Source organism: Arachis ipaensis, chromosome B1, assembly GCF_059453495.1.
Source record: "Arachis ipaensis isolate K30076 ecotype BB chromosome B1, ASM5945349v1, whole genome shotgun sequence".
Taxonomy (NCBI): domain Eukaryota; kingdom Viridiplantae; phylum Streptophyta; class Magnoliopsida; order Fabales; family Fabaceae; genus Arachis; species Arachis ipaensis.
In genome coordinates, this window is record NC_142436.1 from 152396134 (window position 1) to 152525000 (window position 128867).

Here is a 128867-nt window from a genome sequence, read left to right on the forward strand (position 1 = left end):
TTTTTACTATATGTCCTTGTATATTGTAATTTCATTTTTATAATTTTCAATCTTGTTTTAGTTTATAATATTCTTTTTTGCATGGATTATTGTATATAAAATCTTTTATCTGTTTGTCTTTTTCTTTAATATAATTTCTTAAATCCTCAAAAACTTCTTTTATTTCTACACTTTCTGTTGTTTCTAAATACCTTCTTAATTTTTCAACTTCATTTTCTATTTTTTCTTTCAACAGCTTTAATTCTTTTAAGTCATAATATGGTTTTCCAGGCATTTATAAATTTTTTAAGTTTAATTCCAACTTGTTTATATTTATTCTTATTTCTATCCTTTTTATTATAAGGTCATCAATTTCGATCTGAAGGTTATTTAATTCCCTTTTATACTCTTTTATTTTACTTTTTAACTTTTCTGCCCTTTTTCTTTTTATTTTATTTTCTGGTTTTTCAATCTTTTTATGCTTCATTATTTATTTTAAAATTTCTGCAAACTCTATCATTGATTCATCACTATTTTCTAGAGATTCTATTAATTTTTCTAGCTCTTCAACTTCTCTTTTTAACTTGTCATAGATTATTTTTAGAGTTTCAAATGCTCTTTGATTTATTTCAGAAAACTGTAGATAATTCAAACGATTTTCTCTTTCAAAGAGCTCTTGTTTCTTGTCTTGATAAGTTACATATATTTCTTCTTTATTTATTGTCATAATTTAATGTTTAGGGTTTCATTTAATTTTTCGACCTTTTTTGTTAATTCTTTTATTTCAGAATTTTCTTCTTTAATCTTCAACTTAGATAGACTTAAAGGGCTATTAATTTTAGATTCTCTTATTTGAAAATTCGATGAAACTAATTTTTCTGACGGTTCTTTTAATAATAGAACTGGATTTTCAATAGCTTTATATTTTGGTATTTCTGTTTTTACAATTTTCTGAAATAATTTATCGACATAAATTCTTTCTCTGTTTTTAAATATTATACTATGATGGCTATTTGTTAAAGCATAATTTATTGCATATGTAATTGAAAATGGTTCATCATCTTGTTCCATTAGATTCTTTCTGTGAAATTTATAAGCCAGACTTATAGATCTTCCAAGATTTTCAGTTGATAAAGGTATAGCATATCCCAGATGGGCATTAAATTTAACATTTACGTTTGCCAAGTTTCCATGAACAATTCTAATTATTTGATCTATTGGGTCATCAGTAATTCTTTTGTCACAGATTGCTAAGCTTATTGGTGAATTAATTCCTTTCATATATGTAGATTTGATTAAGACTTGTATGGTACTAATATGAATCCATCCAATTTTAGATCTTTTTTGTTGATCCTTAATTTTCTCAATCTGTTTACTTAATTCTTCATCATTTATCAAAGCTATTTCAAGTTCTCCATTGGCGGATTTTATCTTTATAGGGGCTTCAAGTTGAATTTTTCCATAGTATATTATATTTTTTCTATTAAAAACTTCTTTTAAAAGGTTTTGTTTATTAAAATTTTCGTTTGATTTGAGATTTAATTCTGTTTTTAAAACAGCCTGTTTTTCATTATCTAATAAAGCAGTTAATCTATAATAATCAGATTCTTCCGTTAATTCTAAACTTTCTAAATAATTCATAATTGAAAGACTAGAATGAATATGTACCTTTTCTGGAGAAAAACTTCCTTTATTTAATATATTTTACATAAGGTGTTTTTATCTCCAGAGGGGAGATTGTAAATACTAACTCCAGAGGGGAGTTTAGAACTATTTTTCCCTAATGGGAATTCTTCTTCAGACCATAGAATCGCCTCGGCAGCTTCCTCCTTGCTCTCCTAGCATTTGAGTACTCTTTGCCTCCTGCTTTCTATTTTCTGATCCTTCTACAATTGCCTAAGCAACCTATTTATAATGGTTGGGTCTGATGGACAATTCCCATCCTTACCCTTCTTATGACGTCATTGCTTACGTCATTGTTTATTATCTTGCACCAGCTACATTGTTGGTGCTCTATGACCTAAGCGCTTACGTCACTATGCAATAATGTTGAGAGATGCTTCAGATGTGCTGTCTTCCTCTTTCATTATGTGACCTTCAGATGCGTTGTCTTCTTCCTTTATCATGTGGGTTGATTCCGTTTTATTATTGCTTTCTTCAGATAACTCTGAGACGCATAGCTGGCACTTGTGGTCTTCTCTGTCTTTTATCAGATAGCAGAGATTCCTCTTTATCCCTTCAGGGAGCTTTTCTAAGAGTCCAGATAAGTTGTAGAATGCTGATTCAAATTCTACTAAAAGTCTCATCTCTCTTTCTTCAATTTCATTCCTTTTACTAGACACAAGCAAAGTATTTCTGTTTTTATAATTAATTCTTGTGTGAGATTCCCTTGTTATCTTTTGAGTTCTTTCGAAGACCCTTGCTAGTGTGCTGGCTAGCCTTCCTTCATGACTGTAGATTGTTAAATCTTGAACTTGATCAATTGGTTGAAAATTTTCTGGGAAGACGGACATGAATATTACTTGGTGTGTTGGAACCAAGCATTCTTCTTCTTCATTAAAAATAGGTTGACTGTTCGTAAATTTTAGGGATATATCCCTTGGATTTACGTTGTCAATCATATTTTTAAATCTCTTCACTGCATCAACGAATCCTGCAGGAAACTCACTAATAATTTTTAAATCATTAAAAATTAAAATTGTATCAATTAATCCATACTGGAAAAACTGATAGGTGTCCAATGGGGATGCATCTAGAAATATAACCAGCTTTGTTAGCTGTTCTTTGGCAATAGGATAATATCCCAAAATTGCTCTTTTTTCTTCAGTCCAGTTCAGGACTATATTAAGGGTTTCTCTGAGATTTGATCTACAGACCCTTTTCTTTTCTTTGATTTCAGCCCTTGTAGGAATGTTTCTTATTATCCCTGTTCTCTGGGTTTGAATTGGAGCTTTATCTGCTCTTTTTAGGGTTTGCTCTGGATGAAGAGCTTCATATTCCCTGAAAGATTCCTTTGCTTCTTCCAGTGTTAAAAACCCTCCTTTATGAATTATCCTTGATTGATGTGTAAATGGTGCTGCTTTTTCCCAGGCATCATATACTCCTTTCATGGGGCCATTATAAATTACATAATATTTTTTATCTTGGGTAGATTTTTTGATAATTTCAGCAATTGTTTTATTTTCTGGAATTTTTTCTTCACCTGATTTGTCCACCACGCTTAGCTGGCTGAGCTCTGATGGTTTTGGTTGTTGTGTGGATTTCATTGCTTCGATGGCCTTCTTGAGGGATTGGATCTGTGTCCTTATTTGCTGACAATGCTTGCATTTTTCGAGTTCTTGTTCGTATTTCTGAATTTCTTGATCTAATGCGTTGTAGACGAACTCCATTCTCTTGTTAATGTATCTGCAATAACATTTTTGTCACCCTTAATATATTCAATTTTTATTGGATATTGTAACAAAAATAATTGCCATCTTACCAATCGTCCATGATTATAATCAACTTTTAAATTATATCGTATGAAACCTGTTAGGTAGCTTGAATCTGTCCTTAATGTAAATTCTTTGGGTAGTAAATCAATTTTCCATTTCTTAAGAGATTTAATTGCTGCTAGAGTTTCCTTTTCATGAGTGGTATATCTCTGTTCTGTTGGAGTAAATGTCCCTGAAATATACCTGCAAAGTAATTCCTTTGGGGAATTTTTAGAATCTAGTGATTCTTTTCCTTGCTCCAAACTTTTTATAGCTTTCTTAGCTTTTAGACATCCTGACCAGGTTATGTCTGAAGCATCTGTTTCTACTATTAAGTAGTCATTTTCTTCCGGAATATAAAGTTCTGGAAGTTTTTCACATAATTCTTTAATCTTTTGAATTTGCATACTATCTTTTTCATCCCATTTCCATTCTTTTTTAGTACTTATTTTTGGAAATAAGCTTTTAGTATATTCTGTTATATTCTTTAAGAATCCTTGATCAGAAATATAATTTATACACCCTAAAAATCTTTGTAATTGTTTTCTATCTTCTATTCTATTAGGAAATAAATTTACCTTTTCTAGGACATTTGGCTGAAGTTTTAGCTTTCCTTGAGTGGATAGAATTAATCCAAGAAACTCTATTTCTTGTTTTGCTAATCTTGCTTTCTTTTTGCTAAGAACTAATCCTTTTTCTTTACATCTTTCTAAAACTATTAATAATTTTTGAAGATGATCTTCTCTATCCTGTTTTGTAAAAATTAGTATATCATCAATGTACACTAAAACAAATTCATTTAACTCTTTTAGATTTTCTTCCATAAATCTTTGATAAATACCTGGAGCTTGTTTTAATCCGAATGGCAATACATTCCATTCATAGAGCAACACACTTGTTGATTCTTTTGTTGGACAAGTAAAAGCAGTTAATTTCTTTGTTTCTTCGTCTAAACGAAGTTGCCAATATCCTGATTTTGCATCAAGAGATGAAAACCAAGTTGCTCCTTTGATTTTTTCTAAAATAGAATCTTTTCTTGGAAGTTTATGAGCATCACCAATAGTTGCTTCATTCATCTTCTTATAGTTAATAACCATTCTTCGTTTTCCCCTTTTAATTTCATTATTGTTTTCGACATAAAAGGCTGGAGCCGCATGAGGACTTTTACTTAATCTTATAATTCCTTTTTCCAAAAGATCTCTACATTCTAATGAAAACTCTTCTCTATCTCTTGCGGAATAAGGGATTTTATTTGGAACATTTATCTCTTTTGTCGGATCTTTTAATTTAATGCTTACTAATTCGTTATTTGTATTTTTAATATCTAAAGGATTTTCAGCACAAATTTCATCCAAAAGTTCTTCTATCTTTATTTCAAGATTATTTTTTGGGATATTTATTTGAAAGTATAAATTTAAATAACATGTCTCTAATATAGAAAATATTTTAAATTTTAAGATCTTATCTATAGTAGTAGTCGGTATTTTTATACGTTTTGATTTTTGATTTATTGAAGAATCGTGTGGAGCTTTTAAAACTATATATGTTAGTTCTTGAATGAATGGATGATATAGCTTTAAAAAGTTATTTCCTATGATAAAATCCATTCCAGAATCTAACATGTATATAGATGGAACAATGAACCTATAATTTTGAATAAAAATTTCAACCATCTCTGCTTTTTGGTTAATTTTATGTATTGATTTGTCAGCTATTCTAACTCTTAATGGTTTCTTTAATTTTTTCCAATCAAGTTTTATATTTGAACTAGCAAAGCATTGTGTTGCTCCAGAATCTATGAAAGCATTTATATATTTTTCTGTTATTTTTATAGTAATAAATGTAGCATTATTACTCAGTCTCTGAGTCTGTTTCCGAGACATATTCAAAAATATAGTCTAAGTTATCATCAGATTCTTCTAAAGGTTCCATAAAACAAGACTTAGCAATTTCTATTTGTTTAGTAAGATCCTTTTTATCCTTCTTTTTCGGACATTCATTTGCATAGTGTCCTTCTTCTTGGCAATACCAACACTTACAATTTTCTTTTTTATTTGGGCAATAATCACTTTTTTGTCTCTTATTTTTATTGTTATTTCTTTTTCTAAAATACCTCTTTTTTCTCCAGTTTGGATAGTATTTTCTTTTTCTAAACTGATATTTTCTTTTTCTTTGAAAATTTTTATTAAGACCATATTTTTGAGATATCTCTTCATTATCTTGACAGCAAATTCTAATTATATTTGCAAATCTTTTTTGAGTTGCTTCTTGCATACAACGTTCTTTTATTTCCTCTCTTATTGCAGAGGTTGCTCCACCAAAATTATTTTCAATTGTTCCTCTATTTATTTCTCTTATAAATCTTCCCATAATAAATTCGTTAGCAGGATATGGAAGTTTTGTTATATACATACTAAGATAATGATTTTTATCTTCTTCTTTTAATTTGTAATAATGTATTCTATATTCACATATATAAGACTCCACATTACATAGATCATATATGTGAATGTTAGCTAAATGGTTTTTTGCTTCTTGATATTCTTTATTATAGACTTCTTGTTTATGATCTATAATATTTTTTCCAAAAAATTCTTTATATAGAATCATCATTATATATAATATCTTATCATAAGCTGTTATTTTTGTTGCTAATTCTTCTATTATTTGGTTTTCTATTGATGTCATATAATCTCTTATAGCTCCTTTAGTATGAAACCCTATGTAATTTCAAATGTCTCTTCCAGATAATTCATTAAGTTTTGGATTAGTAAAGGCTTCTAATAAGAAGGAATTCAACCAGTTTTCGAAAATTTCTTTTTCATTCGTTTTACAGTCTAAATCGAGCATTCTTTCTCCTTCCATTTCCTGGATTTTAGGAACGTATTTTGATGGTATTTTTGTATATTTTGAATCTTTATTTATAAACCCTTTTTTAAAAGCATAATTATCAAAACCTGTTTCCCATTTAAATTGAGATTGATTATCCTTAGATGTTCCAGCTTCATTTTTTACTTGTATTGGAATTGCTGGTTCTTCGTCACTTGAATAATCTAGGATGTGTTCTTCATTTTCTATATTTTCAGAATTTACTATTTCTTCTTCTATCTGAAATCCCTATTCCATAATATTATTTTCTTGAGTCATTTTTAATTGTTTAAAAAGCATTGTAACTTCTTCTAATTTTTCTTCAATATTCATAATTTTAGTGGTGGTTTTACTTTTAAATCTGTTATGTTGATTATATTTTGAAATTTTTCTTCTTTTGGATTTTCTTTTTCCTTATTTCTTTGAAATTTTATGGATACTAATATTTCTTCAAGCATATCTACTATAGAATTTAATTGTGGGTTAAAAGTATGATAAAGATGTGGGGAATCATTTCCATGATAACATTTCTTAGAAATTCCGTGTGAAAAATAAGTTTTTTCAGGTTTTTGAAGTCCTTCAATAAAGCTTATAGTAAAATAAAGATTTTGAGAAAAATCATTTTGTATTGATTTTAAGAATTCGGTGTCATTACAGTTAACATTAGTTAAAATCATTAATTTTTGATCTATTAGTTTTGATAACTTAATTATTTCTTCTCTTAAATCTTCTAATTTACTTTTTTCCATTAGGTGACGCTTTTCTTTGTGAAGAGCTACGGTTTTAAGTGAAAAGTGTGGCTTTAGAAAGTGTGGTTTAAGTAAGCAAATCTTTAAATCTGTACAGATTTAGATCTGTACCATATAATTTTCTTTCACAAAAAGGTAACTTGGATCAAAGGGAACCAACCCAGTGTATACTTCATATTTTTTCTCTTTTTGTATTATAACTTTTATATTTATCAGGTATATAATTTTTGAAACGTCTATAAATATAAAACATTTTTTATTTATTGAGCTATTTTTTAGAATTAACTTAAATTCATTAATCTCAATTATAATATGATATAACAATTCAATAGAGTGTGAACTGTGAACATCTTATTATATAACTTTTGAAGTCTAATGTCATGCACAACACTACAAGGATTTAGCAGCAATAAATACTGTCAGTTTATAAAATGATGATTTTTCCAATAAAATGTTTAAGTTTATGTAACTTTTAATTCAGTGAATCGTTGACTATCTTTTTCTATTAATACGACAATAGAGTAAAAATTCACACTGTTGTAAGTATTCCTTTTTCTATTTTCGAGTAATATCTCAAATTTGTCTTTAATAATTTTTATTTTGAATAAATTAATAATAATAAATTTGATAACTTGGTATTTAATATTTTAGAAAATCAAATAAGATAGTATTCATATCTAATACTTATTAAATAATTTTATTTTCCTAAAAAATAATATAGCAAAAAGATTACTTTGTTTTAGAATTTTAAGAAATAAAAGCTAAATTATATTCTTATTTAATTAAGAAATAAATTATTTAATATTCAAAAAAATCAAACATACATTCACTAATTTTTATTGTTAAAAAAATAATTTTGTTACAAAATCATTAATTACTGAGTTTTTTGCTTGGTATCGGTTGTTAGTTGACTATTTTAATGATAATATCTTCATGTAAGAATATTACGAATCGTTAATTACATGCGTGTTTTACTAACGCAAACATATCAAATTTTTTTTTTTGCATTTTTTCTTCTTTTTTTTGCATTCCTTTTTTTTTTTCATCATGTTCCTTCTTTTTTTTTGTTTTCTCTCCATCGCTACTCTTTTATTATTGTGTTTTTTTTTTTTTCCTCCTTTTCTTCTTAGTAATTTTATAACATTTATTTTTTTTATTTTATTTTATTTTATTCCTCTTCAAATAGTAAAACAAGAAGAATTATGAAAAAATGAAATAAGAAGAAGAAGATGAAGAGTAAAAAGCAGTAGCAGAAGATGAGGATAGAAAAAGAGGAAGAGTTTTGAATTATACAGAACTTATCAGAATAAAAATACACCGAAATTTATTAATAATAATACATAAATTTCTTAGTATTTACACTGAAATTTTGCTACAAAAGCACAAAAATATCTTCTTTTAATGCTGTATTTCTTCTTCTTCTTCTTCTTCTTCTTGTAATTTCTTTCTTTCTTTTAGTTGAATGAATTTAGATTCATCCTCTTTCTAGTAATTTCATATCATTATGAGTTTTTTCTTTTTCTTTATTTGATTTTTTTTTGTTTTTATCATTGTTAAGAGAGCAAAACAAGAAAAAAAAGATGATGATGATAAAAAGGAAGAAGAAAAAGCACTAGAAGATGAGGAGGAAAAAGAGAAAGAATTTTAAATTATACAGAACTTATCAGAATAAAAATACACCGAAATTTCTTAACAATAATACATAAATTTCTTAATTTTTTTACTGAAATTACTTAATGATGACGATACACAAATTCAGTTCGAAAACGTGTACATACAAGATTGAATCATGAACAAAAGTATATCCAAATCTATTAAGTGATTTTGCAGCATTATGTGTTTCTTTTTCTTTGTTTGATTTTTTTTTATTCTTGTTAAGAGAGTAAAATAAGAAGAATTATAAGTAGGTAAAATAGGAAAGAAAAGATGAACAAGAAAAGAAGAACAATTTTTATTCTTGTTTTTTCTTCTTTTTTTTTTTATTTTTTTTCTTTTTCATGGTTTTATTCTTCTTACGAGAGTGAAACAAGAAGAATTATAGGAAAATGAAATAAGAAGAAGATGAAAAGAAATAGATGAAGAGAAAGAGTTTTGAATTGTACAGAATTTATCAGAAAAATAACACCGAAATACACCTCAATTAACTCATAAATATACCGAAATTACTTAAATAACGATTGCGACACACAAATTCACTTCGAAAATAAGCACACAAACAATATTGGATCATGAACAAAAATACATCCAAATCAATTTTGGATCAGACAATATCATCGATATGACTTAAATGACATCAAAATCACTACAATTACCTTCGATGACCTAATTACATCAAATCCAAGTGAACGAGGACAAATGCACCTCAATTAATTCAGAAATACACCGAAATTTCGAATTATCAACAAAAATTGATTTGGATGTGATTTTGTTGATAATTCAATTATTCAACAAAATCACATCCAAATCAATTTTGGATAAGGCAACATCATCAATATTGTAAAAATTTGACGATAATGATAACAATAACGACGATAACGAGAACGAGGATACGTATAAGAAGAAGACAACGATAACTATAATGATGATGATCATGATGATGAAAATAATGGAGGAGAAGGAGGAAAAGGAAGGAGGAGAGAAAATTCCAATGAGAAAAGAAAAAAGAAGAGAGGGATGACGATGAGGAAGTCGTGTTGATGATTATGATAACAAAAGAGAAAAATAACAAAAAAAGAAGGAGAACAAGAAAGATGTAGCATAGGAGCACAAAGAAAGATGTGCGCATGTTATAAATAACTTGGTTGGATTCAGTTGGTTAAATGACTTAGATATAGAGTTTTAATTTATTGATTATTTTTACATGAAAATGTAATCAATACTAAACATGTAGGTTTTGTATGGTTCAAGAGAAATGGAGGAGAAATAGAAAGGAAAGAAGAGAAGTGCCAAAACATGCTCATAAATTACACACTAAAATTTGCAACTTGTCTTCTCTCTTCTCTATTTTCCCTCCACTTCTTTCAAACCAAACAAAGCCATAGTCTGTTCAACTAATAAATGCTTCACCACTCGCTTAAACAATTAACAAAACTAGAAATAGACAACATCTACATTCTGTATTTATCAAAAACAGAAGAGAAAAGAAAGAAAAAAGCTGAATACCAAGCTCAAGAGGCTTGAGAATCACGACGGACAGCATCCAGAACGAAATTCAAAGGTCGCAGCCACTCCACGTACTTCACACTATCCTCACTACCCTCTGCTCCTTTCTCGGCCAGCAGATGAGCAACATTGTTAGCTTCCCTCAACACTAGATTAAACTCTACCTTCCAACTTCTACTCTGCATTTCCTGAATATTCATCAACAAGTCATCATAGTCTCTTTGCACCGTCTCCGGGTGCTGCTGCACTGCCATGAAGGCCTCCCGCGAATCAGTCTCACAAACAACATCCCTCACACCACAATCCCAAGCAAGACGAAGACCTGTCCACATGGCAAAGATCTCACGGTGACAGACCGACCACTCAGGAGGAAGATTTCCAGCACAACCTTTAAACCAAGCTCCTTTGTCATCTCTCAAAACGGCCCCAAAACCAGCTGTGTTCCTCGCCTCGAGTTTCCCCGTCTCCTTGGATTCCACCATCGCCAGGGATAGACTTGTATTACAATTCAGCTTCACCTTACCAATAGGAGGCTTCACCCAACGAGTCACACTAATCTGCGCAAATACAAAGGGGGAGACGTCAGAGATTGAAGATCATTTTCGGATACTCGAATGAATGTGAGATTTTCTACCATGTCATCTATATCTGGAGTTACAGTGACACGCTTGCTGATCTCCCCAATTGCGCAACAATGTTTTTCAGCAGTATTCATAACAGCAACATCTTGAGCAAATGTACAATTTGAACCGGGGGAAACCTGCAACCATTTTGGAATCAATTCAGTAACATTGTGTCACTGAGCATCTATATCACATGACTTTGGAATTCGACCATGCTTAGTTTTTTCAACGCCTTATCAAAGTACATTCAATACTTGAAAATTAAGGAAAAGAATTGAAAAACTAACACCAAGATTATATCGTGCAATTTATATAGGGAATGCAATACTTACATCATAAAGTGTATCGCCAAGCTTCAGCTTGATAGCACCACTCTTGTATACAAGCATTTTGCCCATGAGGCCAGGTGGTAGTTCATTCAACTTACAGGGCTTCACTTTTTTCATGGATCCTTGAGGTTTACAAGAGCTCTCACTGCCATCTTGGCCTCCAGAAGAAGCTGATCCTTTAATCGCTGGCAAAGCTGCTGGTAACTGGATCAAGAACACACTTGTCTCCGGGTTTTCCTCCTACCATCAAATTGCTCTTCAGAAAACTACTATAATCATTAATAAATTCAATTTCATAAGTTTCAGTTCACTTACCAAAAGGCCAAGCTCCTTTGCTGGATTTGTTGAATTTTCATCGAAGGTTCTGGATTCTGCAGCCTCCCCAAATTCCTCTTCATCAAGGAGTTCTATCAAAACAATATGCATAGGTAAAGCCTCTTGATATGCAGCGTGATAGCGAAATAAATTCGTGTCACTAGTGGAAGCGAAAAATATATTTCAATGAATAGTTGATTCATAATACTATTGATATATGAATGTAGGCATGTAACTTAAGTAAAACCTCGGGATTCTTAGAAATTGTTTTACTAAACGGACTAGTCGTTGATATAAAAAAATTCCAATCATACATAAGATTCCATCAATTGTAATTTACTAAATTTCTTTTCTTTCTCCAAAGATAGTTTTTGGAATGTACCTGGGTTTCCTGAATAAGGCCTCCTCAATGGGAGTGTAACAGGATAATTACTGTAATAGTCCTGTAATTCAACAAGCACGCACAATTACACCACCAAATACATCAGATACATTCACAGAGGAAAGAAAGAAAAAAGTACATAAGTCTGCAACTTTATGCACTCAGTGCACGTACCCATGGTTCTTTGTATTCTTTCTCTCTCACACCTGTGGTTAAAGCATCAACAAAGTATGATTAATGTAAGGAAGGTTCTTGCAGCAAAGTGCAAAACAAAAACTTGTAAGCAAACTACTAAATTGAAATGCATTGGTGGTAGCATACCACTGAATGCAGAATTGTCACTGCCACTGCTGGGATTGCGATATGGCTTGAAGGATGTTGCTTCGCCTCCATAACCAAAGGCAATCTGTGAAGCTGACACTGCAAATCACAAATATAAACAATACAGTTTTAGAAAACAAAAAAGAATAATGCTACCCCTGCTTTAGGGAAAATGAAATTATATCAGCCATCGTTATATCAAATATGTGATCTCCACTCTCAACATAGACAAACTAGATGCTTCATAGTAAATATTCAAATTGACCAAGTTCAATTTTAATTTTAATTATTGTAGTGCTAGGAACTTATATAGGAATTACAGAATCATTTGTGAGAGTAAAGCTAAATCTCAGCAGATAAAACTTGTTTTGAGTTCAAATGAAAAGTAGAAAATTTTCCCCTAAGAAGGAATTATTTTAATTTTTAGTAGTAGCTTTTCATATGTCTTGCAAATATATTCTATAATTGCTAGTCCCTATCGAATAAACACATAATCCCATACAAAGATAATGAAGTACAGGAGTAGCAAAATTGACTCTTCTACACGAATAAATGTCTCTCTATAACTTCTGGTACAGATTACAATGTTAGTCTCCACGTTTATTTTATAAGTAAATCCAGCATTATTAATTTAAATGATTGAAACAATTGCGTGGACTGTCAGTTTCTTAACAAATTCATAGAAAATCAGAACCGGTTTTCATGATGAGCACAAAACAATCAAACACAGCTTTAACATGATGGAAGCAGGAAATCAATGCTTAAAATACAAAAAGTTGAAGAAACTGGGATCAAAGAACTTCAAAATCAAGAGGAGTAACATATTAAACCTTTTTTCTCAACCTTGTGCCTGCCATTCATGGCACTTTCCTGAAACAAAGATCACGAGAATATCAACAAGAGAATTTCAAGTCAGAGAAAATCGAGTAATCCAATGTCAATCATATAACACACATTGAAGCGCCGAAGCAAATCCTTGGCCTGTTCCGCATCATGATCCTCGGCCAGTTCACTACAGAAACAAAAAAAAATCAAAGTGACATCAGATTAAACCGAATAACAAAAATTATTCTCCAAACAAACAATACATACGCTTTAACTTCTTTCTTTGGCGCTCGGCGAGGTGGCGCTTTTGGTGCGAATTTAACCTACAAGCATGAAGAAGCATATTTCGCAATAAAACTTCCTTCCTGGAGCATTGGATATATATTGATTGAAGAGTATGAAAGGAACAAACCTTCCTTCCTGGGGCATTATTTGAACGGTTTGAATCCATTAGATCGCAAAGTAGAGAAATGATTTGAGGCAGAGCCGCCACTGCGAGTAAGAGACTATTTGAATTTAAAAACACGAGACCTGACGGCAAAGAATGCGGCCTCTCAGTATCAGTCAGTTACCAAGTTTTATAGGCCCAAAATTGGCGGGTTCGCTGCTCGGCCGCAAACAACTTCAAATCTATTTTTTGTTTAAACAAAACTACTAATCTAAATCATTTCAGAGTCCAAGACGGCAAGACCCAAAACGAGGGAAGAAAAAAAAAGATGTCACGATTGTAATTTTATTTTATTTTTATTTTTAGTTATGGAATAACTACTTTTATTTTTTTAGTTAAAGTTAAAAAGTAATTTTATATTTGAGTCATTTTTTTGTTTTTTTCTAAAGTTAAGGGTGAGACTCGAAAGTATGGGAGAGATTATACTTTTTGAACTATAACTCGTTCGTAGAGTTATTGAATAAATGAATTGATATAAGAATACCGGTTGTAAATAGAGCGGTTGTAAATAGAGCTGTGAGGAAATGTGCATGACCTTTTCAAGTATATTTTCTCTTAATATACTTATTGGTTATTGCTAGTTTGGTTCGTAGTCGAGATTTTGCCAAGCCAGTTTTTTCTTCTCTCTTCCGTTCAATCAAGATTCAAGACTGATATATAACTAATAACAACACTACGTGAACAATAGGTATAAGATATTAAGATAAGGATCAATAGCTGTAATACTTTGGCAGACAAAAAGTGAGAACAAAAATGACTCGTACAGTTACAATATTTTCATTTTGTTTTGAGTTCGCTAAAGAAGTGGAACATGTGTTCCCTTTAACGAGTGCAAAGCAATATGAGCATCACCACAGTCTCCTTCGTTGAGTGGAATCCAATCACGCCGCCACTGGGTGTCGGAGTTCAGCCAGCTAAATACAATCAAGGTTAGAACAATTTGCTGTTCCTCAAGGGAAAGATGAAGACTTTCAACTTTCAACTAACATATGAGGACAGATACCTAGGAATCCTCCTAGCCCCTTAACTGTGCTGATGCAATTAGTTGGGCTAACGCAGCAGCATACTGGATAGCTGTATGTTGTGAGGTATAATTGTCGGGAAGCTTATACTCTGCAAAATGTGGTTCTGCTTGCGAGAAATGCCCTGGTAATGATTTTTTAGACATGACTTCTCGCCACAGCTCAAGAAATTCTTCCATAATTGGCTTGGCTTTTTCGATTGATGAGATAGGGAGATACTCAATCTGCAGAAAGCATAGGCCAAATTTGACTTAATTAAATGTCTACACAAGTATGTTTTCGGGTTCCCTCAAACTTAACAATAAAAGTTAGGGAGATAATCATATTGATAAAATCCAAGTAGCACAACATGTATCTTCACTATCAGGTCAACTAGCTTATAAACTAAAATTCTGCAATCAAAATTGAGAAGTGGTTACCTCAATCAAAATTCCTCTGAGACTTTCACCTTGATTGGGAACAACTTTGACCACCTTCATCTGAAAGTCACCCATTTTATACTGCACTCCCTGCACCATCATTATATTAAGCAACAAACCACAGAGACAGTTATAACAACAACCATAAATGAGTAAATTCACCTCGAAATTAAGAGCAACTTTGGATTTATAAGACTGCAATTTCTCCATTATAGTCAAGATAGTAGAATCAGCCTCGAGGATTATTTTGTTACCGCGAATTATGAAGTAGTATTTGTTGGGCTGCTCCAAAAGCGAAATCCCCAGAAAATCACGCGGGAATTCGCTGGGAATCGTTGGGTCTGTTACAAGTTACGGCGCCAATCAGAATCGTAACGTTAGGGTTCCAGAGAACAAGAGAGCGAAAGGGGGTTAAATAAAAATTAAAAAAACCTCGCAAATTGGGTCTGTAGAAAGTGAGGGTAGCCTTCCACCTTCCGTCTTTGACGGCATTGAAGCTCTCGACGCACTGCGAAATCTCGTTCAGGATTTGGCTATTGACGACGGATCCTTGGGTTGGAGTCCAGTGAAGAATCCTATCGATTAAAAAAAAAAAGAAATTAATATTTTATGAGAGAAAAAAATTTCAAACGCAGATGGAAGAGAAGGCGATGGTACCATTTGACTGTCATCTTCAGTTGTCACTTCGAAGCTATATCTGCTATTCCGTTCGCAACAAATTCAAAAGATTCAAAGCAAAACTCAACTCACAGAAGCAGGGTATCAGGGTAGTAAGCTCGTAGCTTGTTTTTACCAAGGTTCTGACAACTGAACCAATCATTAAACCGCTCTAGTTATTGGTTCATTGATTTATTGGTTCAACCGATTTAACTGTAGTTCAATCGAAAAAACCGTTTTATAATAAACACCGGATTCTATAAAAATTTAGTGAATAGAGCAACTAGGTCTGAACACTCTTCTACTGCATTTTTTTACTTCAAAAGAGTATCATAAACAACTAGTTCTATGAATAAACAAACTACAATGATATACAATGCCAAAAATAGGTCAATGATGAAATAATAGAGGGTTTCTCTCTTCAATTCTATGTTCAAGCTTGTAGCAGACCAGAATCAACAGGGTAATACCATTGAAATAGTCTTCCTTCTTAATTCTTATATACCTCAGAATTTTCTACAAAATGAAAATTGAACACAACATACAGCCTTAAAACAAAAACAAAACAACACTCAGAAATCATCACCTCTTCCAAACACAGCCTTAAAACAAAATAGAATAACATTCAGAGTTTGAGCATTGATCACAAGAAATTAATTTCTGAAACAAAACAAAAACAGCAAAACAACATTCAGAGTTTGAGCATTGATCACAAGAAATTGATTTCTGAAACAAAATAAACAATCAACAAAACAATGAAAACAGAATTTTTTTCCTTGAGAAGAAGAAAACAATGGAACCATGAAGCATATAATAAATCAATGATCACCAATATCCAGCAATAATCTCAAAGACAACAATAAATACACAACAACAATTTACCAAATAAACAAGAACAAGACCTAAATAGAAAATCCAACAAATTAAACCCCAGCAACCTAGCAATTTAGCAAATTAAAACAAAAGCAGCCCAACAATTTAGCAAATTATCAACTTAACAAGTTCAAGAACAGCACAACAAAAAAAAAAATTAAAAGAAACAGAAGAATAACAGAACAACGACACAAGAACAATTAGCAAACAAGTTCACAATAACAGTTAAAATTTACCAGAAGAACACTAATGCAAGTGGAATCATCATGCTAATATATTTTCTGCAAAGATGCTATTTGTGCAGCTAAAATTTCCTAATTACTAAGATCCAATTATAAAACCAACCAGAAATATGGTTAAAGCATTTCATCAAACATGTTGAGTGCGGTAAAATTAAAACGAAATAAGAGAATTCAAAGCTTGATATAATGTGATAGAGAAGAGAACATAACTATTGTAACTTTAATTCAGTCTATGAAAAAATTCAAACCACTAACAAATCAAATAGTTACTTATTGTAATAGAAATCAGAAATTGCAGAGTTTGAAGCAGAGTATTGGTGTTGTGAGTGTAATATTACAAAAAAACAAAATTCATACCTAGGGTTAGAAGCTGGAAGTCTGGAAAAATGCAGAGCTGGCGGGGATAGGGACAGTGGCTGGCAAGAGGTGGCTGAAGGGGTGGCAGGGTTGAACAGAGCTGGCGCCGGCAGTCCCTAACTGCGCGACGAAAAGTGGCGCTGGCGGTGGCTGCGATTTTCGAGGGCTGACATGGCGATGGAGCGTGGCTGCGCGAACAGTGGTGGTGGCTGGACGGAAGTTGCGCCGGAAGCTCGAGGTGGAGACCGGAGACGTGAGAACTGAGAGCGAGAGGTGAGAGTGGACTGTGGAGGCTCGAGAGGAGAGGGGTGAGTGGGTCTGTGGGTGAGACTAGGGTTCGTACCCCTTTGGCCCTTTCTTCAGCATGCAAAAAACGCAGTGTTTTGCCAGCTAATTTAAAAAACCGCCCAGGTTGCGGTTCGGTTCGACCTACCGGTTTTCGGCCGGTTTGGCGATTTAATTTTGGTTTTTAAATTTGTCGGTTTTGTCATCTGTGCAAACCGTATTTATTAACTGTTTACGGTTCGACCGGACAATTTGAACCGGTTTTCAGAAATCCGCATATCTGCGATGTTTATTCGAATTCGATCTGAAAATTGTGGATATGGATCCGATCCGCAAGATTTTCGGATCGGATCGGATTGGATCCGTACACTAATCGGATCGAATTGCGGATTTTGTGTTGGTATCCGCAAAAATAAAGAAATAAATAAGTAAATATTCTTTTTATATTTTATTTCAACTAATAATTATCATATATGTTGTATTATTTTAATTTATTATTTAAAAAAATTATGTTTAATATTATTTTAAGAGTAAACATATTTAAAAAAATAGAAAAATAAATTTTATTGATATTTTTTAATAAAAATAAACTTTTAAAAATATTTTTGTGTTTTGCGGATATATCCGATATCCAATCCGCAAATGTGCGGATCGAATCGGATCGGATCCAACCTTAAAAACTGCGGATATTGGATCCGATCCGATGATTTTAGTGTAGATCGGATCGAAATTTTAGCCATATCCGATCCGATTCGATCCACGTGGACCCCTAATTGGTTTTGACTGTTTGGTGTTTTTTTTTTTTTGGTTTTTACTGGTTAGTACTTTAGTGTTTACGTCAACTCACAAGGAAGATAAGAAAAATAAATCCCAAAAGAATTACGTGGGCTTTTAAGAAAATATGTTCTGTTGCGGTTGGGCCTTGGTAAAATGATGGTTTGTATTTTTCTGAAGATGAGTATTTTTTTTGGTGTCGCATGAACTTGTTTAATTGCCTTGCGAAAGATCGGAAATTATGGATTATTTTTAAGAAATTATTATTCTTTAAAAAAAAAAGGAGTTGTAGGTGGATTGTGATTTTATACATGTTTATAAGATGGACAATGGATGGGTCAGGGAAAAAAATGTATAGAGAAAAATTCAATCCAATGGAAAGAATACCTATCAAGGTACAATTTGGACAAGTTCGGTCAAAAAAAAGTTTGGGATATTTTATTTAAGAATAAAGTATTGTTTTTGTCCTTAATGTTTGAGATAAATCTATCGTTCTATTTGTATATCTAACGTTTGTAAAAATGATTCAATATTATCCTGCCTTCAATTACACATCATAAATCTTTAGTTGGAATTCTAAAAATTTCTTCTTGAAGTTAGAATACAAATGTCTGGATAGAATCGATGATCTATTTTAGATAATAGCTCATCAAAAGTTGAAATTAATTCCTATAATATTTACATAATTTACTTTTTTAGAGATATAATTGAACCTGAACACAAATAGTAGATACAATATTGAAATCAAACGCATCCAAGTGAGATCGAATTGAGAATAAATACATCAAAATATGAATAATTGAAAAATATAATCTGATCTATTAGTATGATTGACAATAAAATAACATTGAATCATTTTTATAAACGTTAAAAATACAAATAAGACGATTTAAACGTTAGGAACACAAATAGAACTTATACCAACTTTCCAAATAAAAATGGTATTTTACTCTTTATTTAATAATTAAAATGTATTGGAATTGGAATAAATGATGGGAGGGCATGAGTTCAAGCCAACAACAATAGCAACATGATATACAACTCAGTGGTACTAATCGTCTAATCCTGAATTATACATAGAATAAGAAAAGACATATTGTAATGTTAATGAATTAAGTAGTGTTGATATTATCTGAAATTTAAATTTGATTAGAAAGGAAAAAAAAGGGAGAAAGAGAATGGTTTGAAGGAGTTGGAGTCAGAAGTCAGAAGAGGTGGTTGAATGGTGGAAGAGAAAGAGGATAAGAATAGTTATGTGTCCTTAGAGTCAGTGGTTGTAGGCCTGAAGTCCCCATAGGTCTTAGCCAAGGGCACTAGTTACTCTTTTTGAGGACCCAATGCAACAACAGTCCCACTCACCTCACCTTCACCCACCCCACCTTCTTCTCAAATCAGAATCATGCAACCTTTTTTGCCTTCTTTTCTCTTTTAGCTAAAGCTGATTTCCACAATCCAAAGATGTGGCACTTCCTTTCCCTTTTCATTTTAATTTCCAGGAATCACACTCGTGCATGCTTTAATCCTAATCAATATTATGTCACTCACTTAATGGGATAGTAACTAAAAAAATTACTTAAAGCCTTTAACACACAAAAAGAGAAAGCACTCAAAGCAGGAATAGAAGGAATGGGGGAAATTCTAAAATATTGTATGTAATGTAAATTTGAGAACTGAAATGATAACATTACACATGCTTCCAATTAAATTACACATCCTAATTATAAAGCTTTTTCCCCAACAAGATATGCAACATTTTATCACTCATGTATACAGTTTTTCACTCTTAACCAATCAAACTTCTATTTATTTTTTTTTTTAAATTAAAAATGAGATTCGAATGCTCGAAAAAATATGTTCCTGTATATTGATAAATTCTTGACATCTCTTCTGGTATATAGATATAGACAAGGGATGACGTGTTTATATATGGTTTTATTTTCCGTTTTTTTAAATAAAACTGACAAATACTGCACGTTACGCGCACCGATCCAAATAACTGAACGTCGTATTTCAGTATTTTGGTGTCACTCTACTATAAAATTTAAGGGTTTTATTTTTTTCAGTAAGGAAAATTACGATCATCTCTATGTAAAATTACTTGTGAAAATCTCATAACATAAAAGATTTTCACTTTTTTATTTTTAATATTGAATTAACAATGTTTTTTTAAATTGTGATCTATTGTAGTATTTTTCTAAAATATGGGATGATTTAATGTATAGAGTACAAATTGGACTGTCCGATTTCTGTACTCAGACTCTCCGATTTGTGTTAAAAAAATTAAAAAAATTTGAAGTGTACCTCCCATAATTTTAAAAAATACCAAAAATTATCACGTTAAGGTATAACACTCATTCTACTTCCATATTCAAATATTTTAGCCTAAGATTTTAGTAGAGTTATACAAACTAGAAAGTAAAGGATAAAAACAAAAAACGAACTGTATAATAATCATTTGTGCTGCTATATTATTATTTCTATGCTCAGAGTCAGAGGCATATGAATGAATAATTATAAAATAGTCACTTTGTCCAAAACTTATTCCTTAATCAACAGTATAATAATATTTCATATGTAATATGTTTGGGTGTTACTTTGCTTTTTGGTTTCTTAACTTTTGAGGGAGCATGAAGAACACAAAGAAAAGTGTAATTACCATAAACATGAGAAAATATGTTTGGTAGAAAGAAAGGAAGAGACACTAATAATAATAATAGCATAGAATTAGAAAAACACATAAGAAATAAGAAAGCAGTAAAGACATTAAGACATTGGATCCCTGTCATGGAGACACAAATCCACTTGAACTTCATTTACAAAACACAGGTGGAAAAACGGGGGAGCACTTGAAATTGGAATAGGAATAGATACTCTTTTCACAACCATGTCCATGTCCATGTGCAAACCCCACTCATCCTTTGCCAAAGTACATTGTTGTCCCTTTGATTCAGTCTTACTCTCACCCACATGCCAAGGGGTAGGTCCCACTTTTGAAAGCTAAGCTTAACCATCTGCATAAAATAAAAAATTCCAAGCTTTTCAGCAATCAATCCCCAGCCACAATAATAAAAGATTCAATTCAACATCATAATACCCAACACACTACATATTTAATTTTATCATTGTCTCTAATAATATCAAATATTTAGGTAGCGTTTGGCAGAGAGACAGAGACGGAAAGACTGAGACAAGAGACAGAGACTAAGAAACTAAGATACAGAGATTGAAATAAATCTCAGTATTCTGTTTGATGCAAAGTGTAAAACAGAAATTGAAACAAAAATAAAATTTTAATTTAATTTGTACAAAGAGTAAAATTGGAATTAATTAATTGAAATAAGGATATTTTAAGTATAAAATGTTATTAAAATTTCAGTTTCCATCTCTAAAAAATTTAGTCCATGTGTCCTTTTTTTATGAAATTTTAGGAACAGAAACATAAATTTTAATACCAATATCTGAACTAACAAATATGATACTGAGTCAGTCTCTCCATCTCTGTCTTAATGCCTCAAAACAAACACTAGCTTAAGCAAAGAAAAAATGGATTAAAAGAGTGAATTTGATTGCATTTAACTAACTTACCTCTAGTGTTCCTTGAAGTGAAGGTTGTGAAGTCATGAGAGGATGTGGGGATGGAAATGGAAAGCTGAGTAGTGGAAGATTTATCATCCAAATCAAGCCAGGATGAGCCTCCTCTACTCTTGTGAGGCCATTCATCGAAGAAACGATGAACGGTGGTCTTCTGATGATGTGGCTCTTCTTCTTTCCCAAGAGCCATGTAGCAACCATGATCTTGTTCTGCTTCTCTTTGCTTTGAGTTGTTGTTGTTGTTATGGTGGTGAAGCTGCAAGTAAGAGTACTCGTTGTTGTTTTCATTGGACAAGCCAGAGCAGCTCCTCTGCTTCGAAGAAGTTGAGGAGCTTATGGTGAGTGGTGTCAGCTGCCATGAATCATCCATGGACGAAGCAGAGAAGCTTCTCATTGTTCCCGAAGGTTCAGTGAAGAAAGCATGCTCATCCACCTCCTCTTTCAGCCCATAAATATACCTCTCTCTATACCAAATTAAAAAGAGAAATCACTCACCAAAACACAGAAATAGAGCATGAAAAGTGAAGTATTAGCAAGCAGTACCTGCAGTCGGTGTTGGTCTGGGTGTCAAGAAACAAAGGAGCAGCGTTGTTGTTGTCCTGAAAAGAGAAGCCAATGGAGTTGGAGGACCTTGAAGAGGGTTGGTGGTGGTAGAGGAAGGAGTGTTGGTGTTGGTGTTGATGATAAAGGTCATGATGAGAGGACAGTGATGCAGATGAGAGAGGAGAGAGAGAGTTATTGTTGTTGTTGGTGATTGATAAGATTGTTGTTGTGGTTGAAGAAGATGGAGCATGATGAGAAGAAGCAGCAGCATCATCCGTGTTGGTTGGTGCTGCTGCTGGTGATTGTTTCAAAGGTTGTTGTTGTTCCACAGGCTTTCTTGAACGGTTCTTGCCTCTGTGCATGTGCCTCTCACAGTACTTTGAATCTGGATATGCTTCCTTTGAGCATCTCCATTTTTTTCCATCGGTTCTTCTGCATCTTCCTGGTTCAGGGTCTATCTTTCTTCCCAGACCCATCTGCAGATAGTTCCATCCAACTGCATGCATAGCATACATACATGTATGTCATGACTTGAACAAGTTCATATACATATACATAGATAAGGAAGGAAAATAACAAGTACTCACGGTGTTGTGGAGGGTGGTGGTGAGGGAAGAGCCTAGAGTGGTCAAGGTGGTAGCCTCTTTTGATGGAGAAGAGGAGATCAGGGGGGATGGAGATGCCAGAAGCCATGTATTTGTAGATGAGTGCTTGGTGTTCAAGCTCTTGCCACTGTGATGGTGTGAATGGGAACCTGCTGCTCCTGCTGCTTCCACCATTCATCATCAGATCAGTTTTTTTTTTTGCTGTAAGAAGAAGAAGAAGAAGAGATGATGATTTTGATAGTAGAAAACAAATGAAGAATGAAACAGAAAAGGCTCCTGAGGCCTCACTCACTCTGCAGTAAGTAGTGGAACACAGATTCAAATAGCAGCAGAGATAGATAGATAGATAGATACTTTAATATCAGAGTTATAATAGTGTGTGTGAGGGGTTATTGCCTTATTCTATTGCTCTCTCATTACTTATTATATTTATTATTATTAGGAACCTTGGGAGGGAAGGAGGGAGAGAGAGTAGGTATATTTATTTCAGGGACCATTGGGTTACAGAATCTTCTGTACATACATAAAACTAATGGTTCTCTTTACTGACCTAGCCACCTGCATGCCTTCACAATCCTCTCTTTTTTCTTTAACACAAAATGTCTTATTTCTTAAAACACATATTATATATCAAATAAACAATTAAGTGAATCAGAGTTTGAGGGTAACATGTTGACATATATTATAATGAAGTGAATTTGATTCAATCTTAATATTTATAATGTAATATGTAGTACAAAGCAAAATTGAAGTTGTTAGAAAGAAAGAGTTATGTTTTTGTTTTCTCTCTCTTACTATGTGCTTGCTGCTCCTATTATGACTGCACCTCTCTGATGCTGGTGCTGGTGCTGCTGCAGCTACTGGTGCTTCTGCAACTAAGCTGGCTCTCTGGCAGCTCTTGTCTCTGACATCTTTACGGAAATCCATAAACTAGAAGAGAGAGAAAGAAAAAGAGGGTCTAAAGACAAAAGAGGAAATAGTTATTATTAGTATTAGTATTATTGTATTAATACATTAAAGAGTGTTGGTGTCTGAAACCAATCCCTGGTCTGAGAAGGTTGTACGGTTTTATATGAGCTTTTACTGCTACTAACTCTCATTTACTTTTTCTGTTCCTTTACCTCAGACCCCTGACCAGAACCAGAAACCAGAACCAGAACAGAACCCCCCACCCCTCCCCACTTACAATTTGACCCTTTTTCATTTGGAAAATAAATGTACCAACATCACTCACTCAGTGGTGCAGCCCAGGGGCTTCTTTGGCTCTATCATAATTCACAAAACCTCAGTCATTTTTTCTTTTTCTTTCTTTCTCTTTAACTTGTTACTGCACTAACTGGTGTATGCATATGCTGCTAACAGTTAGCTTCATTTGGTCCACTTCTGTTCATATATTTTTGTTTGATGGTAAAAATATTAATTGGATTTATCTCATCTTAGATAGTAAAACTGGTTTATTTATATTACCATTTTGTGTTGTCCTTTTGCTAGCTCTATTGGAAGAAAACAAGTTTGGTGTTCTGTTAAAAGTAAGGCTAGTTAGGTAATACTAGTACTAATGCAAATCTTGTACTTACTTACACTCTTACAGTGATTAGTGTTCAGACATTTATAACCCTTTTTTCAGTGACTTCACTGACTTAGTGTTATAACTTTGATCCTTCCGTTTACCCTGGGGGTTTCAACATCATTCTTATAGAAACACCAACACATGCTCCTAAATACACAGTAATATACTCTTTTTTTTCTTCTATGCATTATGGCAGAAAAAGGAGGACAATTTATCTGCATTACTTCACAACCAATGTGATGTAAATTATCCTTTCAATAGGATCAATTTTGGAAACAACTTGTCAACTATTTGCATAATCTAGTCTAACAAACTTGATGGATACTACTTAGCAATTGGAGAAAAACTACAATCTGAATATATATTGCAAGCAAAAACATGTTCCAAGTAAGAGTAAGAATGTCTGCTTAGGCCTTTAAGATACAAAAAAGCTAGTCAACCAAATGGGGGACATAAAAGTAAATACAATTGAATGGATTGTATTAAAATCTTGAGATCTTTAAAGGTATTGCTGTATTTTAAGTGTATGGCAGGTGAGTATAGTACAAGTTGCATTCTTCATCAATGTTTTGTATCCCCACCACTAGACCTAGCTGAACAAACACACCCTTTCTACCTTTGTACAACACCTTGCTTCATCAAACAACCAAAGAAAACAAAATTGTATGTCTTATATATCTTACTTAGGCTTCTATTACTGCTCAATAATTATATACCTTATCTTACAGGTTTTATTTAAATTTATCTTATTACTCTTTTTAAATTGTATTTAGTTTAGTTCAATTTAGAGAGATTATATAATGCATATTTTCCCTTTTTTTTTAAGGATATAAACAAATCAGTTCATTTTTGCACCTATGTTTCAGAAAAATGCTTTTTTTTATATGACAAACCTCATTGGAATGTTTTTGAGCAGTAAGGGTGAATCTAAAAAAGAGATCAAGTCTATCTTAATGGGTTGGAAGATTAATTACACTAATAAATTTCAGGATGATAAATTTAAAAAATATCTGAACATTTTTTTTTTAATTTTTATTAACTTGATGTGATGACCTCATCACTACTAACATTCTCTGCTGAAAGGCAAGTCCCAACCGAATCTGCTATGGCAATAGTACACAAGAGCATTCATTGTTCACCAAAGTTGTAGTACTGATTAATATTGAAATTTGAATTTGATGATAAAAACAAGAAATTTGATTCATAATAGCATTTATTAGATATATAGTATATAAGCTGCTCTTCAACTATTCAGCAACAGAAGCTGAAAATTGATTAGTTTGTTGAATGTTTGACTCTATCTAATACTAAATGGTTAAGAATATTTTAGCTAACTTTTAAAGAAGATAATATACATGAAAATGTTAATTAAGAATAATCAATCCTAAGAGTGAAGTTGATCAACTAAAACCAACACAACTTATGAACATGCATGTTGAGTTCACTTAGGATAGAACACAATTTTTCCCCCTTGGTGTTTAACCAAACAACACCCCATGTTTTATGATTTTATTTACTTCATATGTTTTAATTTTAAGACTGTTAGAATATCATTAGGATCAATTAGTATTATTTAGTATATCTGAATATTTATTATAGGAGATTACGTCTTTATTATTACGATTTTCTTAGTACCTATAAATATCATTTCATATTGTATCATTCCAGACAACTTGAATAGACAACTTGATTACATTCAATAATATACAAATTCTTACTCCAGTTTAGTCTCTTGTTTCTAGCAAAGACAATTATATCATTACTTTTTAAGCAAATATGGGTAATAAAGATAAGCTAGGTGAGTTTTGAATTTTTCCGTTTTAATGTTGTGTTCAAACCTCATATAAAAAGGGTGAAAAAATAAAGTGCATGGTACATGTGTGCCCCCTAGCATTACCATTATTTGTTCCACTTTATGAAAACACAGAAGCTGTGGCCTCTAATATAAGCATTGTATGCACCTTTATATTTGGCACTCTATCATAGTCAATAAAAATTCAAAGTACAAATTAATCAAAGCTACAGAAAACTACCAAGAAACAGGGACACATTTAAGAAGTTAAATAAATAAAGGAAATGGACACACCAAATGTTTTCCATTAATGTAGTAGCCAGGAGGCCAAATCCCGCTATCTTTGCTTTATCATTCTGATTTTTAATCAGCCTGAGAACTGCTATTTCCTTCAAGTTGGACCACACTTTTCAATATTATCTCAAGTGAATAGTTCTATATACTTATGACATTGTGTTTATACATTCACATTTCTCTAAGTCATTTTCAAAATAAATAAATATATAAAAATAAGAATCCCTTGAACACGGGGGCATATGCTTGTATTTAAGTGCTGCCACAGTGCTATACGTTCCAAATAAATGCTGCCCAAAAACAAAAGCCAAAAATAGTTGACATTTGGCATAATACTTGTATTATGTTATGCCACTTCAAGCAAGTTTTTTCTAGTAAAAATTTCTGAGAATATTTTCCTCTGTATCCAATCTTCACGTGATGTGCATAAAACGCCTTCCTTAACCATCAATACTATTTTCCTTAATCAGCATCTTTTCAGATAGTAAAATATTATTAGAGAAAAGGACAAATAAGTCCCTAACCTTTTGTCCCGCGGACATTTTCGTCCCTGATCATTGAAAAATACTTTTAAGTCCCTGACTTTCACAAAACTTGGACGGATCAGTCCCTCCGTCCAAATGCCTCCGTCATGGATTGATCCGTCCAAATGTCTCCGTCAATGACTAATCCGTCCAAATTTTGTAAAGGTCAAAGACTTAAAAGTATTTTTCAATGGTCAAAGACGAAAATGTCCATGAGACAAAAGGTCAGGGACCTATTTATCCTTTTCTCATATTATTAATCCAAAATAAACCCATTTCTTTTCAAAGGAATAGGGTCAAAGTTTAGATGTAATTTTTCAACAATAGAACATGATAACAGTTGGTAACTTCATCATACAAGCATAATAACAGTAAACAAAGATTGAGATATTTACATTTGAAATAAGATTCGAATCATATCTTCGATCCTACTGTAGGAAAATAACATTCATATGGAATAAAAACCTATAGAACTTTTAAGCTTGAACATATTATTTAACTGTTCATTTACATGTGCCGCATAAAGCCTTGTGAGTAAGGAATCTGAATTATATTTTAACTCAATGTAGGAAAATTGTACAACACTGAACTTGCGTTCAAGCTAGAATAAACACAATTATTCCCATGAAGCTTTGCCATTGCGTCCCTATTCTTTTTGGAAGAAAGAGAGTATAAGATCTGTATGTACGGAAAATAGCTGCGTATCCACGAAAAGCTGTAAACAACCGAAGCAACAAATGGGGGGAAATGATCAGCATTAATAATCTGAAAACAATACAATATAATGTTTGTGTGTACAAGATTAAGATGAGTTATGCATTTTAAAACAACATAATCAAGAATAGATATGCAATTTGGTAACATGGCATAAGGCATGAAGTAAGATAAAAAAGTAAACCTTCATAAAAGGCCGATCGCGGTACGGGAAAGACTCGATGAAACTCTCCTTCAAAAGCAAGGATACCTGAAGGTACAAACCACCATCTCAGATCTTCATAATATTTTACCGAAATATGATGTTTGCACAGAAGGCCAACAATTATAAAGGATGGAATACTTCAATGCATGTCTTTTCAGTAAGAACTTTGAAAAATAATATGTAATTCAATTATTGTTTCCATTTTTTGCTTCCAGAATACGTCTTTTCACTTATTAAAGGATGAATTCACAGAATTACAGACCTTATCATCATTGGATTGTACATTGGTAATTGTGTGAGAACGGATGTTATCGCAAAGTGAATCCAAGTAAGATCTTAACACAGAAAGGAACTCCTTTGCAGCTTCCACCTGTAAGGAAAACAAGTGAGAATAACAGAACATATGGAGCAACTGTTGTTAACAGTTTTACATGGAAAAAGTGGTGATAAACCAGAAATACTAAATTTTCTGACTGCACAGTATAACGAACTATTAGGAAACTAAAGAAATGTTTCTTGCAAAATGGCTCTTAAACCACTTGGTATATGCATGACTGACATCGTAGCAATAATAAAGATATTAAACCGAAAAATGGAGAATGGGAAACATTGACATCATTAAGAAAGGCACACCTGAACTTCTGTGCATTCATACACTGGCCTTCTCCTACCCGTGTAACTTTCTCCTACAAGCGTTGCATGAGAAGGACGTAAAGATGAGATTAGCTCTTTCTGTCTAGGCAGTTGTGGGATTGTTGGTGACTTCACCTGTTGCAACATAATAGTAGTTTGGTCCGTCTATCATCAAATGACTAAATGAAAAGAGAAATAATCCTAGGAGCTAAGCCACATTCGGCAATTCCTTCGATAAAGCCTTATTTTTAAGTTATAAAACACAGAAAAGGAAATTCATCCTATGCTTGATCGAGTTATTTTTTTATTAGCAGCAAGAGAGCTGCAAAAGAATGACATACCTGATTTCTATTGGCATCAACAAGAATCACATTGGTTAACTTTGACTGAATTTCACTGGTCTTGTTCTTGATACCAACCTTGAAAAATCATTTTGTAGATAGTCAGAAATCAGACAGGGTATTATAAGAAGGGTTAAGATATAAAAAAAAAAAAAAAAAAAAAAAAAAACGTTTAACATGAAACCAAATCCAAAACTACAAACTGTGGTTGCAAGTCCAACTTTATCTTTCAATATATGAAAAATTTACCAGATATAAAGAGATATATATTCATCGTCAATATATAATGCAGCAAAGTACTAAGGTTGCAATCGAACAAACAAAAAGGCAAAAGTAACCTCACTGCCTGACTTCAATTAGATATTATTCCTTAAGAAATAAAGCAGTAGGAAACATTACTCACCACGTAAGGGACAGGTGCATCCAAAAACTCGAGCATGTCATTTGGTAAAACCTAGAAAGTCATGTTCTTAGTCAATCACATATGGTGAAAAAAGAAAAAAGAATAAATAAAAATTCATAAAACTAATTCGATTTAGTGTTACAAGTAAAGGAATCAAACCGGCATTAGTAGGCTTTGCCATTGATAAGGCCGGATTAGCGGAATAACTGACAATACTGAAGCAGATAGAACTCCCTGGCATGAAAGACATGGTAAATTCATATAGAAACAAATCAAGGCAGCAAAGTTATTTCTAATATAGACTGGGATAAAATATCAGCAATTTTTGCAGTAAACTTCACTAAACCATCTCCCCGAACATAACACTGGGTGAGAAAACTAGTTGTCCATTTCATTAAACAAAGATTATAACCATTACTTTGCTAGATATGCAAAAAAATAAACCAATCTTTCATCTAAAATAAGCAGCAAAATTACTGACTCACGTCACGTGCATAATTACTAGAAATATTATTACTGTTCCCGATATATCAAGGAGCTATCAGCAAGTGAACAGTTGTGTTTCCAAAGGACAAAACAAACCAGTGGCCCAAATAACTCATTAACTCACTCCTAACTTGTAAAAGACATACCAAATTAGAACAGACAACAACTATCTGCTTCTCTAGCAGAACTCCAGCAAAGAACGTTAAAACCTGCAGAATAAGGAATGGACAGAGTCAATTAAACATTCTATCAGTTATAAAACTCTTGTACAACCAAAAATCTGGTACACCTGGATGGCAGAATTTCAACATAGTGAGAAAAGTTCCATGCTAAACTAATGCATAAAATGCAGAATTTTCCCCTCAATTTTGATTAAAGTAAAAGCCACCAAACTAATGATTAATTTCAGACCTTCACCGTAAATGTGGAAAATCTTTCAATAAAGCAATATCTCAACAAACAATAATTCGCATATAAACAAGATGTATCCAAGTCAAACATTTCAACTTTTAAAATGCATAAAGTATGTACTTGAGCTGCAACTGAAGCATAAGTCCACTCCTACCATCGAAAATAAATGGTAAGACCATAACAAATCCACCCAAAATAGTTTAACCAAACCTTCTATAGAGGGGTAAACAAGAGTCCATGTACTTGGGAGATCAAGCATGAAATTAACAACACATGGTGAGAACACTTTTAAGTCCATAAAAGCAGACCAAAGGATTAAACATACATGTTCAAGTCTCAAGGTTCCACATATGCATGCTACAGCCCATAGGGATAATGCAGTTGCCTCTTCTGCCAAAAGAGCATTATGTGCCTGTGAGGAACAAACAACCATGAAGCTGTCTTTACCATGAGCAAAGGATTACCAGACAGAATTCCGCCCAGAAGAGTCAAATCTAAATCTTAAATCAAAAGTTGAAAGGAAAAAAGTTCATTCAACCAAGTCTTACAACAACGTACATCAACTAATTTCAGATCAGGACTGCATGATTTTAGACCATCAGTTGGACCAACAAGACATAGAGCTTCCTCAGCTAGTCTATGATATTCCAAGGGATGCAGGTGTTCCAAAGGATGAAATCTAACTGCCAAGCCCCTTGCAGGGCAAGGTAATCGATAATACTCGCTTATAATCTGTAGTGGTCCATGATTATTTTCCTGGTAATTGGAAAAATATCATCAGGTATAAACTATTACCACAACAGATCAGATAACAGTACCAGTACCAGATGCATAGAAAAACTACAAACCTTGGCCCATTCAAGAATATCATTTAAGTCACTTGAATCCTCTTGGCCAGAGGATGACGCTTCCTCTGTCTCGTTATCATCAGCATCACTCCTGAAATTTCTATCTTCACAAGGTGAGCCCTGAAAACTGCAAAGGGGAGATTATACATTTGAGATGCATTACTTTGAAGAAAGTAATAACAATTTGATTGAGGACACTACAAAGCCCTCACAAGTCTAAAGATAGCCAAACTACATGCAAATATTATCAGTTTTGGGGGGGATAAATCAAGAAAACTAGAAGAAAGAAATAAGGAATGCAAAAGATATATATATATATATATATATATATATATATATAAGCAAGAAGAAACAAGCTATTCAATGTAGACAAAGCAATCCAATTGATAGGAAAATAAAATGAAAAATAACATACAAAGCGAGGATTGCACTCATTCTGCATGTCAATGAAGGAGATTCCCAGAAACAACAGTAATAAGGTTCAGGGCCATGTACCTGCAGGAAGATTCTGAGCTTTCATACTGGCAATAGCGCAGAAGTGGCAATAGAGCATTGGGTAAATGCTTATCTTCTGAGTGTTTGTTGGTTGCAAAAGCATCTGTATACTGATCACCGTCTTCTGAATATGTAGGGCCCGATTCTTCTTTGGCCATTGCCCTTCCAGTTTCAGGATCAGTTGGTTCAACAATCTCATAACTGATTCTCTCGTAAATCTGCAGTTCCCCGTTAACCATTTGATGCTCTGGATGAGCATCACCCACAATATTTTCAGGCGAAGACCTTCTTAAGCTTGACTCAGAAATCATTGGACTTCCATCAAGTTTGCCTTCCATTGGCCCATCACTCACTAACATGTGCTCAAAATTACCATCTGAGTTTTCATCCTCAGAGTTACCATCAAAAGATTCAAAACTTAAATCTCCAATACTTTTCGTCAACCGATCCAGCCTCTCTTGTGTGAAGATGCTTCAGAGATATTAATAGAACAAAGTGAGCAAAAATGGTAAAATCATATGTAGAATGCTTACCGATAGACCCATTAAATAAACCTACCTTTGTAAAACACCAAAGTGCAATTCAAAAAATGGGAGCCTTGAAAGAATGCAGTAACATCTCTGTGTGGTTAATATATGACGTCTCGAAGAAGAAAAAGGTGGTTGTTTATCAGAAATCAGAGAAAGCAATCCAGAGGGCTTATGAACTAGTTCTTCAACTAAGACACAACACCCATAAAGCGTTGAATGGTCTGCACCCTACAAAGTTGAAGGAAGGAAAAAGAAGAATTTCAAACATCATGAACATGGCAACAAGTACAATGCAGAAATAAATAAATAAGGAAAGGCATTCTTTTCCCCATCTTAACTATATGTAGAATAAATTCCTACATATAATTTAGCACATGGTTTGAAAAGGCTGCCTTTGTTAAAATAGGATAGCTTCACACACCTGTAACCTGAACACAAATGACAGATCCCTTTGTTTGATATGTTCCTGCAATATACAAGCAGAATACTTGTTATCAATGTGAACATCCAACTGAAACTAAAAATGATGCTAAAACTAATATTAATGTCAGTATTGCATAGCACAAATACCTGCCCAAAAAGAATTTCATTCAACTCACTCATGGATGGGGTTCTCTCAATAGCACGGACCTATAACCGAAACCAAAAACATTGAAACATAACTAAATGATCATATGAACATTAAGAAAGTGTAGGTCGAACAAGTAGAAGACTTTATTACTATTCACTGTACAAATACATGTATAAACAACTATTGTTGCCGAGAGTTTAAATACAAGTAAGAATATCATTAGTTGTTGATATAAAGATAAAAGTTCATTAAGCATACACCTAACCTCCAATCCTCCAGGGAAGCAGAAAGAGAGAAGATCCTTGCTTTTAAGAGGCAGCTTTTTTTCAGGAGGATATACAAATAAAACCTGGAAAAACTTGAATATGAGTGCTAAAGGTACTGAGATGGTTAAAAAATACAATCATCAATAAAAATTCTGGTGATCATAAAAGTAAAAACTGAAATGATAATACATGAACACTAGAACAAGTAGCACTGGCAATGAGAATTAAAAAAGTACAATAATTCAATCTCTGCTACAAAAATCCACAACCTGAGGTTCAATATTGGGCTCTATATTGGGTTCTATACGGGATTGATTCTGATAACCAAGTGCACTTCTCAATTTTCCCGGGCTTTCAATTTTTCTATCAACATATTGCCTTCGCAGTGCCTGAACATCACAATTTGGATGAAGTCCCACAACCACCATGCTTTCAAACAGCTGTGAAGGCTCCTTCCAAGATCTGTGGTCCTGCGAGCTCAAAAGAGGCAAGATTTAATGGCACAGCAAAGAGTTGTGAGCAAAGATGCAACGGTTTAAAGTGAAACAAACGGAAACAAGCATTCAAACCAAGTTCCAGAGATAATACGATAATAAGAAGCATGAGCTTTGTTTAATTGTTATACTCAAAAGCCTAGAAGGAAAATGTAATTCTGGTATACTGAAGTCAAAACCCAATTCTGTAACATACAGTGTGTTGCAATTGAAAGTTTGCAGCCCATTGACGCTTCAAACTAGTCAGGATTTCTGGATTGTAATACGCATTTTTAGAATCAGGAGAGCGTGAAAATCCCTTTATCATCTTTGTAACTTGATTATGTAGCCTCTGAAATTGGCTGCCACCAGTATCATCTTTCAAAGTTGGAGAACTAACAGCAGCAGCAACAGCCCTAGCCACTTCACCCCAACTAGGACTAGCTGACTCTTCCTCCTTTGCTATGCCAGTCATTGTTCTTTCCTAATCATGATAAGCAATGACAGAAAATCAGATAAACAATTTGTCAGAAGTCAGAGTATTCATTATGAAACAATGTTATGCTTGAACTTCACATTTATCTGGTAGTCACATGAACATTAGAAAACTTTACTTGAACTGACTAAACTTGCCATTAGCAAGATGTTTTGCTCATTAGTATTAGCAGCAATTGCACCAACTGAATTAAAAAAAAAAAAAATTTCCATACATAATTAAAAAATAATAATCAAAATTAAAAAACCCTGGACTTTGCATATACTTAGGCCACATCCAATGATTCAATTTCCCTTTTTCCCCCATGTCGCTCATTAAAAGATGTTAGGTAAACCTAAAAAACTTCCCCCCACAATAAAGAATCCTAATTATTTAAAAGATTTGTTTTCAGCCCAAAGAGCATATAGTATCCGATCACAGTCATAGTAAAAAATCGGATTTTTCACGTTCTGCTCTGAAAAACACAGATTAAGTATACGCGATGCGCATCGAATTAAACCAAAACACAGAGAAAAATAAAGTTCGATAGAAGCTTCTTCTTCTTATTATTATTATATATATAAGGTACAGTAACCCAGAAAAAAGCACACAAAAAATCTAATTGAGCATATATGCAGCTGAAACTGGAAACAGTAAAAGTTAGATAGATGAAATAAATGAATTATTAACGAAAGAAGAAGAAGAAGAGTAAGCTGACCTGGAAGCTGGAAAATTAAAAGGAAGAGGAAGAAGGAAAATTATAGAGAGATGTTGAGGCGGCCTTTAGCGAAGATGTTGAGGTCTTGGCTTTAACGGAGGAACAAAAGTAAGATTAAAGCTTAATTAATTATTAATCAGCTTCTTCAAGTAGTGTGAAATAATAAATAATTAAATAAATAAATAGTGGTATTAGATTTAGGAATAACCGAGGGAGCAGAACCTAAAAAAAAAAAAAAGGGAAATAATAATATTAATTTGAGTGTGAGCAGCGGCAGCGGAGAAGCCTTGTGGTTGTCGAAATAATAATAAAACGACAAAGTGGGAGGAAGAGAAGAGAAGAGATGAGATGCAGCAGAAAGAAAGAAAGAGAAGGAGGCTATGTTTTGTTTTGTTTTGTTTTGGGAGGTAGCGTTACATACAGTTTCTGGTTCTGCTCGCAGTCGCAGCTGACTAGTGAGTAGTGACTAGGGACTACTACTTGGTTCCCCTTCCTTTCTCTCTCTACTCACATTCTTCTTTCTTTCTTTCTTTTCCTCTACTACTCTCTAATTTGGGATTTTTTTCAGAAATAAATTAAAAAAATATTATTTTTAAAAACAAATTATTTTAATTTTAATTTTTAAAATATTTTTTTTTTTTGGTTTAGTATGAATTTGGGAGTGACCAACTTTTATAATTTTATAGAGTCTCTTGTTATATTAAACTAGGTGTACTACTAGGTGTATTGTTCTTTTTTTTTAGGACCAACTAGAAAAGACAAAGACTAATTTCTTATGAATTTGAATTTTATTTAAAAATTTATTATATTACGTATATAAAATAAAATTTAAATCTTTAATATTTATTTAAGTAGACGAATAAGATGATATCAATAGTAATTTGTTTCTCGTATTATTTTTGGGTAAAGCATTAAATTGGTCCTCTACGTTAGCATAATTTTGTTTTGGTCTTTTAAGTTTAAAGTGTTCTATTTGAATTTAAAAAAGTTTTATTTAGCTTCAATTTAGTCCCACCGTGAGGTCAAAGATAAATAATTAACGGAATGTCCCACATGACAGTAATACAAGAATAAGATCGATAATTTGGAGAACAAATACAAGTTCTTGAGGCACAAAATAAACCGTGGATGTATCAATATATTTATTTATCGTTTTTCTTACAATTTAAATGAAATATTTTTTATAGAACTAAAGAGAAAGATAAATAAATGTATTGATGCATCTAAGGTTGATTTTGTGTCTTTAGAACTTGTACTTGTTCTCCAGATTATCGACCTTATTCTTGTACTACTGTTATGCAGGACATTTTATTAATTATTTAGCTTTGACCTTATGTGAGACTAAATTGAAGATAAATGAAACTTTTTTTTGATAAATATGACACTTTAAATCTTAAGGATCAGAATAAGATTATGTTCGAATATAAACGACCAATTTAATACTTTATCCTATTATTTTTCTTTCTTTTTTAATTTTCAATTTCGCTTCTCTTTTCAACTTTTAAAACCAAAAATCTAACAAAATAAGGATTCATCATGAATAATTATAACAATAGATTTATATATCTATTTTGATTTTTTCACAACTTGTTTCATATTAATTTTAGACTCCATAAATTCATCACAAAGTTTTTGAAAAACTACCTATTCTATTACTCTAATTTATCTTTACAAAATAAGATTTAAAAATATATATATATTATAATTATTTTGGTTAAAGAAAATCTAAAATTTAATATAATTATGCAAGATTATAAATTACACTGAAATTGAACTCCTAAAAGCATATAATAATATTGTTAATTATTATAGTTAAATACGATGACCATTTAATTATAATTAAATAATTAGAAACAAAAAAAAAAGATTACTTTTTTACACTTAATAATAAATTGATTAATGGACGGTGGCGAGTGACAGAAGGGTGGCTCAGGATGACGCTTTGCGTATAAATACATGCAACTTAAAGTCTTAGACATACGGTAGGGGATGAAGATAGTCTCCAACTTTTCTTATAGATGATGATAACGATAATATTATTTTGGTCAAATCGGAGAAGCCTAATCCTCCCTATTAATTTAATTAATTAAAATATGCCGTTCCACTTAAAATAAAATTAAATCATAAAAGAAGAGAGACGGAGACCTAACCTAACAAGGTTGGTGTATGTAGTAGTATATTAATTTTAAGAGTAAAGTATTCTTTTTGTGATTTTGTTCCAATGTTTGGAGTGAATTCTATTTGTATTTTTAACGTTTAAATTATTCTATTTGTATTTCTAATATTTATAAAAGTGATTCAATGTTATCCTGCCGTCAATTACACATCATGAACGCCTTTAGTTTGAGTTTTAAAAATCTCTTTCTTGAAGTTAGAACACAAATGTCTGGGATAGAATCGATGATTTACTCCAAAAAATAGCTCATCAAATGTTGAAACTAATTCTTACAATATTTACATAATTCACTTTTCTAGGGACATAATTGAATCTAAACACAAATAATGGGTATAATATTAAAATCGAACACATCCAAATGACACCTAATTCAGAATGAATACATCCAAGTGAGAATAATTGAAAAATATAATCTGATTTATTAGTATAATTAATAGTAGAATAATATTGAATCACTTTTATAAACATTAAAAATACAAATAAAACAATTTAAACGTTAAGAACATAAATAGAACTACAAAAATGGTAATTTACTCTAATTTTAATTTTACAGACTTTTTGCTCAATGGGTAATCTTAATGATTACGTGTGGGAAGTTACCTTTATTTGTTATTCGGGTCAAACGTTGAGAATTCAAAAGAATATGAGTCGTGTGATAATCTAGATCAATGTCTAAATACTGAGTCAAATTCTCTAGATAAAATGATTTTATATATATAGGAATTTACTAAATACTAAAATTCATTTGAATATAGGATTTTACTACGATAGTAACAGTCAAATAATAATAATAATAATTGATTAAGAACGTACAAATCGAATTATTTTTGTCCTTTTAATTTATGATGTGGTATAATTAAGCTTACATGGTACCTACTACCCCATATAAGGTTGAAAAGAAAAGTCCAACTTAGTTTAGATAGGATTAGAGGATAAAAAGGGGAAAGTGGCATGAATATCATGAGGGTGACCGAACTATGTAGGACTTTAATAATTTTCTTTAATTTGTAGTCGTGATTATTCAAGGGACCTACTTACTCGGATTATGATTATCTTGTCTGATATAATTGCATGAAACTACAAGTGTTAGCCAAACCTTCGTTTTCCCTGGTACGGTTACCGTGTCTCTTGAACTGATGATATTTTTATATGGTACTTTAACTCCCGCAGTAAAACCGAAGCAGATATAGTAGTCAATAATAGTCCTTTTAATTAACAGCAATAAGCTGAGTTTTGAATTACCAATTACTCTTAATTTGGGCTAGATTTAATTTCATTGTTCAGGGTTTAAAAAGGAAGGTAAGATTCATTTCATCATTTGTGTAATGATGCAAAATGTAATTTAATATAAATTTGTTAAGTATTTATTAAAAAGAAATAAATTTTTTTTACTAATAATAACTAAATTCAATCATAAAATAAAAGTTACAAAATTAAGTACTTATTTCGACGCTATTAAATTAATAAAAAAAATTTTTTTTAGTGAAAGAAGCATTTTTTTTAGAATAAAAAAATATTTTTATCTTATTTTATCCAAACATAATTGATAAATAAAAATAGTCACAAAAAAAAAATTGATAAGTAAAAAAAATTTTTTTCATAAGATATCTAATATAAAATTACTTTTATTTTTATAAAAAATAGTTAAAGAAAATACTGTTAGGGAGCTAATGGTCTAAATTTTTGGTCCAATATGAATAAAACCAATGATCGAACTCTTGACTTTTTTGGATCTAGAATTCTTATACCACGTCATGAAACCACTCATCCCAAAAACTTAACCTGACAGAAAAAGGTAACACTAATAGTTATATTTCTAAATTCTAATACTAAATAAACTTCCATTGTACACATTGTACAAAATTTCTATTGGCTTCCTATACTTTCTCTTTTAAAAAATCTTTTTAAAAAATGACGCCTAAACAATCTCTAAAACGCTTACCAAATCAAGGAGAACTCAACTAACTGTAGTGTGGATGAAGAAGAATGTGTCTGAGATGAGAGTGGCCGCAGAAATATCCACAAGTGGGAAGCAGTTCCACAAAGTCTACTTTTATGTTCTCTAGACTTTACAAAGTTTGACTTTGACCTTAGTTAACCTGAAAACTACAGATTTCAGCATATTTTAATGGGTTCCTTATTCCCATTCCTGATTCCCATTTTCCAAAAAAAAAAAAAAACTTACGCACGGTTCTTCTGTTGATTTCATTGTAATGTTTTAAATGCATACATATAACAAAGAGCAGTCATATTCATTATTGTTAGATAACTTGGTGTGCTTAAGATGGAACATTTTTTTGCGTATTTATTTAGAAAATAAGAGAGGAAAAAGGTTAAATCACTTAAATGCATTAATTTTTTTTAAAATATAATTTAGCACATTCTCTAAATTAAACACCTACTTGACACTTGAGTTGATAATACATGCGCACATATGATATATCTGTTTCCTGACCCGAAAATAGCCATTAATTATTTTTAAAAACAAAATGCTAATGAATGACAAAAAAGTAAAAGGAAAGAAAGGTTATATTTCATGTTGCTTTGCTACTTTGAGGGATATTTTTAGGGTGATGCCACTTTAAGTGTTTAAGAAGTAACCGTGACCAATTTAAAAACAACATTGAGTATAATTGGAAGTTGGCAATAATATACTAATATGAGTAAACCATATGAGTTTCATGTTTTTGGTAAATTGCTTCTAAGTTCTAACATTAGTTTCAGTACTAATTTTTGGGTTGGAATATCAGTCATTCAGGTAGGGTGTTCGGGAAAATATAAAAGAAATGGGCTTCGAGAACTTTTTGTATCAATTTAATGGGCCGAGAGGCAAGCCCATGTATACCAAAAATAATTTTTTTTTAAAAGAAATTTCCGGGAAAGAAAAGAAGATAAAGCACGTGATCATCATGTCTCGTGAGCAAGGTGACCGTCCAAAAAATCGTTGGAGAAGTGCAGAACATGGTAGCGCATTATTTATTTGGTTTCCCACACAAGGAGTTGACTGGACCCACCACTTTCACGGTTCCGCCTTTAATAATACAAGAGCAAGAGGAAGACTTGCTTCTACCAACAAGATCCGGTTAAGAATGGCAGACAACGAGTCCAGCAGCCTGTTTTCTGCTTACAAGATGGCAAAATTCAGTCTCTCGCACAGGGTGGTGTTGGCGCCCATGACCAGGTGCAGAGCCTTGAACGGCATCCCACGTGCCGCTCACGCGGAGTATTACGCTCAGAGATCCACACCCGGTGGATTCCTCATCACCGAAGGGACTTTGATCTCTCCCACTGCTCCTGGCTTCCCTCATGTACCTGGAATATACTCTGAGGAGCAAGTTGAGGCATGGAGAAACGTCGTGGATGCCGTGCATGCCAAAGGCAGCTTCATCTTCTGTCAACTCTGGCATGTTGGCCGTGCATCTCATCCCGGTAACCGATTACTCATATATAATACTATTGTCAGAATATAATTAAGATTAATTAGGATCAATTAGTATTATTTAATATAAGTGAATATTTATTATAGAAGATTACGTCTTTATTATTACGATTCTATTAGTACTTTGATTACACTCAATAGTACACAAATTTTTTCTCCAGTTTAATCTCTTGTTTCTAACAATTATAATATTATATATCAAATTCAAATATCTGATTTGCTGATTTGAACAGTGTATCAGCCTGGGGCGGCGCCGCCCATTTCCTCCACAAACAAGGCTATTTCCTCCAGATGGAGAATTCTCTTGCCGGATCAGTCCTACGGCGTGTATCCAGAGCCCCGACCACTTGACTCTTCTGAGATACCACAAATAGTGGACCACTATCGCCAGTCAGCGGTCAACGCTATCCGAGCAGGTTTCGATGGAATTGAGATTCACGGTGCACACGGCTATCTGATTGATCAATTCTTGAAGGACGGGATCAATGAGCGAAGAGATGAGTATGGTGGATCCATTTCAAATAGGTGCAGGTTCTTAATGCAGGTAGTTAAAGCAGTTGTTTCTGCAATTGGAGCAGAAAGAGTAGGTGTTAGAATCTCACCGGCAATCGACCACCTGGATGCCATGGACTCCGACCCGCTTGGCCTGGGGCTAGCAGTGGTGGAGAGGCTCAACAACCTCCAGCAAGAGCTGGGCAGAAAACTGACCTATCTCCATGTCACTCAACCCCGCTACACAGCTTACGGGCAGACCGAGTCGGGCAGACCCGGCAGCGAAGAAGAGGAAGCTCGGCTGATGCGGACGCTGCGCAATGCTTATGAGGGTACATTCATGGCAAGTGGTGGATTCACAAGGGAGTTGGGAATCGAAGCTGTGGCTCAAGGGGATGCGGACTTGGTATCCTACGGTCGCCTTTTCATCTCCAACCCGGACCTGGTTCAGAGGTTGAAGCTCAATGCACCTCTAACCAAGTATAACAGAAAGACATTTTACACTCAGGATCCTGTTATTGGCTACACTGATTACCCTTTCCTAAGTGGGACTACTGACTCACTCTCACGCCTTTAATTCTTATCTTACTTCAATTATTGCATGTAATAAGGGAATGTTTTTACTTTTTATCATGTATCTCAAGTATGAAAGTTTGAAAAATAGTTTGCAAATTTCAAAGGAAGTAGATTTTAGTAAAGTTGGTAAGGAGTTGTATGCTGATGGTGTGTAGAATCAAACCACTGAGATTGTTTATAATGAAAATGGGCAAATGATAATATCACGTTACCCTCTTTAACATTAGAGTATACAAATCCATTCTTTTTTTCCTTTCTTTCTTTTCTCTCTTATGATGCAATTATAAATACAACTTATTCAGTACAAGTGTAGAATAAAATACAATCTAGAGTTTTCATTCAAAACTATGGTTAGGGATGAGGTTTCTTTCACAAGGTATACTGTTTAGTTTCTATTGAGTGTATTGAGAGTGCTATACTTAGGGCTGCCAGTGCCTGATCCTTAATTTATAAGTACATTCGCGTAGTTCAGGTTCAAAACCCACCTTGGTCCCTTGTATAAATCTTATCTCCAATAGGGTAGGGGCAATTTATAGCACCTTAACAGAAAATCCGGCTTTCCAACAGTCATATTCCAATCTCCTCAAGACTAAGAAATATATAGCACAGCACAGCCACAATGTCTTCTGTTTGCTGCTGTACTGATGTCATCATAAGAAGCACAACCACCAGTACGGAGTCTTGAATACTACCTTGATTTTTCACATATACATCCTGGCAGAGGATTTGCATAAAAACTTTCCTCCAGCTTCGGAAATTCTCCGGCCTGCCTTTCGTACGGACCGCCGATTCGGTCTGCATGAAGCTTTTTTACCTTGGAGCTGAACTTCTTCCAAGAAATTTTTCCTTCATCTAATTGGTCAACAAGTTTAACAAAATCAATCCTGCATTAACCATTGAAATTCTGGCTTATAAGAATAAGAAGGAAATAGTTTCACACGGGGTAAAATGCAGATCATTGAACCATCAAGTGGAAAGTAATACACGAGAAAGTACGTTAAGAATATCTTACTTGTCTGGATTGATGGTCTTCTTAAAGTTTTCAAAGCGCCTATGACCTTGTACAGCCTTTGCCATATTTCCATCGTAGGTGTAAAGAAACACATCGCTCTGAAGGGCAACGACATAGTCTATACCAGCCAACATGTTCTGGTGATTCTTGAAAGGACTCAGCTCTTCTTCAGAGGACAAAGAGGAATGAGAGAAGATGTTGGGGAAATCATCCTCAAGATATTTCATACTTCCTCTTCCGTATGCTTCTCCGGCAACAAGATAAATCCTTGTGTGTGATGGAAAACCAAGTGCTCTAAGTAACAGGGAAGTTTCCCTAGGAGTTAATGGGCAGCCTCCAAGCAATCTCCTCTCGGTCCCATTAATCTCTTTCTCCTTCCAGTGACTGACTTCATACCGCATTTGTCTTAGTTGCTCATCTTCTTCTACAGTCAAATTGTGACTGCAGCCAGTAAATGCAAGCATGTCCTTCTCATACCTACAACAAAACCAACAAAGAGCAAAGGTTATTAGAAGCAATGATAAATGAAATTGAGCTCTTTCTTTTTCAGCTTAGGCTTAGACATACCCACATATATGCAAAACATGTAGAGAAAAAGAAAACATAGGCAGAGAGAGAAGATTCAGGTTAATATTTGCAATACTAGTATTGTAAATTACCTCAGATGAAGGGCCAGATAAGGATTTCCATTCTGTCGCATTCTAGATACCAATGTGTTACCAAATTCTTCAATTGGAGCGGAGTATTTTAATGCTCTGTAATTTACACGGCATCTTAGCTTTTGTATGGAACTTGAAATGTTGTTGTTAGCTAGCCGGGAATCAGTATGAGTGAAATACATCACTTTGTGTTGTTTTAGGAGGGGAAGAACTTCAGTTTTGTAATAGTTGACCTGTAAGTTAACATGTATATTCTCACTTGAGTGCTTTTAAAAACAATAGCGAAAAAGAAATGCGATGCTATGATCCTCATAAAATTCAATAATCAATGACAAAGAACAACCAAAGGTGAATGACGACAACACATATAACAGCATCATTGCATAGTGATACTCTCATTTTGTTAACAACCTCAACTTGCTACCTAAAAGATCAGATGAATGGACGACTAAGTTCAACATGAATGGGATGAATAAAATTAGTAAAACATATATTCTAGATATGCAAAGGGAGGAGCTGGAGTAAACAAGTTATGCTGACCTTAGACCAAGATATTGGAGTTTTTGAGAAAGGCTCAATTCCGGCGTACACATCTGGTAATCTCTCGACTATGTGGATATCATCCTTCAGTGTATTAATAAAATGCCTCCAGTCAAACAAATCCTTGAAATCACTGCAAGTATATTGACAGGAATTAAGTTTTCGATGGCAGAAAGTATTAAATCCATTAGCCCAACAATATTTATTGAGGTGCAATGCCTTGATTTGAACAAGTCTGATGGTAATACCCTATGAATCTTGTATCTAAACATAAATATCATCTACATTGACTGAAATTTCAAAACCGAATGAAGTTTTTGAGATCCAATTTTCTACCCCATATTATAAGGTGGCAAAATAAACCAACCTCTCGTCAGCCCAGTAAGAGGTGTGATCAAGAGAAGGAAGAACAAGTGTCGCCTTCATAATCTTGGCAACAGCAACCATATCACATATCTGCAATTACAACACAATGATAAGTTAGATTATGCTTGCTACCTAACTTTTCATAATATACCATCGGAAATCAATGCTGCCAGACCCCAAATCTCATCTGGTTCAAGCCACCATTAGCGTTTATGAGGATATAGCCGTTGGTCTTTGCATCTAGCCCTGATGAAAAAGAAAGAAAAAGGAAGAGTGAGAAGAGAGAAATCACAGAATAACCCACTGCATAATACGAGATAGGAGGGTACTTGAGTCATACTCTTATGATTTCTTGGCAGTTCTATGCATTGAGTGAAATTGTCACTGTTGGGTTTAGACCAGATGCCTGACTCCTGAATGAAAATGCAAACTTTATAAATGAAAAAGAATAGACATCTCTAAACACAACATATATTACAGACGGGATTTAAGACTTACTTCGGCCATGGCAATCTCCCTACCAATTACTCCTGTGTCTACCATCTTTAGAGTTCGTTCAGCATCACCTTCTCCATCCCTATAACCATAATCAATGGAGCTTCGGTCCATTATTAATCTAGAAACGGAGCCAGATAGTTCCTGATAAAAGGGTAAAAAAATACTTTGCTTAGTAATATAACTTATCCAAACACCACACCATCCTCAGATGGATAAAAATTAAAGTGATTTAAGGATACTCAAATCAGATCATGAACTATCAACTATATAGTTCTTAATCCACCCTAGTGTGAGTTCTGCAACTCACTTATTAATGTTGGCAAACTAGTATGGTAGACACTGTATACAAAATTGATGATAAAATAATCTGCAACAATTTAGAAAGTGAAGCATTTCTAACAAAGTAGCTACTGTCCAAAACCAAAAGTACCCAGTTTCTCTAACAGAAAGGATAATTCCACAAACAACCAAACAAATTACAAACACTGCAAAAATGAATCAAATAGAACATGTTCACAAAACATAGCGTCTTCGCTCGCAAACAAAAAAGCTGATTAAACAACTTTGCAACGTAATATCCAAAATTTGACCTTCCACTCATTAAGAAATTATATATACTCTGCATCTTAAAACTTAAGATTCCTACGGAAAACCGAATCCCCCCAAAAAATAATATTAATAAAGAGATCACAATACGAACAATGCCACGAATAAAGTTCTAACTTTTGTGAAAAAACTGACACAAACTAAAATTAACCCCTGCCAAAATTATAATTTTTTAACACATGTATCTTCCTGAAACTTGATTCGAACCTTGTTAGCGTCCGATTCAGCTCTTTCAATGGCAGATCCAAGCCAGCCAGTGGCACACATCTTGAGAACACCGAGGAACAAGCACACACCACAGAACATCAAGAACATCCAGTGCCCAAGCTTCTTCTTCTCCCTCAGACCCAACTCCACAACAATGGACTCAATGGGCTTCTTCAGCAGACCCTTCACGCCGCCGCCGCCGCCACCCCTGTGCGTCACGTGATGGAGGTGGTGGTGGTGCACGTGCTTCCTCTCCGGCACGGTTTCCAACAACCCTTCCGATGAGAGCAAGCCAGTAGTCCCCATCTCCGATCTCGGAGAATTGATTTGCAGCTCAAGTTCATTGAGCGAGCCAAGAGAACCTCCGCCGCCACCGATGGAGCCACCGCCGGAGTTGGCGCCGGTGGAGGTGGCGTTGTTGTTCCGCTTGAAGGAGTGGGCCCGGCGGGTCATTGGGCCCGAAAAACGCGGGCTGTTGACCCGCTGGGATACCCCGTCAGCACCCATCGTGTAAGGCTCTGTTTGGATTCTACGCTTTTTTTTTTCTTTTTTTTTTTTTAGTGATGATTTTGCAATGAAGAAGAAGCAGCAGCAGCAGCTTCTTGTGATAGTCTTCTCTCTCTCTCTCACTCTAATTTGCGCGTTCGGATTTCGGAATCCGAGAAATAATGCTTCGAAGATTGTTCGCTGCTTTTTCTTCCTGTTTTCTTCTTTTTTTTTTTTTTTTGTTCTTTGGGAAAGAATTAAATTTGGTTTTGGAATTAGTGATGATAATGATTGATTATTGCTGATAATTATTGAACATGGATAATTGTAATGTAGCAAGTAGCAACCAGCAACTTACAAAAACAGACAACGATCGTTCTACACTTTTTTTTTGTTCCCTTCTTGTGAAAACAAAAATACATTCCTCTTTGTTTTTGTCACAAATAAATATCCAATACTAATTATGCAAAATAATTAAATGGTAGAAATTAATTTTAAGTGATTAGTTGAGAATAATCAAATAATAATTTAGTTAAATATATCGAATTATTTAATAACTGCATATGAATTTTTATTAAATTAAAAATATTAACTCCTAACATTATCTACTATTTATATATTTTTTCACTCAAAATGTGCACTATAGTAAGATCAAGTTTTGTAAAGTTTGTATGAAAAATGTCTTTATCATGTGGGAGGGCTATCAACTTATCAAGCCTCTTGCTTCAACTGTCCAAAGTAGGCCCCCTTTTTGTTTTCTTATCTCCAAAAAAAATGTCTAAGTAACAAAAATGCAAAAGAGATTATCTTTTATAATATGTTAATATCGACTAATAGTAATAACTCTACCAACAAAGAAAATGATAATATAGACTAACAATGGAAAGTTTATTAAGAGGTACTAAGTAATAATTAAGATTAGAAAATTTGTGTAAACTAGCAACTTTAGCTTGAAATGAAATTATGCATGGGTGACAACCGTTAACAGGTTGTTATGCATCATGCGAAATTCTTCATGCTAGAAGTATGCGGCACGCTTCTTCGGGTTTTCTATTTTTCGGTTCATGTAATCTCATATGCCTTGTACAACTTTATTAGCTGGATAATGCATTAACGCGTAAAAGGGTGTAAGTTACCGAATCGAACCAAAAATTACCGTAAAATCGAACCGAAAATTATAATAACTAATTTAAAAATCGAAATTTTTTTTTTTTTTTTGCTGACAAAATTGATCAGTTCGGTTCGATTTTTGATTGGTTTAATAAAAATCAAACCGAACCGAATATATGTATACATTTCAATATTTTAACCATTTTAACCTTTAACCTAACAATAAAAATCTTCAACCCCTAATCATTTCAATGTTTTACTCTTATTATTTCAATTTATTGACTATTTTAAACCTCTAATTATTGTGATTTATATTCTTCTCATTAGGAATTAAAAACCGAAAAAATCGACCGAATCATATTGCTATAAATTCGATTCGGTTCGATTCGATTGTTGTAAAAATAACAAACCGAACAATTGTGTCTATAGAAACCAAACATATCGATTCGGTTGGTTTTTAATCTAAAACTGAACCAAACCGAACCGATAACACCCCTAACGCTTATATATTCAATTTACATTGAACAAATTTATAATCTTCACCTCTTAATCATCGAGTACCTCACTAGAAAATGAATGTTATTTACACGAAGTAATTTGGCTTATTTCCAATTCTTTTTAGTTTTCCAAGGGATATATGATAAGAATGAATAATAATGTTTCACCAATAAAACAAAAAGTGGAAACCACGTGAAAACAATGGATCTGTGTTTTGAGTTTTGACCACATATATTCATATTCACATGTGAGAACGGGACACGCACCTTTCAAAGATTAGTGAAGGTAACAATGGGATAATAACTAATAAGTAAATGTACCATTCTGTTTAGTGAAAATATATGATTATTTTATTTATTTGTCATCCAAGTTTTTAAAATAATTACTAATATTGTGATCACATGGAGCAAAGCCTCTACCTAAATTCTTTTCCGCTTCAGCACATGGTTTGCTTAATGTTAGGTCGTTATCAATAACCATTTTTGGTCCTGAATGATTTGTAACCACTAATATTTATCTTTGTTTGACACTTTTAAGTTTTAATCAATTGTTATTAATCTTAGATGATAATAAGATGTCCAATAATATAAAAAAAATTAAACTATTGTTAAATAAAATTAACAATGAAACCTACTATTTTCGGCATTCCTTCTTTTTTTTTTTGGTGTCATATCAAATTCCAAAACCCCATTGAACCACTCTATCCCAAGTTCATCACTTGTCATAGCAAATTATTTTTTATTAGATTTATTTACGAATAATTGATGATTAAAAATGGTTATTTACTCTACGAACAATCTCTATATAGCAATTGGTATCATAAACACTTTAGCATTCCATAATCAGATCATATTATTATAGTGCATTGCTATACATGTATGATATTGATGGAATTTTATTTAATACCTACAGAAAGCGAAATATAAATTGTCTAAAATAAATTATTCTTTTTAATATAAACGTAATTTAATGAGGTTGCTAAAATAGCTACGGCCAAAACCTTGCCTCTCTTCTCAGTTATCTATATATTTTTTCCTTGTAGTATAAGCTTATTTTGCTAGCTCTTCCCTGTATAAGTATTTATTTTCTGAAAGTGACAAATATTTTGGGATAGGAATTTTTTTTTTTTTGAAAACCTTAAGAAATATACAACCTTAAAAACGGATAAATTACTAAAATTATCTCCGATATTTTATAACACTGACAAAAAAAAACTCTACTCCTATTAACAAAAAAATATTTTTCAAAATATATTAAAATATGATACAAATATTTAACATTAAATATGTATTTTAAAAAATACTTTAAAAAGGAGACACTTTAAATATGATTAAAAAAGAGACACTTTAATCTTTAAAATTTTATAATTTTACGTTAACTATAATTTTTTGCGATTTTCTTTTCGTTAATGGTCAAAAATACTTTAAAAATTATAGAGACATATTTTTTATCTGAATTTTTGTATGTATTTTGTAAATAATTATCCAAATATTCTTATAAATATTTGGATCAAATATATAAGAGATTTGCCAAATATAAAACTACTTTTATTACACTAACACAACTTCTTTGTTTTTGTTTTTGTCTTTGTCTTCTTTCCTTCTCCTTTTTCTTCTCCCATTTTTCCTTCTCCTCCTTCTTTTTTTTTAATTCGGTCATGTATGTTCTTCTTCTCTTCTTCTTCTCTTTTGTTATCGTCATCACCAACAACACTAATATTTTGCTAACATCTTTATTGTTTATGATTTCATTTACTGCCATCATTAAATAATTTCAGTTCATTTTTTAGTTTATTTCGGTTTATTTGTGTGTTAATTGAGGTTCATTTGATGCTGCTCATAGGTATTGACCAAATTTTTTAACAAAGAAGAATGAAATTATTCATTATCACTTTATTCAATTGCATTAGATTCCACCCTATTCTATTCAATTAGTTTAAATTTAAACAAATAATAAAAAAAACTCAATCATCAACAAAAACATATGGAATTCATTTATAGATCTAAATGAATCTCAATTAAACTAAGAAATGAACCAAAATTACATAAAGAATAAAAAATTTAGTCAATACTCATCAGCAACATCAAGTAAACCTCAATTAACATACAAATGAATCGAAATTAGTTTATATTTGAATAAACAGTAAAAAAGACTTAATCATTAAAAAAATAAATTGAATTCATTTATGGATCCAAATAAATCTCAATTAAACTAAAAAATAAACCAAAATTACTTAAGGAATAAAAAATTTGGTAAATACTTATCAATAAAATCAAGTGAACATTAATTAACACACAAATAAATAGAAATAAATTAAGAAATGAACCGAAATTATTTAATGATAATAACAAAAAAACCAGAACTAATAAAAATGTTTACAAAAAATTGGTATTATTGATGATGACGATAACGAAAAAGAAAAACAAAAAAGAAGAAAATGGAAAAAGAAAAGGAGAGAGAGGCTCATGACTTAAAAAATTGTTACAATAACTTAGTTAGACTTGGTTAAGTATTTTGTTTCGATATAGAGCTTTATTGATACAAAAGTTATTTAATACTTATAAAAAGAATTTTTTTTTACTATTTTTGTAACATTTAAAAAATCTTTTTTATTGTTATAAAAAAAAATTATCAGCATATTTAAAAATTACGAACAATCTTAGTAGTTTACTCCTTAAAAGCATTTATCGACAATATCCATAAATTAAATGGTACTGTATTCTCCATGCATGCAAATTAATCAGTCAATATGCAATTAATTAGTCAAGTTCACATTGCAAAGAGTGGGAAGTAAATAAATCACAGTGTTTTGTTATTTTAAAGGGTAAACACAAAATAATATTGAATTATTAACTTGTGGATAAACAATTATATTTTAAAATTAATTATTTGTATTAAATATATATTAAATATAAAATATATCTAAAAATAAATTAAATATTATATATCTATACACAAAAATATAATAACTAAATTTTAATATATGTATAATATTTTTTAATTAATAATAATATTTTTAAATTTATTAACAACAAAAATATTTAAGACATGAAAAAATAATAAAAAGTACTTTTTTTTATAAAATGCCAAACAAATTTTATATTAACAAATTACTTATATATTTGATCTAAAATTTTATGATAATATTTAAATAATTATGTAAAAAGTACATGCAACAATTCTAGACCAAAAAGAACTCTAGATTTTTAAATTTTATTTTACTAATAAAATTTTTAAAAAAATATATTTTTTACTAGTATTGATGACCATTTAAGAGGGAGGAAGGTGTAGTGAGGAAGTTTCGATTCTCCACAGTACGCATAAATTCTCTTTCTTTCGTTTCTTTCTTCCAATTCCGTTGGGATTGCTTCCAACCACACGCCTTTCTTCTTCTTCTTCTTCTTCTTCTTCTTCACTGACGAGTGTGACTCTCTCTCCTCCAAATCCCATTCCAACTCCCCCATTACCATTCATTTGCATTTCATCATCATCTTCAACTTCAACATCAACATCAACGTCAACATCAACAACAAACCGATGATCCCCAATAACAACCATAGTACCCCTAAACCCATTCCTCATCCTTCTTCTTCCTCTAATTCTTCATCAACACCTCAATTTCAGCTTCCATGGTTTTCCCAACCCATGGCTGGGGTTACTCCTATCCCTAACCCCAACCCCAACCCCAACCCCAACCCCAACCCCAACCATTATCCCCAACAACCACCTCAGCCTCAACCAATTCTCAATCCAATACCCGATTTCCCCCAATTCTCAAACCCCGAAGAACCTAGGGATTTCGGGGTTCCTTACGCCACCACTTCCGTTCAAACCCATCCCTGGGTTGACCAAGAAACCAACTTTCAGCCATTTTCAACTGATTTTGGGGTTTCCGATCAAGACATTGACATTGGCTCAATTATTGACAATTTCCTCAACCCCGCTAACTCCGACTTATTTGGTGGTCCCGATCACGGGGCATCATGCAATGGCGTTGCTGATGAAACAGAAAGAGGCTTTCTCAAGAGAGGAACAGTTGATTATATGGGGGTTACCGTTCCCATGGACGTCGATAATGCCACTCCCAAGCGCACTAAGACAATGGGAGAAGTATGGAACGAGAACCCTGATTTTCAGTTTGATTTTTCTCAAGGTTTCTTTTCGCCGGTGGTGGAGGTGGAGGAAGTGCAAGGTGATCCGAGAGGGAAGAGGATATTGGATGGTCATGCTGCTGATACCAGTGGTGCTGCTGAAAGGTTGGTTCTTGGTGGTGACAACGGTGGTGGTGGTGGTAATTCCGGTGGTCTCAGGAGGTTAAGCAGGGAAGAGAAAATGAAAGGGCCGGTGGTGATGGAAATTGATTTCTTGGCAAATGCTTTTCATGACGAGGCATTCCGCGCACCTAGACCTGAAAATTCGAACCCTGGCGTTCCGATCGAAATTTCAGATGATGATAACGATGATGATGATGGCGGTGTTATAATCCTCCAGCCACCACAGGACAATCTTAGCTCCATGAGAAGGGAACGTTTCAGGGACATAGCCAAAGAAAATGCATCTCGGTTTGCCCGGTTCGTGCCGGATGCTAAGGATGCATCATCTAACCCTGAGCCTCCAGTGGAACCTCCAATTGATGAGGGGCCAACACCTTTCTCGACAGCTTTGAAATTTATCAGAGAGAAAGGGATGAAAAATGTGCAAAATAAATCATGGGTTCCTAAATCGAATCATACAAGACCTAGGAAGGTGCCATCATTGAAAGAAATATGCCTAAAAGTTCTTGCCAGCTATGCTGATGCAATTGTGTCACTTGATGGTGTCCCAGAAGACCTGAGGCACAGACTTAGCCAGCTGACATGTGACTCTCATCGGATGGACTCTCACTTTTTTGAACTTGTTGTTAAAGGGTCTCCCACTGAAATTCGCCTGAGAGATTGCTCATGGATGTCTGAGGATCAATTGACAGAATCTCTCAAAGTGTGTGACACTTCCAAATTGGAGGTATGCTTCTTGAATTCTTTGATAGTTGTCATTTCTTCTCAAATGCTAAAGTTGAACATGTTCCCTTTGTTGAATGTTGAATTTCATTTAGCTTCTGAGATTACTACCTATATTTGACACATCTGAATTCTGGTTATGTATTTACATGTGAATAGGTGCTACAACTTGACCAATGTGGACGTTGCATACCTGATTATATTGTGACAAAGTCACCGAGGTGGTTACACTTACCTAGATTAATCAGTCTGTCCATCACTGGTGCTTGCCGTCTATCAGATAAGGGGTTGCGAGCGCTGGTTTCTTCTGCCCCGGCTCTTAGATCGGTGAACCTAAGCCAGTGCTCCCTTCTCACATCTGCCAGTGTTAATATTTTGGCTGATTCACTAGGACCACTTCTGAAAGAGTTGTATCTTGATCATTGCCAAAACATCGATACTGCATTAATTGTGCCAGCACTGAAGCAACTTGAAAATTTAGAAGTGCTGTCATTGGCAGGCGTGGGAACTGTTTGTGATAAATTTATCAAGGATTACATCATTGCCAATGGTCAAAACATGAAGGAGCTTATTTTAAAGGATTGTGTGTAAGTACTGTTTGAGCTGCCTGATTCATGAAATTTAAAGAAGGTTACACTATAATTGAAGCGTTTATTGAGAGAATTCCTATTTTGGAATTATCATAGGGAAATGAAATAATCAAAATTTATATTCAATTGGTCTATGAGCATGGGTTAACTATTATTTCTATCTTTCAATTATAGTTTCTTTCTGAATCAGAATTATATTGCCAGGGTATACTAAAAGAAAAAAAAGAATTATATTGCTAGGATTTCCAAGTTGTACTTTCCCTATTTCGTTCATTGCTAAATTTTATCTCTTTCCCTTGCTATTTTTGTTTCTAACTATGCAGAAAGTTGACTGATGTGTCGATTAAAGTCATTGCTGAACACTGTCCTCTGTTGTGTGTTCTTGATCTCGAGAACTTGCCTAATTTGACAGATTTATCTATAGGATATCTTGCCAATAATTGTCGAGCACTTAACACATTGAAGCTCCCCTGTACACCATTCAGGTACTTCTTCTTCTTCTTCCTCTTCCCTTTTTTGAGTTACTAGAGATGACTCATTTATAGAACTTTCTAGCACAGCTTTTTATTAGGATGAAAACCTTCAATTCTGTGATATACCTGGGTCAAAATTTATAGAACTATGCGCAGCTTTTTATTAGGATGGAAACCTTCAATTCTGTGATATACCTGGGTCAAAAGCTTAGCACCATCTTACAGTACCATATGTGGATTGAATTCCTTCTCCATAGTTGGAGTTTATGATTAATTTTCAATCCTCCTTGAGCACTTGTCTGATTGCTTCTGGGACTCATATTAGAAATTATATTAGATTTCCATTATCCAATCCTCCTTTCAGTGCATCAGATTCTGTATTAGGGTTAGGGAATCAAATTCCATGATAACTTGTTCATAGAGTATTGGCACTGCTGTATTGGACCAGTATTGACTTTTTAGCATTTGGAATGTCAGGAGTGTTTCTTCATTATTCGATGTGTATGTAATTATGCTATGCTTATGCTTCTTTGGATGGTACACAGTGCTTATTGCATAGCATATTTCTTTCATTCAAATTCCTAATGATGGGTTAATTTACGAAAATTTCTCTTTACTACAGCGATGAAGCAATAGCTGCCTTCATAGAGATCATTGGAGAGTCCTTGAAAGAACTTTCACTCAATAAAATCAAGAAGGTATGTTGGTTACACTGCCTCACTGAATGTCACTCAATAACAAACTGGAATGCAGGTGTTTGTATGTGCAATCCTACACATAAATCATACTCTAAGCACATGCTCATAAAAAGATGTGTTTGGGTGGGTATACCTTGTAGAAGGATTGAAATAGATATATTTTCACCCTTGCCAGCATTGGATCATGTGTTTTATTGGAAGAGTCAGCAGACACTTCACTTTCTGCTACTTATTTTCATCATTGTTTTCAAAAGTCAAATTCATAGCTGCAGTGATGAGAATTGTAAATAATACAATGTAAAATAAGCTAGTTGATTGAAATTATTCTAAAGGTGTGTCATGATCCTGGTATTTGTCTGGTTCTTTTATTTAGTGACATGAAACAAAGCCCTATCTCCCTGTTGAAGGAAGAAAACTTCTGTCAATTGTTTTTCCATCTGGCTGTGATAGCTGTTTAGTTCCAGCAGCATGCCAAGTATCGTTTTCTGAGTGCTTGTCTCATTTTGCTTAATCCAGGTTGGTCAGCATACAGCCGTGTCACTTGCAAGCCATGCGAAAAATCTGCAAGTTCTAGATCTATCTTTTTGCCGAAATTTGACAGACACCGACTTGGGTTTGATTGTAGATAGCTGCTTCTCGCTAAAGTTTCTTATACTTTTTGGATGTACACAGGTATTTATCTATCAGCAAACCCACCTCAGGCATTTCTATGATGAATTTCTTGTCTTCCTGCAAACAGAAGAATAAAATATAATATTTGTATGACTTGTTCAAATGTTATATATTCTTTCAGGTTACAGATGTTTTTCTGAAAGGATATTCAAACCCAGAGACCCAGATCATTGGATTGCAGATGTCTCCTTTATTGCAACATGTCAAAGTGCCTGATTATCATCAAGGTGCTTTGCGTTATTCACCGGTACCTGTAAATTCGCCATAAATTAAAGTTAAAACAAAATTAGATATATAGAAGATTATAGACAGTGACATTTTGCGCAAAAGCAGAGTTAACTTTCTGCTAACATGGTGCTAACTAAAGAGGGAAGGAAATGACAAAGTCCCCTCCCCACCCCCCCCCCCCCCCCTTCTCCCTTTTTTTTTGCCTTTTGTTTGGGCGAGGACGTCAGAGAAGATTTCTTTCGTACACCCTTGTTGTAATTGGAGAAGGGTAACATTCTTTTTCCTTCTCAAACATACAGCTTAACCATACATATTCTAGCAGAGAGTATATTCCTATTCCTTTTGTACAGAGGATGTCAATTGTACACAATAGTCTAAATTTGAATGGAGGCAAAAAATAAGTTCTCTTTCTCATTTAAGATAGAATATTTTAATTCGGTTATGTTGAGTTGTTGATTCCAAATTCCAAGGCTAGTGCCATATACTGATGATTTTCATTAGTGCTCGAGTTATTTGATTATTTCCCAACTCCTTTTAACATTCTTAGCTTCTGAATACTTTCGTAAATTTTAATCTAATATCTCAGTGGTTATTATGAAATAGGAAACTAATAGATTTAATTGGACCTTTTGTAGAATTTTTTCTTCAACTTACCAAACCATACAATCTATACATTAAACTAGTTGATTTTCTATTTATTGGTTGTGCACCAAAAATCACATAGTTTCTCTAATTTGCTATTTTCGTGGCCACGTGAGTTTTGTATTTCACTAGATAATATGATTGTGAATTGCTTGTGCTATGAAAAAGGGACCGTATCGTCGTTTCCTTCCTCTTATTTTTTTCAGACATGAAACTCTTTTTCTCCATCGTTTTGCTCTCATAATGTTGTTTCACATAATAGGTCACTTACTCACTTTATTTCACACTGTCCTAAAATATGCAAACAATAGAGTAAAATTTCCATTTCATGTTCATTCCATTTGACTGAGCATTAGATGTTCGAACATAGTCGACTCTTGGAAGTGCTTCAAAATGTACCAAGACTAATCAAAGATCTGACTACTTGATAGATGATTCAGAGAAGAGGTAGAAAATAAACCGACTTTTGTAATCCAAGTACAAAATATAACTACAACAACTCACTTCACTCTATGATATAGGAACAGAATCACTTTTTTCCCAAAAAAAAGAAAGAAAAAAGAAACCCGTCAATTCGGTATAGCATGGACTTTTACATGCATTTACATGAACTTAGCGTATTTGGATTTTGGAATTCACAGTTGTTGATGTTGGCTAATCAAAAGCATAGCGGCATCAACCATCAACCTTGTGTGCTTTACGTCTGTAAACGGAGCAAGTATGTTTGCTCATCTAACAACAGTGCGTTTGCCATTTCAACGATCTGAGGGGGAACAAAAAGGGGAAGACATGAAAATCGTTGACTAGTGGAATTATTCAGGAAGAGAAATTCATTATAGAATTGGAGAAATAAACATATGAAATAACAGCTGTATTACCTCAAAGCCCATGTTCTTGTACAATGATTGTGCAGCTCCATTATTTCTATCCACATGTGCAAATATACGTGCTACACCTGCTAAATCAACATCCAAATACATTCGTAAATCTTTGGATTTCAGGCTTATTTCATGTGCTAACATGAATTGTAGAAGCTACTTTCACTTCAATGCTCCAGACTTTACCTATGGATTTTGCAGATTCAACAGCAAAATGGAGCATGTTGCTTGCAATCCCCTGGCGTCGTGCTGATTTGGCAACACACAAGTTTGAAATGTAGCCATATCTGCTTGATGGTGTTTTGTTGATGCCGCAGAATGGAGGAGCCTTCGCTCGTTCCTGCAGAAATGGTTAATTTGGCATCAGGCTAGACTAGCAACAAGCCATAAGTTTGCATCTCAGTGAGAAAGAATGTGACATACCCCAGGAAAAGTCTCTCCTTGCAGCATGTACCGGATATTCAAATCAAGGGTCCCAACAACACTTTTAATTATTGAGCGTTTTACATTCTTTTGCTCTTTCCTCACCTGATAAACTTGACTCCAACACACCATAAGAGAAAACATACACAAACAATGACAAATTAACTGTCAAAAGTGTATAAATATGGATTTAAGATGAGATTGTTTTACCGTGATAATGCAAGTGCAACTCTCCCCATTTGGCACAATTTGCACCCTACACCGCCGTTTTATTGCATGAAATTCCTAAGCAATAAGAATTCCAGTTAAGATTATGATTTTCACAAAATACACTCAATTGTATTTAGCATACACAGTGAGAAAAGTAATGTGTATCAACTCCTACCTGATCTGCAAATTTCCTTTTATAATGATCAGTATATCTGGAGAAAACATAAGGATAATTAGTGGCATAAAACTCTTCATCCAAATCAACTCAATACACTTGTGTTTGGATAAGATCTCCTTGTATTAAAAAATATATAATTAAAGTATGCTTGAGCAGATTTTTTAGAGGTTAATTGTTTGCTTCAATTTTGAAAATAAAATTAAAAAAAAAATTAGCAAAATCTGTTGATTCAATCACAACATCGTGAAGTAAGCAACAAATAGTAACAAATCAAGTTTTTGTCAACAACTCTAATTAATTAATGAACTATGGAAAAAAATTGATAATCTGATGAAGCACTATGTCTAATTGTCAATGTCATACCGTTCATATGGTCGATTCTCCCAATGACTTTCTGCCCTCAGCCATGCTGCTGTCTAGCACAACATGAACCCTAAATTATACATACATACATGAATAGTACTAAAAACAAAAACAAACAGCAAGCTCAATGATTTTTTTATTCAATTTTGGGGTTTTATTATCCCTCAAATTTCATGGCTTACCCAATACTCTTCATCAAGGAGGGCTTGTCGTGCAACGAATTGGCCAAATTCGAACCTACTATGCTGATCCAATTCTTGATCCGATGGCTGTAATCGGTCAAAGTGAAGATCACAGAACCTCGAAGTTTCGAACTTTGGGATTGGCGGCGCTGAACTCGGAAGCTGAACCGAAAGTTCCTTCTTCTTCTTGTTGCTCATCGTTGGAGAAAAATTGGAATCCATAGCCCTGTTTCGCGTTGAATCAAAACACACAGAGTTCAAGAAAGAAAGATACAACCAAAATGAACGAGTGAAGAAAGAAAAGAATTGGAACTTACGTGGTCCAAGAAGCAGAGATTCGTCGGCATTTGCAAGTACGAGTGGGAGAAACTTGGATGAACAAACTCTGGAATTCCGGTGTCTGAATTGCAATCGAAACGGAACAAGGCATCGTTGGTTGGTTCTTGGTTCGATAGAAATGAAGAGATTATTTGTGTTTATGTTGCGGGAAAAAAAGTGTGGAATTTGAAAGAGCGAAAAGAAGGAAGAAGTGGTTTAATCGATATGGTGAATGAATGAATGAAAGAAAGAATGAGGGAAGCAAGAAAAGTGGGGAGAGTTATCGTTTTGCAAAGTTTTTGATAGTTTGAGGATTGAGGTATGAAGGAAGGCAAAGTATTCTCTCTCTCTAAGATTGTGACTGCAGCTTCAAAGTGCTTCTGTTGTGTTCCGTCTTTATTATTTATTACATTGTTTGGCGCTCCCTCTCTTCCCCATTGGCTACATTAATTACATGCAATTTGGCATTAACTAAAATTTGAACTTAAGAAATTTTAATTAAATAATAGTAAACATTTATGAGTAATGTTAGGTAAACCAAAAAAACAACTAGAACTTACTTTATTTAGTATTAATTAATTATCGTAATAATTAATAAATACTAAATAAGACAAGTTATATCGTTGTCTTTATGTGAAATTCATAATTAAAAATTATTAAATAATAATTTAATCAAATTTATTAAATTATATTAATAATTTTAAATATTAATTTATAAATTATTATCTAATGATTCTCAACTATAAATTTTATATAAAAATAATAGAAAAAAAATTTTCACGTTAAATAAATAAACAGTTGAATAATGTGAAATATGCCATTCCATATATATACACATAACAAATGAATTACTTTTCTTTTTCTTCTTCTCGCCAATAAAAAAATGGAGAAATGCTCTTAAATGTCTCCTGATAATTATCTCAAAAAATAATGAGATTTTCAACAAAAAAAATATCTATTTTGATTTTTAATTTTTATTTTTATGAGACTGATTAATGTTTTTGTCAATACTTTTTTATATTAACGAAATAAACTTACGTAATATGTTAAACTATTAATTTATTCGTTAAGAGCTAACTAGGATTGATGATTTTTTTTGGTTGAAAATCTTATTGTGTTTTGGATAATTGTTACCGTCGTTTAATATTTTTAAAATATTTTTTTATTTTTTAATTATATTGACTAAATTTATTGTATAAATTTAAAAAATATTAATAATTAATATGTTACATATGATCTAGAAAGAGATTATTAATATAAAAATTAATTAGTCTCATAATATTAAAGAACAAAGACCAAAATTAATAGGGATAAGTATTCACCCACGAAAAAAACATGAAAACTGAAAAGTGAGTGGCATAGGGTCAACAAGGTAAAAGCAAAATTGATCTTTGTGATTGGAGTTCGTGTGTGGCGCATTGGAGTTGGACCAAATTCAAAGTGTTAATGACAAGATAGCCGAGCCGACCAGACTTGAAAAAATGTAATCCACTGTTAGATGGTGCCATTAGTAGTAAGTTAAGCTCATGAACACTATGTCATTATCACTTATTTTGACATTAGATTATCAACGCGGAGACCGTATGTCTTTTAAGGACTTTTGTCAATTCCATTATAAATCGTAGACTATCCTTTAATAGGTAGTTTATCTATATAGAATCATTTGAGAAAATAAAAACGTTATAATTGGAAGTAACTAGCAAGATTACAATAACATCCCGCACTGAAATTCCAATACATAAACAAGAAGTTGCGGATTCCAAAACAGCTAGTGGTAGAAGCCCATGGTTTGTTCACAGCTTATTATAATACTGTAGCTAGTTATGATTAGCCATAGAACATGATCTAGGTGCGAAAAAAAACCATCATTGTCCATATAAAATAAAAAAAGTGTTTAAACGTGATTGATTGATTGATTGAGCTGCCTCCTTAAACACTTTAAACTAATGTTTTAGAAACTTCATGTGTATTTTGGCCATCCAACTTATTATTATATAAAGTTGAGCCTAATCTTCGGTAACATGCGTCTTAACTCGTTTTCCCTTCTTTTTCGGCCTGTATTATAATTAATTAATAGACCTTCGAAGCATGATTACAAATCAATTACTTAGCTGCATTAAGTTGAAAGCAAGAAAAATGGATGCTCACACATGCAATGGCCACAACCGCAGTGACCCGAATAAAAACAACATGGAACTGAATAAGAATTTGAAAACATGCAAATATCTGCACTACTAACAAGGTTCAAAATGCTTTCATTCAGGGTTCAAAATCAGTCTTCACCCACTGCTCATTTTTGCTTTTCATGTTCTCATCCAACTCCTTGGTTTTGCACTGTGCAATTTTGGTTCCATTAGCCATGGATTCCTCTTGCACTTTTGCCATCTTTCTGCTTCTCTTCCTAGCCATGGCTTCCTTCTCTGCTTCCAGCTCCTCATAGTCTTTGACCCAACAACTATGCACTGCACAACTCAGGACCAACACAACCACCTGCAACATGCACATTGCCATCAAAGCCCCGCATTCCATCCTCACCAAGAACTTAGCTTCTTTCGGGTCTCGAGGCGACTTAAGCAGAGACAGGCTTGCTTTCTCTCTTGTAAACAAGGCTAATATGGTGAGAATTTGACCTACCAATGAGGCTAATACAAGGGAAATGTGGGTGAGGAAGCATAAGTATGTGAGCTGGGAGTAGAACCCCACAAGGGATGAGAGAATTGAGATGCCGGAGACCATGAAGAACGCCATGCCGAAGGAGGTTGGGGGCATCTTGAGGAGGATTGTGGGAGCAAAAGAGGCTGCGGAGATTACAAACAGTGACAAGTTCAAACAGATAAGGAGGATGGTGGTGAAGGAGCATGCGTTTCTATGCTTGGAAGATGCCATTACGGCGATTCTTGAGAGTATTGTATAATGCTTTGAATCTTTTTGAAGATGGTGTTTAAATTATTTGAGTCTTTTATAAGGTGGTGAATGGTACCGTTAAGGCTGGGTGTAACGGCTAGGACTAGGATACAAAAGCAGATGGGTTGGTTGGTGGGTCCAACTTTACTGAATCTTGGAGACTGCAATGTTCCCTCCTCAAGCATTCGAATTAAAGTCTATAGTGATTAAAAGTGTCTACAATCTGCCACTTGATTACATTAGTATGGCTACCCTGCTCTGGCTTAGTATGGAACTATGGATAACTTGGAAAGTAAATAGGCGATTTGCAGCATCTCAAATATGAATAATTACAGAACAAATGACCAAGTAACTTGATTATGTTGGATTATGTAATGTACAAATTACCATGTACTGGCAGACACACTTGCAAAATAACTTGATACTATTGAAATAATGTATGCACAAAAAGCAAGTAGGGGCGTTTGTCTATAATGACTAACTACGCTCCTTGTCAACCGCTCTAGAATTTCCCGTGTCACAAACTTTTTCAAATCTCTCTCCCGGTAATTATCAGCTTAACTCCACTTTGAGGCCTTGCAGGCATTTCGAACAAGAAGTGACATAATCCTGCCAATAAAGCCCGATTACAAAAGTAGTCAATTTCAAGTAACAACTATAGGACCCTATGGTGAAGCTATCTTGTTAGTTGTCACCTAAACCCCCCAATGCATTTTTAAATTTAAAGAATAAGTGTTCCGATTCTTAATATTATACAAACAATGCATCCTCAACAGCACACACCGGTGCACATAAAACATATATCTGATCTTTAATACATGTTTCTTCATAACAGAAAAGAGCCATCAGTATGATGTCCTTCACAGCCACTATGTTAATGAGAGTTATATATAATACCTGATTTTCTTAGACTATCTTCTTTGCCAATCAAACAGAATCAGTATGGGTTAAGATGGCTTCAACTCTATCAAGTGATGCTTGAAGCCGTCCAGACTGCATGTTGAACAGTGGTTCATCGGTACCTAGAGCCCTGTTAAGGTTCAAAGTAAAAACCAATCGATCATATTCATCAAGCAATTTTATAAGAGAAATAAAAGGTAGCAGGTATCTAAAAATCATAAATTTGAAACTTGCCCAGTAATTTCAGGGAGAACATAGTCTGCCCTCCATCCGAATCGTAAATCAAAGCCTGGAAACAAGCCAACTGAAGTCTTATTTCGAATTCGGGATACACCATCTCCACCTAAACATGTAGTGAGCTTCCATTTCCAACCCGTAGCATGCATTTGAAAATTGTGTCCTACACCAACCTGCACTGTTTTATGTCAGAGTAAAACACTACAAACGAAAGCACTTAAGCTTATTATGGCATTAATAACTGAGTACACAGAGGAAACCAACACATAGAACCACATAAAAAATGCCAGAGTTACTGCTTTTTTTAAACATAATGAAACCTGAAGATTCAGAAATTTGGTGACAGGGATCTTTTTGGAGAGAATGCGAACATCTTGATGAATAGGCTCGTAAATTAGCTTCCACTTCCATTCAGGAGTTAAAGGCTTCAATACAAGCTTGGCTTGATATTCATTGATGGGAGTATTATAGAACTGCAAGATAATAATGTTCTCATGAGTTTTGGCAATCAATTATAAGAGCACAGAGACAATTAACAAAATAAAATACCCTAATAAGAGAACATGATCCTCTGAGGATGAGTTTAATTGCTACAATGCAGCAAGTGATTGGATGTAGCACACACAGAGATACCCAGATGCGGGAATTTCAGTGTGACATAATATCAAACACGTTACATGCAAGAGGCACGTGCAAGAGGATGAAAAAAATTAATAGGATGAAGATGACCTCCATATTGAGACCAACTCGAATGCCCTGAACTTCTTTGCGAAACTTCACAAACAACTCAGAAGGGATTAGATTGATGTTGTACAACTCATCCCATGAACTCGCTTCTTCCCCGTTCGTCGCCGCTGACTCCATTTTTTAATGCCGGAAACTGGAGTGTGGAGATCCTTCTTTTTTTTTTTTCTTTTTCTTTTTCTTATTCAGTTATTCGCCACCTATTCGCCTATAAAATTAAAATTTCTTTTCTTTTTGGGCCGTAAAACCGCTTGAGCCCAATAAATGACCAGTTTTGGACTCAAGCCCAATAACCGATGATATTGCAAATCAACTAACAAAGCCCAAAAAGATCCCTGACCAAAAAATAAGAAAGCCCAAAAAACAAGACCAAAAAAACAAAGCCCAAAAAAGAATATGATCATTTGGGAAACGGGGTGTGTGTTGAAATGTTGAAATCAGGGTAACTTTTGGCACAAGATATTCCATCTTTTTCATTCCAAGAACCCCAACCAAAAGTCTAAAACCATAATCAACATTTATACGATGTTATTATTGTTACAAATTCCAAAACATATATACAAATTGACCTTGACCAAAATCAACCATATTGATAAAAGAGAAAAAATAACCGATACTTAAATTCTGATATTCAAACTAGAAGTAGAGTTTTTTGGCACAAACTTTCTGGCCCATACATCTCTGCCATTGATGCTAAACTTAACCTTGGTTGCACCCCTGAGTATGACGTCAATGGTGGATGCCCTTCGAAATACAATTCGAGCGAAGAGGGATTGATGGTTTGGGTGCTGCACCTCCTGCATGTACAATGCTTCAATGCAATCTCCATACGCCATTGTCAAGAAGTCCCTTAGTTCCCTCTCCTCCACTCTGTACCCTTTCGAGAACGTCACAAACATCGTCCTCGCCTCTGCCGGAACCACTTCACCACCACCACCACCACCACCACCACCACCACCGTTGTTCCTGTTCTCTTCCCTGTGCTGCTGCTGCATCACCATCATCTTGATGTCACTGAAGGCTCTGATGCACACTTCTTCCACCATTTTCGCCACTCCCTGCACTGCGTCGGCGCGATGCTGGTGCAAGAACTGGAGCGAGATGTCCTTGTCCAAGACGCTCTGAAGCAGAGGAATGCTGTCTATGGCTCCTTCTAAAGAAGAAGGTAGCATGGCGTTGAGGCATGTAAGTGTCTCTTCTGCAAGGTCGTTTATTAAGGGGGTGGGAAATGAAAGTATCTTGTACACGACGTTGCGAAACCCAATCCTCTCGAGCCAGAGCCACATCCCCATCACTTGCATGCATTCCGATGGGTCCCGCTTGAGGTCCATGGTAAGTGTTGTGTACACCTCTCTGTCTATTCTGTGGAACACTTTGAACTCCTCTTCCGATACCGTGAACGAAGAACAATAAGGTTTATGGTTATGATTGCGATTCCCAAGAGGGTCCATGATGTGTGATAAGATGAGATGAGAGGATTCAATGATAATAAATACTTGATGATCCGATTAGGCACGACGATTGAACACGAGGTACGTCACTCGCTCATGCATTCTGGAGGGACATGATCTTTGGTCACTTAATATTAACAACCCCGTTACATTACTAACTAACAGCATTTCTGCCAACTTCTGTCAATTTTTATTTATAATTGTGTTTAATAAAAGTGTCTTTGTGAATGTGACTAATAAAAATGTCTTTTTTTTATGATTGTGTTTAATAGAAATGTCTTTATAAATATATTTTTTGAATGTATCTTTTTATATATATGTTTAAAATATAATAATTAATTATTATTAGTAATAAGTTGGTAGATATTCAATCGGGTTTTTCGTTCTTGGATACCGAGAAGAATGTGAGGCACATGAAGGTAGAATTAGAGACTAGAGAGTGATTTTATTTTGACTGAAGAAGCAAAAGAACGAAGCATGGTGGCATGGGAGGCATGTTTTCAAATGGGCGTCAGCATTTTTAAGCATGTAATTAAGTAAGAGTGAGTTACAGCAGCAAATGAAAATGTTTTGCGATGGTTTCGAGGTCAATGCATTGGTTAAATAAAGCATTGGTTTATTTAAGATGAGAGTTTGAATTGAAATTGGCGTAGGCAGATAGAAGGTTCTTTTGTCTCTCACACAATGCAGCATTGCATGGCTCCATGAACTACGCACTCATATCTGTAAAACTAAATGACTTTGGCATCTCTTACTTTAAAAGCTCAGAAATTGTGAATCATTTCTGCTTCTCTCCATCAAAAAGTTAAACCGCGTAAAGATGCTAATTTAATGTCTTAATTGCCTGTTTTCTAATTCATTTCAAATTTTCTTTTTCATACAATTTAAAAGAAAAATATTATTTTGGTCTCCAACTAACGTTTAAACGTTTTATTTGTGTCCCCAAAAATTTTAAACACTTTTAATATTATTCCTAGAGTTAACATTGATAGTTTGAAACTAATAATTAATCGAATGAGTGATATATACATTAATAACGCTACTAGTTAAGTCATATTTTATTTTATGTATTAGAAAAACATGACCAAAATTCTCTTATAACACTTCTTTTCCTTAATTTTTTTGTATATAATTTCAAATCCTAATAATCAATCATCAACGATTCAAAAATCAAAGAAAAAACTATTATATTAGCAATAATTGATGGATCAAATTTATTTACATACCGAAATCGAATGTTATTAGCTATTCAATATATGAAATGTTCATGTCGAATTTAATTGTGAGACAAATATTGAATGTGCTTAAAACCTTTTTGGGTTTTTATCGAATTTTCAATTAGGTTTCTATACTTTTTTTTTAATTAACTTCTTATACCATATCAGATTTTGTAATTAAGTTCCTATCATGACAAAAACAAAATTAATGGAATGTCCTGTTAAACAAAACTATTATGTCTAACACTTGATTGAATATTCTATTTTCTTTAAAAGAATATTCAATTGATTCTAATATTTTTATGACGGCATGGACTTAGTTATAAAATCTGATATGGTATAAGGATTTAATTAAAAAAAAATTATAAAGACCTAATAAAAAATTCTATAAAATTATAAAGAAGAACCGAATAATCAAACCTAAAAAATTTTACATTTAGTACGTCAAATTAGACTTTTATCATATAAATCAAACTTATATTTTCAATATATATATATATATACACGAAGAATGCTAAAAAATTATTAGAATTTATTATTTTTTATCAGTAGTTAATTATTAATATTTAAAAATATAGAATAAAGTATGTTATTAGATTACTAAATTAAAAAAAATAAATTAATGATTATATAATAGCCAAAAATAATAAATTTTGATAATTTCCTAACACTTCTCTATATATAATGAATAAAAAAAAGAAAAGTCAAAGACGAGTCTATTAGAGATGGAAAATTATACAATAACCTCTCTAACTTTGCCAAACTTTTTTATATAAAATACCAAAATTGTTCTCACATCTAGTCCACCTTAGCCAAACCTAGTTATGTGGCTTAAATAATTAATTTTTCATTTATATAATGCTCCTATCTTGAAGCTTGTATTCAGTGCTACCCATAAAGCATATCCAATTTGATATTCAATAAGTTCATTATTTTTATAAGTAATGCTCCTATCTTAAAGGATCGCTTAAAGTTAGATCTAGTCAAAGTTTACTTAAAAACCAAAGAAAAGTTGGTGGCTCCGCAGCAAGGAAAAGTATAGAAACTAGAGGTGATTGCAACTGCAAACCAAAATGCCAAAATCAACCTTTGTTATGTTATGCCATTTTGCCTCACCGAAACAATTGAGTTTATCTAACCGTGCTCTTAAAGGGTTCTATAAATGAGAACTTTGTATTCAACATATTAGTAAGTTTGAAAATTAGCAGTAATCTAATGAGTTGATAGTTTCCCCTTCAAATAGTACTTCATACAGGTCTCTGAAAATGAAATTATCAAGTATTAGAACACAGGTAAATCTACTAGAACAACCTGATAATTAGACTTCCAAGAGTAATAGAGGTATTTTTTTATACAACAGTGCTGGTGGTCAGTACTCAGTAACCTTTAATATATAAAGACAGAGTTCACAAAGTACTCTACCATTACAAACTCACTCGAGTCTTGAAATATTCAACTAAAACTTACAATGTCAAAACCTCAATGTACTTTGTTCCCTTTGTTTCCACTACATATTGCCAAGCTAGGCAGGTCATGAGTCTCTGCTGCAGACTGAAGATCAGACCAGGAGTATGACCGCCACGGAGAGTTCCGCACTGGAGGACATGGTTGTGGTGCATTTGCAGATGACTTCTTGGCCTGTGGATGAAGAGGGGGAAGAGGGAAAGGAGGTGATATCGACGTGGAAGCGGAACTGTTCCCTTCCTCACTGCTGCTCAAAGTAAGACAAGATGGGCCTCGGCGGATGTTAGACTTTCGCTTTAACATTCCACCAAAATTATCTGAGCTGCGGCTCCTCTCGATTAATAGGTTGCGGGCAAGGAGGTTTTTGCGTTTCTTGGCATAAGGATCCTCTGGCTTTACTATCTCTTGCACAGAAGTTACAGAGATGGCATCAGCTAAACTTGTGAAGGACTTTGATTTGCCACTATAGAACTTGGATATGCCTTTCCTGATTTTACATCAAAAGGGACATGAGTTTGAAAGAAAGAGAAAAGGAAGAAAGAAACACATCTGAATCAAAATTTTCAGTTTTTCATATAGAACTTACCAAAAGAAGATATATAGTTTAAGTATTTTGATCATCTTTATGTTTCAATTTCCATTATTAGCTTAAGTTATAATGTCCTATTTTACTTTCATCCTCTCTTCCATGCATTTACATAAACAAAATCTTGAAATTTAATTGGAGATATGAAACAAATAGGAAAAACCAAGAACAAATCGACAAAGCACTTCAGAGTTAAGGACCAAAGGTTAGATCATTTTTCTTTACAAGACAAAAAATAGTTAAAACCCTTGAACTCTTTACATACTTTAAGCCAGCATAAAACTATTTGACAACTCAGAATCTATTAACCCATTATCCATCCACACCAGTTTATCCAATTATAATAGTAATAGATTTGAAGGGTTAACCAACCACCCGAAATATTTATTGGGTGTCCAACAAAATAAAGAATGCAATGAATTTGGACAAAGAAGGATTTTAAATGCAAATATTTAAGAAGAATGAAGCATATGTATGTGGATAAAGCAAATTCTAAATTGATCCATTTTTTAAAAACAATAGCCAATTTAATGAGAGAGAAGGTTAGCCTTTTAATAAACAAAATATGTATTTTAATGGATATGAGCTGTATGTACAACCACGATCTGTCCTATCTAATAAAAAGGATCAAAGAATGGATTAACAAGTGGATCATGGATGGGTTGAATAATTTCAATAATTTGTTTTTAATGAATCCTACATAGACTAATAATTATCCATTATCCAAAGATGCATCCAATCCATCCATTTGAGGACCTTGGTCAGCAGCCCTTGTAAAATTGATGATCTATTCAGCAATTTCATCATTTTATTGCTTTAGTATTTCTATATCAAGCCACTAGTCTTTAGTTATGGAGAGATCCATTATGATTATGCCAACAGTTTCATTATTAAGTCAATGCCAGGAAACTTACTCAAACTAAGGACTAAATCCGGCAAGAAATCAGGAACCATCTAGAAAGTTGCTAAAACCGACGATACAGACACATGGCAAAACGTGAAAAACAGAACCCTAGGACCCTGAAATCCACGAAGCTCGATAGCATACAGTAAAGTTTGGAGCATGAGAAAAAACCCCATGAAAGCAAAAGGGAAAAAGACACTTACTTGACAGGCAAATCTTGTTCTAGATCATTCATGGTATCCAAAGGCCCCTTGAAGGAGCTCTGCACCTCTGTTTCGCCAGAATCTTCCCGGTCGGAAGAATCTTCGGACGAGCCACTGTTCCTTCCGATTGAAGATGAAGAGGAGGAGCTGCTAGCGTCCGATTCTTCTTCCTCCTCCGGAAAATCACGATCGCAGATCGAGGCGCAGTTCACGAAGCTGGACCGTTCGATCGTAACCCCTGCATCGCTTCCCATAGCTAACGGCATCGTTTCAGAAGAAGAAAAGAGGGTTTGAAAGAGAAGATTAGTGTGTGAAATGAAATTGGAGGAACAACAAGGAGATATGGTGAGGGTTAAGGGGGTATAAATATCTGCCCTGGATAGCACATGGGGTATCAGAATTTTTTCGCCATTGCTGATCACGCACAAAAGATAATAGTGTTCCAATATTATTATTTTTTGATAAAAACTGAACTCTACACGTCAAGTTGATACCTAAAAGTTATTAGATGACAGGTGAAGTTGATACTTAAAAATTGTTAGATAAAAATTTAGTCAAATTATTTAACGACTCTAGGTATCAACTTCACGTGAATTCGACTGCACTTAAGTTTTCACCTTATTTTTTTTATACTCTAGTTTTTAATTTAATGAAAAGGTGTTATCGATTTTTATTTTTTGGTTTAAAAAATTTATATAAGTATTGCCGTAGAAAATAAATAAAGAATAAAGGAGAGAAAGGTGACAACTTATCCTTATTGAATTTAATAATGATAATTAACAGTCTTTCAAAAACACCAGACACTGGATTATCTGTTTGGAGAAAGCAAAGAGAAAAAAATTCATTTCCAATATTAATTAATTTATTTATTATAAATAGAAGTAATTAGTTTATCATTTTTATTTTGGATTTGGAAATGGATGTTCCGAGTTGGTGGCGAAGAATTGGTTGGGTGATTGTGGAGCGTTTGATTAGGGAAGTTGATACTTGATATGATGATGGAAATGGATCAAGTTGATCCCCACACCACTCACCCACCACCATTTCTTGTTTATTCCTCCTCCTTCCTCTGCTTTACTTTCTTTTTATATCATTTATATCTCCTTTATTTTCACTATTATTACATTAATGATTTATTAATAAGGGATAATTATAGAACATATTCTCTGAGCCCATTGTCGCTACTCAATGATTATATTATTGTGTACTGTGTTTAATAGTTTATATGAATGGTGCTGTCAAAGGAGTCAAGTTGCATTTTCTTTAATGCCAAAAAAGATGCATTCCTTTAAATATTTGCATAAATGTGTTAGAGAGTTAATCTATTATTATTTTGATAAGTCATAACTTATTCTTCCATATTTAAGCTTTACTTTCCATAATTAAGAATATTCCAGTTCATTTACAATGATAAGATTTCTAAAATCAATATCTATAAAAACATTGTAAAAATACATTTAATCCGGTGCTTCTTTTGGAATTATTATCACCAAGAATATTAATGGAATTGTGATCACCACAAAAAATGAAAAGAGAACTAAATTTTGTATACATATAAACCAAAAATAGAGCTGACTTGTCATTATGCAAAGTTGCCATTTTGTAATTTGTGGTTCACAGAATACATAATAAGGTTGATCAAATATTGAATGTATGAAAAGAAAACCTATCCCCGGTATTGAGTAAGTAATAACAATATTTTGGGGAAAAAAGATTATTGGATATACTAGTATACTATTACTAGTCATGATTTTTTTTAAAATTAAAATTTAAAGGTATGTGATTGACCAGTTTATTATGGATAATATTGTATAGTAATGTAAAAGCATCAATAACGAGGAGGGGAGGTGGCACGTTGCTGGCTCTGGCAGGCAGTCGTGGTGGGCCGGCGAGGCTTGTCCCTATGACTACCGAGATCATGCCACGTGTCTGATCAATTCAATCTAGAGCAACCACGTTTTGTTTGCTCCTATTACTTCTCAGCGTTGATGAAGGGGCATCCTCATCAATCATAATTTCCATGGTCTGTCTCTCTTGACTCTTCATCCATTTCGTCTCAATTCTCATGCTCATGGCCCCATTATTTATGGGTCCCACACTCCTAACTCCCTTTTTCCCTGAACTTCGGCCCATATCCACTTTCACATGCAATGTCATGCGGCAGAGGAAGCCCCACCTCTTCTCATCCTTTATTCATTTGTTGGATTAGATTTGGGTTGGTCTATAGTTTCAAATAACATGGACTCCTTTACAAATTCAATTCTAGAGCACAAAGCCCATTCTAAATTCAACCTACCGTCTGTCACGTTAACAATTTGATCTGTTCATTGAAATGAGATTTGTAATTTACACGGCAGAATTTTCACTTGTATTGTCTATTTAAAACAATTAAATAATTTAGACTAAATTATCATCTAATAGTTTTCAACTAAAAAAAATCTTCACCTAATATGAAATCTAGATTTTCAAAGGTTTAACGTTTTGTGCCACCGGTACTGCATCTTTTCAAGCCACTGGCAACATCGTGATATTACTGCAAAGTGGCATCCTCTTTATGTTGTATATTTATCGTTCGTTTTTTAAAAGTAATCTTCTCATAACTATATTCTAAGTAATCTTCTACTCCCAGACACTACTGCTTTTAATTTTATAATGTGGTTTACAACATCAATAAGAAACGACGATCCAAGTTCCAACTACAAAGTTATTTTACAAATCAACATAAACTAGTGCCTATGCATTTCACCTTTGAGGTAGGTGGCAGAAATCACAAGCGCTTCCTAACAGCCACCACATGTATCCGCATACAAATTATGCCACAGAAGGATACGACGCACAAGTTGCAACACCTGAAATTAAACCAATCGGGTTAGCATATCCCAGTATGCAAAATGATTAATTTCTTCTTCATTAAGTTAGAAGTGCAATTTTTTGCAAAGTCTGCAGTTCTACCAAATCATTTAGCTTTGTTCTTTAACAATGCAGGTCCCAAGGATTCTTACCACACATATTCTTGCCCATTTCCATCTTGAAGTAGCCTTTGTCACCCCATTCTTCTCCCCACGAATTTTTTATGAGCCAATACGGGACACCACCTTCAACTCCATACCCAATGGCAAGAACAGCATGATTCACATCCTGCAAGGAAAATCTCAGAAAAATTTTACTGCCCCGAAATCGAGGGTATTTGCTCTCAAATTAGTGTGATCGGCATACAAATACACGTTTCATAGCTCTAATCAACGACAGACTTGATTACAATTCTTGAAGGTAACAAATGAGTATTAGAAACAACAAACAAGAATGAATGCATTAGAACTATTGAATGTGTTATTGATATGAAATTTTCATTTGAACACCACTAGTATGTCAAATATAAGGTATTCTCTTTCAGTCCTCACCATTGGCTTGCTGCCACAAGTTTTACTAGTGTAAACTCCTCCCGCGTAAGATTGGAAGCTGTCAACCACCTCAAATGCCACACTAACTGGCCGAACAAAAGCAACTGCGTGTTTCAATTCATCCTCAGCACCCTATACAAATAACATTAATAAAAAATAAAATAAAATTAAAAACTTATTATATTATGTAGTTGAGGTTTAAGTGAGGCAAAAACAGAAGATTCTGCCATGTCTCTACAGAGCCAACAGCCACACGCATTAAGAAGTAAACCATCTTACCAGGGTGATGTTGAAAGACTCAGTGACCTGAACGGCAACATTTGCAGCTGTAAATTTGCAAACACCATCTTTTGCAGTATAGGGGTATGCCTCCTCAGTCTCAAGGCCACCGTTGTATTTAATATACTCAAAGGCTTGGGACGGTAACCCACCATTGCAGCCAAAGTTGTTGAAATTACCAGCACAATCTACCAGCTGCTGCTCAGAAAGAGAGATATTCTTTCCATATGCTTGCGCATAGGCAGCCTCCAATGCTCCAGTTGTGCTGCACGTTATAAAATGTCACGGTTTGAAACAAGATAAAGCAGAATGGTTTGTTCATTCCAATCAGATTGTCATGGTGAAAACAACCTGAATGTCCAGCAAGATCCGCACTGGCCTTGATTTTTTACTGGACTGACTATACCTTCTTCTCTCCAGTCTTTCTGCACACGAGAACAACGAGGAAAACAAGTTCACATAAGACTCCTCAAAACCCAAGTTTCTTAACATATCAAGAACAATTTGGCCTCTGGTGAAGTCCATTTCCCACAATGTAGAAAACCAGCATTGCCCAACTAGGATATGTTCAAGTTCAACAAACATTTTGAGTCCAATTTGATACACACACTCACAATATATACTATCATCAAATCAAACTCAATTTTTTTCCAATTTATTTTCAACTTTCAAGTAGTAATTGTGAAAGGTACTTTATTTTATTTTATTTTTATTGATGTTATATATACTTAGGTACAAGATTAAATATCTATTTTAAGAATGTATACACTGACGGTATATAAAAATAAAATCCTACATCCATTGAAATAGAGTATTATTAATTTATTCTGTGCATCAATCATATCATACATTATATATATATGACTCCTCAGATTTTATCCAGAGTAAAACACGATATGTAATATGAAAACATAACTTTGATTATACTTAACATAACATCCAGTATGCTGAAGTAGTGAAGTTGAGAGAGTGTAAGAGGAGAGTAAATTGGATTATTGGTAATAAATTACCGATTCAGGAAGAGGAGCTTGGGTGATCTTGTGGCTGCCTTTGAGGGTGGCAGAGCAATTTTGAGCAGCGCCAAGTCTCTGTGTTTTGAACTCCTCCCAACTCCAATCAGCAAAGTCTGTAACACAGCATGTATAGAAAGTCACAAACACAGAACAATAGCAAGAACAAAGTCAAAAGTCAACGTTACGCACGATTAACACCGAGAGTGTACGAAAGCCGCTTCCTGTTGGTGGATCTGATGAGTTTCAAATTATCAGAGAAGATCTGGAACCTTCGCTTCATCTCCTCCGTCGTCCGGTAACTCTTCCCGAAGCGCCGGGCGAAGCGGGCGAACGACACTGCATGGGCGCTCTCGCCGATCACGTGCCGGACCTGTGACTCGATTCCGTGGAGCTCGTCGGATACCAGCCGGATGGGGTTGGAGTCGTCGAAGCTGGATGCGGCCACGGCGGCCATGAAAAACAGTAGGAGCAGCGATGAGTGTGTCATTTGCTCTCTTTCTCCCAAAAATCATGGGATCTTCACTGCGATTCCGCGCTCAATTTGTACACCACCGTTGCCACGTACAATGACCACTTTATCCTTCACGTCAACTTCTTTGACCTTCAAAAACATCTAAGAGGATAACTATTATTATCAGTTAGTTATTCAAGTGAAAATGACAAAATATATATTTTTATATTATTTAATGCTTTTTACTATTATCTTTATGCAAAAATATTTTTTGAGTGATAATCTTTTCAATATTTTCACTAAAATATAATTCGTAACTTCTTATATTTAACCTACACTCAATTTCTTCCTCCTCTCATTAGTAATTTTTTATAAAGAGTTACTTAAATAAAGATATTTAAAATATTTTTTTAATATATCTTTTAGTAATTAAAATTTAATACATATAATCAGTTAAATTATATTATTTTTGTCAAAATTAGATCAAACAAATTAATTTAATTAAAAAAATAGTAAATTAAATTTTGAATTAGTCTAAATTAATATTATTTTTTATAAAAAAATTATTACAATATTTTTATTATAAAAAATTATTAAAATATTTATATTATATATATTAATTTTAAAAATTCTAAATTCTAATCCTTTATTTCTCTATTGTCATAAGGTTAATATTTATAGTTTTTAATATATATAATAAGAGTATTTTAATCATTTTTTATAATAAGAATATTATAATTATTTTTTATAAAAAATAATATTTTTTGACCGATTTAAAATTTGATTCATTATTTTTCGGTTAAATTAATTTGTCTGGACTAATTTTGACAAAAATAACACGATTTAATCAATTATATGTATTAAATTTTAATTACTAAAAAGCATCTTTAAAAAAAGACTAAAAGAAAGGAGTTTATGATGGTACAATTTAGGCTAGAAGACATGCAAAGGATATGGATAAAAATACTAGGTACTTCCATAACTTGGCGTCGGCAAGAAGGAGAAATAACAGAATTGATGCATTGGTAATTAATGGATGGTTGATAAGAAATCAAACTCGGATCAAGATTACTATCAGAGAGTTCTATAAGAATCTATATCGTCAGGAGAGATCACCGGTTATGGAGTTTAGGGATGGACTGGTAAATCGGATTGATGAAGAAGAGGCTGCAGCATTAGAGAGAATGCCAACAATGGAGGAGGTTAGACAGGCAGTCTGGGACATCTATAGCTCCAGGAAGTGATGGGTACAACATAAATCTCATTAAAAAGTAGTTGGACGAAATTGGTGCAGAGTTCACTATTGGAATTGTTTCATTCATCAAGGCTGTCTTCTGATTCGAATATTACGTGGGTGGCCTTAGCACCAAAGTTTACTGGAGCAAATGAGATTAAGGACCTCCGGCCAATTAGTATGGTAGGTTGCGTGTATAAAGTAATCTCGAAAGTGATGGTCCGAAAGATGAGATCAGTGATGCCAGGTCTGGTAGGTGAGACTCAGAGTACATTTGTCAAGGGTCGAAAAATACATGATGGGGCACTTATTGCATACGAAACAGTACAATAGTTAAAGATGAGGAAGAAGGAAGTGGTGATCATTAAATTAGATTTTTAGAAGGCGTACGATCGGGTTAAGCAGGGCTTCGTGGATATTGTATTACAGAAGATGAGCTTTGGTTGGAGGTGGAGGGAATGGGTGAAGGAATGTGTTAGTACAGCTTCTATGTCGATTTTAATAAATGGCTCACCAACGAAATCGTTTAAGATGGAAAGGGGTTTGAGACAAGAAGATCCACCATCTCCATTTTTGTTTGTTCTTGTTGTCGATGTCTTGCATAGGATGGTAGGGGAGGCAATCAGAAACAGACGTATTTCGCCTTTACTAGTTGGCAAGGATAATATAGAGATATCACATATCTGGTTTGCAGATGAACTATATTGTTTTGTCCACCGAAGGAGGAGACCATCAGAAACTATGTCAGGCTGTTAAGGTGCTTCGAGGTGATGTCGGGGTTAAGTATCAACTTCGATAAGTCAAGTTTGATCCTAATCAACTACGAACAGTCGTGGTCCCACAATATGTGCAACTTATTGGAATGTAAGGAGGCTAACCTTCCAGTCAGATACCTTGGTATTTCTTTAGGAGCAAACTCAAGGCAGGTTAGCACTTGAAAATTGATAATTGATAAAGTGGAGGAGAAGCTTAGTTTGTGAAAGAAAAAAGTGCTCAAAAAAGCGGGTAAGCTAGTCCTTATTAAAGCAGCACTGAATAGCTTGCCGGTATACTATTTGAGCCTGTATAAGATGTCGAAAGCAGTGGCAAAAAAGTTGATTTCATTGCAGAGAAAATTTATATGAAGCAATGAGGAAGGTAGGAATGGTTTGGCATTGATTAAGTGAGAAGTGATTCAGGCTCCCAAAAAATTGGGAGGATTAGGGGTGGGTGATGCTGTAGTTAGGAACACAGTCCTCCTCTTCAAGTGGTGATGGCGATTCTCAAAAGAGGAGTGTCCACTATTAAAAAAGGTTATATGCTCTTATCATAACTTGGACCCCAATATGATGTTATCATCTCAGACACTGCCTAATAGAGGAGGTTCATGGAAGGATATCTGTCAGCTACAGTTCAAAGATCATAATGTGAGAGATAAGATGATTGCTGGATTGTCTATGGAGGTGGGTGATGGAAGGAGGACTCGATTTTGGAAAGATATTTGGCTACAAAGTGGTTCGTTAAAGACGAGCTTTCCGAGGCTCTTCTCTATTTCAAACCAAAGAGGATCTATCATAGGGGACTGTGGATTTTGGGACAGGTTAGAGTGGATTTGAAACTTCCAGTGGAGGCGGGTTCTACTCCAATGGGAGTTAAAATTATTGGATCAATTGCGCGAGACCTTAAGGGCTGTGAAGTTAGCATGTGATACGCAAGATAGAGTTATTTGGAAGTTTAATAAGGAAGGTATTTTTTTTCAACTAACTCCTTTGTGCAGGTGTTGCAGTGAAAAATACTTCCGGAGGATATCACCAGCTATAATTTCACCAAAATATCATGGAAAGGTTTGGTTCCCGCCACGAGTGGAGTTATTTGTCTGGTTTGTTTTGATAGGAAGAGTAAATACCAAAAAAAGATTGTATAGGTTAGGAATTATTAGCCACAGTGATAACCTGTGTGTATTGTGTAAAAAAGATGCCGAACATATTTATCACTTGTTTCTTGGTTGTGAGTTTACCTGGCAGGTGTGGTGTGGATGACTATCTGACTTTGGGAGGCTGTGAGCTATTTTGAGTTCATTGAAAGAACATTTTGAGAGTTGGAAAGGAATTGTTAACAGGAAGAAGAAGCGTAACAAGTGGCTCATATGCTTATTTGCAGTTATTTGGAATGTATAGTTAGAGAAGAACGGACAGATTTTTAATAATAAGAAAGCCAAAATAAAAAAGGTATTTTACAGATCTTTGACCAGCTACAGAAAATGGTATAATTTAAATTTCTTTAGTTGTTAATGACAATATCAAAAATAACATTAAAGATTGTTTTTAGGTTTTAATTCATTACATTTGTTGTTTGAGACTTTATTTAAAATTTTGTTATTTTATTTTATTATGTTAAATTTATTTATTCAAAAAAAATGTTTTAAATGTCTTTATCTGAATCACTTTTCTTCTTATAATATGTAGCAAGGTTGCGAAAACCGAACCGGTCAACAAACCGGTAGAGTGACCGGTTCAACGGTTCAGTGGTCTGACCGTGGTCCAACCGGGGTTCAACCGGTTTAGTTAAATATAAAATAAAATTATAAAAAATTAATATATAATTTTCAATATTTAAATTTGATAAATTTTAAACAAAAATCACACCGTATAAATTACATTTAACAAAATAAATCTTCAGCCATACAAAATATTCTTTCAAATTTTTTAGACATTCTTATGAAATACATTATTTAAAAAAAAAAAAAAAGCTTCCTGTAGTTATAGACATCAATGTTTAGTCCATGCCAACATTGTTCCAAGCAGGTACTTCATGGCTGCAAAACCACCACAGCTCCAATCTCAGTTGACAACAAAACCACCACAGCTATATTTCAATACAAAAGCATCTCAAACACTGATCCATTCTCTTCTTCAACTTCAACATGCAAACAATATCCTCAGATCCTCAGTAAACAATTGCATCAACAACAAAATCATGAATAAATAACAAAAATCAGAAACAACAAATAACAAATAAATCAAAATAAACTCAGAAAATCAAAATAAATGAAAATCATGAATCCAGCAAACAAATAAATCAGAAAATCATGAATAGAAAATAAAAAATAACACATAAATCCATTCCAGCGAACAATAAACCAGCAAGCAGAGGAATCAGGGAGTGTTAGAGACTGAGACTTGAGACCTGAGAGGGTTGAAGGCTTGAATCAGAGAAGAAGAAACTTGAGAACTGAGAACTGAGATCTGAGACCTGAGGGTTGAAGCAGAGACTAAGAAATGAGACACGGCGACGGCGAGGAGCAGCGAAGCGGCGCGACTCACGGCGACAAAGCGAGCTCGGACAGAGAGGGCGACAAGTAGAGAAGGCGTCGGCGATGAGTTTAAGCTCTGAAATGGGATGGTGGGTGGTGGCTATTCTTGGAATTCGAAGAGAGGAGAGGATTATGGCCTATGGGTGGGAGCTAGGGTTTTCTGGTGGGTATGAGTGAGAGTGAGAGAGAGAGACAGAAAGGGGTGGGGTGGGAATTCAGGGATTGGGGCCTTTTTGGCCTTTCATTCGTTTTTTTTTTTTTTTTTTTTGTAACCTTCGAAACGACGTCGTTTAGTAGTTTGGTTTAAAAAAAACCGCTAAATAACCGAACGGTTCTTCCGGTTCACCGGTTAACTGCCGGTTCGACCGGTTTTTTCACCGGTTTTTTGCCAGACGGTTTCTGACCTTACCCGGACCGGTTAGATGACCGGTTCCCGGTTTTTCCAGTTGAACCGGCCGGTCCGGTTCGATTTTCAGAACCATGATATGTAGTGAGGTGTGCATTACATTGTAGACGATTGAAAATATTATAAGATTGCTTAGTGGGTCAGTAATATTGTATATCCTGCACACATGCTTTGCATGTGGCTAACACAATTCTCTATGCAATAGTAAACATGTGACATATAAAGTTAAGAATAAGTAAGGCAATATTAAAATTTAAGTGAAATTAATTTAATTTTAAAAGTTAATTTGAATCTAAAAATTTTTTTACACTCAGAAGATTATAAAGCTTTTATTTTCAGATAATGGAAACTTGACAGGCATATATGTGACTTTAGTTTGTGATCAATGGGAACTTAGATATATGTCCAACTGTCCATATAGGTATATAATAATATAAGACATTATGCACCAGAGAAGACGGGTATAATGCAAGTAAAGACAAAAGAATTTACGAAGGTGGTTGCGGGATGTTATCAGCACTCAACAATAACATTTACAAAAAAAAATGGCCATATTTTTCTTTCTTTCTTTATAAATATCTTGCATTGGCCATTCATGATATTATTGTTCACTTAAAATATCAGCACACAATTCTTCAACTTGACCCCACTGGATATTCTGTCCTTGTTTAATATAAAAAAATATCTCCTTTTTTGTTTTGGTTCCATCCGAAAACAAAAACAAATTCTTAAAATAAACACATCACGCAATACGCATGTCAGATCAAGTATTTGTTCACGAAATTTTTATTTTAATAAATAAAATAAATATAATAATTACTGAAATAAATAATTTTAAAATTTATTATTAAAATTTATCGTTTTCTCTTATTTCATTTATACTATAAACAAGATAATTTTACACACATCTTATTTATAGTATAAATAAAATACATAAAAACTTATCTATTTTATTCACAATGTAAACGAGATAAGCTAAAAAATTATGACAACTATATATACAACTTGTTGACAGTATTTGACCGGACACCAGTTTAAACTTTTCAACCACTTCTTCCTCTCTTTTACCACTTTTTGACCATATAATCGATAAATACGACGATAGCGCGCGCAACTGATAATGACGGAGACATTAATAGGCTAAACGAGTTTACATTACGCCGAGGCAGCCGACTTTGTATGGTAGGATGTTACAATTTCGGCAAAATTTCTTCTATAATTAGAACTCTTAGCCAAATATAATCTTTATTTTCTCACAAATCAAGCATATTTTTAAATAATTTTAATGAAAATCGACAGAATTTTTCCTTAATCTAAAGACCTTCGCCAAAAAATTTTATCAATTTACGAAGAAACCTGTTGCAAGCATAAATTAAATAAACATTATTAATTCAATAAAACATCAAATCTTAGCCATTCTAGAGTGCAACCCTTTATTACCTGCAATTTTTTAGCAAACAAAGATTTTGAGAAAGCTCCACTAGACAACCTTCTCCCACTTCTATCCTAAAACTCTATCATAAAAAAAATAAGTTCAGCATAAAACTTAAACAATATAGTACTGAGTACTGCACGAACAACCCACGATTAAAGCTACAAGACGTTCAAACAAAAAAAAGAAAATCCTAAAATAGAAATAAAATTTGTGAAATGTAAAAATTAATGATAAAAATTTATGTATATTTGTAAAATTAATTAATCTAATCCCAAAATTATAATTAATAATAAAATTAACTTAATTAATCTAAAATCAAGTCTAAATTAATCTAAATCCAAACCTAATATAATTTATATCGTAATTACCCTAAACCTTAACCTAACATAATTTAAATCCTAAATACTCTAAGCGTAGCTAATTAACTATATATCACAATTTCACAACATATGATTTACAAATGAAAATTAAAATACTATGTCATAATTAGAAATAAAAATTACGTAATAAATTTAAACTAATTATAAGATTAATTATTCTAAACTAATTATAAAACTAATTACTCTAAACTAAGTATTCTAAATTTATTTTATATCACAATTTTATAATAATTTACTTACTTCGAAACAGTAGTAGTACAAAGACTTTTTCAGCATCATGATAACGACGGCAAATGATGGGACAAAGGAGTGTAAAGTTAGGATTTAGCAAATATAAACAATGACAAAAAAATAGAAGAAAAAAGAGAAGAAGACATACCTGAATAAAGGAAAAAGGGTAACATCGCAGATGACGGCGGTGGCAAACGACGGAGGCGGCAACTAGCGACAGCAACAAACGACGGAGGCAGCAACTCGCAGAAAAAAACAATTTTCTCAACGGCAGAAACAAACTCCCAATAGATGCTTCTCGATGGCAACAATGACCGGAGTCATGGAAAGCAGTTGGCCACGGCAAAACAACGGTGAATGGTGGCGATGGTAGGGCTAACGGCGAGAGAGAAAGAGAAAGGAGAGAGAAGTGATATTGAAGATATTGCAAAAATGGAAGAAAGGGTTCGCAAATTCGAATTTAGGGTCCTCATCAAATACTAATTGATCTATCACATTACATGCTAAAATGTGCACACTGTAACGTACGTATACATGGGAAGTGTTTAAGTCAATATTTTGTAGTTTTTTTTTGCTACGTACCTAGTTGTATACACAAAAAAATTAGCTCATAATATCTCTCTCCATCAGAATTTTTTATAGGCGAGTAAATGAGAGTTTTGCCTTATGTCATTTATGTTATGAGAATCAGCAATGTGACTCGTTTTATTGTTTAAAGTCAAATTTTCAAAATAATAAAAAAAACCTCATGCTCTTTAAACTAAAAATTACTAATGTGTCACAATACAAACGAAATGCAGTAAAAGTTCTGGTTTGTTGTTGAAACACCTAACAAATTCAACTTTTTTTTTCTCTGTCTTGTTCTTTTTCCTCCACATGCTTGTATGTTGTCTTTGTATCAAAGTTTAGTCCACAATATATCATTGATTGAATTATATTATAAAAAAATGTTATTAGAATGTCCACTTAAGTACCTATTAAATTCATAAATAAATGAATAAGCATTTATATATGATAAAAATTTATGTACAAATAAACTATCACCTTTTTAAGTGCGAAAAGAAAATCATTCATTATATAAAAAATAAAAAATACTATGAGTACATTAAGAAATCAGTCACCATGTATAAATACATATATTCTATATTGTAACTAATTTTTGGTGTAATATTAATATTACCCGATTGTATCCAATAGTATCTTTTTCTTCAAATAAGTTCTTACAATATATTTGCTTAATTATCACATTTAACACTAGATGATTTTATGATGTATCAATCTATGAAAAGGTGATGTTGAAGCCGCCAAGTCCTGATCCATTGTTAGGAAGTGCAGATGACAAGATCATAGACTTTGCAGAAGTAGATATACGATTACCAATGTTTGTGTATGTATCTCGAGAGAAACGCCCGGGTTACGATCACAACAAGAAAGCAGGTGCCATGAATGCACTAGTTCGAGCATCCGCGATTCTGTCGAATGGGCCATTCATTCTGAACCTTGACTGTGACCACTACATCTATAATTGCAAGGCGGTGCGAGAAGGAATGTGCTTCATGATGGATAGAGGTGGTGAAAACATATGCTATATCCAATTCCCACAGAGGTTTGAAGGAATTGATCCTTCAGATCGCTATGCCAACCACAATACTGTCTTCTTTGATGGTAACATGCGAGCTCTTGATGGTCTTCAAGGCCCAGTTTATGTGGGAACGGGTTGCATGTTTCGAAGATTTGCACTATATGGTTTTAACCCTCCCTTGGTGGATCAGGTAAACCCTAAAAAAGGTGAAAGTGAGTCTGAAATGCAAGCATTGAGTGCTAGTGAATTTGATAGAGATCTAGATGTGAACCTATTGCCAAAACGTTTTGGTAATTATACCATGTTAGCCGAGAGCATACCCATTGCTGAGTTCCAAGGTCGGCCGCTTGCAGATCATCCGGCAGTCAAGTATGGACGTCCACCCGGTGCTCTTAGGGTACCTCGTGACCCACTTGATGCCACCACTGTAGCAGAGGCCGTATCTGTCATTTCTTGTTGGTATGTATGCATGCTTTTGAATCAGATCAAATCAAACTACATCCCTGTCAAATTTTATCAATTAATTGATGTGCGATATGTATATTTATTTATAGGTACGAGGACAAGACAGAGTGGGGATATAGGGTAGGATGGATTTATGGGTCAGTGACAGAAGACGTGGTTACAGGGTATCGCATGCACAATCGTGGATGGCGTTCTGTGTATTGTGTAACAAAAAGAGACTCGTTTCGCGGATCCGCACCAATTAATCTCACTGATCGACTGCACCAGGTGTTGCGATGGGCCACAGGCTCTGTTGAAATCTTCTTCTCAAAGAATAATGCTTTACTTGCAAGTCGGCGCCTTAATTTTCTTCAAAGACTCGCTTACCTCAATGTTGGCATATACCCATTCACCTCTGTGTTCCTTATTGTGTATTGTTTCCTCCCTGCACTTTCTCTATTTTCTGGGTTCTTCATTGTCCAAACTCTTAGCATTGCCTTCTTGATCTACTTGCTTACCATCACCATATGTTTGGTTTTGTTGGCCATTCTTGAGGTAAAATGGTCTGGTGTTGAGTTAGAGCAATGGTGGAGAAACGAACAATTTTGGCTCATTTCTGGAACTAGTGCTCACTTTGCTGCTGTGGTTCAAGGACTCCTTAAGGTCATTGCTGGTATTGAAATTAATTTCACATTGACATCCAAATCTGCGGCAGAGGACGATGAAGATATATATGCAGATTTGTATATAGTTAAGTGGTCCTCCCTGATGATTCCACCCATTGTTATTGCTATGGTGAATATTATTGCCATTGTGGTTGCATTTTCTAGGACAATTTTCAGCGTATATCCAGATTGGAGCAAGTTTATTGGAGGTGCTTTCTTTAGTTTTTGGGTGCTTGCTCATTTGTATCCATTTGCAAAAGGGTTGATGGGGAGGAGAGGAAAGACCCCAACCATTGTGTATGTTTGGGCAGGTCTCGTTGCCATTACAATTTCTTTGTTGTGGATTGCCATTAGCCCACCCAAGGGAGGCGCAAAAGGTGTTAAGACAGAATTCCAATTTCCATGAAACATTAATAGCATTTTGCTACTTTAACGTCAACAACACTATATGTACCTAACTTTGGTGTGAGCACCATGTTTGAAAGAGAAGGATGGGAAAAGGAAAAACGAATGAAAGGGAAAAAATTTTGGACAAAAAGTGGAGTCTAGATAGGTGTAGAAACCAACTTACAGTACAAATATATATATTTTTTTCAATTTAAAATGGGTAGACAAATCTTGGGTATTAAAAGCATGAAAATAAAAGACAAAAAATTAGTTTTTATTTCATATATTTCTGCAATGCGGATGAGTTGGTGTAAAGACATTGTTTTTTGAAATGTACAAAAGTATATACTTTCTTTTATTTCCATTGAGCAGTAGGCATAACTCAACCAGAAAATCTCATTCTATAGTTCAAGGAGTGAGGACTATGACATAATCATGAAGGTTATCGAGATCATATACCTTAAATAATTTAGAATTTTCAATACATTCTTCTCACACTCAAGATTGAACATATGAAGCATAATATTTGCAAGAATAAACTTTTGTAGGTAGCTCATCTATACAAGATAGGCTTAGATACCATGTTCATGCTAAGAAAGAAAATGAAACAATTAATTGCATTTACTTGAACAAGACATGTTATTACAATGAATTTATTAATCAAATGACTTAGATAGTATGAAAAATGAAAAATTGGAACTAACTATCAAAGCCTTTCTAACTAATTCTTGTTATACAAATGGCTTCTATAACAAAAGGAGGTGAACTGATTCGTCACTCAGTTAGAACTTTCAAAAGATTATTTAGAAGATTATTGACCCGTTAAAAAAGAAACAAAAATGTTACACATGGTGGGTTGCACCACCCATCTAAAAGTACCTGATAGGTCAAAAATTTAGGATTTAGAATTTGGAATTTGGTGCTTAAGTTTGAGGATTAAGCATAAAATTACGATTGTTATTTGTAAAGAATTAGGATAGCTATATTTTTGATGGTTTTCTATTGATTTATAAAGGTTTTGTGCCTTCATGGAGTTATGATGGTTTTGGGAGTTATGATGGTTTTAGGAATTGCTATGCGTCGTAACGCGTAGTGTTACATTAGTGTAAAAAAGATGCATAATCGTTGATGTTTTGAATGTGGTCTTGTTCAGACTAAAATAGTTTAGAGCCTAATTGCAGAGAACTCATATTGTCCCTTTAGCTTGGTACTCATACACTTTAAGGTGAATACAACTTTCTGTGATTTTACATAGCTGAGTTTCGGTAAATTCAGTAAGTAAAGTAATGAGTTTGTAATTCTTTTAAAAAAGGTTGCCTAGATTAATTAGATTCTCTTCCTATCTATTCATAGTATAAGATCAATCAAGGAATCTAAATTGCACGGTACTTTATTCTTGTATCTTTCCTTGGTTGAGGTAGACTTCCCTATCCTTAATTAATGATAGAATAAGATTTGTTGCTTTGCCCACAAGCCCTGCTAGTGTAGCTAGTTTGGTCGAAACTGTGTTGTTTGTTTTGGCGAGAAGCTCCAAATGTGATTCTAATCCTAAATTAGGTTTAATTTCCTGTTTTGGAATGAATTGTTAATTTGTTATAAAGAATGACCTGCCTAAACTTAAAAAACATTGGTTCTTTTCCTTGGTAGCATGGCGCTTATCGGTCTCAATACCTTTTGACACTTGGCATTGTTTCCTTTCATCTACAAGGAGGGAGAGTAGTAATCTCTCAGGGGCAAAATCTATTTGTTCTTATGTATATATAGTTTTCTATTTAGCAAAAAAATCCCATATTTATATTATCCAAATATATAAATATTGGTAAAGAAAAAAATGATGCATGCTCTCGACTATGATGCATGACTGGAGAAACTGAACAGAAGCTCAAAATTAGCCTTCTAAGCAATCAAGCACTAAAGCCCAATCTTCCTGATAGGCTGTATCCACGACGGCCAACTCGTCAGTTTGACACTGACATAGCAAGATAACTTTGCAATAACGGCATTTTTTAGATGTACAAAATAGGGATTTGAAAGTGGACTAATTAGTCTTATAACAAAATAAATTAGACACTTATTTGTTGATATATGAATGGTTTTATTAAAATTTTAAACTGGCAAAATGATGTTGATACTAATTGCTAAGCATATAAAATGGTCGGTGAAAGTGGTAGTGTTCTTTACTTTTTAGTAGAAAAATTAAACATTTAATTTTTGTAGGTGAAAATTCAGCAGTCGATTTCACCTAAAATTGATAGTTGAGAGTCGTTAAATAATTTGATTGATTTGACTAAATTTTTATTTAACGACTCTTAGTTATCTACTTCACGTATAATTAACTAGAGTTGAGTTTTTTCACCTTTTGTTTTACATGTTAATTTTTAAATATGTTATAAAAATGGTTATTTAAATAACCAAAATGCTAATTCAACAACCGGGAGAATAAGTTTGACATCTAAATAATGACACTTTATTAAATACTCTACTGTTTATATTTCGATAAATAATAAATATATTTAATTTAAATATTTAAAAAAGCCACTAGCTCGTTATTCAATTATTATTTGCAATTAAGAAGAAACGAACTACATCTATATTTATAGAAAGATCAATGTTAATCATTTTATAAAATAAAATAAAATTTAATAGTGATACACTGTAAGTTAAATAAAAAGGTTTATATAATTAATATTATATTATCAAATTATTAAAAATATTTAATTTTTATATTTATTGTATTAATAATTATTAAAAAAATATAATATGATTTCATATTATTTTTTATATTATCTATTAAAATTAAACTCAATAAAATATAATAATATTGAATACTATACATTATAAGTTTAATTTTAAGAGATATCCATGTATATTTTACAAATAAAAAGTAAATACCTTGTCTGATATTTTATCATGTTCCAAAAAGTTTCTATGCATAATTTATGATTTAAAAAAATGTTACTTATCTTTTAAATTAGCCTTTTTTTAACTTTTTAATTTAATAATATTATTTAATTATTTTTTTAATTGAATAACTTTTTTATTTTTTAGGCAAACACGTTGTTGATTATTTTAATTTAACTCTTATTTACACCAACAAACACATTTAGATTTTAATACGATAAGGTTTATTAAATATACGAGGATGCATTATTTTTTTTTGTTATATCTAAATTGTAATACCTTTATTTATTTTATTGTAGAATAAATAATAAACTAAAATGTGATAAGTTTAACTAAATTATTTATGATAAAAGAAAATAATAACATTTATATATTAATATTTTGGTATAAAATATTATATATAATTATTTTTTTATATATAATTTTGATAAATGGTATAAACTATATTTGATAGATACATAATATATAATTGATAACATTTTGATATATAAGTTAAAGTTTTTTTATATAGCATTATATATAGATTATATTTATATGCATATTATTTAAATTAACTAGTAATTTTTTATGAATCAAATTTAAATTTTATAAATAGACTTAACTGTTAATAAACTAATAGGGATGAAAATGGGCTAGATTACTCAACGAAGATTCATGACTTGACTCGTTTTAGGTTTGTGCTTTTTGAAAAAGTGTATTAGTTAAAAAGATTAAGCCATAGACTTTAAAAAAAGCCAATGAAGCTCATTCAATCTGCTCGCTAAAATATTTTTTTAAGATTTTGAAACTATCCTATTCTACTTTAAATTTTATGATGTTTGTTGTATAATTGAGTCATGAGTGAAAACTCAAAAAAACTTGATGCACATCATGAATCTCTTGACTAGCTAGTTAATTGTTGGTTGAGTAGAAGTAATTTATTGAGAAGTTTTGTTTTGCAATTTTCACAATTATATTTTGTTTTTATATGCATATGAATTTCTTTTGCAGGTATCATCACTTGAAAATTTTGAACTTGACTGACTTATATATTTTCATCAGATATCTTTTTTTCAAGAGCTTTGCATGATAATCAACAGGTTCAGATACCTTAATTAGCAGACAATAATTATTCTCTTGTTTTACTACAAGCTATCAAAAAGTACTCGAAAATTGATGTCGTAGGCAAAAATAATTTTAAAATATATGAATGATAAATAAATTCAAATTAAATTATTCTAGTTTCAAGAGTATTTATACAAGAAAATTAAATATTATTCTACTATTAATAGCCCATTTTGAAATAAATAAGTATTAATGAAGGTAATTGTATTTTTTTTGGTGATTAATGAAGGTAAATGTATCAATAGTAGTAATAATTATGCATTTAATAGATGGAGAAGAGGGCTAGCTCGTTACATATAATTAATCTCTACATACAAGTCATTTACACAAACAAGTCTATTCTTGTGTGGATGAATTTCCGAGATATATCTCATTTTAGAGGGAATCGAGCTTGTCTCTTCATCTTCAGAGTATGTATACTTCGGCAAGAAGAAGAACACAGAGGATGGGTACCTGCAAAAGGTACTCCAATGCTCAAGTCAATATGAGAAATATATGAGAATAGTTAAATAAACCAGATATTAAAACTTATCATGTGAATCCCCCTATATGGCTGATATAGAAGGTTCCTTTCATAAGCATAGAATTGATGAATGATATTCATGTTCTGACCATTTGGTCATTAAGATGGAAATTGTTAGAAATAAGTAGTATGACTACAATTCAATCTATCATGTGTCAAATAATTTGTTATTGTTATTGTACTGTATCCCTTATACGTTGGATAAAACGGCCGGGTTATACCTCGGTAATATCAAATCAAATTAAACTCCTTATCATAACCGACTCCTCCCCAAAAACCTCGCAACTAGTCGGCCATGACTAACGGATCGATGAATAATTCAGCGCTAATGGTTATAAATTAAAGAAAACCCTACGATACAGAGGCACTAAAAACCCTAGAAAATCCTAGAAAACCCTAAAGAATCCTAGATAACCCTAGAAAACCCTAGAAAACCCAAAAAATCCTAGAAAACCTAGATAATCCTAGAAAACCCTAGAAAACCCTAGATAACCCTAGAAAACCCTAAATAACCTTAGATAACCCTAGATAACCCTAGAACATCCTAGAAAACCCTAGATAACCCTAGAAAACCCTAGATAACCCTGGAAAATACTAGATAACCCTAGAAAACCCTAGATAATCCTAGAAAACCCTTGAAAACCCTTGAAAACTCTAGAAAATCCTAGATAACCCAAGAAAATCGTAGATAACCATAGAAAATCGTAGATAACCCTAGAAAATCCTAGATAACCCTAGAAAGCCCTAGAAATTCCTAAAAACCCTAGAAAACCCTAAAGAACCCAAGATACCCCTAGAAAACCCTAGAAAATCTAGAAAACCCTAGATAACCTTAGATAACCCTAGAAAACCCTTGATAACCCTAGAAAATCCTAGAGAATCCTTAAAAACCCTATAAAACCTTAGATATCACCAGAAAATCCTAGAAAACCTAAAAAACCCTTGAAAATCCTAGAAAACCCTAGAAAGTCCTAGAAAATCTAGAAAATCCTAGATACCCTAGAAAATCCTAGAAAACCTAAAAAACCCTTGAAAACCCTAGAAAATGCTAGATAATCCTAGAAAGCCCTAGAAATTTATAAAACCCTAGAAAATCCTAGAAAATCCTAAAGAACCCTAGATAACCCTAGAAAACCCTAGAAAACCTTGAAAACCCTAGAAAACCCTAGAAAGCCCTAGAAAATCTAGAAAATCCTAGATACCCTAGAAAACCCTAGTAAACCTAGAAAACCCTTGAAAACTCTAGAAAACCCTAGATAACCCTAGAAAGCCCTAGAAATTTCTAAAAACCCTAGAAAATCCTAGAAAACCCTAAAGAACCCTAGATAACCCTAGAAAATCCTAGAAAACCTAGAAAATCCTAGAAAACCTAGATAATCCTAGAAAACCCTAGATAACCCTAAAAAACCCTAAATAACCTTAGATAACCCTAGATAACCCTAGAACATCCTAGAAAACCCTAGAAAACCCTAGATAACCCTAGGAAACCCTAGATAATCCTAGATAACCCTAGAAAATCCTAGATAACCCTAAAAAACCTGAGAAATTCCTAAATACCCTAGAAAACCCTAAAAAACCTTAAAGAATGCTAGATAACCCTAGAAAACCCTAGAAAACCCTAGATAACCCTAGAAAACCCTAGATAACCCTTGAAAACCTTAGATAATCCTAGAAAACCCTAGAAAGTCTAGAACCACTAGAAAACCCTAGAAACCCTTAAAAACTCTAGAAAATCCTAGAAAATCCAAATAGATCCTAGAAAATCCTAGATAACCCTAGAAAACCCTTGAAAACCCTAGGAAACCCTAGAAAACCCTAGAAAACTTAAAAAACACTTGAAAATCCTAGAAAATCCTAGATAACCCTAGAAAATCCTAGATAATCCTAGAAAATCCTAGATAACCCTAGAAAATTATAAATAACCCTAGAAAGCCCTAGAAAACCTAAAAAACCCTAGAAAATCCAAGATAATCCTAGAAAACCCTAGATAACCCTAGAAAACCCTAGAAAACCCTAGATAACCCAAGATAACCCAAGATAACCCTAGAAAACCCAAGATAACCCTAGAAAACCCTAGAAAACCCTAGTAAACCCTAGAAAACCCTAGAAAACCCTTAAAAATCCTATAAAACCTTAGATAAACCTAGAAAACCCTACATAACCCTAGAAAATCATAGATAACCCTAGAAAACCCTAGTAAACCTAAAAAACTCTTGAAAACCCTAGAAAACCCTTAAAACCCCTAGAAAGCCCTTGAAAACCATAGGAAAAAGCTTAGAAAACCCTAGAAAACCCTTGAAAACCATTAGAAACCCTAGAAACCCCTAGATAACCCTAGAAAGTCCTAAATAATCATAGAAAACCCTAGATAACCCTAGAAAATCCTAGATAACCCTAGAAAGCCCTAAAATTCCTAAAAACCCAAGAAAATCCTAAAGAACCCAAGAAACCCCTAGAAAACCCTAGAAAACCTAGATAACCCTAGAAAACCCTAGATAACCCTAGATAACCTTAGATAACCCTAGAAAACCCTAGATAACCCTAGAAAATCTTAGATAATCCTAGAAAACCCTTGAAAACCCTTGAAAACTCTAGAAAACCCTAGATAACCCAATAAAATCCTAGATAACCATAGAAAACCCTAGATAACCCTAGAAAACCTATAAAACCGTAAAACCGTAGATATTACTAGAAAATCCTAGAAAACCCTTGAAAACCCTAGAAAACCCTAGAAACCCTAGAAAATATAAAAAACCCTAGATACACTAGAAAATCATAGAAATCCTAGAAAACCCTTGAAAACCCTAGAAAACCCTAGATAACCCTAGAAAATCTAGAAAACCCTAAAGAAGCCTAGATAACCCTAGAAAACTCTAGAAAACCTAGAAAATTATAGAAAACCTAGATAATCCTAGAAAACCCTAGATAACCCTAGAAAACCCTAGATAACTCTAGATAACCCTAGATCATCCTAGAAAACCCTAGATAACCCTAGAAAATCCTAAAAACCCTAAAACCCATATAACACCTTAGGTAACCCTAGGAAACCCTAGATAACCCTAGACAACCCTAGAAAATCCTAGATAACCCTAGAAAACCTTAGAAATTCCTAAATACCCTAGAGAATCCTAAAAAACCTTAAAGAATGCTAGATAACCCTAGAAAACCCTAGAAAATCCTAGAAAACACTAGATAACTCTAGAAAACCCTAGATAACCCAAGAAAATCCTAGATAACCATAGAAAATCATAGATAACCCTAAAAAATCCTAGATAACCCTAGAAAGTCCTAGAATGTTCTAGGATTATCTAGGGTTATCTAGGGTTTTCTAGGGTTATCTAGGATTTTCTAGGGTTTTCTAGGATTATCTAGGTTTTCTAGGATTCTCTAGGTTTTCTAGGGTTTTCTAGGGTTATCTAGGCTTCTTTAGGGTTTTCTTGATTTTCTAGGGTTATCTAGGGTTTTCTAGGGATTTCAAGGGTGTTCTAGGTTTTCTAGGGTTTTCTAGTGTATCTAGATTTTCTAGGGCTTTCTAGGGTTTTCTAGGGTTTTCAAGGGTTTTCTAGGTTTTCTAGGATTTTCTAGTAATATCTATGGTTTTACGGCTTTATAGGTTTTCTAGGGTTATCTAGGGTTTTCTATGGTTATCTAGGATTTTCTTGGGTTATCTAGGGTTTTCTAGAGTTTTCAAGGGTTTTCAAGGGTTTTCTAGGATTATCTAAGATTTTCTAGGGTTATCTAGGATTTTCTAGGGTTATCTAGGGTTATCTAGGGTTTTCTAGGGTTATCTAGGTTTTCTAGGGTTTTCTAGGGGTTTCTTGGATTCTTTAGAATTTTCTAGGGTTTTTAGGAATTTTTAGGGCTTTCTAGGGTTATCTAGGATTTTCTAGGGTTATCTAGGATTTTCTATGGTTATCTAGGATTTTCTAGGGTTATCTAGGGTTTTCTAGGGTTTCTAATGGTTTTCAAGGGTTTTCTAGGTTTTCTAGAGTTTTCTAGGATTTTTCCTATAGTTTTCAAGGGCTTTCTAGGGTTTTCTAGGGTTTTCAAGAATTTTTTAGGTTTTCTAGGGTTATCTACGATTTTCTAGGGTTATGTAGGATTTTCTAGGGTTATCTAAGGTTTTATAGGATTTTTAAGGGTTTTCTAGAGTTTTCTAGGGTTTTCTAGGGTTTTCAAGGGTTTTCTAGGTTTTCTAGGATTTTCTAGTGTTTTCTAGGGTTTTCTAGGGTTTTCAAGGGTTTTTTAGGTTTTCTAGGATTTTCTAGTAATATCTACGGTTTTACGGTTTTATAGGTTTTCTAGGGTTATCTAGGGTTTTCTATGGTTATCTAGGATTTTCTTGGGTTATCTAGGGTTTTCTAGAGTTTTCAAGGATTTTCAAGGGTTTTCTAGGATTATCTAAGATTTTCTAGGGTTATCTAGGGTTTTCTAGGGTTATCTAGGGTTAACTAGGGTTTTCTAGGATTTTCTAGGTTATCTTGGGTTTTCTAGGGTTATCTTGGGTTATCTTGGGTTATCTAGGGGTTATCTAGGGTTTTCTAGGGTTATCTAGGGTTTTCTAGGGTTATCTTGGGTTTTCTAGGGTTATCTTAGATTTTCTAGGTTTTTTAGGTTTTCTAGGGCTTTCTAGGGTTATTTAGAATTTTCTAGGGTTATCTAGGATTTTCTAGGATTATCTAGGATTTTTTAGGGTTATCTAGGGTGTTCTAGGATTTTCAAGGGTTTTTTAAGTTTTCTAGGGTTTTCTAGTGTTTCCTAGGGTTTTCAAGGGTTTTCTAGTGGTTCTAGACTTTCTAGGATTTTCTAGGATTATCTAAGGTTTTCAAGGGTTATCTAGGGTTTTCTAGGGTTATCTAGGGTTTTCTAGAGTTTTCTAGGGTTATCTAGCGTTCTTTAAGGTTTTTTAGGGTTTTCTAGGGTATTTAGGAATTTTTCGGGTTTTCTAGGGTTATCTAGAATTTTCTAGGATTATCTAGGGTTTCCTAGAGTTATCTAGGGTTTTCTAGGGTTTTCTAGGATGTTCTAGGGTTATTTAGGATTATCTAGGGTTATTTAGGGTTTTCTAGGGTTTTCTAGTATTATCTAGGTTTTCTAGGATTTTCTAGGTTTTCTAGGGTTTTCTAGGGTTATCTAGGGTTCTTTAGGCTTTTCTAGGATTTTTTAGGGTTTTTAGGAATTTCTAGGGCTTTCTAGGGTTTTTTAGGGTTTTCAAGGGTTTTCTAGGTTTTCTAGGATTTTCTAGGGTATCTAGGGTTTTCTAGATTTTCTAGGGCTTTCTAGGATTTTCTAGGGTTTTCAATGTTTTCTAGGGTTATCTAGGGTTCTTTAGGGTTTTCTAGGATTTTCTAGGGTTTTAGGAATTTCTAGGGCTTTCTAGGGTTATCTAGCGTTTTCTAGGGTTTTCATGGGTTTTTTAGGTTTTCTAGGGTATCTAGAATTTTCTAGATTTTCTAGGGCTTTCTAGGGTTTTCTAGGATTTTCAAGGGTTTTCTAGGTTTTCTAGGATTTTCTGGTGATATCTAAGGTTTTATAGGGTTTTTAAGGATTTTCTAGTGTTTTCTAGGATTATCTAGGATTTTCTAGAGTTATCAAGGGTTTTCTAGGGTTATCTAGGGTTATCTAGGGTTTTCTAGGTTTTCTAGGATTTTCTAGGGGTATCTTGGGTTCTTTAGGGTTTTCTAGGGTTTTTAGGAATTTCTAGGGCTTTCTAGGGTTATCTATGGTTATCTACGATTTTCTTGGGTTATCTAGGGTTTTCTAGATTTTCAAGGGTTTTCAAGGGTTTTCTAGGATTATCTAGGGTTTTCTAGGATTATCTAAGGTTTTCTAGGGTTATCTAGGTTTTCTTGGGTTTTCTAGGGGTTTCTTGGGTTCTTTAGGATTTTCTAGGGTTTTTAGGAATTTCTAGGGCTTTCTAGGGTTATCTAGGATTTTCTAGGGTTATCTAGGATTTTCTATGGTTATCTAGGATTTTCTAGGATTATCTAGGGTTTTCTAGGGTTTCTAATAGTTTTCAAGGGTTTTCTAGGTTTTCTAGGGTTTTTCCTATGCTTTTCAAGGGCTTTCTAGGGTTTTCAAGAGTTGTCTAGGGTTTTCAAGGGTTTTTTAGATTTTCTAGGGTTTTCTATGGTTATTTTGGATTTTCTAGGGTTATATAGGGTTTTCTAGGTTTATCTAAGGTTTTATAGGGTTTTCTAGGGTTTTCTAGGGTTATCTAGGGTTTTCTAGGAATTTCTAGGGTTATCTTAGGTGTTCTAGGGTTATCTTGGGTTATCTTGGGTTATCTAGGGTTTTCTAGGGTTATCTAGGGTTTTCTAGGGTTTTCTAGAGTTATCTTGGATTTTCTAGGGTTTTTTAGGTTTTCTAGGGCTTTCTAGGGTTATTTAGAATTTTCTAGGGTTATCTAGGGTTTTCTAGGATTATCAAGGATTTTCTAGGGTTTTCAAGGGTTTTTTAAGTTTTCTACGGTTTTCTAGGGTTATCTAGGGTTTTCTAGGGTTATCTAGGATTTTCTTAGGTTATCTAGGAATTTCTAGAGTTTTCAAGGGTTTTCAAGGATTTTCTAGAATTATCTAGGGTTTTCTAGGGTTTTCTAGGGTTATATAGGGTTATCTAGGGTTTTCTAGGGTTATCTAGGTTTTCTAGGCTTTTCTAGGGGTTGCTTGGGTTCTTTAGGATTTTCTAGGATTTTTAGGAATTTCTAGGGCTTTCTAGGGTTATCTAGGATTTTCTAGGGTTTCTAATGGTTTTCAAGGGTTTTCTAGGTTTTCTAGGGTTTTCTAGGGTTTTTTCTATGGTTTTCAAGGGCTTTCTAGGGTTTTCAAGGGTTTTTTAGGTTTTCTAGGGTTTTCTAGGGCTATCTAGGATTTTCTATGGTTGTGTAGGGTTTTCTAGGGTTATCTAAGGTTTTATAGGATTTTTAAGGGTTTTCTAGGGTTTTCTAGAGTTAACTAGGGTTTTCTAGGGTTTTCTAGGGTTATCTTGGGTTTTCTAGGGTTATCTTGGGTTATCTTGGGTTATCTAGGGTTTTCTAGGGTTTTCTAGGGTTACCAAAGATTTTCTAGGGTTATCTAGGGTTTTCTAGGGTTTTCTAGGGTTATCATGGATTTTCTAGAGTTCTTTAGGTTTTCTAGGGCTTTCTAGGGTTATTTAGAATTTTCTAGGGTTATCTAGGGTTTTCTAGAGTTTTCAAGGGTTTTTTAAGTTTTCTAGGATTTTCTAGGGTTTCCTAGGGTTTTCAAGGATTTTCTAGGGTTATCTAGGATTTTCTAGGATCTACTTGGGTTTTCTAGGGTTTTCTAGAGTTTTTAAGGATTTCTAGGGTTTTCTAAGATTATCTAAGGTTTTCAAGGGTTCTCTAGGGTTTTCTAGGGTTATCTAGCATTCTTTAAGGTTTTTTAGGGTTTTCTAGGGTATTTAGGAATTTCTCGGGTTTTCTATGGTTATCTAGGGTTTCCTAGGGTTATCTAGGGTTTTCTAGGGTTTTCTAGGATGTTCTAGGGTTATCTAGGGTTATCTAGGGTTATTTAGAGTTTTCTAGGGTTATCTAGGGTTTTCTAGGGTTATCTAGGGTTCTTTAGGGTTTTCTAAGATTTTCTAGGGTTTTTAGGAATTTCTAAGGCTTTCTTGGGTTATCTAGGATTTTTAGTGTTATCTAGGGTTTTCTACGATTATCTAGGATTTTTTAGGGTTTTCAAGGGTTTTCTAGTTTTTCTAGGGTTTTCTAGGGTTATCTAAAGTTTTCTAGCTTTTCTAGGGCTTTCTTGGGTTTTCAAGGGTTTTCTAGGGTTTTTCCTATGGTTTTCAAGGGCTTTCTAGGGTTTTCAAGGATTTTTTAGGTTTTCTAGAGTTTTCTAGGGTTATCTAGGATTTTCTAGGGTTATGTAGGGTTATCTAAGGTTTTATAGGATTTTTAAGGATTTTCTAGGGTTTTCCAGGGTTAACTAGGGTTTTTTAGGATTTTCTAGGGTTATCTTGGGTTTTCTAGGGTTATCTTGGGGTATCTAGGGTATCTAGGGTTTTCTAGGGTTATCTAGGGTTATCTAGGGTTTTCTAGGGTTATCTAGGATTTTCTAGGGTTTTTTAAATTTTTTAGGGTTTTCTAGGGTTATCTAGGGTTACTTAGGATTTTCTAGGGTTTCCTAGGATTTTCAAGGGTTATCTAGGATTTTCTAGGATTTACTTGGGTTTTCTAGGATTTTCTAGGGTTTCTAGGGTTTTCTAGGGGTTCTAGACTTTCTAGGATTTTCTAGGATTATCTAAGGTTTTCTAGGGTTATCTAGGGTTTTCTAGGGTTATCTAGGATTTTCTAGGGTTTTCTTGGGTTATCTAGCGTTCTTTAAGGTTTTTTAGGGTTTTCTAGGGTATTTAGGAATTTCTAGGGTTTTCTAGGGTTATCTAGGATTTCCTAGGGTTATCTATGGTTTTATAGGGTTTTTAGGATTTTGTATGGCTTTCTAGGGTTATCTAGGATTTTCTAGGATTTTCTAGGATTTTCTAATGTTTTTTAGGGTTTTCAAAGGTTTTTAAGTTTTCTAGGGTTTTCTAGGGTTATCTAGGGTTTTCTAGGGTTATCTATGATTTTCTTGGGTTATCTAGGGTTTTCTAGAGTTTTCAAGGGTTTTCAAGGGTTTTCTAGGATTATCTAGGTTTTTCTAGGGTTATCTAGGGTTTTCTAGTGTTATATAGGGTTATCTAGGGTTATCTAGGATTTTCTAGGGTTATCTAGGTTTTCTAGGGTTTTCTAGGGATTTCTTGGATTCTTTAGGATTTTCTAGGGTTTTTAGGAATTTCTAGGGCTTTCTAGGGTTATCTAGGATTTTCTAGGGTTATCTAGGATTTTCTATGGTTATCTAGGATTTTCTAAGGTTATCTAGAGTTTTCTAGGGTTTCTAATGGTTTTCAAGGGTTTTCTAGGTTTTTTAGGGTTTTCTAGGGTTTTACCTATGGTTTTCAAGGGCTTTCTATGATTTTCAAGGGTTTTTTAGGGTTTTCAAGGGTTTTTTAGGTTTTCTAGGGTTATCTAGGGTTATCTAGGATTTTCTAGGGTTATGTAGGGTTTTCTAGGATTATCTAAGGTTTTATAGGATTTTTAAGGGTTTTCTAGGGTCTTCTAGGGTTAACTAGGGTTTTCTAGTGTTTTCTAGGGTTATCTTGGGTTTTCTAGGGTTATCTTGGGTATTTTTCTTGGGTTTTCTAGGATTTTCAAGGGTTTTTTTAGGGATTTTTAGGGTTTTCCAGGGATTTTTGAGGGTTTTCTACGGTGTTCTATAGTTTTCTATGATTTTCTAGGATTTTCGAGGGTTTTTCTAGGGTTTTCTTTGGATTTATAGGATTTTCTATGGTTTTCTTAGGATTTTCTAGAGTTTTCGAGAGTTTTTTAGAGTTTTCTATGGTTTTCGAGGGTTTTTTTAGGTTTTTTCTAGTATTTTCTAGGATTTTCTGGGGTTTTTCTAGAGTCTTCGAGGGTTTTCTAGGGTTTTCTAGGGTTTTTCTAGTATTTTCTAGGGTTTTCTTGGGTTTTCTAGGGTTTTCTAGGGATTTCTGAGGGTATTTTAGGGTTTTCTAGGTTTTTCTAGGAGTTTTCTAGGGATTTCTACGGTTTTCTACGATTTTCTAGGATTTTCTAGGGTTTTTCGAGGATTTTCTATGGATTTATTGGGTTTTCTATGATTTTCTTAGGATTTTCTATGGTTTTTAAGAGTTTTTCTGGGATTTTCAACGGTTTTCTAGGATTTTCTGGGGTTTTTCTAGGATTTTCTAGGATTTTCTTGGATTTTCTAGGGTTTTCTAGGGTTTCTGAGGGTTTTCTAGGGTTTTCAAGGGTTATCTAGAATTTTCTTGGGTTTTCTAGGGTTTTCTAGGGATTTCTGAGGGTTTTCTAGGTTTTTCTTAGAGTTTTCTAGGGTTTTCTATAATTTTCTAAGATTTTCTAGTGTTTTTTAGGTTTTTCTAGGGTTTTCGATGGATTTATAGGGTTTTCAATTGTTTCCTTAGTGTTTTCTAGGATTTTTGAGGATTTTTTTTAGGGTTTTCTATGGTTTTCTTAGTGTTTTCTAGGATTTTCGAGGATTTTTCTAGGTTTTTCTAGGAGTTTTCTAGGGATTTCTACGGTTTTCTACGATTTTCTAGGATTTTCTAGGGTTTTTCGAGGATTTTCTAGGATTTTCTATGGATTTATAGGGTTTTCTATGGTTTTTAAGGGGTTTTCTGCGATTTTCAACGGTTTTCTAGGATTTTCTGGGATTTTTCTAGGATTTTCTAGGATTTTCTTGGATTTTCTATGATTTTCTAAGGGTTTTCTAGGGATTTCTGGGATTTTTCTAGAGTTTTCTAGGATTTTCTAAGATTTTCAAGGGTTTTCTAGAATTTTCTTGGGTTTTCTAGGGTTTTCTAGGGATTTCTGAGGGTTTTCTAGGTTTTTCTTGGAGTTTTCTAGGGTTTTCTACGATTTTCTAGGATTTTCTAGCATTTTTTTAGGTTCTTCTAGGATTTTCGATGGATTTATACGGTTTTCTATGGTTTTCTTAGGGTTTTCTAGGATTTTCGAGGGTTTTTTAGGGTTTTCTACAATTTTCAAGGGTTTTCTAGGATTTTCTTGGATTTACTGGGGTTTTTCTAGGATATTCTAGGTTTTTCTAGGGTTTTCTTGGGTTTTCTAGGGTTTCTAGGGATTTCTAAGGGTTTTCTCAGATTTTCTAGGTTTTTCTAGGGATTTCCCAAGATTTTCTGGGGTTTTCTAGAGTTTTCTAGGACTTTCTAGGATTTTCTAGAGATTTTCTAGGATTTTCTAGGCTTTTCTAGAGATTTTTAGGGTTTTCTAAGATTTTCCTTGGATTTTCTAGGGTTTTCGAGGATTTTTTAGGGTTTTCTATAGTTTTCGAGGGTTTTTCTAGGGTTTTCTAGGGTTTTTCTTGGGTTTTCTAGGATTTTCAAGGGTTTTCTAAGATTTTTTAGGGATTTTTAGGATTTTCTAGGAATTTTTGGGGGTTTTCTACGGTGTTCTATAGTTTTCTACGATTTTGTAGGATTTTCGAGGGTTTTTCTAGGGTTTTCTTTGGATTTATAGGATTTTCTATGGTTTTCTTAGGATTTTCTAGAGTTTTCGAGAGTTTTTTAGGGTTTTCTATAGTTTTTGAGGATTTTTTCTAGTATTTTCTAGGGTTTTCTGGGGTTTTTCTACTGTTTTTGAGGGTTTTCTATGGTTTTTCAAGGATTTTCTAGGGTTTTCTTGGGTTTTCTAGGGATTTGTAGGAATTTCTGAGGGTATTCTAGGTTTTTCTAGGAGTTTTCTAGGGATTTCTACGGTTTTCTATGATTTTCTAGGATTTTCTAGAGTTTTTCGAGGATTTTCTAGGATTTTCTATGGATTTATAGGGTTTTTTATGGTTTTCTTAGGGTTTTCTATGGTTTTCAAGAGTTTTTTTGGGATTTTCAACGGTTTTCTAGGATTTTCTGGGGTTTTTTATAGGATTTTCTAGGATTTTCTTGGATTTTCTAGGATTTTCTAGGGTTTCTGAGGGTTTTCTTGGGATTTCTAGGATTTTTCTAGAGTTTTCTAGGATTTTCTAGGATTTTCAAGGGTTTTCTAGAATTTTCTTGGGTTTTCTAGGGTTTTCTAGGGATTTCTGAGGGTTTTCTACGTTTTTCTTAGAGTTTTCTAGGGTTTTCTACAATTTTCTAAGATTTTCTAGTGTTTTTTTAGGTTTTTCTAGGGTTTTCGATGGATTTATAGGGTTTTCTATTGTTTTCTTAGTGTTTTCTAGGATTTTTGAGGATTTCTTTAGGGTTTTCTATGGTTTTCTTATTGTTTTCTAGGATTTTCGAGGATTTTTCTAGGTTTTTCTAGGAGTTTTCTAGGAATTTCTACGATTTTCTACGATTTTCTAGGGTTTTTCGAGGATTTTCTAGAATTTTCTATGGATTTATAGGGTTTTCTATGGTTTTCTTAAGGTTTTCTATGGTTTTCAAGAGTTTTTCTGGGATTTTCAACGGTTTTCTAGGATTTTTTGGGGTTTTTCTAGGATTTTTTAGGATTTTCTAGGGTTTTCTAGGGTTTTCTAGGGATTTCTAAGATTTTTCTAGAGTTTTCTAGGATTTTCTAGGATTTTCAAGGGTTTTCTAGAATTTCCTTGGGTTTTCTAGGGATTTCTGAGGGTTTTCTAGGTTTTTCTTGGAGTTTTCTAGGGTTTTCTACGATGTTCTAGGATTTTCTAGCATTTTTTTAGGTTTTTCTATGGTTTTCTTCGGGTTTTCTAGGATTTTCGTGAATTTTTTAGGGTTTTCTACAATTTTCAAGTATTTTTCTAGGATTTTCTTGGGTTTTCTGGGATTTTTCTAGGATATTCTAGGTTTTTCTTGGGTTTTTTAGGGTTTTCTAGGGATTTTTAATGGTTTTCTAGGATTTTCTAGGTTTTTCTAGGGATTTTCAGAGATTTTCTGGGATTTTCTAGGGTCTTCTAGGACTTTCTAGGATTTTCTATGGATTTTCTAGGATTTTCTAGAGATTTTTAGGATTTTCTAAGATTTTCTTTGGATTTTCTAGGGTTTTCGAGGATTTTTAGGGTATTCTATGGTTTTTGAGGGTTTTTCTAGGGTTTTCTAGGGTTTTTCTTGGGTTTTCTAGGATTTTCGAGGGTTTTCTAGAATTTTTTAGAGATTTTTAGGGTTTTCTAGGGATTTTTAAGGGTTTTCTACGGTTTTCTATAGTTTTCTACGATTTTCTAGGATTTTCGAGGGTTTTTCTAGGGTTTTCTTTGGATTTATTGGGTTTTCTATGGTTTTCTTAGGATTTTCTAGGGTTTTCGAGAGTTTTTTAGGGTTTTCAATGATTTTCGAGGGTTTTTTAGGGTTTTACTAGTATTTTCTAGGGTTTTCTAGGGTTTTCTAGGATTTTTTATGGTTTTCAAGGGTTTTTCTAGGATTTTCTAGGGTTTTCTTGGTTTTTCTAGGGTTTTCTAGGGATTTCTAAGGGTATTCTAGGGTTTTCTAGGAGTTTTCTAGGGTTTTCTACGGTTTTCTATGATTTTCTAAGATTTTCTAGGGTTTTTCGAGGATTTTCTAGGAATTTCTATGGATTTATAGGGTTTTCTATGGATTTATAGGGTTTTCTAGAGTTTTCTAGGATTTTCTAGGGATTTCTAGGATTTTCAAGGGTTTTCTAGAATTTTCTTGGGTTTTTTAGGGATTTCTGAGGGTTTTCTAGGGTTTTCTACGATTTTCTAGGATTTTCTATGGATTTATAGGGTTTTCTATGGTTTTCTTAGGGTTTTCTATGGTTTTCAAGAGTTTTTCTGGGATTTTCAACGGTTTTCTAGGATTTTCTGGGATTTTTCTAGGATTTTCTTGGATTTTCTAGGGTTTCTGAGGGTTTTCTAGGGATTTCTAGGATTTTTCTAGAGTTTTCTAGGATTTTCTAGGATTTTCAAGGGTTTTCTAGAATTTTCTAGGGTTTTCTAGGGATTTCTGAGGGTTTTCTAGGTTTTTCTTAGAGTTTTCTAGGGTTTTCTACAATTTACTAAGATTTTCTAGTGTTTTTTTAGGTTTTTCTAGGGTTTTTGATGGATTTATAGGTTTTTCTATGGTTTTCTTAGTGTTTTCTAGGATTTTCGAGGATTTTTTTAGGATTTTCTATAGTTTTCTTAGTATTTTCTAGGATTTTCGAGGATTTTTCTAGGTTTTTCTAGGAGTTTTCTAGGGATTTCTACGGTTTTCTACGATTTTCTAGGATTTTCTAGGGTTTTTCGAGGATTTTCTAGGATTTTCTATGGATTTATAGGATTTTCTATGATTTTCTTAAGGTTTTTTATGTTTTCAAGAGTTTTTCTGGGATTTTCAACGGTTTTCTAGGATTTTCTGGGGTTTTTCTAGGATTTTCTAGGGTTTTCTAGGGTTTCTGAGGGTTTTCTAGCGATTTCTAAGATTTTTCTAGAGTTTTCTAGGATTTTCTAGGATTTTCAAGGGTTTTCTAGAATTTTCTTGGGTTTTCTAGGGATTTATGAGGGTTTTCTAGGTTTTTCTTGGAATTTTCTAGGGTTTTCTACGATTTTCTAGGATTTTCTAGCACTTTTTTAGGTTTTTCTAGGGTTTTTTATGGTTTTCTTAGGGTTTTCTAGGATTTTCGAGAATTTTTTAGGGTTTTCTACAATTTTCAAGTATTTTTCTAGGATTTTCTTGGGTTTTCTGGGGTTTTTCTAGGATATTCTAGGTTTTTTTAGGGTTTTCTTGGGTTTTCTAGGGATTTTTAAGGGTTTTTTAGGATTTTCTAGGTTTTTCTAGGGATTTTCAGAGATTTTCTGGGATTTTCTAGGGTCTTCTAGGACTTTCTAGGATTTTCTAGAGATTTTCTATGATTTTCTAGAGATTTTTAGGGTTTTCTAAGATTTTCTTTGGATTTTCTAGGGTTTTCGAGGATTTTTAGGGTATTCTATGGTTTTCGAGGGTTTTTCTAGGGTTTTCTAGGATTTTTCTTTGGTTTTCTAAGATTTTCAAGGATTTTCTAGGATTTTTTAGAGATTTTTAGGATTTTCTAGGGATTTTTGAGGGTTTTCTATAGTTTTCTACGATTTTCTAGGATTTTCGAGGGTTTTTCTAGGGTTTTCTTTGGATTTATTGGGTTTTCTATGGTTTTCTTAGGATTTTCTAGGGTTTTCGAGAGTTTTTTAGGGTTTTCAATAGTTTTCGAGGGTTTTTTACGGTTTTACTAGTATTTTCTAGGGTTTTCTAGGGTGTTTCTAGGTTTTTTATGGTTTTTGAGGGTTTTCTAGGATTTTCTAGGGTTTTCTTGGTTTTTCTAGGGTTTTCTAGGGATTTCTAAGGGTATTCTAGGGTTTTCTAGGTTTTTCTAGGAGTTTTCTAGGGTTTTCTACGATTTTTTGTGATTTTCTAGGATTTTCTAGGATTTTTCGAGGATTTTCTAGGATTTTCTACGGATTTATAGGGTTTTCTATGGTTTTCTTAGGGTTTTCTATGGTTTTCAAGGGTTTTTCTGGGATTTTCTACGGTTTTCTACGGTTTTCTGGGATTTTTCTAGGATTTTCTAGGATTTTCTTGGATTTTCTAGGTTTTTCTAGGGATTTCTAAGGGTTTTCTAGGAATTTCTAGGATTTTTCTAGAGTTTTCTAGAATTTTCTTGGATTTTCTAGAATTTTCTTGGGTTTTCTAGGGTTTTCTAGGGATTTCTGAGGGTTTTCTAGGTTTTTCTTGGAGTTTTCTAGGGTTTTCTACGATTTTCTAGGATTTTCTAGCGTTTTTTTAGGTTTTTCTAGGGTTTTCGACGGATTTATAGGGTTTTCTATGTTTTTCTTAGGGTTTTCTAGGATTTTCGAGGGTTTTCTAGGATTTTTTAGGAATTTTTAGGATTTTCTAGGGATTTTTGAGGGTTTTCTACGGTTTTCTATAGTTTTCTAGGATTTTCGAGGGTTTTTCTAGGGTTTTCTTTGGATTTATAGGGTTTTCTATTTTTTTTATTAGGATTTTCTAGGGTTTTCGAGAGTTTTTTAGTGTGTTCTATGGTTTTCGAGTGTTTTTTAGGGTTTTTCTAGTATTTTCTAGGGTTTTTTGGGGTTTTTCTAGGGTTTTCGAGGGTTTTCTAGGGTTTTCTATGGTTTTCGAGGGTTTTTCTAGGATTTTCTAGGGTTTTCTTGGGTTTTCTAGGATTTTCTAGGGATTTCTGAGGGTATTCTAGGGTTTTCTAGGTTTTTCTAGGAATTTTCTAGGGTTTTCTACGGTTTTCTAGGATTTTCTAGGGTTTTTCAAGGATTTTCTAGGATTTTCTATGGATTTATAGGGTTTTCTATGGTTTTCAAGGGTATTTCTGGGATTTTCTACGATTTTCTAGGATTTTCTAGGGTTTTTCTAGGATTTTCTAGGATTTTCTTGGATTTTATAGGGTTTTCTAAGGGTTTTCTAAGGATTTCTAGGATTTTCTAAGATTTCTAAGGATTTTCTAGGATTTTCTTGGATTTTCTAGAGTTTTCTAGGGATTTCTGAGGGTTTTCTAGGTTTTTCTTGGAGTTTTCTTGGGTTTTCTACGATTTTCTAGGATTTTCTAGCGTTTTTTAATGTTTTTCTAGGGTTTTCGATGGATTTATAGGGTTTTCTATGGTTTTCTTAGGGTTTTCTAGGATTTTCGAGGGTTTTTTAGGGTTTTCTGCAATTTTCAAGGGTTTTCTTGGTTTTTCTGGGGTTTTTCTAGGATATTCTAGGTTTTTCTTAGGTTTTCTAGGGTTTCTAGGGATTTCTAAGGATTTTCTCGGATTTTCTAGGTTTTTCTAGGGATTTTCAGAGATTTTCTTGGGTTTTCTAGGGTTTTCTAGGACTTTCTAGGATTTTCTAGGGATTTTCTAGGATTTTCTAGAGATTTTTAGGGTTTTCTAAGATTTTCTTTGGATTTTCTAGGGTTTTTGAGGATTTTTTAGGGTTTTCTATGGTTTTCGAGGGTTTTTCTAGAGTTTTCTAAGGTTTTTCTTGGATTTTCTAGGATTTTCAAGGGTTTTCTAGGATTTTTTAGGGATTTTTAGGGTTTTCTACGGTTTTTTATAGTTTTCTACAATTTTCTAGGATTTTTGAGGTTTTTTCTAGGGTTTTCTTTGGATTTATAGGGTTTTCTATGGTTTTCTTAGGATTTTCTAGGATTTTCTAGCATTTTTTTAAGTTTTTCTAGGGTTTTCGATGGATTTATAGGGTTTTCTATGGTTTTCTTAGGGTTTTCTAGGATTTTCGAGGGGTTTTCTACAATTTTTAAGGGTTTTTCTAGGATTTTCTTGGGTTTTCTGGGGTTTTTCTAGGATATTCTAGGTTTTTCTAGGTTTTTCTTGGGTTTTCTAGGGTTTTCTAGGGATTTCTATGGATTTTCTAGGATTTTCTAGATTTTTCTAGGGATTTCCAGAGTTTTCTGGGGTTTTCTAGAGTTTTCTAGGACTTTCTTGGATTTTCTAGGGATTTTCTAGGATTTTAAAGGGTTTTCGAGAATTTTCTTGGGTTTTCTAGGATTTTCTAGGGATTTCTGAGGGTTTTCTACGATTTTCTAGCGTTTTTTTTAGGTTTTTCTAGGGTTTTCGATGGATTTTTAGGATTTTCTATGGTTTTCTTAGGGTTTTCTTGGATTTTCGAGGGTTTTTTAGTGTTTTCTACAATTTTCAAGGGATTTTCTATGATTTTCTTAGATTTTCTGGGGCTTTTCTAGGATATTCTAGGTTTTTCTAAGGTTTTTTTGGATTTTCTAGGATTTTTTAGGGATTTCTAAGGGTTTTCTAGGAATTTTCTAGGATTTTTTAAGCTTTTCTAGAGATTTTTAGGGTTTTCTAAGATTTTCTTTGGGTTTTCTAGGATTTTCGAGGATTTTTTAGGGTTTTCTATAGTTTTCGAGGGTTTTTCTTGGGTTTTCTAGGATTTTTTAGGAATTTTTAGGGTTTTCTAGGGATTTTTTAGGGTTTTCTACGATTCTCTATAGTTTTCTACGATTTTCTAGGATTTTCGAGGATTTTTCTAGGGTTTTCTTTGGAATTATAGGGTTTTCTATAGTTTTCTTAGGATTTTCTAGGGTTTTCGAGAGTTTTTTAGGGTTTTCTATAGTTTTCGAGGGTTTTTTAGGGTTTTTCTAGTATTTTCTAGGGTTTTTTTGGGGTTTTTCTAGGGTTTTCGAGGGTTTTCTAGGGTTTTCTATGGTTTTCGAGGGTTTTTTTAGGATTTTCTAGGGTTTTCTTGGGATTTCTAAGGGTATTCTAGGGTTTTCTAGGTTTTTCTAGGAATTTTCTAGGGTTTTCTAGGATTCTCTAGGGTTTTTTGAGGATTTTCTAGGAGCTTCTATCGATTTATAGGGTTTTCTATGGTTTTCTTAGGGTTTTCTATGGTTTTCAAGGGTTTTTCTGGGATTTTCAACGATTTTCTAGGATTTTCTGGGGTTTTTCTAGGATTTTCTTGGATTTTCTAGGGTTTTCTAGGATTTCTGAGGGTTTTCTAGGGATTTCTAAGATTTTTCTAGAGTTTTCTAGGAATTTCTAGGATTTTCAAGGGTTTTCTAGAATTTTCTTGGGTTTTCTAGGATTTTCTAGGGATTTCTGAGGGTTTTCTAGGTTTTTCTTGGAGTTTTCTAGGGTTTTCTACGATTTTCTAGAATTTTCTAGCGTTTTTTTAGGTTTTTCTAGGATTTTCGATGGATTTATAGGGTTTTCTATGGTTTTCTTAGGGTTTTCTAGGATTTTCGAGGGTTTTTTAGGGTTTTCTACAATTTTCATGGGTTTTTCTAGGATTTTCTTAGATTTTCTGGTGTTTTTCTAGGATATTCTAGGTTTTTCTAGTGTTTTCTTGGGTTTTCTAGGGTTTTCTAAGGATTTCTAAGGGTTTTCTAGGATTTTCTAGGTTTTTCTAGGGATTTTCAGAGATTTTATGGGGTTTTCTAGGATTTCCTATGACTTTCTAGGATTTTCTTAGATTTTCTGGTGTTTTTCTAGGATATTCTAGGTTTTTCTAGTGTTTTCTTGGATTTTCTAGGGTTTTCTAAGGATTTCTAAGGGTTTTCTAGGATTTTCTAGGTTTTTCTAGGGATTTTCAGAGATTTTCTGGGGTTTTCTAGGATTTTCTATGACTTTCTAGGATTTTCTAGAAATTTTCTAGGATTTTTTAGGCTTTTCTAGAGATTTTTAGGGTTTTCTAAGATTTTCTTTGGGTTTTCTAGGCTTTTCGAGGATTTTTTAGGGTTTTCTATGGTTTTCGAGTGTTTTTCTAGGGTTTCCTAGGGTTTTTCTTGGATTTTCTAGGATTTTCAAGGGTTTTCTAGGATTTTTTAGGGGTTTTTAGGGTTTTCTAGGGATTTTGAGGGTTTTCTACGGTTTTCTATAGTTTTCTACGATTTTCTAGGATTTTCGAGGGTTTTTCTAGGGTTTTCTATGGTTTTCTTAGGATTTTCTAGGGTTTTCTATGGTTTTCAAGGGTTTTTTAGGGTTTTTCTAGTATTTTCTAGGGTTTTTTGGGTTTTTTTTTAGGGTTTTCGAGGGTTTTCTAGGGTTTTCTGTGGTTTTCGAGGGTTTTTCTAGGATTTTCTAGGGTTTTCTAGAGTTTTCTAGGTATTTCTGAGGGTATTCTAGGGTTTGCTAGGTTTTTCTAGGAGTTTTCTACGGTTTTCTACGGTTTTCTACGATTTTCTAGGGTTTTTCGAGGATTTTCTAGGATTTTCTATGGATTTATAGGGTTTTCTATGGGTTTTTTATGGTTTTCAAGGGTTTTTCTGAAATTTTCTATGGTTTTCTAGGATTTTCTGGGAATTTCAAGGATTTTCTAGGATTTTCTTGGATTTTCTAGGGTTTTCTAGGGACTTCTATGGGTTTTCTAGGGATTTCTAGGATTTTTCTAGAGTTTTCTAGGATTTTCTAGGATTTCAAGGGTTTTCTAGAATTTTCTTGGGTTTTCTATGGTTTTCTAGGGATTTTTGAGGATTTTCTAGGTTTTTCTTGGAGTTTTCTAGGGTTTTCTTCGATTTTCTAGGATTTTCTAGCATTTTTTTAGGTTTTTCTAGAGTTTTCGATGGATTTATAGGGTTTTCTATAGTTTTTTTAGGATTTTCTAGGATTTTCGAGGGTTTTTTACGGTTTTCTACAATTTTTAAGGGTTTTTTCTAGGATTTTCTTGGGTTTTCTGGGGTTTTTCTAGGATATTCTAGGTTTTTCTAGGGTTTTCTTGGGTTTTCTAGGAATTTCTAAGGTTTTTCTAGGATTTTCTAGGTTTTTCTAGGGATTTCCAAAGATTTTCTGGGATTTTATAGGGTTTTCTAGGACTCTCTTGGATTTTCTAGGAATTTTCTAGGATTTTCTAGGCTTTTCTAGAGATTTTTAGGGTTTTCTAAGATTTTCTTTGGATTTTCTAGGGTTTTCGAGGATTTTTTAGGGTTTTATATGGTTTTCGAGTGTTTTTCTAGGGTTTTCTTGGGTTTTTCTTGGGTTTTCTAGGATTTTCAAAGGTTTTCTAGGTTTTTTTTAGGGATTTTTAGGATTTTCTAGGGATTTTTGAGTGTTTTCTACGGTTTTCTATAGTTTACTACGATTTTCTAGGATTTTTTAGGGTTTTTCTAGGGTTTTCTTTGGATTTATAGGGTTTTCTATGATTTTCCTAGGATTTTCTAGGATTTTCGAGAGTTTTTTAGGGTTTTCTATGGTTTTCGAGGGTTTTTTTGGGTTTTTCTAGTATTTTCTAGGATTTTCTGGGATTTTTCTAGGGTTTTCGAATGTTTTCTAGGGTTTTTTATGGTTTTCGAGGGTTTTTCTAGGATTTTCTAGGGTTTTCTTGGGTTTTCTAGGGATTTCTGAGGGTATTCTTGGGTTTTCTAGGTTTTTCTAGGAGTTTTCTAGGGTTTTCTACGGTTTTCTACGATTCTCTAGGATTTTCTAGGGTTTTTCTAGGATTTTCTATGGATTTATAGGTTTTTCTATGGTTTTCTATGGTTTTCAAGGGTTTTTCTGGAATTTTCTACGGTTTTCTAGGATTTTCTAGGGATTTTCAAGGATTTTCTAGGATTTTCTTGGATTTTCTAGGGTTTTCTAGGGATTTCTAAGGATTTTCTAGGGATTTCTAGGATTTTTCTAGAGTTTTCTAGGATTTTCTAGGATTTCAATGGTTTTCTAGAATTTACTTAGGTTTTCTATGGTTTTTGAGGTTTTTTCTAGAATTTTCTAGGGTTTTCTTGGGTTTCTAGGGTTTTCTAGGGATTTCTGAGGGTATTCTTGGTTTTTCTAGGAGTTTTCTACGATTTTTTAGGATTTTCTAGGGTTTTTCGAGGATTTTCTAAGATTTTTTATGGATTTATAGGGTTTTCTATGGTTTTCTTAGGGTTTTCTATGGTTTTTAAGGATTTTACTGGGATTTTCTACGGTTTTCTAGGATTTTCTGGGGTTTTTCTAGGATTTTCTAGGATTTTCTTGGATTTTCTAGGGTTTTCTAGAGATTTCTAAGGGTTTTCTTGGGATTTCTAGAATTTTTCTAGAGTTTTCTAGGATTTTCTTGGATTTTTTGGGGTTTTTCTAGGATTTTCTAGGTTTTTCTTGGGTTTTCTAGGAATTTCTAAGGGTTTTCTAGGATTTTCTAGGTTTTTCTAGGGATTTTCAGAGATTTTCTGGGGTTTCTATGATTTTCTAGGGATTTTTTAGGATTTTCTAGGCTTTTCTAGAGATTTTTAGGGTTTTCTAAGATTTTCTTTAGGTTTTCTATATTTTTCGAGGATTTTTTAGGGTTTTCTATGGTTTTCGAGGGTTTTTCTAGGGTTTTCTAGGGTTTTTCTTAGGTTTTCTAGAATTTCCAAGGATTTTCTAGGATTTTTTAGGGATTTTTAGGGTTTTCTAGGGATTTTTGAGGGTTTTCTACGGTTTTCTATAGTTTTCTACAATTTTTTAGGATTTTCGAGGGTTTTTCTAGGGTTTTCTTTGGATTTATAGGGTTTTCTATGGTTTTCTTAGGATTTTCTAGGGTATTCGAGAGTTTTTTAGGGTTTTCTATGGTTTTCGAGGGTTTTTTAAGGTTTTTCTAGTATTATCTAGGGTTTTCTGGGGTTTTTCTAGGATTTTCGAGGGTTTTCTAGGGTTTTCTATAGTTTTCGAGGGTTTTTCTAGGATTTTCTAGGGTTTTCTTGTGTTTTCTAGGGTTTTCTAGGGATTTCTGAGGGTATTCTAGGGTTTTCTAGGTTTTTCTAGGAGTTTTCTACGGTTTTCTACGGTTTTCTAGGATTTTTTATGGTTTTTCGAGGATTTTCTAGGATTTTCTATGCATTTATAGGGTTTTGTATGGTTTTCTTAGGGTTTTCTATGGTTTTTCTGGGAATTTCTACGATTTTCTAGGATTTTCTGGGGTTTTTCTAAGATTTTCTTGGATTTTCTAGGGTTTTCTAGGGATTTCTAAGGGTTTTCTAGGGATTTCTAGAATTTTTCTAGAGTTTTCTAGGATTTTCTTGGAGTTTTCTAGGGTTTTCTACGATTTTCTAGGATTTTCTATCATTTTTTAGGTTTTTCTAGGCTTTTCGATGGATTTATTGAGTTTTATATGGTTTTCTTAGGGTTTTCTAGGGTTTTCGAGGATTTTTTAGGGTTTTCTACAATTTTCAAGGGTTTTCTAGGATTTTCTTGGGTTTTCTGGGAATATTCTAGGATATTCTAGGTTTTTCTAGGGTTTTCTTGGGTTTTCTAGGATTTTCTAGCGATTTCTAAGGGTTTTCTAGGATTTTCTAGGTTTTTCTAGGGATTTCCAGAGATTTTCTGGGGTTTTCTAGGGTTTTCTAGGACTTTCTAGGATTTTATATGGATTATCAAAGATTTTCTAGACTTTTCTAGAGATTTTTAGGGTTTTCTAAGATTTTCTTTGGGTTTTCTAAGGTTTTCGAGGATTTTTTAGGGTTTTCTATGGTTTTCGAGGGTTTTTCTAGGGTTTTCTAGTGTTTTTCTTGGGTTTTCTAGAATTTTCAAGGATTTTCTAGGATTTTTTAGGGTTTTCTAGGGATTTTTGTGGGTTTTCTTTGGATTTATAGGGTTTTCTATGATATTCTTAGGATTTTCTAGGATTTTCGAGAGTTTTTAGGGTTTTCTATGATTTTCGAGGGTTTTTTTAGGGTTTTTCTAGTAATTTCTAGGGTTTTCTGGGGTTTTTCTAGGATTTTCTATGCTTTTCTTGGGTTTTCTAGGGATTTTTGAGGGTATTCTAGAGTTTTCTAGGGTTTTCTAGGGTTTTCTACGGTTTCCTACGATTTTCTAGAATTTTCTAGGGTTTTTTGAGGATTTTCTAAGATCTTCTATGGATTTATAGGGTTTTCTATGGTTTTCTTAGGGTTTTCTATGGTTTTCAAGGGTTTTTCTGGGATTTTTTACGGTTTTCTAGGATTTTCTGGGGTTTTTCTAGGATATTCTAGGTTTTTTTAGGGTTTTCTTGGGTTTTCTAGGGATTTCTAAGGGTTTTCTAGGATTTTCTAGGTTTTTCTAGGGATTTTCAGAGATTTTCTGGGGTTTCTAGGATTTTCTAGGACTTTCTAGGATTTTCTAGGGATTTTCTAGGATTTTCTAGGCTTTTCTAGGCTTTTCTAGAGATTTTTAGGGTTTTCTAAGATTTTCTTTCAGTTTTCTAGGGTTTTCGAGGATTTTTTAGGGTTTTCTATGGTTTTCGAGGGTTTTCTAGGATTTCCTATGGTTTTCGAGGGTTTTCTAGGATTTTCTAGGGTTTTTCTAGGTTTTTTAGGGTTTTCTAGGGTTTTCTGAGGGTATTCTAGGGTTTTCTAGGTTTTTCTAGGAGTTTTCTAAGGTTTTCTACGGTTTTCTACGATCTTCTATGATTTTCTAGGGTTTTTCGAAGATTTTCTAGGATTTTCTATGGATTTATAGGGTTTTCTATGGTTTTCTTAGGGTTTTCTACGGTTTTCAAAGATTTTTCTGGGATTTTCTACGGTTTTCTAGGATTTTCTAGGGTTTTTCTAGGATTTTCTAGGATTTTCTTGGATTTTCTAGGGATTTCTAAGGATTTTGTAGGGATTTCTAGGATTTTTCTAGAGTTTTCTAGGATTTTCTAGGATTTTCAAAGATTTTCTAGAATTTTCTTAGATTTTCTAGGGTTTTCTAGGGATTTCTAAGGGTTTTCTAGGTTTTTCTTGGAGTTTTCTAGGGTTTTCTACGATTTTCTAGGATTTTCTAGCGTTTTTTTAGGTTTTTCTAGGGTTTTCGATGGATTTATAGGGTTTTCTATGGTTTTCTTAGGGTTTCCTAGGATTTTTGAGGGTTTTTTAGAGTTTTCTACAATTTTCATGGATTTTTCTAGTATTTTCTTGGGTTTCCTGGGGTTTTTCTAGGATATTCTAGGTTTTTCTACGATTTTCTTGGGTTTTCTAGGGTTTTCTAGGGATTTCTAAGGGTTTTCTAGGATTTTCTAGGTTTTTCTAGGGATTTCGAGAGATTTTCTAGGGTTTTCTAGGATTTTCTAAGAATTTTCTAGGATTTTCTAGAGATTTTTAGGGTTTTCTAAGATTTTCTTTGGGTTTTCTAGGGTTTTCGAGGATTTTTTAGGGTTTTCTATGGTTTTCGAGGGTTTTTCTAGGGTTTTCTAAGAGTTTTCTTGAGTTTTCTAGGATTTTCAAAGGTTTTCTAGGATTTTTTAGCGATTTTTAGGGTTTTCTAGAGATTTTTGAGGGTTTTCTAAAGTTTTCAATAGTTTTCTACGATTTTCTTGGATTTTTGAGGGTTTTTCTAGGGTTTTCTTTGGATTTATAGGGTTTTCTATGGTTTTCTTAGGATTTTCTAGGATTTTCGAAAGTTTTTTAGGGTTTTCTATGGTTTTCAAGGGTTTTTCTGGGATTTTCTACGGTTTTCTAGGATTTTCTTGGGTTTTTCTAGGATTTTCTAGGATTTTCTTGGATTTTCTAGAGATTTCTAAGGTTTTCTAGGGATTTTTAGGATTTTTCTAGAGTTTTCTAGGATTTTAAAGGATTTTCAAGGGTTTTCTAGAATTTTCTTGGTTTTTCTAGGTTTTTCTTGGAGTTTTCTTGGGTTTTCTACGATTTTCTAGGATTTTCTAGCGTTTTTTTAGGTTTTTCTAGGGATTTCGATGGAATTATAGGGTTTTCTATGGTTTTCTTAGGGTTTTCTTGGTTTTTCGAGGGTTTTTTTAGAATTTTCTACAATTTTTAAGGGTTTTTCTAGGATTTTCTTGGGTTTTCTGGGGTTTTTCTAGGATATTCTAGGTTTTTCTAGAGTTTTCTTGGGTTTTCTAGGGATTTCTAATGGTTTTCTAGAATTTTCTAGGTTTTTCTAGGGATTTTCAAAGATTTTCTGGGGTTTTCTAGCGTTTTCTAGGACTTTCTAGGATATTCTAGGGATTTTCTAGGATTTTCTAGGCTTTTCTAGAGATTTTTAGGGTTTTCTAAGATTTTCTTTGGATTTTCTAGGGTTTTCGAGGATTTTTTAGGGTTTTCTATGGTTTTCGAGGGTTTTTCTAGGGTTTTTCTTGGGTTTTCTAGGATTTTTTTAGGGATTTTTGAGAGTTTTCTACGATTTTCTATAGTTTTCTACGATTTTCTAGGATTTTCGATGGTTTTTCTAGGGTTTTCTTTGGATTTATAGGGTTTTCTATGGTTTTCTTAGGATTGTCTAGGGTTTTCTATGGTTTTCGAGGGTTTTTTAGGGTTTTTCTAGTATTTTCTAGGGTTTTCGAGGGATTTTCTAGGATTTTCTAGGGTTTTCTTGGGTTTTCTAGGGTTTTCTAGGAATTTCTGAGGGTATTCTAGGGTTTTCTTGGTTTTTCTAGGAGTTTTTTAGGGTTTTCTAGGATTTTGTAGGATTTTCTAGGGATTTTCTAGGATTTTTTATGGATTTATAGGGTTTTCTATGGCTTTCTTAGGGTTTTCTATGTTTTTCAAGGGTTTTTCTGGGGTTTTCTACGTTTCCTAGAATTTTCTGGGGTTTTTCTAGGATTTTCTTGGATTTTCTAGGATTTTCTAGAGATTTCTAAGGGTTTTCTAGGAATTTCTAGGATTTTTCTAGAGTTTTCTAGGATTTTTTAGGATTTTCAAGGGTTTTCTAGAATTTTCTTTGGTTTTCTAGGGTTTTCTAGGTTTTTCTTGGAGTTTTCTAGGGTTTTCTACGATTTTCTAGGATTTTCTAGCGTTTTTTTAGGTTCTTCTAAGGTTTTCGATGGATTTATAGGGTTTTCTAGGATTTTCGAGGGTTTTTTAGGGTTTTCTATAATTTTCAAGGGTTTTTCTAGGATTTTCTTGGGTTTTCTAGGGTTTTTCCAGGATATTCTATATTTTTCTAGGGTTTTCTTGGGTTTTCTAGGATTTTCTAGGGATTTCTAAGGGTTTTCTAGGATTTTCTAGGTTTTTGTAGGGATTTCCAGAGATTTTCTGGGGTTTTCTAGGATTTTCTAGAACTTTCTAGGTTTTTCTAGGGATTTTCTAGGATTTTCTAGGCTTTCCTAAAGAATTTTAGGGTTTTCTATGGTTTTTGAGGGTTTTTCTTGGGTTTTCTAGGATTCTCAAGGGTTTTCTAGGATTTTTTAGGGATTTTTAGGGTTTTCTAGGGATTTTTTAGGGTTTTCTACGGTTTTCAATAGTTTTCTACGAGAGGGTTTTCTACAATTTTCAAGGGTTTTTCTAGTATTTTCTTGGGTTTTCTGGGGTTTTTCTAGGATATTCTATGTTTTTCTAGTGTTTTCTTGGGTTTTCTTGGGTTTTCTAGGGATTTCTAAGGGTTTTCTAGGATTTTCTAGGTTTTTCTAGGAATTTTCTATGATTTTCTAGGCTTTTCTAGAGATTTTTAGGGTTTTCTATGGTTTTCGAGGATTTTTCTAGGATTTTCTAGGGTTTTTCTGGGGTTTTTTAAGGTTTTCTAGGGTTTTCTATGGTTTTCGAGGGTTTTTCTAGGATTTTCTAGGGTTTTCTTGGATTTTCTAAGGTTTTCTAGGGATTTCTGAGGGTATTCTAGGATTTTCTAGGTTTTTCTAGGAATTTTCTAGGGTTTTCTAGGATTTTCTAGGATTTTCTAGGGTTTTTCGAGGATTTTCTAGGATTTTCTATGGATTTATAGGGTTTTTTTTGCTTTCTTAGGGTTTTCTATGGTTTTTAACGGTTTTTCTGGGATTTTCTACAGTTTTGTAGGATTTTCTGGGGTTTTTGTAGGATTTTCTAGGATTTTCTTGGATTTTCTAGGGTTTTCTGGAGATTTCTAAGAGTTTTCTAGGGATTTCTAGGATTTTTCTAGAGTTTTCTAGGATTTTCTAGAATTTTCAAGGGTTTTGTAGATTTTTTTTGGGTTTTCTAGGGTTTTCTAGGGATTTCTGAGCGTTTTCTAGGTTTTTCTTCTAGTTTTTTAGGGTTTTCTAGGATTTTCTAGGATTTTCTAGAATTTTTTAGGTTCTTCTAAGGTTTTCGATGGATTTATAGGGTTTTCTATGATTTTCTTAGGGTTTTCTAGGATTTTCGAGGGTTTTTTACGGTTTTCTACAATTTTCAATGGTTTTTCTAGGATTTTCTTGGGTTTTCTGGGGTTTTTGTAGGATATTCTATGTTTTTCTAGGATTTTTTTGGGTTTTCTAGGGTTTTCTAGGGATTTCTAAGGGTTTTCTAGGATTTTTTAGGTTTTTCTAGGGATTTCCAGAGATTTTCTGGAGTTTTCTAGGATTTTCTAGAACTTTCTAGGTTTTTCTACGGATTTTCTAAGATTTTCTAGGCTTTTCTATTGATTTTTAGAGTTTTCTATGGTTTTCGAGGGTTTTTCTAGGGTTTTCGAGGGTTTTTCTTGGGTTTTCTAGGATTCTCAAGGGTTTTATAGGATTTTTTAGGGATTTTTAGGGTTTTCTAGAGATTTTTGACGGTTTTCTACGGTTTTCAATAGTTTTCTACGATTTTCTTGGATTTTCGAGGGTTTTTCTAGGGTTTTCTTTGGATTTATAGGGTTTTCTATGGTTTTCTTACGATTTTCTAGAGTTTTCGAGAGTTTTTAGGGTTTTCTATGGTTTTCGAGGATTTTTTAGGGTTTTTCTAGTATTTTCTAGGATTTTCTGGGGTTTTTCTAGAGTTTTTGAGGATTTTCTAGGGTTTTCTATAGTTTTCGAGGGTTTTTCTAGGATTTTCTAAGGTTTTCTTGGGTTTTCTAGGGTTTTTTAGGGATCTCTGAGGGTATTCTCGGGTTTTCTAGGTTTTTCTAGGAGTTTTCTAGGGTTTTCTACGGTTTTCTAGGATTTTCTAGGATTTTCTATGGATTTATAGGGTTTTCTATGGTTTTCTTAGGGTTTTTTATGGTTTTCAACGGTTTTTCTGGGAATTTCTACTGTTTTCTAGGATTTTTTGGGATTTTTCTAGGATTTTCTAGGATTTTCTTGGATTTTCTAGGATTTTCTAGGAATTTTTAAGGGTTTTCTAGGGATTTCTAGGATTTTTCTAGAGTTTTCTAGGATTTTCTAGGATTTTCAAGGATTTTCTAGAATTTTCTTGGGTTTTCTAGGGATTTCTGAGGGTTTTCTAGGCTTTTCTTGGAGTTTTCTAGGGTTTTCTACGATTTTCTAGGATTTTCTAGAGTTTTTGTAGGTTTTTCTATGGTTTTCGATGGATTTATAGGGTTTTCTATGATTTTCTTAGGGTTTTCTAGGATTTTCGAGGGTTTTTTAGGGTTTTCTACAATTTTCAAGGGTTTTTCTAGGATTTTCTTTGGTTTTCTAGGGTTTTTGTATGATATTCTAGGTTTTTCTAGGGTTTTCTTGGATTTTCTTGGGTTTTCTAGGGATTTCTAAGGGTTTTCTAGAATTTTCTAGGGATTTCCAGAGATTTTCTGGGATTTTCTAGAGTTTTCTAGGACTTTCTAGGTTTTTCTAGGATTTTCTAAGATTTTCTAGGCTTTTCTAGAGATTTTTAGGGTTTTCTAAGATTTTCTTTGGGTTTTCTAAGGTTTTCGAGGATTTTTTAGGATTTTCTATGGTTTTCGAGGGTTTTTCTAGGGTTTTACTTGGGTTTTCTAGGACTTTCAAGGGTTTTCTAGGATTTTTTAGGGATTTTTAGGGTTTTCTTGGGATTTTTGAGGGTTTTCTACGGTTTTCTATAGTTTTCTACGATTTTCTAGGATTTTCGAGGGTTTTTCTAGGGTTTTCTTTGGAATTATAGGGTTTTCTATGGTTTTCTTAGGATTTTCTTGGGTTTTCGAGAGTTTTTTAGGGTTTTCTATGGTTTTCGAGGGTTTTTTAGGTTTTTTTCTAGTATTTTCTAGGGTTTTCTGGGGTTTTTCTAGGGTTCTCTAGGGTTCTCTAGGATTTTCTATGGTTTTCGAGGGATTTTCTAGGATTTTCTAATGTTTTCTTGGGTTTTCTAGGGTTTTCTAGGGATTTCTGAGGGTATTCTAGGGTTTTCTAGGTTTTTCTAGGAGTTTTCTAGGGTTTTCTATGATTTTCTAGGATTTTTTAGGGTTTTTCGAGGATTTTCTAGGATTTTCTATGGATTTATAGGATTTTCTATGGCTTTCTTAGGGTTTTCTATGGTTTTCAAGGGTTTTTCTGGGATTTTCTACGATTTTCTAGGATTTTCTAGAGTTTTTCTAGGATTTTCTAGGATTTTCTTGAATTTTCTAGGGTTTTCTAGAGATTTTTAAGGGTTTTCTAGGGAATTCTAGGATTTTTCTAGAGTTTTCTAGAATTTTCTAGGATTTTCAAGGGTTTTCTAGAATTTTCTTGGATTTTCTAGGGTTTTCTAGGGATTTCTGAGGGTTTTCTAAGTTTTTCTTGGAGTTTTCTTGAGTTTTCTATGATTTTCTAGCGTTTTTTTAGGTTCTTCTAAGGTTTTCGATGGATTTATAGGATTTTCTATGGTTTTCTTAGGATTTTCTAGTATTTTTGAGGGTTTTTTAGGGTTTTCTACAACTTTCAAGGGTTTTTCTATGATTTTCTTGGGTTCTTTGGGGTTTTTCTAGGTTATTCTATGTTTTTCTCGGGTTTTCTTGGGTTTTCTAGGGTTTTCTAGGGATTTCTAAGGGTTTTCTGGGATTTTCTAGGTTTTTCTAGAGATTTTCAGAGATTTTCTGGGGTTTTCTAGGATTTTCTAGGCTTTTCTAGAGATTTTTAGGGTTTTCTATGGTTTTGGAGTGTTTTTCTAGGGTTTACTAGGATTTTCAAGGGTTTTCTAGGATTTTTTTAGGATTTTTAGCGTTTTCTAGGGATTTTTGAGGGTTTTCGACGGTTTTCAATAGTTTTCTACGATTTTCTTGGATTTTCGAGGGTTTTTCAAGGATTTTCTTTGGATTTATAGGGTTTTCTATGGTTTTCTTAGGATTTTCTAGGATTTTCGAGAGTTTTTTAGGGTTTTCTATGGTTTTCGAGGGTTTTTTAGGGTTTTTCTAGTATTTTCTAGGGTTTTTGGGGTTTTTCTAAGGTTTTTGAAGGTTTTCCAGGGTCTTCTATGGTTTTCGATGGTTTTTCTAGGATTTTCTAGGGTTTCTTGGGTTTTCTATGGTTTTGTAGGGATTTCTGAGGGTATTCTAGGGTTTTCTAGATTTTTCTAGGAGTTTTCTAGGGTTTTCTATGATTTTCTAGGATTTTCTAGGGTTTTTCGAGGATTTTCTATGGATTTATAGGGTTTTCTATGGTTTTCTTAGAGTTTTCTATGGTTTTCAAGTGTTTTTCTGGGATTTTCTACGATTTTCTAGGATTTTTTGGGGTTTTTCGAGGATCTTCTAAAATTTTCTTGGATTTTCTTGGGTTTTCTAGGATTTTTCTAGAGTTTTCTAGGATTTTCTAGAATTTTCAATGATTTTCTAGAATTTTCTTGGGTTTTCTAGGGTTTTCTAGGGATTTCTGAGGGTTTTCTAGGTTTTTCTCGGAGTTTTCTAGGATTTTCTACGATTTTCTAGGATTTTTCAGAGTTTTTAAGGTTTTTTAGGGTTTTCTATAGATTTATAGGTTTTTCTATGGTTTTCTTAGGATTTTCTAGGATTTTTGAAGGTTTTTTAGGGTTTTCTACAATTTTCAAGGTTTTTCTAGGATTTTGTTGGGTTTTCTGCGGTTTTTCTAGGATATTCTAGGTTTTTCTAGGATTTTCTTGGATTTTCTAGGGTTTTTAGGGATTTCTAAGGGTTTTCTAGGGATTTCTAAGGGATTTCTAGAATTTTCTAGGTTTTTTAGGGGTTTCCAAGGATTTTCTGTGGTTTTCTAGGGTTTTCTAGGACTTTCTAGGATTTTCTAGGGATTTTCAAGGATTTTCTAGAGATTTTTAGAGTTTTCTAAGATTTTCTTTGGGTTTTCTAGGGTTTTAGAGGATTTTTTAGGGTTTTCTATGGTTTTCGAGGGTTTTTCTAGGGTTTTCTAGGGGTTTTCTTGGGTTTTCTAGGATTTTCAAGGGTTTTCTAAGATTTTTTAGGAATTTTTGAGGGTTTTCTACGGTTTTCTATAGTTTTCTACGATTTTCTAGGATTTTCGAGGGTTTTTCTAGGGTTTTCTTTGGATTTACAGAGTTTTCTATGGTTTTCTTAGGATTTTCTAGGGTTTTCGAGAGTTTTTTAGGATTTTCTATGATTTTCGAGGGTTTTTAGGATTTTCTAGGATTTTTTGGGGTTTTTCTAGGGTTTTCTAGGGTTTTTCATGGTTTTCGAGGGTTTTTCTAGGATTTTCTAGGGTTTTCTTGGGTTTTCTAGGGATTTCTGAGGACATTCTAGGGTTTTCTAGGTTTTTCTAGGTGTTTTCAAGGGTTTTCTACGGTTTTCTACGACTTTCTAGGATTTTATAGGGTTTTTCGAGGATTTTCTAGGTTTTTCTATGGATTTATAGGGTTTCTATGGTTTTCTTAGGTTTTTCTACGGTTTTCAAGGGTTTTTCTGGGATTTTCTACAGTTTTGTAGGATTTTCTGGGGTTTTTCTAGGATTTTCTAGGATTTTCTTGGATTTTCTAGGGTTTTCTAGAGATTTATAAGGGTTTTCTAGGGATTTCTAGGATTTTTCTAGAGTTTTCTAGGATTTTCTAGGATTTTCAAGGGTTTTCTAGAAGTTTCTTGGGTTTTCTAGGATTTTCTAAGGATTTCTGAGGGTTTTCTAGGAGTTTTCTAGAATTTTCTACGATTTTCTAGGATTTTCTAGCATTTTTTTGGTTTTTCTAGGGTTTTCGATGGATTTATAGGGTTTTCTATGGTTTTCTTAGGGTTTTCTAGGATTTTCGAGGGTTTTTTAGGGTTTTCTACAATTTTTACGGGTTTTTGTAGGATTTTCTTGGGTTTTCTGGGGTTTTTCTAGGATATTCTAGGTTTTTCTTGGGTGTTCTAGGGTTTTCTAGGGATTTCTAGGATTTTCTAGGATTTTCTAGGTTTTTCTAGGGATTTCCAGAGATTTTCTGGGGTTTTCTAGTATTTTTTAGGACTTTGCAGAATTTTCTAGGGATTTTCTAGGATTTTCTAGGCTTTTCTATAGATTTTTAGAATTTTCTATGATTTTCTTTGGGTTTTCTAGGGTTTTCGAGGATTTTGTAGGTTTTTCTATGATTTTTGAGGGTTTTTCTTGGATTTTTTAGGATTTTCATGGGTTTTCTTAGATTTTTTAGGGATTTTTAGGGTTTTCTAGGGATATTTGAGGGTTTTCTACGATTTTCTATAGTTTTCTACGATTTTCTAGGATTTTTGAGGGTTTTTCTAGGGTTTTCTTTGGATTTATAGGGTTTTCTATAGTTTTCTTAGGATTTTCTAGGGTTTTCGTGAGTTTTTTAGGGTTTTCTATGGTTTTCGAGGGTTTTTTAGGGTTTTTCTAGTATTTTCTAGGATTTTTGGGGTTTTTCTAAGATTTTCGAGCGTTTTCTAGGGTTTTGTATGGTTTTCGAGGGAATTTCTAGGATTTTCTAGGGTTTTCTTGGGTTTTCTAGGGATTTCTGAGGGTATTCTAGGGTTTTCTAGGTTTTTCTAGGAGTTTTCTAGGGTTTTCGACGGTTTTCTATGATTTTTTAGGATTTTCTAGGGTTTTTTGAGGATTTTCTAGGATTTTCTATGGATTTATAGGGTTTTCTATGGCTTTCTTAGGGTTTTCTATGGTTGTCAAGGATTTTTCTGGGATTTTCTACGATTTTCTAGGATTATCTAGGATTTTTCTAGGATTTTCTTGAATTTTCTAGGGTTTTCTAGATATTTCTAAGGGTTTTCTAGAATTTTCTTGGGTTTTCTAGGGATTTCTGAGGGTTTTCAAAGTTTTTCTTGGAGTTTTCTAGGATTTTCTAGGATTTTCTAGCGTTTTTTTAGGTTCTTCTAAGGTTTTCGATGGATTTATAGGGTTTTCTATGGTTTTCTACAATTTTCAAGGGTTTTTCTAGGATTTTCTTGGGTTTTCTGGGGTTTTTCTAGGATTTTCTATGTTTTTCTAGGATTTTCTTGGGTTTTCTAGGGTTTTCTAGGGATTTCTAAGGATTTTCTAGAATTTTCTAGGTTTTTCTAGGGATTTCCAGAGATTTTCTGGGGTTTTCTAGGATTTTCTAGAACTTTCTAGGTTTTTCTAGGAATTTTCTAGGATTTTCTAGGCTTTTCTAGAGATTTTTAGGGTTTTCTATGGTTTTCGAGGATTTTTCTAGGGTTTTTCTTGGGTTTTCTAGGATTTTCAAGGGTTTTCTAAGACTTTTTAGGTATTTTTAGGGTTTTCTATGGTTTTCGAGGGTTTTTCTAGGGTTTTCTATAGTTTTACTTGGGTTTTCTAAGATTTTCAAGGGTTTTCTAGGATTTTTTAGGGATTTTTAGGGTTTTCTACGATTTTCTATAGTTTTCTACGATTTTCTTGGATTTTCGAGGATTTTTCTAGGGTTTTCTTTGGATTTATAGGGTTTTTTATGGTTTTCTTAGGATTTTCTAGGGTTTTCGAGAGTTTTTTAGGGTTTTCTATGGTTTTCGAGTGATTTTAGGGTTTTTCTAGTATTTTCTAGGGTTTTCTGGGGTTTTTCTAGGGTTGTTGAGGGTTTTCTAGGGTTTTCTATGGTTTTCGAGGGTTTTTCTAGGATTTTCTAGGGTTTTCTTGAGTTTTCTATGGTTTTCTAGGGATTTATGAGGGTATTCTAGGGTTTTCTAGGTCTTTCTAGTAGTTTTCTAGGGTTTTGTATGGTTTTCTACGATTTTTTAGGATTTTCAAGTGTTTTTCGAGAATTTTCTCTGGATTTATAGGGTTTTCTAGGGTTTTGTTAGGGTTTTCTATGGTTTTCAAGGGTTTTTCTGGGATTTTCTACGATTTTCTAGAATTTTTTGGGGTTTTTCTTGGATTTTCTAGGATTTTCTTGGATTTTCTAGGATTTTGTAGGGATTTCTAAGGGTTTTCTAGGGATTTCTAGGAATTTTCTAGAGTTTTCTAGGATTTTCTAGGATTTTCAATGATTTTCTAGAATTTTCTTGGGTTTTCTAGGGATTTCTGAGCGTTTTCTAGGTTTTTCTCGGTGTTTTGTAGGATTTTATACGATTTTCTAGGATTTTCTAGAGTTTTTTTATGTTTTTCTAGGGTTTTCGATGGATTTATAGGGTTTTCTATGGTTTTCTTAGGGTTTTCTAGGATTTTCAAGGGTGTTTTAGGGTTTTCTACAATTTTCAAGGTTTTTCTAGGATTTTCTTGGGTTTTATGGGGTTTTTCTATGAAATTCTAGTTTTTTCTATGGTTTTCTAGGGTTTTTTAGGGATTTCTAAGAGTTTTTTAGGAATTTCTAAGGGTTTTCTAGGATTTTCTAGTTTTTTCTAGGGATTTCCAAGGATTTTCTGGGGTTTTCTAGGGTTTTCTAGGACTTTCTAGGATTTTCTAGGGATTTTCTAGGATTTTCTAGGCTTTTCTTGAGATTTTTAGGGTTTTCTAAGATTTTCTTTGGGTTTTTCTAGGATTTTCGAAGATTTTTTAGGGTTTTATATGGTTTTTGAGGGATTTTCTAGGGTTTTCTAGGGTTTTTCTTGGGTTTTCTAGGATTTTCAAGGGTTTTCTAGGATTTTTTAGGGATTTTTAGGGTTTTTTAGGGATTTTTGAGGGTTTTCTACGGTTTTCTATAGTTTTCTACGATTTTCTAGGATTTTCGAGGGTTTTTCTAGGGTTTTCTTTGGATTTATAGGGTTTTCTATGGTTTTTTTAGGATTTTCTCTGTTTCTCGAGAGTTTTTTAGGGTTTTCTATGATTTTCAAGGGTTTTTTTAGGGTTTTTCTATGGTTTTCTGGGGTTTTTCAAGCGTTTTCTAGGGTTTTTCATGATTTTCGAGTGTTTTTCTAGGAATTTCTAGGGTTTTCTTGGGTTTTCTAAGGATTTCTGAGGGTATTCTAGGGTTTTCTGGGTTTTTCTAGGAGTTTTCTAGGGTTTTCTATGGTTTTCTACGATTTTCTAGGGTTTTTCTAAGATTTTCTATGGATTTATAGGGTTTTCTATGGTTTTCTTAGGGTTTTCTATGGTTTTCAAGTATTTTTTTGGGATTTTCTACGGTTTTCTAGGATTTTCTAGGGTTTTTCTAGTATTTTCTAGGATTTTCTTGGATTTTTTAGGGTTTTCTAGGGATTTCTAAGGATTTTCTATGGATTTCTAGGATTTTTCTATAGTTTTCTAGGATTTTCTAGGATTTTCAAACGTTTTCTAGAATTTTCTTGGGTTTTCTAGGGTTTTCTAGGAATTTCTGAGGGTTTTCTAGGTTTTTCTTGGAATTTTCTAGGGTTTTTTAAGATTTTCTAGGATTTTCTAGCGTTTTGTATGTTTTTCTAGGGTTTTCGAAGGATTTATAGGGTATCATATGGTTTTCTTAGGGTTTTCTAGGATTTTCGAGGGTATTTTAGGGTTTTCTACAATTTTCAAGGGTTTTTCTAGGATTCTTTTTGGTTTTCTGGGGTTTGTCTAGGATATTCTAGGATTTTCTAGGGTTTTCTTGGGTTTTCTAGGGTTTTCTAGGGATTTTTAAGGGTTTTGTAGAATTTTTTAGCTCTTTCTAGGGATTTTCAGAGATTTTCTGGGGTTTTCTATGGATTTACAGGACTTTCTAGGATTTTCTAGGAATTTTCTAGGATTTTGTAGGCTTTTCTAGAGATTTTTAGGGTTTTCTAAGATTTTCTTTGGGTTTTCTAGGGTTTTCGAGGATTTTTTTAGGATTTTCTACGATTTTCAAGGGTTTTTCTAGGGTTTTTCCTGGATTTTCTAGGATTTTTTAGGGAGTTTAAGGGTTTTCTAGAAATTTTTGAGGGTTTTCTACGGTTTTCTATTATTTTCTACGATTTTCTAGGATGTTCGAGGGTATTTCTAGGGTTTTCTTTGGATTTATAGGGTTTTATTTGGTTTTCTTAGGAATTTCTTGGGTTGTCGAGAGTTTTTTAGTATTTTCTATGGTTTTCAAAGGTTTCTTAGTGTTTTTCTAGTATTTTCTATGATTTTCTGGGGTTTTTATAGGATTTTCTAGGGTTTTGTTGGGGTTTCTAGGGATTTCTTAGGGTATTCTAGGGTTTTTTAGGTTTTTCTAGAAGTTTTTTAGGGTTTTATACGATTTTCTAAGATTTTCTAGGGTTTTTCGATGATTTTCTAGGATTTTCTATGGATTTATAGGGTTTTCTATGGTTTTCTTAGGGTTTTCTATGGTGTTCAAGGGTTTTTCTGGGATTTTTAACAGTTTTCTAGGATTTTCTGGGGTTTTTCTAGAATTTTCTAGGGTTTTCTAGGGATTTCTAACGGTTTTCTAGGGATTTCTAGGATTTTCAAATATTTTCTAGAATTTTCTTGGGTTTTCTAGGGTTTTCTAGGGATTTATGAGGGTTTTCTACGCTTTTGTTTGAGTTTTCTAGGGTTTTCTATGATTTTCTAGGATTTTCTAGCGTTTTTTTAGGGTTTTCTTGGGTTTTCGATGTATTTATAGGGTTTTCTATGGTTTTCTTGGGTATTATAGGGTTTTCTAGATTTTTCTTGGAGTTTTCTAGGATTTTATAGGGTTTTCTAGGGTTTTGTACGATTTTATAGGATTTTCAAGGGTTTTTCTATGATTTTCTAGGATTTTCTAGGTTTTTTCTAGGATTTTCTAGTAATTTCGAGGGTTTTCTATGAATTTATAGGATTTTCTATGGTTTTCTTAGGGTTTTTATGTTTTTCGAGGTTTTTTGTAGGATTTTCTAGTGTTTTCTTCGGTTTTCTTGGGATTTCTAAGGATTTTCTAGGGATTTTTAGAGATTTTTTAGTGTTTTTTAGGGTTTTTTAGGATTTTCAAGGGTTTTCTAGAGATTTTGTAGAATTTTCTAGGGTTTTCTAGGGATTGTCTAGGGTTTTCTCGGGATTTCTGAGGGTTTTCTAGGTTTTTCTTGGCTTTTTCTAAGGTTTTGTAGGGTTTTTTATGGTTTTCTACGATTTTCTAGGATTTTTCTAGGTTTTTCTAGGGTTTTCTATGAGTTTTCCAGGTTTTTCTAGGGTTTTGTAGGGATTTCTGAGAGTTTTCTAGTTTTTTGTAGGAGTTTTCTAGGGTTTTGTAGGATTTTCTATGGTTTTCTACGAGTTTTTAGGATCTTTTTAGTATTTTTGTATGGGTTTCGAGGGTTTATAAGGTCTTTCTACGTTTTTAAAGAGTTTTTCTATGATTTTCTAGGTTTTTCTGGGATTTTTCTAGGATTCTATAGGGTTTTGTTGGATTTTGTGGAGTTTTGTAGCGTTTTATAGAGATTTCTGATGGTTTTCTAGGTTTGTCTAGTGTTTTCTAAGGATTTATAGGGTTTTCTATGATTTTCTTCGGATTTTAAAGTTTTTTAGAGTGTTTTTTATGGTTTTCTATGGTTTTCGAGGGTTTTTCTAGGATTTGTTAGGGTTTTGTAGGAACTTCTAGGGTTTTCGTGTGTTGTTCTAGGAATTTCTAGGGTTTTCATATGATTTTCGTGGGTTTTTCTATGGTTTTCGATGGTTTTTCTAGGGTTTTCGACGGTTTTTAGTGATTTTTTAGGGTTTTCTTGGATTTTTTTGGGTTTCCTTTGGTTTTCGACTATTTTTGTAGGAATTTCTAGGATTTTGTTGGGTTTTCTAGGGATTTATGAGTGTATTCTATGTTTTTTTAGGTTTTTCTAGGAGTTTTCTAGGGTTTTCTAGTTTTTTCTATGGTTTTCTACGATTCTGTAAGAATTTATAAGGTCTTTCTAGGTTTTTCTAGGGTTTTCTATGGATTTCTAGTGTTTTCTATGGTTTTCTATGGTTTTCGAGGGATTTTCTATGATTTTGTAGTTTTTTCTGGTGTTTTTCTTGGTTTTTGTAGGGATTTTCTAGGATTTTCTCAGGTTTTATAGGGATTTTCTAGGGTTTTGTAGGGTTTTCTGAGGGTTTTCTAGGTTTCCGTAGGAGCTTTCGAAGGTTTTGTAAGATTTTTTATGGTTTTCTACGATTTTCTAGGGTTTTCTATGGATTTATAGGATTTTCTAGGGTTTTCTATGGGTTTTTCGGGTTTTCTAGAGTTTTGGAGAGTTTTTTAGGGATTTCTATGATTTTGGATTGTTTTTCTAGAATTTTCTATGATTTTCTAGGGTTTTTGTAGGATTTTCTTGTGTTTTCTAAGATTTTCAAGGATTTTTTAGGGATTTCTGAGGGTTTTCTAGGTTTTACTTTAAACCCAATCCAAACCGACCTGTGCTCGCACGTAGAAGAGATACAAGTAAACTAAAATAGTAAAACCTTTAGAGGAGATTTGATTGAACTTTATTACTAATTAAGTTTGGTAATTTAATTAACATTTTCTACAATTATGTGATATGCATATATGTATACTAAAAGTGAGTTACATTTTATTACATGTTGAAATAGATATAAAAATAAATTAAAAATATGTAAAACATATATACATAAATACAATTAACTAGTTTTAAGCATAAATAAAATAATTTTTAATGCTATTAAAAATTCCTCCCACCCCACTCAATCAATCGCCGGTCTCAAAGTTCGTACCTGAAATAAAAAATTCCGTGCCAAAACAGATGCCAGACCAGAAAAATACTCCCCTAATATTAAAAATATTCATTATATTTTTAATGGACATTTAAAAGAAAAAAATTATAAATTTTTCTCATTACTTTTTTAACGATGCATCTTTAGATATAATCTTATAAATGACTATTTTCATTTCTATACATTCTTATTGCAATAAATAATTTGTTTCCGTAACTATAGCAATAACGTAATTAAAAAAGTATTTTGATAGAAAAAAATATAGATTAAATTGTAATGCTAATCATTATCTACAAATAATGAACCTATGTCTTAAAACTTGAAATATTATGGATTTTGATTTGATTTTTATGTGTTATTGGTTTTAAAAAAATTCAACAAAATTTTTTGTATCTATATTTTTTTTAGTTTTGATACATGGTCTACATATTTCCTGCATTATGTTTTGAAAAAATCTTTAAAGGAATAAAAATTTAATATTTAGAAGCCCAGAATAGTCTTTTAAAAGACGAAGCAAATTATTGCACAAGTTTACAAATTTCAAACAAATATAGTAGTTTGATGAATGTCTAAAGAAATAAACAAAATAACAATAGAACTGAACCAAAATTTATGAACTAAATATTTATGTATTTAATCTATTTGCAATAGCTACTAACATTAATTTTTTTATAGAACTATGTAACTATACATTAGTGTATAAATAAAATTATTTGATTTAATTGTTCACTGATTTATTTTTTATTACTATAAATACAAAAATTGCATTAGAATTTAGATAATAGTATATTACTAATATACATAACAATTAAGGTTGGAAAATAAAATTCACGACATTTGCAAGGCTAAAGAAACATGTGAAGCTAAGTGTAGTAAAAAAAAAAAAATCTTTAGTGTAATTTTTATATCCGCTATGTTAGTAATTATATTTTACATATAAGAAGTAGAGATTTATTATAGAGAAAAAAAAATCATGCATCGTTTTTGAAATATATTTACTCTGTTATAAACAATTGTTGCTACTCAATTATATAGTGGTATTTATAATTTTTTCTAAAATTATAAAAATTTAAAATTTATTCAGTTAGATATTAAGAGAATAATTAAACGATAGATTAAAACTTGTAATCGTTGCTCAATTCGAATTCGTAACTTGTATTATAATTATCATTAATGACATATAATTTTTTGAAAAGAATTAAAGAACTGCTGTTCCTGATTCTTCTTTGATCTCAATTAGTTTAAATCTAACTTGGGCAAAACCAATTGGGCCAATGTTAAGACCAAACGAATAAGAAATCGCCACGTGACCACATTCCCATACGGTGCACCCGCAGCAGAACCGGCCCGCATCTCTTTCTGTCTCTCTCTTTCCCTCACCCTAGTGTTCCTGATTCCAAGATCTGCAAAACACTCTCATTCTCTCTCTCTCTATGTATCTCTCGTTCTTTGTTTCTTTCTTTCATTTCTATCCTTGGTTTTTTTTTCTTTTTCATATGGAATTGGTTCTCTTTCTGTTGCGATGACGGAACCGATCGAGGCAAGCACATCGTCGTCAATGAGCACGGTGTTTCTTCACCGTCGGCGCGACCCCTTCGAGCACGGCCTCTTACCGATCCCGAAGCCCATCTTCTCGGACCCCGCGCAAACCCTAATTTCGCTGAAGCAGAAGATTCTTGAGCTCTCCTCTGGCGGCAAAGTCGATGCGGCGGTGATCTCCGAGTCTCTTCAGAACTCGCTCGACCACGCCAGGCTCGTCCTGGAGACGCTTTCGTCCGTCTCCCATCTTCGGATCCCGAGCTACCCACCGCCGAAGTCTCCGTCGTCGACTTGCAGGAACTGTTGCTGTTCCTGTACATTCAATCCTACAAGAGGCTCCTGGCGCGCACCCAGAAGGACTCCGTCGCCGTTGGTGACGTCTGGCCTTCCACCTCCGCCTTCGATGGCTACTTGTCCGCTCTCTGGCCGCTTCAGTTTCAATTATCCCTTCCCGGACGCAATCTATTTTTGGTCCATTGTGATTAGTTTTGTTTTAATCGTGGTCTTAAATTCTTTAGTTATTT

At 33.4% G+C, this 128867-nt stretch overlaps 14 protein-coding genes across 26 annotated transcripts; 3 read left to right on the forward strand and 11 right to left on the reverse strand.

The window, feature by feature from the left end:
• Positions 1-9829: 9829 nt before the first annotated feature.
• LOC107643561 (RNA polymerase III RPC4) lies at positions 9830-13574 on the reverse strand. Its single transcript, XM_016347242.3, has 11 exons — positions 13439-13574; positions 13294-13349; positions 13156-13213; positions 13032-13071; positions 12202-12300; positions 12055-12086; positions 11881-11941; positions 11499-11590; positions 11187-11423; positions 10866-10991; positions 9830-10788 (listed from the first exon to the last, which is right to left on the reverse strand). The coding sequence occupies exons 1-11, from the start codon at positions 13475-13477 to the stop codon at positions 10237-10239; spliced, it is 1392 nt and encodes a 463-aa protein (XP_016202728.1). The 5' UTR covers positions 13478-13574; the 3' UTR covers positions 9830-10236.
• A 578-nt stretch (positions 13575-14152) lies between these two features.
• Positions 14153-17412, reverse strand: LOC107643567 (mediator of RNA polymerase II transcription subunit 20a). Of its 10 annotated transcripts, none has more exons than XM_088502330.1 (7): positions 17045-17412; positions 15573-15722; positions 15348-15490; positions 15078-15256; positions 14916-15005; positions 14478-14720; positions 14153-14388 (listed from the first exon to the last, which is right to left on the reverse strand). In XM_088502330.1, the coding sequence occupies exons 2-6, from the start codon at positions 15584-15586 to the stop codon at positions 14490-14492; spliced, it is 657 nt and encodes a 218-aa protein (XP_088358456.1). In that variant the 5' UTR covers positions 15587-15722; positions 17045-17412; the 3' UTR covers positions 14153-14388; positions 14478-14489. The 10 variants fall into 10 exon arrangements, with proteins under 10 accessions (XP_088358456.1, XP_016202745.1, XP_088358455.1 ...); XM_016347259.3 differs by having other exon boundaries at positions 15573-15785; positions 17045-17410; XM_088502329.1 differs by having other exon boundaries at positions 15573-16088; positions 17045-17389.
• Positions 17413-20792: 3380 nt separating this feature from the next.
• On the reverse strand, positions 20793-23669 carry LOC107643580 (growth-regulating factor 4). 3 transcript variants are annotated; one of them, XM_088502331.1, is made up of 5 exons: positions 23638-23669; positions 22825-23043; positions 22238-22733; positions 21689-22158; positions 20793-21114 (listed from the first exon to the last, which is right to left on the reverse strand). In XM_088502331.1, exons 2-5 carry the CDS (start codon positions 23021-23023, stop codon positions 21107-21109), a joined length of 1173 nt encoding a protein of 390 aa, XP_088358457.1. In that variant the 5' UTR covers positions 23024-23043; positions 23638-23669; the 3' UTR covers positions 20793-21106. The 3 variants fall into 3 exon arrangements, with proteins under 3 accessions (XP_088358457.1, XP_016202762.1, XP_016202770.1); XM_016347276.3 differs by lacking the exon at positions 23638-23669 and adding an exon at positions 23135-23348; XM_016347284.3 differs by lacking the exon at positions 23638-23669 and adding an exon at positions 23131-23342.
• Positions 23670-27297: 3628 nt separating this feature from the next.
• Positions 27298-35109, reverse strand: LOC107643603 (uncharacterized). Its single transcript, XM_016347293.2, has 20 exons — positions 35013-35109; positions 34592-34680; positions 33616-33882; positions 33195-33395; positions 32925-33008; positions 32659-32718; positions 32510-32554; positions 32117-32316; positions 31559-32029; positions 31064-31190; positions 30774-30971; positions 30541-30627; positions 29951-30013; positions 29478-29552; positions 29319-29369; positions 28916-28993; positions 28575-28709; positions 28204-28311; positions 27921-27986; positions 27298-27737 (listed from the first exon to the last, which is right to left on the reverse strand). Exons 3-20 carry the CDS (start codon positions 33871-33873, stop codon positions 27669-27671), a joined length of 2376 nt encoding a protein of 791 aa, XP_016202779.1. The 5' UTR covers positions 33874-33882; positions 34592-34680; positions 35013-35109; the 3' UTR covers positions 27298-27668.
• A 4567-nt stretch (positions 35110-39676) lies between these two features.
• OPR3 (oxophytodienoate-reductase 3) lies at positions 39677-41511 on the forward strand. Its single transcript, XM_016347313.3, has 2 exons — positions 39677-40196; positions 40440-41511. The coding sequence occupies exons 1-2, from the start codon at positions 39677-39679 to the stop codon at positions 41273-41275; spliced, it is 1356 nt and encodes a 451-aa protein (XP_016202799.1). The 3' UTR covers positions 41276-41511.
• Positions 41427-46101, reverse strand: LOC107643611 (O-fucosyltransferase family protein). The gene is made up of 9 exons (XM_016347301.3): positions 45163-46101; positions 44350-44490; positions 44192-44264; positions 44027-44097; positions 43853-43941; positions 43486-43618; positions 42946-43178; positions 42287-42763; positions 41427-42158 (listed from the first exon to the last, which is right to left on the reverse strand). The coding sequence occupies exons 1-9, from the start codon at positions 45667-45669 to the stop codon at positions 41963-41965; spliced, it is 1920 nt and encodes a 639-aa protein (XP_016202787.1). The 5' UTR covers positions 45670-46101; the 3' UTR covers positions 41427-41962.
• A 4439-nt stretch (positions 46102-50540) lies between these two features.
• Positions 50541-55333, forward strand: LOC107643625 (uncharacterized). The gene is made up of 6 exons (XM_088502333.1): positions 50541-52257; positions 52413-52840; positions 53167-53328; positions 53939-54014; positions 54531-54686; positions 54808-55333. The coding sequence occupies exons 1-6, from the start codon at positions 50794-50796 to the stop codon at positions 54952-54954; spliced, it is 2433 nt and encodes an 810-aa protein (XP_088358459.1). The 5' UTR covers positions 50541-50793; the 3' UTR covers positions 54955-55333.
• A 628-nt stretch (positions 55334-55961) lies between these two features.
• LOC107643631 (Acyl-CoA N-acyltransferases (NAT) superfamily protein) lies at positions 55962-58500 on the reverse strand. 2 transcript variants are annotated; one of them, XM_016347340.3, is made up of 9 exons: positions 58108-58500; positions 57791-58016; positions 57609-57661; positions 57243-57279; positions 57068-57142; positions 56858-56962; positions 56621-56774; positions 56435-56511; positions 55962-56319 (listed from the first exon to the last, which is right to left on the reverse strand). In XM_016347340.3, the coding sequence occupies exons 1-9, from the start codon at positions 58218-58220 to the stop codon at positions 56254-56256; spliced, it is 906 nt and encodes a 301-aa protein (XP_016202826.1). In that variant the 5' UTR covers positions 58221-58500; the 3' UTR covers positions 55962-56253. The 2 variants fall into 2 exon arrangements, with proteins under 2 accessions (XP_016202826.1, XP_016202823.1); XM_016347337.3 differs by having other exon boundaries at positions 56435-56514.
• A 1499-nt stretch (positions 58501-59999) lies between these two features.
• Positions 60000-61096, reverse strand: LOC107643656 (Putative membrane lipoprotein). Its single transcript, XM_016347366.3, has one exon. The coding sequence runs from the start codon at positions 60992-60994 to the stop codon at positions 60368-60370; it is 627 nt and encodes a 208-aa protein (XP_016202852.1). The 5' UTR covers positions 60995-61096; the 3' UTR covers positions 60000-60367.
• Positions 61097-61344: 248 nt separating this feature from the next.
• ORG4 (OBP3-responsive protein 4 (ORG4)) lies at positions 61345-63076 on the reverse strand. Its single transcript, XM_016347376.3, has 5 exons — positions 62879-63076; positions 62470-62622; positions 62147-62322; positions 61910-62042; positions 61345-61621 (listed from the first exon to the last, which is right to left on the reverse strand). The coding sequence occupies exons 1-4, from the start codon at positions 63011-63013 to the stop codon at positions 61940-61942; spliced, it is 567 nt and encodes a 188-aa protein (XP_016202862.1). The 5' UTR covers positions 63014-63076; the 3' UTR covers positions 61345-61621; positions 61910-61939.
• A 397-nt stretch (positions 63077-63473) lies between these two features.
• LOC107615823 (uncharacterized) lies at positions 63474-64344 on the reverse strand. Its single transcript, XM_016317850.3, has one exon. The coding sequence runs from the start codon at positions 64342-64344 to the stop codon at positions 63511-63513; it is 834 nt and encodes a 277-aa protein (XP_016173336.2). The 3' UTR covers positions 63474-63510.
• A 2516-nt stretch (positions 64345-66860) lies between these two features.
• Positions 66861-69177, reverse strand: LOC107643643 (uncharacterized). The gene is made up of 2 exons (XM_016347355.3): positions 68719-69177; positions 66861-67512 (listed from the first exon to the last, which is right to left on the reverse strand). The coding sequence occupies exons 1-2, from the start codon at positions 68982-68984 to the stop codon at positions 67041-67043; spliced, it is 738 nt and encodes a 245-aa protein (XP_016202841.1). The 5' UTR covers positions 68985-69177; the 3' UTR covers positions 66861-67040.
• Positions 69178-71323: 2146 nt separating this feature from the next.
• LOC107643670 (pro-cathepsin H) lies at positions 71324-74026 on the reverse strand. Its single transcript, XM_016347390.3, has 7 exons — positions 73601-74026; positions 73409-73524; positions 72750-72823; positions 72399-72663; positions 72120-72251; positions 71721-71856; positions 71324-71567 (listed from the first exon to the last, which is right to left on the reverse strand). The coding sequence occupies exons 1-7, from the start codon at positions 73896-73898 to the stop codon at positions 71530-71532; spliced, it is 1059 nt and encodes a 352-aa protein (XP_016202876.1). The 5' UTR covers positions 73899-74026; the 3' UTR covers positions 71324-71529.
• A 5231-nt stretch (positions 74027-79257) lies between these two features.
• LOC107615827 (cellulose synthase-like protein D4) lies at positions 79258-84038 on the forward strand. The gene is made up of 3 exons (XM_021107602.2): positions 79258-79266; positions 82130-82881; positions 82977-84038. The coding sequence occupies exons 1-3, from the start codon at positions 79261-79263 to the stop codon at positions 83935-83937; spliced, it is 1719 nt and encodes a 572-aa protein (XP_020963261.2). The 5' UTR covers positions 79258-79260; the 3' UTR covers positions 83938-84038.
• Positions 84039-128867: the final 44829 nt, after the last annotated feature.

Excerpts from the sequence above, each read along its gene's own strand:
- LOC107643561 (XM_016347242.3), bottom strand. The coding sequence starts at position 13,477 with ATGGATTCAAACCGTTCAAATAATGCCCCAGGAAGGAAG. Across the intron at positions 13,072-13,155 it reads ATTTGCTTCGGCGCTTCAAT|GAAAGTGCCATGAATGGCAG; the intron begins GTGTGTTATATG and ends TCTTTGTTTCAG. Across the intron at positions 11,942-12,054 it reads AAGAATACAAAGAACCATGG|GACTATTACAGTAATTATCC; the intron begins GTACGTGCACTG and ends GTTGAATTACAG.
- LOC107643567 (XM_021107558.2), bottom strand. Across the intron at positions 15,257-15,347 it reads CTACAGACCCAATTTGCGAG|ACCCAACGATTCCCAGCGAA; the intron begins GTTTTTTTAATT and ends AACTTGTAACAG. Across the intron at positions 15,006-15,077 it reads AAGTTGCTCTTAATTTCGAG|GGAGTGCAGTATAAAATGGG; the intron begins GTGAATTTACTC and ends ATGATGGTGCAG.
- LOC107643580 (XM_088502331.1), bottom strand. The coding sequence starts at position 23,023 with ATGATGAATGGTGGAAGCAGCAGGAGCAGCAGGTTCCCATTCACACCA. Across the intron at positions 22,734-22,824 it reads CCACCACCCTCCACAACACC|TTGGATGGAACTATCTGCAG; the intron begins GTGAGTACTTGT and ends CTATGCATGCAG. Across the intron at positions 22,159-22,237 it reads CAGACCAACACCGACTGCAG|AGAGAGGTATATTTATGGGC; the intron begins GTACTGCTTGCT and ends AATTTGGTATAG.
- LOC107643603 (XM_016347293.2), bottom strand. The coding sequence starts at position 33,873 with ATGACTGGCATAGCAAAGGAGGAAGAGTCAGCTAGTCCTAGTTGGGGT. Across the intron at positions 32,555-32,658 it reads ATGAAATTCTTTTTGGGCAG|GAACATATCAAACAAAGGGA; the intron begins GTATTTGTGCTA and ends TGTATATTGCAG. Across the intron at positions 30,972-31,063 it reads ATATTCTTGAATGGGCCAAG|GAAAATAATCATGGACCACT; the intron begins GTTTGTAGTTTT and ends TCCAATTACCAG.
- OPR3 (XM_016347313.3), top strand. The coding sequence starts at position 39,677 with ATGTCTCGTGAGCAAGGTGACCGTCCAAAAAATCGTTGGAGAAGTGCA. Across the intron at positions 40,197-40,439 it reads TGGCCGTGCATCTCATCCCG|TGTATCAGCCTGGGGCGGCG; the intron begins GTAACCGATTAC and ends TGATTTGAACAG.
- LOC107643611 (XM_016347301.3), bottom strand. The coding sequence starts at position 45,669 with ATGGGTGCTGACGGGGTATCCCAGCGGGTCAACAGCCCGCGTTTTTCG. Across the intron at positions 42,764-42,945 it reads TATCTGGCCCTTCATCTGAG|GTATGAGAAGGACATGCTTG; the intron begins GTAATTTACAAT and ends GTTTTGTTGTAG. Across the intron at positions 42,159-42,286 it reads AAGACCATCAATCCAGACAA|GATTGATTTTGTTAAACTTG; the intron begins GTAAGATATTCT and ends TGGTTAATGCAG.
- LOC107643625 (XM_088502333.1), top strand. The coding sequence starts at position 50,794 with ATGATCCCCAATAACAACCATAGTACCCCTAAACCCATTCCTCATCCT. Across the intron at positions 53,329-53,938 it reads CTCCCCTGTACACCATTCAG|CGATGAAGCAATAGCTGCCT; the intron begins GTACTTCTTCTT and ends TCTTTACTACAG. Across the intron at positions 54,015-54,530 it reads CACTCAATAAAATCAAGAAG|GTTGGTCAGCATACAGCCGT; the intron begins GTATGTTGGTTA and ends TGCTTAATCCAG.
- LOC107643631 (XM_016347337.3), bottom strand. The coding sequence starts at position 58,220 with ATGCCTTGTTCCGTTTCGATTGCAATTCAGACACCGGAATTCCAGAGT. Across the intron at positions 57,662-57,790 it reads TCCTTGATGAAGAGTATTGG|ACAGCAGCATGGCTGAGGGC; the intron begins GTAAGCCATGAA and ends ATGTTGTGCTAG. Across the intron at positions 56,963-57,067 it reads GTTGCACTTGCATTATCACG|GTGAGGAAAGAGCAAAAGAA; the intron begins GTAAAACAATCT and ends CAAGTTTATCAG.
- LOC107643656 (XM_016347366.3), bottom strand. The coding sequence starts at position 60,994 with ATGGCATCTTCCAAGCATAGAAACGCATGCTCCTTCACCACCATCCTC.
- ORG4 (XM_016347376.3), bottom strand. The coding sequence starts at position 63,013 with ATGGAGTCAGCGGCGACGAACGGGGAAGAAGCGAGTTCATGGGATGAG. Across the intron at positions 62,623-62,878 it reads GAGTTGGTCTCAATATGGAG|TTCTATAATACTCCCATCAA; the intron begins GTCATCTTCATC and ends ATTATCTTGCAG. Across the intron at positions 62,043-62,146 it reads GTTCTCCCTGAAATTACTGG|GGCTCTAGGTACCGATGAAC; the intron begins GCAAGTTTCAAA and ends GAACCTTAACAG.
- LOC107615823 (XM_016317850.3), bottom strand. The coding sequence starts at position 64,344 with ATGGACCCTCTTGGGAATCGCAATCATAACCATAAACCTTATTGTTCT.
- LOC107643643 (XM_016347355.3), bottom strand. The coding sequence starts at position 68,984 with ATGCCGTTAGCTATGGGAAGCGATGCAGGGGTTACGATCGAACGGTCC. Across the intron at positions 67,513-68,718 it reads GAACAAGATTTGCCTGTCAA|GAAAGGCATATCCAAGTTCT; the intron begins GTAAGTGTCTTT and ends ATGTAAAATCAG.
- LOC107643670 (XM_016347390.3), bottom strand. The coding sequence starts at position 73,898 with ATGACACACTCATCGCTGCTCCTACTGTTTTTCATGGCCGCCGTGGCC. Across the intron at positions 73,525-73,600 it reads GTACACTCTCGGTGTTAATC|ACTTTGCTGATTGGAGTTGG; the intron begins GTGCGTAACGTT and ends GCTGTGTTACAG. Across the intron at positions 71,857-72,119 it reads CTTGTGGCAGCAAGCCAATG|GATGTGAATCATGCTGTTCT; the intron begins GTGAGGACTGAA and ends TTTTCCTTGCAG.
- LOC107615827 (XM_021107602.2), top strand. Across the intron at positions 82,882-82,976 it reads GTATCTGTCATTTCTTGTTG|GTACGAGGACAAGACAGAGT; the intron begins GTATGTATGCAT and ends ATTTATTTATAG.